The sequence below is a fragment of the Engraulis encrasicolus genome, chromosome 20 (assembly GCF_034702125.1).
Source record: "Engraulis encrasicolus isolate BLACKSEA-1 chromosome 20, IST_EnEncr_1.0, whole genome shotgun sequence".
Classification (NCBI taxonomy): domain Eukaryota; kingdom Metazoa; phylum Chordata; class Actinopteri; order Clupeiformes; family Engraulidae; genus Engraulis; species Engraulis encrasicolus.
Genome location: NC_085876.1, coordinates 29,512,182 through 29,656,360, shown reverse-complemented (window position 1 = coordinate 29,656,360; position 144,179 = coordinate 29,512,182). Strand labels below are relative to the sequence as shown.

General features: G+C 42.5%; 5 protein-coding genes across 11 annotated transcripts in view; 3 read left to right on the top strand and 2 right to left on the bottom strand.

The window, feature by feature from the left end:
- Positions 1–18,203, bottom strand: part of akap9 (A kinase (PRKA) anchor protein 9) — a 181,582-nt gene extending 163,379 nt beyond the window's left edge. For all 6 annotated transcript variants that reach the window (XM_063185757.1, XM_063185755.1, XM_063185761.1 and 3 more), the window contains exon 1: positions 17,940–18,203. In XM_063185757.1, coding sequence (XP_063041827.1) covers positions 17,940–17,987 — 48 coding nt within the window. In that variant the 5' untranslated portion in view covers positions 17,988–18,203. The remainder of the gene's footprint in view (positions 1–17,939) is intronic.
- An 11,378-nt stretch (positions 18,204–29,581) lies between these two features.
- On the top strand, positions 29,582–33,588 carry LOC134436495 (transcription termination factor 1, mitochondrial). The gene is made up of 5 exons (XM_063185750.1): positions 29,582–29,836; positions 30,512–30,727; positions 31,440–31,771; positions 32,264–32,396; positions 33,006–33,588. The coding sequence occupies exons 2-5, from the start codon at positions 30,530–30,532 to the stop codon at positions 33,498–33,500; spliced, it is 1,158 nt and encodes a 385-aa protein (XP_063041820.1). The 5' UTR covers positions 29,582–29,836; positions 30,512–30,529; the 3' UTR covers positions 33,501–33,588.
- A 4,121-nt stretch (positions 33,589–37,709) lies between these two features.
- Positions 37,710–53,472, top strand: dus3l (dihydrouridine synthase 3-like (S. cerevisiae)). The gene is made up of 16 exons (XM_063185749.1): positions 37,710–37,820; positions 38,232–38,359; positions 39,024–39,312; positions 39,728–40,025; positions 40,757–40,923; positions 41,186–41,275; positions 41,413–41,454; positions 41,833–41,985; positions 42,310–42,426; positions 42,936–43,001; positions 43,432–43,542; positions 44,508–44,604; positions 44,735–44,810; positions 49,599–49,787; positions 51,242–51,370; positions 51,939–53,472. The coding sequence occupies exons 2-16, from the start codon at positions 38,256–38,258 to the stop codon at positions 52,009–52,011; spliced, it is 2,001 nt and encodes a 666-aa protein (XP_063041819.1). The 5' UTR covers positions 37,710–37,820; positions 38,232–38,255; the 3' UTR covers positions 52,012–53,472.
- A 3,400-nt stretch (positions 53,473–56,872) lies between these two features.
- LOC134435996 (IgGFc-binding protein-like) lies at positions 56,873–108,703 on the bottom strand. Its single transcript, XM_063185025.1, has 32 exons — positions 108,561–108,703; positions 105,858–106,144; positions 104,531–104,816; positions 103,691–103,978; positions 102,943–103,093; positions 102,412–102,679; positions 101,289–101,468; positions 100,978–101,196; positions 100,038–100,253; positions 99,132–99,261; positions 98,472–98,667; positions 97,823–97,895; positions 97,096–97,440; positions 96,145–96,718; positions 95,065–95,261; positions 94,205–94,413; positions 93,047–93,212; positions 92,312–92,598; positions 72,412–72,500; positions 72,048–72,131; positions 68,988–69,145; positions 68,319–68,435; positions 66,890–67,168; positions 66,131–66,431; positions 63,997–64,091; positions 63,672–63,880; positions 60,609–60,915; positions 59,586–60,150; positions 58,940–59,136; positions 57,994–58,371; positions 57,630–57,889; positions 56,873–57,266 (listed from the first exon to the last, which is right to left on the bottom strand). The coding sequence occupies exons 1-32, from the start codon at positions 108,607–108,609 to the stop codon at positions 57,257–57,259; spliced, it is 7,170 nt and encodes a 2,389-aa protein (XP_063041095.1). The 5' UTR covers positions 108,610–108,703; the 3' UTR covers positions 56,873–57,256.
- A 12,621-nt stretch (positions 108,704–121,324) lies between these two features.
- LOC134436493 (solute carrier family 66 member 2) overlaps positions 121,325–144,179 on the top strand; it is a 46,143-nt gene continuing 23,288 nt past the window's right edge. The window contains exons 1-3 of one of the 2 annotated variants that reach the window (XM_063185747.1): positions 121,325–122,350; positions 125,158–125,291; positions 128,679–128,729. In XM_063185747.1, the coding sequence (XP_063041817.1) occupies positions 122,148–122,350; positions 125,158–125,291; positions 128,679–128,729 (388 nt within the window). In that variant the 5' untranslated portion in view covers positions 121,325–122,147. The remainder of the gene's footprint in view (positions 122,351–125,157; positions 125,292–128,678; positions 128,730–144,179) is intronic. The other variant, XM_063185748.1, reaches the window with a different exon arrangement.

Genomic DNA, 144,179 nt, shown 5'->3' with positions numbered 1-144,179 from the left:
TGGCTGGCTCGTTCTCAGCCACCTTTGTCTCTGTAGTATTGGGCTGCTTATGCAAGACATTTATTCAGATGTCCCTCCACCCCCTGCACCCACACCACTCCTGTCTCTCTATCAATTCCTCTCTCTTTTTATTTCTCCAATTTTTTCTCTCTCTTGCCCACTCTCTGGTGTGAAGACCACAGGCCACTCTGGCACAGGGTGAATTAATTATGTCTCTGTCTCCTAATGTATCCATGGTGACAAGGCCAAAACAGCGGGCTTGCCATCGCTCGCCGACTGTCAAAATGACTTCACTTGCATTTAACACACACACACACACACACACACACACACACACACACACACACACACACACACACACACACACACACACACACACACACACACACACACACACACACACACACACACGTTCAGTAGTAAGTAGTAAGTAGTAAGTAGTAAGTTCGGTTAAGTCATCTAATAGGGCCTGGAGTCCTAATTTATTTAAATAAATATCTAATAGCAGGTTTACCACTTCCTGTAGGTTAACTAAGCCTGATTTATCACTAAACCATGATCTCTTCGTACACCCCCAGGATGGCATGAGTTGTATAATGTGGCCCTGCAGACCAGGATGGCTTGAGTTGTATGTGGTCCTACAGACCAGGATAGCATGTGTTGTATGATGTGGCTCTGCAGACCAGGATGGCATGAGTTGTATGCGGCTCTGCAGACCAGGATAGCATGAGTTGTATGCGGCTCTGCAGACCAGGATGGCATGAGTTGTATAATGTGGGCCTGCAGACCAGGATGGCTTGAGTTGTATAATGTGGCCAGAGAGAGTAGAGACAGAGAGGTTCCGTTGGGCCATTGTTTCAGGGTTCTATAATTGCAAGGGGGAGGGGGGGATTTCTCCCTTTAGACAGACCTAGGGACTGTTCTATTCAATGCTAGGAGTATTATGACACGCCCCTTTAGGCAGACCGGAACCTGGTCATGTTAGGTGCCCATAGAAACCTATTACATTGGCATATCTCTATACTTAAAGAATCTCTGATGTGGCCCTGCAGACCAGGATGGCATGAGTTGTATGTGGCCCTGCAGACCAGGATGGCTTGAGTTGCATGTACTGGGGAGCAGCTGCCACAGCCTCCCACAAGGATGGTGCCAGACACGGACACACGGGTGATTCTCACGAAACGCGCAACAAAGGTGTTTTGACAACCATTTTTTCAAAATGCTTTTTTGATTGAATTTCTTTTTGAATCGGTTACATTAAAGTGTACAGTTACTAAGCACAATAATATCAACTTACCTGACAACTATTTAAAACAATTTTTTTAACGTTTTAAAAGTCCATGTCTGCTGAAATGCTCATTACCGCATTTTTTTTCTTTCATGAAATGTATTATGAAACTTAATTGGTCTTGCAGTTTTGTTCATTGAATATTGATAGTTGTACTAGGTGCTACATAAAACACTCCAAAAAGTTTTTTTCCTTATTATTGTAGTTTAAGAATTTTACCATTTTACCTCATTACCGCAATAGGATCATTTGTTTTCCTCTTTAATTTTAGAATAAATCAGTGAAAACCTACAATTTCGGTCAAAAAATATATTGAAGTGAAAGAAACATGAAAGGTACTGTGTTCATAAAAAATATATATGAATACAGTTTTCCTTTAGTACTTTTTTTTTACAATTAAGTGCTCATTTCGGTAATGAGGGATACATTTCGGTAATGAGAATGAGTTTTCGGTAATGAGAATAAGGAGGAATAAATTGAACTAAAGCCTAATATTAGTAAGTGATGTGATTTGTTAGAGTCTCCAGGGCAGAACTAATCAAGTGACACCTAATAAGATGATAAATATATTCTATATAAAACCATTCATTAAGCTACTGAAGGATATTGGGATTCAAGACTTGACCCAACCAAAGACCATAAAAGACCATAGGTCAGGGGTGGGGAACCTGTCTCGAGGGTCATTTGAGGCCGTTTAATCAGGCCCCCGACATAATTTTAATGTTATGCAGCTTCACATGAAATATGACATATTTTGTAAAGGAATCATTTGCAATACAATTAAGTTATATTCAGGGGACCTAGAGAAGGTTGGCTCTGTTTTAAAGGTGGCTGCCTTCAATATAAGCCTAATGTGCAGTGGGAAATCCTGGTTTGTGTTCTTAATACTGCTCTCTGAGAACTTTTACGGCCCTCAGATAAATTTGAAGAGGCCCCTCGAATGAAAAAGGTTCCCCACCCCTGCAGTAGGTGAAGAGGCGAGGCCCCTCCTGGGCACCAAAGTAACATCATAGTATAGGGGGTGAAGGCCAAGGGGTGCACTCTGAAGTTAAAGTTAGTCCATCATCAAAACACCGGAGGGTAGCCACCTGATGACCCCAATGAAGCGCATACATCCCACTCCTCATCCCCACCCTGAATGACATCACAACTCACCACTGATCTCTCCAGCCAAAAATCTATTATGGACCAGAAATCTAAATCTGTCATGAGAAGGAAAATCATGTCGCAGTGCGAGGTCGTGCACTGGACTTTTTTTTTCTGACTCAGCATGCACCGGCAACTAGGAAGTAGGTAGTAGAAGGAACAAGAGATGACTAGAGTAGCTTGTATGGTATGTGGGTCCGGTACACCTTGGTTTTAGGGTCACAGTTCGGTACATTTTCTGTACAGTATCACCATAATGCTGTCCGGACCAAAGCTGGAATTCACAATGAACGTTATTTGTTATGAAATATCACTGAACACCACTAACTGCTTGTGTTGCACATTGCACATCAATGGCAGTCATGGGTTAGGTCATCATCAGATTCCCGACCCGCCAGGTTGGTGGAGGGAGTAATTAACCAGTGATCTCCCCCATCCTCCTCCATGACTGAGGTACCCTGATCATAGTACTGCTCCCATTCAGGTGCTATTGGGGATGAGGCATAAATGCCATTCTTTTGTGTGCAGTGTTCATTTGTGTGCTGTGGAGTGCTGTATCACAATGACAATGGGAGTTGTAGTTTCCCAAGTGGGCTTTCACTTCACTCGCATTTTTGAAAAAGAAAAAATGTTTGGTTTTCAGGACAATATCAGACATGCCCATAGTATAGGGTGCATGAAACACAGAATTAAAACGTTGCAAAATCCTGCTCTTCTCTTGCAGTATTGTTCCATTGCACTACCTTAACTTCCTTGTCATTTTCTAGCATGTTTGATACTTGTCAACGGGTGGCACAATAGACTTGGAATTTTGAATTGCTGTGAATGGGCATTTTCAGCTAAATCAGTGCAAAGTGCATTTTGAGGCTGTTTTGATCCAGTTGCCTCTCCACTTACCCAGGACATCAAGAACCCACAGCATGACTAAAAGATGGGTACATGGGTGTTTGAGCATGGCTAAAGGATCGGAGTATGGGGCCTGAAACCTTGCTAAAAGTTGCAAACAACATGCATAAGCAGTTTCTAATTTGGGAAAGTGTAAAGGCAACTACAGCATTCCTCCAAATGATTCTTCTTACTAGTTTTGATTGAAATATTCTAAAAACTGCTTCACACTGAATTCGCTAAAAAGGCCTATTCACTGCTATTTCAAATGCCAAGCCTTTTGTGACACCACAAAGATTTTGGAAGGAAGTCAAGTTAGTAAAAAAGGATAAATACTCAAACCCACTACAAATGAGGGTATGACAACCAAACACAGGAAGCAAAAAAACTGTCAATTTCTGGAAAAGCACATAGGGGTGATTCTCACGAAACGCGCAACAAAGCTGTTTTGACAACCATTTTTTCAAAATGCTTTTTTGATTGAATTTCTTTTTTAATCAGTTACATCAAAGTGTACAGTTACTAAGCACAATAAAATCAACTTACCTGACAACTATTTAAAACACATTTTTTTACGTTTTATAAGTCCATGTCTGCTAAAATGCTCATTACCGCAATTTTTTTCTTTCATGAAATGTATTAGGAAACTTAATTGTTCTTGCAGTTTTGTTTACTGAATATTGATAGTTGTACTAGGGGCTACATAAAACACTCAAAAAAGTTTTTTTCTTATTATTGTAGTTTAAGAATTTTACCATTTTACCTCATTACCGCAATAGACATTCACAGACATCTTTAACATCTCTCTGGAGCAAGCAGTCATCCCATCACTTTTCAAAGCTGCTACCATCATACCCGTGCCGAAGAAATCATCACCATCATGCTTCAATGACTACCGTCCTGTAGCACTGACGCCCATAATCATGAAGTGCTTCGAACGGCTAGTCCTGTCACACATCAAAGCCACCCTACCCCCCACCCTGGACCCCTACCAGTTCGCATACCGAGCCAAGCGATCCACGGAGGATGCAATCTGCTCTGCCCTCCATCCAGCCCTCACCCACTTGGACAATAAAGACTCATATGTGAGAATGCTGTTCATTGACTTCAGCTCAGCATTCAATACCATAATACCACAACAACTCATCAGAAAACTGGACAAACTAGGTTTCAGCACCTCCCTCTGCAACTGGCTGCTGGACTTCCTGATGCAGAGACCACAAGCAGTACGGGTAGGGAATAACACCTCAAGCACCCTGACCCTGAGCACGGGGGCTCCGCAAGGTTGTGTTCTCAGCCCCCTGCTGTTCACGCTGCTGACACATGACTGCACAACGACCCACAGCACTAACCATCTAGTGAAGTTTGCGGATGATACAACACTGGTGGGCCTCATCACTAAGGGCGATGAGACCCACTACAGAGAAGAAGTAGACCTGCTGGCCAGATGGTGCAAAGACAACAACCTCCTGCTGAATGTCAACAAGACCAAGGAGATTGTTGTCAACTTTCAGAGGGTCCAAAAACAACTGCCACCACTGACCATCGACGGTGATGCTGTGGAGAGAGTGAGCAGCACCAAGTTCCTTGGAGTGCACATCAGCGACGACCTCTCTTGGACCACCAACACTACATCACTGGCGAAGAAGGCCCATCAGCGTCTCTACTTCTTGCGCAAACTAAAGAAGGCAAGTGCTACACCCTCCATCATGACAACATTCTACAGAGGAACCATAGAGAGCGTCGTGTCCAGCTGCATCACAGTGTGGGGAGGAAGCTGCACGGAGAAAAACAGGAAGACACTCCAGCGTGTTGTGAACACAGCGAAGAAGATCATTGGAGTACCACTCCCCTCCCTGCAGGACATTTACACCGCACGCCTCACCCGAAAAGCACTGATGATCATCAAAGACACAAGCCACCCTGCACACAAACTGTTCAGCCTCCTGCCCTCTGGAAAGAGGTACAGGCGCCTCCGTTCCCGTACCACCAGGCTTGCAAGCAGCACGATGCATCAAACAATCAAGATACTGAACACTCAACCCACTCTCCCTTCACTGTCAGCCTCTAGCCAGCCAGGCCACTGACAACGCTCCCCCCCCTCATCCCCACCACCATATCTGCGACTGAACATTCCACCTGCACTACTACATCTGTGACTGAACTTTCAACCTGCACTAACTCAAAACATACACATGCACACACACACACACACACACACACACACACACACACACACACACACACACACACCACACACACACACACACACACACACACACACACTACAGCACATAGTACACACACACACACACACAAGCACACTGCACTTTCTGCACTAAACCCAAACATACACACACTGACACACAACTCATACTCACACACATACACACACACACACACACACACACACACATACACAGGTACACACACACAGACGCACACCGCACTTTCTACCTGCACTAAACACACACACACACACACACACACACACACACACACACACACACACACGCACACACGCACACAAAACACATACAAACACACACACACACATACTGCTGCTGGTGTATTTAATAAAAACCTTTTTTTAATTATTTATTTCTTCAAATGCTACTATTACTATGTCAGAACGCTATAAAGGACTTTTAGAAAAAAGAACAACAAAATACCTCCTCTTAATGTATGTTCTCTACAAGTCTTCTGTTGTCCAGTCTTGCACTTTAAATGTCTGTATGAGCAATGTCTACGTCCATACTGTCTATGTCCTTACCTAGATTAGTCTATGTCTGCATGGGAGAGCAAGAAACGCAATTTCAAATTCTTTGTATGACCAGTGCATGTAAAGAAATTGACAATAAACTTGACTTGACTTGACTTGACTTGAATAGGATCATTTGTTTTCCTCTTTAATTTTAGAATACATCAGTGAAAACCGACAATTTCGGTCCAGAAATATGCTGAAGTGAAAGAAACATGAAAGGTACTGTGTTCATAAAAAATATATATGAATACAGTTTTCCTTTAGTTCTTTTTTTTAGAATTAAGTGCTCATTTCGGTAATGAGGTATATGTTCCGGTAATGAGAATAAGTTTTCGGTAATGAGAATAAGGAGAAATGAAATGAACTAAAGCCAAATATTGGTAAATTATGTGATTTGTTATTATTATTAGCACAACGACAGAGCCTCCAGGGCAGAACTAATCAAATGACACCTAATAAGATGATAAATATATTCTATATAAAACCATTCATTAAGCTACTGAAGGATATTGGGATTCAAGACTTAACCCAGCCAAAGACCAGAAAAGACCATAGGTCAGGGGTGGGGAACCTGTCTCAAGGACCATTTGTGGCCCTTGAGGCTGTTCAATCAGGCCCCCAATATAAATTTAATGTTATGCAGCTTCATGTGAAATATGACATATGTAAAGGAATCTTAGAAAATACATTTGCAATACAACTAAGTTATATTCAGGGGAACTAGAGAAGGTGGGGTCTGTTTTAAAGGTGGCTGCCTTCAAAGGCCTAAAGTGCAGGGGGAAATCCTGGTTTGTGTTCTTAATACGGCTCTCTGAGAACTTTTACGGTCCTCAGATGAATTTGAAGAGGCCCCTCGAATGAAAAAGGTTCCCCACCCCTGCAGTAGGTGAAGAGGCGAGGCCCCTCCTGGGCACCATAACATCACAGTATAAGGGGTGAAGGCCAAGGGGTGCACTCTGAAGTTATAGTTAGTCCAACATCAAAACACCGGAGGGTAGCCACCGGATGACCCCAATGAAGTGCATACATCCCACTACTCATCCCCACCCTGAATATGACATCACAACTCACCACTGATCTCTCCAGCCAACTATCTATAGTGGACTAGAAATCTAAATCTGTCATGAGAAGGAAAATCATGTTGCAGTGCGAGGTCGTACACTGACCTTTTTTTCTGACTGGGCGCGCGCCGGCAACTAGGAAGTAGGTAGTAGAAGGAACAGGAGATGACTAAAGTAGCTTGTATGGTATGCGGGTTCGGTACACCTTGGTTTTAGGGTCACTGGTCGGTACATTTTCGGTACAGTATCCCCATAATACCGTCCGGACCAAAGCCGAAATTCACTATGAACGTTATGTGTTATGAAATATCACTGAACACCACTAACTGCTTTAGTGAAAGAAAGCCCATTGGGAAACTCCAACTCCCATTGTCATTGTGACACAGCACTCCACAGCACACAAGTGAACACTGCACACTGCACACAACGAAATTGCATTTATGCCTCACCCGTGCAAGGGGGCAGCCCTCAGTGGCGCCCCATGGGGAGCAGTGCGGTGGGACGGTACCATGCTCAGGGTACCTCAGTCATGGAGGAGGATGGGGGAGAGCACTGGTTGAATACTCCCCCCACCAACCTGGCGGGTCGGGAGTCGAACCGGTAACCTCTGGGATGCAAGTCTGACGCCCTAACCGCTCACCCATGACTGCTAGTTGCATATTGCACATCAATGGCAGTCATGGGTTAGGGCATCAGACTCCCGATTCCCGACCCGCCAGGTTGGTGGAGGGAGGAATTAACCAGTGATCTCCCCCATCCTCCTCCATGACTGAGGTACCCTGAGCATGGTACTGCTCCCGTTCGGGCGCTATTGGGGATGAGGCATAAATGCGGATGAGGCATAAATGCCATTCTGTTGTGTGCAGTGTTCATGTGTGCTGTGGAGTGCTGGATCACAATGGCAATGGGAGTTGTAGTATCCCAAGTGGGCTTTCACTTCACTCACATTTTTGAAAAAGAAAAAAAAGTTGGTTTTCAGGACAATATCAGACATGCCCATAATTAGTATAGGGTGCATGAAACACAAAATTAAAACGTTGCAAAATCCTGCTCTTCTCTTGCAGTATTGTTCCTTTGCACTTCCTTAACTTCCTGGTCATTTTCTAGCATGTTTGATGCTTGTCAAAGGGTGGCACAATAGACTTGGAATTAAGAATATACCGATATACTTATATTGGGCCGATATTTGCATATTTGAAGTGTATCGTATCGGCCGATAAGCGTGTGGTTTTGGCCGATACGCAGTATTTATTATTTTATGTCATTCAGGTTTTTTTAAAAGCACCAAGACGCTTTATTTTTTTATTACTTGATTGTTAGAGTGGGTGTTTAAAAGTTACAAGTTCTAGCTCAATTTGATAATGTTAAAGGAATGTTTCTTTTTAACTTGAGACCTGGAATATTGGTAATTTTTTAACCTTTTTTTTAACCCATATCGGCGCCAAATATCGGGTATCAGAAATCGGGTATCGGCCAAGGGTGATGGGAAAAAAAAAATCGGTATCGCATCAGCCATTAAAAAAACCTGTATCAGTCGTCCCCTACTTGGAATATTGAATTGCTGTGAATGGGCATTTTAAGTTAAATCAGTGCGAAGTGCATTTTGAGGCTGTTTTGATCCAGTTGCCTTTCCACTTACCCAGGACATCAAGAACCCACAGCATGACTAAAAGATGGGTACATGGGTGTTTGAGCATGGCTAAAGGATCGGAGTATGGGGGATGAAACCTTGCTAAAGGCTGCAAACAACATGCATGAGGAGTTTCTCATTTGGGAAAGTGTAAAGGCAACTAGAGCATTCCTCCAAATGATTCTTCAAACTAGTTTTGATTGAAATATTCAAAAACTACTTCTCACTGAATTCGCTAAAAAGGCCTATTCACTGCTATTTCAAATACCAAGCCTGCTTCGTGCTGGCTTCGTTGTTAACAATTGCCTTTGCATTGGGTGACATCGCTAGGCAGTTTGATTATTTTTTTGCATCAAAAGACGACATTTCGAGGGTGGAACCAGCCAGAATATTGATTCATGGGTTGGCATATGAGCAAGAATTAAGTAGTGCCTTGCTACTCTCAATGAACTCTCACAACAGGGTTTCTGGCCCATAGTCGATTATTGTTCTTCCAAGGGTGGGACAAAATGTAAATGTCACCACAACATTAGCCAGAAAGGATGAGAACTGAAAAATGGTCTATGAACAAAATCTGTATGACCACTCAATTTAGCCTATGTAATGTATAGGGAGATGATCACTTTTACAGACAACCCCCATTAGATGAAGGAGCTATTGCATATGTTAGGCATTTACTTTTGCTTTGTTTACTTACAATATCGTATATATCGAATACCGAATCAATATAATTGGATATTTCAACCTGAAACTGAGGCAATTTCACTTAACACTTTCATTAAGTGCTTCAACTATAATTAAGTGACATAGTGACAATATTTTTACTGCAAAAATATAATTTGTATTTAAGGTTGCAGTTGCATGTTTAAAAATGTAAATAAATAAAAAGCGAAATACATATATGTCAAGAAAATATATTCTAAATGTAAATCACCATAGAGTCTCATTACCGAAATTGACAATCCTCATTACCGAAAGGTACTTAAAACATTGCGGTAATGAGAATGTGTATTGCGGTAATGAGATGGCTCAGCACAATAAGGCTAACTGTAACTTGAGTAATTATGACATAGCTATTTCATGACCATTGTTGAATTCTGAAAAGGAATACCCTATTACCAAGCAAGTTTAAATTGAAAAAATCTTTTTCATTTTGAAATATTGACTAATTTCGGTAATGAGAACCACTTTTGTCGTATTTGCATATTTTTGAGACACATTGTGACATTTTACAGGCACAAACATTAAGGCTGACTTATCATGTAGCCATCTTGAATCTCCTGTTAGTACAGATGAATTGTAGGTAGTTTCAGCTCATATTGAAATTCTGATGGCTTTTAATTGTAGTTCTGAAATATATTGCGGTAATGAGAAGAAAAACTTGGGGACACGATCTTTTCTTGAAATACTCATTAGTGTTCATTATTTAAATTGCCAACAAGGAACACTTAATGAAACTTCGGACATAGACCAACGCTCTTGTAGTGTCATTTACGTATTTTTAACATTTTTATTATGTTTTACCCTAATTCAAAGACCAGAAATTTTGGTCAGGACACATTTCGGTAATGAGAATTTGCCTATAAAATGCATAAAAAGTGGAAAATAAAAATAATATTTTTTAAAATGAACTAGTGTGCCAGAAAGTACACGTCTTGCTCTGCAGTAATGTATTTTATCAAAAAAATCCCTGTCATATTTCACCATTAAAACCTCATTGCCATTGTTTTTTTTAGCTTCGTGAGAATCACCCATAGACTTGAAGTGAGTCGATTTTGTCTCCCAACTTTTTCCCTTTTTGCCATCTACGCAATCTGACAACTTCACTGCGAGTGCTGGCTTCGTTGTTTGCAATTGCCTTTGCATTGGGTGACATCACTAGGCAATTTGATCATTTTTTGCATCAAAAGACCACATTTCGAGGGTGGAAACAGCCAGAATATTGATTCATGGGTTGGCATGTGAGCAAGAATTAAGTTGTGACTAGCTACTCTCAATGAACTCTCACAACAGGGTTTCTGGCCCATAGTCGATTAAGTTATTGTTCTTCCAAGGGTGGGACAAAATGTAAATGTTACCACAACATTAGCCAGAAAGGATGAGAACAGAAAAATGGTCTATGAACAACACCTATATGACCACTGAATTTAGCCTATGTAATGTATATGGAGATGATCACTTTTACAGACAACCCCCATTAGTTAAAGGAACAATATTGCATATGTTAGGCATTTACTTTTGCTTTGTTTACTTACAATATTGTATATCGAATATCGATTCAATTGCATATTTTAACCTGAAATGGATGCAATTTCACTTAACACTTCCATCAAGTGCTTTAATTATAATTAAGTGACATAGTGACAATATTTATACTGCAAAAATATAATTTCTATTTAAGGTTGCAGTTGCATGTTTAAAAATGTACATAAATAAAAAGCGAAATACATATATGTCATGAAAATATATTCTAAATGTAAATCACCATAGAGTCTCATTACCGAAATTGACAATCCTCATTACCGAAAGGTACTTAAAACATTGCGGTAATGAGAATGTGTATTGCGGTAATGAGATGGCTCAGCACAATAATGCTAACTGTAACTTGAGTAATTATGACATAGCTAATTCATGACCATTGTTGAATTCTGAAAAGGAATACCCTATTACCAAGCAAGTTTAAAATGAAAAAATCTTTTTCATTTCGAAATATTGACTGATTTCGGTAATGAGAACCACTTTTGTCGTATTTGCATATTTTTGAGACAAATTGTGACATTTTACAGGCACAAACAATAAGGCTGACTAATCATGTAGCAATCTTGAATCTCCTGTTAGTACAGATGAATTGGAGGTAGTTTCAGCTCATATTGAAATTCTGATGGCTTTTAATTGTAGTTCTGAAATATATTGCGGTAATGAGAAGAAAAACTTGGGGACACGATCTTTTCTTGAAATATTCATTAGTGTTCATTATTTAAATTGCCAACAAGGAACACTTAATGAAACTTCGGACATAGACTAATGCTCTTGTAGTGTCATTTATGTATTTTAAATTTTTTTATTATGTTTTACCCTAATTTAAAGACCAGAAATTTTGGTCGGGACACATTTCGGTAATGAGAATTTGCCTATAAAATGCATAAAAAGTGGAAAATAAAAATAATATTTGTAAAAATTAACTAGTGTGCCAGAAAGTACACGTCTCGCTCTACAGTCATGTATATTATCAAAAGAATCCCTGTCATATTTAACCATTAAAAAGTCATTGCCATTGTTTTTTTTAGCTTCGTGAGAATCACCCACACACGCACACACACTCCTCAGCAGCTGCTGAGACTGAGAGCATCAACAGTTGGCAAACCCATGATGTACACATACGAGATCACGGCCAAGAGAAAAGGCCCTCCACACATCAACACACACGGAGACATCAACACTAAACACACACACACAGACAGACAATGTAAACACACACAAACACACTGTTGAGACATTAATTCTAAACACACATACACACACACACCTACACACACACACCTACACACACAGTGAGACATACACTTTAAAAGGCAAAAACCGACAGGGGAAATGGGGGGGAAAGCTGGAATGGCAGAGCCTTTGGCAAGTGAAGAAGACATACTTCTTCAAACCCCTCTTTCATGTGTGATGGTGGGGGCTCTCCTCTGATATGATACAGCACAAACAGAGAGAGAGAGAGAGAGAGAGAGAGAGAGAGAGAGAGAGAGAGAGAGAGAGAGAGAGAGAGAGAGAGAGAGAGAGAGAGAGAGAGAGAGAGAGAGAGAGATGAGAGATGAGAGTTTGTTTCAGTAGGAGAGTGAGGCCTGTTGGGGTAAGTTAACAATGGAAGAAAAAAAATTGTGTAGTCATAGCAACCAGTGTTGCAAGAACGAAGGCACAGAAGAACAACTGAAAAGAGTTGGAAAGAGAGAGGGAGGTAGAGAAAGAAACTGTGAAAAGAAAGTGATAGATAGAGGGAGATATGTGAGAAAGAGAGTGAGAGGAGAATAACGGAGAGATCCAGATAAATAGAGTGAGAGTGAGAGAGTTCTTCAGTGGAGCACAAGGCCACCCTATTAGCCACTCTCTGAATGTCATGCCAACAAAAAGGGTCACCAAGGTTTTCGTGTTTGACATTTAAGTAGAAAATGGGGCCAATCATAAAAAAGATAGTTGTGAAATGTTCTCAAAGTTGTTTCATAACAGCGAGAGAAACTAATGTTGTGGAGTAGTTTCACAACTAGGACAGTGTGTGTGAATTAATCTCAGCTTGCATTTCTATTTGGTGGGGACTAATGTAAAAAACAGAATTCGTTGAAAAAAATAAAAACACATCCCAAACTTTTCCTCGAAATCACACTGAGTGATACAGGCTGTGCTTGAAAATGCTTCCCTCTGGCCAGTCATCTTGGTCTGAAGCATTTTCAAGCACAGCCTGTATCACTCAGTGTGATTTCGAGGAAAAGTTTGGGATGTGTTTTTTTGGGGTTTTTTTTGTTTTTTTAAACAACTTTTTACTTTTGTCCCCACCAGCAGTGGCTTTCAAAGTGGGGATCATTTATCGTTATTAATATATCCCAGTGGGGTACTGACACAGACATAGACCATGGTTGTGAAAGGGGATGCGCTGGAAAAACAAGTGTGTCACGACTTGGCTGGAATTTACCAGTGTATGGGGGGCCTTGTCATGGTAAAGTTTGGGAACCCCTCGTCTACAGTACCACCATTTTCCTGAGAACTCTTCATCTGCTCCGTGCTCTACTGTCAGTATACCAGACAGGATACAAGTACAAGGTGGCAATATAGTGATGGCATGCCCCTATCTGTATCAAGTAGGTAGCAGGCTTCACTCAGGTTTCTTGATAACTTGATAACTGTTGTGCACAAAAATAAAGAAAAAAATTGATGCAAGGTGCGCCCCCCCCCCCCCTTTTCTTTGATGCCCCTATCTGTAGGCATACGAGCAGTGGTCTAAGTTAGTCTACGTAGAATGCAGGTACTGTATATGCACTATAGCAGGGGTACTCAATTAAAAGTCCCCGAGGGCCAGTTTATCAAAATTCCTCCCAATAAAGGGCCGGGCCGGGCCCTTTTTTTTTATATATATAATGTAAGCACAATACACACGCACTCATGCCCACAGCAGATATTTAGTTTCCAGTGACAGGATGGGAGAACATTTCTCTCATAAAGGGCCTGATTTTTTCTGGAGCACTGTGGGGTGCCTGCCTTGCTCTCATTGCCACCCACCCTTCACTATTTTTTTAAATGACATAAGATTATCTGTTAGCCTATATTTTGAGGTGGGGATACTGTGCTATTCTAAATAATTAATCAATCAATTTTAAGCGGGTATACTGAAATCCCTGAAATTTTGAGGAGGCTATAGTGCCCCCATACTCAAGAGGTGTGAGCAATTGAAGGTGTGAGCAATTGAAAGTTGGATATTCACGTAACAACAGTTTCGCTTCACTGTAACATGTTTGCCATTCATGTGCGTGCCATCAAAGCCTTATGGATTACTCTGAGCTTGATCTCTATTCTACTGTGGTCAATTGTTTACTCTGAGCCCCATGAACTCAAATCATCTGTGAATCTCTGCTGCCACCTTGGTGGGGAAGTGGATGCTCTCAACTCTTTGCTTTCAGGACTCAAGAGGGCCATCAAGATATGCTGTAAAGTAGCCCTACGTGGCAATATCATTAGATGAAAAAAAACTGATGATAGGCCCTGCCGTGGCCAACCGGTAGGGCACTTGTCTGCCATGTGGCCGACCCAGGTTTGATTCCCATCCCGGGTCCTTTGCCGGCCCTTCCCCATGTCTCTCCCCCCACTCACTTCCTGTCACCACCTTCACTGTCCTGTCATAAATAAAGGTCAAAACGACCAAAGAAAATAATTTTTTTTAAAGGAAAAAAAACGGATAAATGCATATTAATTGAGATGTTACATATGTTGTATAGATTAAATGTTTTCATGTATTTCCAAATCACTATGACAGCTGAACTCTAATGAGACTAAAGAGAATTTTCATGCTGGCATGACAATAAAGTCCAAGTTATTCTATTTTTTTAAAGGTGGTGTGAGGTCATGCAAGGTTGAAATTCCAAGACATCTGTGATGTTATCTATTGACCAAATGCATTCCAATAAATAGACTCATAATCATTAAACTCACTTCACAGAGGACAGAATTGGGCCATTGATCCGAGGGGTGGAGGGTGTTTGGGGTTTTGTAACACTAGTTACAAGGCTGCAGTGCCTTTTTTACATCACATTACATTACACTGACCTGGCAGTGCACTTTCATCCAAAGCGACTTATTTTAGGTACAGGGCATCAGTTACCGTCACTGGAGAAATGCAGGGTTAGGTTAGAGTTAAGTTATATTGGGGTTGAGAGACCACACATATTCTATCTAGTTCTACTGGTACGCAAGTAAAGGTGTTGCTTCAAGACTAAGACAATCCAGACCAACTCTAATAATTATGCCAGTGGGTTTCAATCTTTCTCAAGCTGAGGCAATTTTCAATTTTCAAAAAAACCCACTCCCTCCAAGGGGTGGTGACATTATAAGAAAACTCCTATGCAGAGAGGCATTTTGGATACGTTGGCTACTTTAGAACCTCAAGGTTTAAATGAGGAATTGAGTTCATCTTTTATTGTAATACTGTGGAATATTCTGAGGTGGCTGACGTGTTCGTGTTACGGATAGCAACTACCAGAGTTTGGCGTAGAATGTTAGTAAACCTCCCTAAGTGCTCGGTCTGGACCTTTAGCTTAGCAGTATCTTCAGAGATTCTTTAAGTATATAGAGATATGCCAATGTAATAGGTTTCTATGGGCACCTAACGTGACCAGGTTCCTGTCTGCCTAAAGGGACGTGTCATAATACTCCTAGCATTGAATAGAACAGTCCTTAGGTCTGCCTAAAGGGGGATCCCCCCCCCTGCAATAATAGAACCCGGAAACAATGGGCCAATGGAACCTCTCTCTCTCTACTCTCTCTGATATCGTGCTGAGCCTCCCAAGCCCTAACTTGAGCGTTGACTGGAAGGTGGCGGGTTCAATCCTCAAGTGGCGAACTAGCGCAGGATCACCTCACCTAAATGTGTTTAACACATATGATGTTCCGTCGTACCTGATATTTTGTTACTTTATTATTGCTTGTTATACTTTCACAATTAACTTTTTATCCACTTTTTCCTTATTTCCTTTGTTCCTCATATATCATTTCTCCATGAGGATACTCTACTGTAGGTGTCACATCTTCACTTGAGCTCCACTGTCCCGTTTAGCGACTGAAGTGCATCTTTGCAGTTTTAAACAGGGACAAAATGTATGCAGTGCTTGTGTATGAATACCGGTTTTGCTGACACATACAGTCTATTCTTTTCTCAAACACATGAGTTGAGAGTTCCTGCTACATAGCTTTAAGTTTTGCCGTAAGTACACCTGCTGTTGAATCTCTATCCTAAATCACAATTAAACAATCTATAAGTAAAACACGCCATGGCCAAAATGACTCCAAATCCTGGTGAGATGTGTGCCTTATGCTTTAGAACACTGAACTGTAATTCCATGGGGTTCTGTGTTCCAGACAATCAGGTCACTTGGTCAAGAGATCTGGAGTGAGGACATACAGCACATGTAGGCTAATTTGACATAGGCCTACGCAGGACGCTATCAAGACAATGTGGTGCCCTCGGGCACTAAGTCTTATATCTCACTGGTCCCCTTTATAAACAGTATTTGTGAAGTTTGTGTCTTTTGGTGTCAAAAATGGTTAGTGCCCCTGGACACTATACCGCTGGCCCTTATGGATAATCCAGCCCTGGACGTAAGGGATGCATCAACAAGACTGCAAAGTAGGTCTTAGGCAATTTAAAAAGTCAGCAGTTGACCTTGCTCTTTTTGCCCATCCATCAAAGAAAGTGAAAACAGGCATAATTTCCATAATGGCATTAGACCGGATGACATACTGTGTGTGTGTGTGTGTGTGTTTGTGTGTGTATGCATCCCCCGGCCCAAATCTTCATTCTGCCAAGTCATGCCCATCTTAAGCTGCTTCTCAGGGAGATTAGCCCACACAATTACAACGCCAGCCGACCTGCGGGTCACTTCTTTACACCGTCATGTAGACTAAACACATTCAACACATAGTACAGCGGTGTATGGCATTGGCATGCGTTATGCCCCAACTGCCATTCTGTCTCTCTGGCATAACATATCTCTACTTTATCTCATAACACACTATAGGCCCTTTCTCTCTCTGCTCATGCTCTCGCAACACCCCGTATTAATAGGCAGTGCCTATGTCACAGTGCACAGACTATTTTTGGTTGTAGGAAGTTGGTGTTGGCACATTCTTTTTTAGCTTTCTAAATGTAGATGGAAAATGCTCTAACGAGGCACCAGGCAGATAATATATCACTGTAAAACTGTACAGTGGAACTAGGCCAAAACAGCCAGTCAAAGAAGAGCTGAATTATCTTTGCCTACTGTTACAGCAGAGCATGAATAATGTCTCCATTTTTGCATTGGTAGGAGGATAAAAACATAGGCTATGCATAATGCACACATGCATGAGCATATGAATCTCAATGACACAAATGAAAGCAAATCTCTGTGGTGGTGAACATGCAATGACAGCGTTCCAGGAGGTCGGGGAAGGGCATGACTTGAAAATCCAGTCCCGTAGAACAAGCTGCCTGCACTCTCAGCTTTACATGGGCCAAACAAATAAACATTATAAATTAACCTCACGGTCTGACACTGGGCTAAGTTTCCAAACTGAACTTCACACCGCACTGACTGCTGTCCAATGCCCATCCCTGTAGCAACCCCAAAAGCCTTTGGCATGCCATCCCACCCGCACGTTTGACAAAGAAGATTAGAGCTAGCCGTAGCTAGCCCATCCAGGGAGCTGTCATCCAGGGGCATGTCGTGATTACTACACTGTAGCCGTAGGGAGTGGGACACGGAAGAGAGGACCCTCTCGCGTCAGCTGTTTACGGGACGGCTTTGGTATGGTGCTGTTGTAGGCGGCGACGAGCACAAAAACACTTGGCAACTCATGCACCGTCCTGGACACAGTGACTGAGTTACAACGAGAGACATGTATTCTTGAAAATAGCATTCATACCTTTGCTTTGCCGGCCTCTAGCTTTCTCTGACGCTCCTCGTCTTCCATAACTGTTGTCCCGGTGGCTGGGGGAGAAAGAAACAGGCTTCATGCGAAATGCCGCTGAGTATGAGCCAAGTTTTTAAATCAGGCTGGATGTGAACATTAAATTCAGTCTAATCCTTGGCCCCAATACCGCGTCGGATTCTCACACTCGGCTAAATGCTGACTCGAGTCGACAGCCACATAGTCGCCGCCATGTTATCCACGTAAACACACGAGACTGGTTCACGTGACGTCACGTAGGTGCATTTCCCTCACATTTTTTTTTTCAAAATCAGAAGGGTGCATTTTTTTATGAATGACAAGTTTGAACACATGCCTGTACATTCATTTCATCCCTTGAGATAGCCGCACTGGAAAATTAAATAGTAATGTCAGACGTCCTAAAACCACATTAGAAACGAGGATAGATAGACTCTATATTAAAAATTAATGTTCACCATGCTTGCAACCTGTTGGAAGTGGAACATGTCACATGTGATGATAGCCTAAACTAGATTACTTTGTCATTTCACCCTTTCTGTATTGAATAACCATTGGTATCATAATGCCTAAAGCCAGTGGTGGTGCATTTTTCCCTCAATCTTAATTCACTTCAAAAAAAAATCTGCAGTAAAAAAAATGACAAAGCCTGATTGAGGGAGCCCAAGCGTGGGATGCAAATGCACCACTGAATTCCCTTTTCTGGCACCTATGTCCTATGTATTTTGTGCTGTTCAAACTTCAAATAGGCCTAGATCATGTAGGCTAAGCCAAATTACTTACACTAACAGTAACTTTCTAAAATTATTTCAGAAGGTACTTCAGGATATCCAGAGAAGCAGTTAGGCCTATATTAGACCAAGATATTAGCCATAATGTTCAATATGATATTTTGTAATCTGATTCTCATGGTTAATATGAAATATTCTCATGGAGTTAATGCAGAAAATTGCAGGCCTAAGTTAAATTGACTTGACTTTTAGGCAAGCTATGATGGCAAAATTATGATCAAGTTTTGTCAATATTTGTCTTGATTCGAAACTTTAATTAGGCATAGCCTACAGTTTCACAAAGTTGGAACTAAGTAAAGATATTCAAGCTACAGTGTCAGTGCAGTCAAACATCATTCTAGTGGTCCGGTTGGCGAGCGGTATGGAGTAGTGGTGTTTTTTTGGGCTCCTGCCACACAACTTCTTTCTGACCATCTACTACTTGCTCAAATTTACTCAAATCAGTGACTACAACTCGTCTTAATGTGTTTTAAGCACACTGCTAGCCGATATGTCTTCTAAACCAAGCAAACAGGACAAGAAAAAAGAACAAGTTTCTGCCGCCGTCGACAACGCTACGTTGGCTAGCATGCTACACAGCCTCAAAGCGGACTTGCTAACTAATCCAGACTCGCTTTCAGCAAGATTTGAAAACAAGCTGGGTGCCATTGAAACGAAGCTTGACGGGATTCAGTCTACAGTGAACAATCATGAACAGCGAATTTCTGATGTGGAATATGGGCTGAATGATTTACAGCGTCTGGAAGCACAGGTGATTGCCCTGGCTGATGACAATGCAAAGCTGAAAGCTAAGGTCTTAGACCTGGAGGGGAGAAGCAGGCGGTGCAATCTTCGCCTCATAGGACTGCCTGAATCGATTGAAGGTACGAGACCAACGGTGTTTTTCTCCAATCTTTTGGTTGAGGTACTGGGGAAAGATGTGCTGCCTTCCCCTCCAGAACTTGAGAGAGCTCACCGTGCGCTCAGAGAAAAACCAGCCGAAGGAGAAAAGCCCAGAGCGGTAATCATTTGTTTTCACAAGTTTCAAACGAAAGAGGCAGTGATCCGTTCAGCCCGGCAAAGACGAGACGAGCTGAAGTACAATGATGCGCCGGTATACATTTACGAAGACTACACCCAAGAAGTACAAGAACAACGCGCAGAATACAAAGAAGTGATGCAACAACTCTACATGCTTCAGCTCAAGCCTTCACTGAAGTTTCCTGCGCGACTGTCTATCAAGTCGGAAAATGGCAAAAGACGGCATCTAAAATCGGTGAGAGCAGCTGAGCAGTTTCTGGCCACGTACAACGCTGCTTCGAGGACGGAGGAGGACTGATTCAAGCCGGCCCAGCTGAGGTGGTAAATTTTGTTTATCTACGAGACGGGTGAGCCGAATGCAGTCAAGTAACGTTGGTGTGAGTTTAAAAAAATGTGAGTACAGAGACACTGCGACTGCTACGGGCTATGTTTTGTTTCACTTTCATTATGTCACCGTGCGCCCTTGGACATAAGTTTGGACTGCCTGTTCAATCACTGCCTATGGGAAAGACTAGGAATCGTAGTGACCTCACCTCTGTGTCGTAACAGTATCTTTATTTTTTTGTTTTGTTTACTGAAGCTTTAATGTGTAGGCTAAATATGCATGAAACGGCGTGAAGTTTAACACACACTGTTCTGTGTGTTTTTTTTTTCTTTTCTTCAGAGCTAGGCTACTGTTATTGCCTAGTCTATGTTCACTCATTTTAGAATCATCCGTGTAGAATGGTTAAATTTACTTTTCTATAAACACACTTAAATTATTGTGTGGTGGGAATAGAGAGAGTGGAGTAGAGCCCCGGGAGTTTTTGCTAAGTGAAGATGGCACGTTTGTGCAGGGATTATGGGTATAAGGGGTTACTGGGAGTGGGTTGTACTGGGGACAGGTGGGCACAGGGCTTTTATTTTATTTTTATTTTTGTTTTGGTTTTTCCCCTCCTTTCTTTTTCTCCTCCCTTTCTATCTCTCAGATATTGTGCTCTTGCAGGTGCTTCTTTTTCATGCACATTAATATCATGGTGTATTGTGTATAATTCACACAGAATTCAATGTTTACATGGATAGTAAAACGTCAATGAATAATATCCGTTTCATATCATGGAACGTCAAAGGGGCAAACCAAGCAACAAAAATAAATAAGATTATGTCCCATATTCAGGGGTTGAGACACACTTGCGTACAGAGGAAATTCTACGTATTAAAAGGGGCCAGTTTAATCAACTATATCATTCCAAGTTCAGTGACAGGGCTAGGGGGGCTGCAATTTTGATTCAACGTCACATTCCATTTCAGTTAGAAAAACTTGTAGCTGACTCATCTGGTAGGTTTGTCATAGTATCAGGACAGCTGTGTAACACCCCTGTTATCTTAGCCAGTGTTTATGCACCAAACTGGGATGATGATAAATTCATATCTAAGTTTTTCACATCCATGCCCAATATTGACACTTATCAGGTAATTGTAGGCGGGGACTTCAATTTTGTGCAGCACCCCAATTTGGACAGATCTTCAACCAGACCACACCCCCTTACAAAGTCAGCCAAACTACTTTCATCCACTGCATCACAGCTGGGTTTTTCAGACCCATGGAGATTTAAATTTCCAGACAAGAAATCATTTTTCTTTCTTTTCACCCGTCCATCATTCTTATTCTAGAATAGACTTTTTCCTCTTAGACAACAGGTTACTCTCTAATATATGCTCATGTGACTATCATAGTATTATAATTTCAGATCATGCTCCCACATCTCTAGACATTTCATTTCCAACTTACAGACGTCCTCTGAAGCGATGGAGATTCAACTCAAGTCTACTAGCTAATGACCTCTTTGTTGATCATGCAACAAACCGCCTCTCAAGTGTTTTTTACAATAAATGACACTCCCAGATGTATCAAGGGGCACTTTATGGAAACTTACAAGGCATATTTTAGAGGTTATGTAATTTCTTATACAGCTTACCTTAAGACAACAAATGTGAAAAGACAGACAGAGTTAACACAAATGATCCTTGAAGTCGATAATGAGTATTCTACAAACCCAGATCCTGCACTCTACAAAAGACGGTTGCAACTTCATTCTGAACTAGGTCTGTTAACCACTAGTGAAGCAGAATTGCAACTGCGTAAATCCCAACAGAAATTCTTTGAGTCAGGAGATAAGGCTGGCAAACTCCTTGCCCAACAATCCAGAACAGCTGCTGCCTCTAGGCTAATCCCAGCAATAAAATCACCATCTGGTACCACCCTTACTGACCCAAAAAGTATAAATGAAACATTTGCAAAATTTTATTCTGATCTATATACATCTGACCACCCGCAGTTGAATACTCCAAATAAATTTAAGGACATTGTTTTCCCAACAATAGAAGAAGAGTGGGTAGATAAATTAGCTAGCCCAACATCTCCATCTGAGGTTGCAAGTGCGATCAGGGCTTTACAAAGTGGCAAGTCACCGGGCCCAGATGGTTTCACCGTAGAATTTTTCAAGAAATATTCCCCATTTATCTCTAAAATTTTAAGTGATGTATATAATGAGGCTTTGTCTGCTGGCCGACTACCCCCGACTTTAAATGATGCTACTATTTCTTTACTACTAAAAAAGGATAAGGACCCACTACTCTGTAGTAGCTTCAGACCCATATCACTCTTAAATGTTGATTACAAGATTCTTGCTAAACTTTTATCTCTTCGTCTCAACAGATTCTGCCAGAAATTATCTCTCCAGACCAAACGGGTTTTATGTTGGGTAGACACTCATTTCATAACACTAGAAGGCTTTTCAATATACTCAACACCTCCAGCTCCAGCATACCAGAGGTTGTGGTGTCGCTTGACGCGGAAAAAGCCTTTGACAGGGTAGAATGGGACTTCCTGTTTCAGGTGATGGATAGATTTGGGTTGGGCTCTGGCTTCAGTTCATGGGTCAAATTGCTATATTCATCCCCAGTTGCTTCTGTACAAACAAACAATACATTCTCTCCTCCTTTTCAACTCCAACGTGGTACAAAACAAGGTTGTCCACTATCCCCTTTATTGTTTGCCATAGCTATTGAACCGTTAGCGATCTGGTTGAGATCTGATCAGGGGTTTCAAGGTATCCTTCGCCACAACACTGAACATAAATTATCTTTATATGCCGATGACTTGCTCCTTTATGTGTCCAATCCATCCACTTCACTCCCTGTCATCTTAGACATCTTAAAAAAGTTTGGCCAATTGTCTGGCTACAAACTCAATTTTGGCAAAAGTGAAATATTTGCATTAAACGAGTCAGTTGGGGTTCTCCCAGACAGCATTTGTCCTTTCAGAAGGGCAGACAATAGTTTTAAATACTTAGGTGTAATCATAACCAAGACTCTTACAGACACTTTTAATAAAAATTTTGTCCCTCTGCTTGGTAAGGTTGAGTATGACTTTAGTAGATGGTCAACCCTTCCTCTGTCGTTGGCTGGCAGAGTGAACCTTGTTAAGATGGCCATATTGCCAAAGTTTCTCTATCTCTTTCAGCATATTCCTGCACTCATTTCAAAAAAGTTTTTTGACAAATTGGACAAATCAGTGTCTAAATTTCTCTGGGCAAGTAAACCTGTGCGTATGCGGAAAAAAATCTTACAACTACCCAAAAGAGTAGGGGGTCTTGCTCTGCCCAATTTTTTACATTATTACTGGGCAGCCAATATTCATAAATTGCTATATTGGACCGACCAATCCACGACCAACCAGCCTGCTTGGGTAAAAATGGAACTGTCTTCTTCTCAGTCCTCATTGAGGGCATGGCTTTGCTCCCCCCTCACTTTATCAACGGTGAACGCAAGCCAAAATCCAGTAGTCAAACAATCCCTCAAAATCTGGTTGCAATTCAGAAAGCATTTTGGCTTGAGAGACTGCTCAATTTATGCACCAATACTAAACAACCATAACTTCAAACCATCTACTATGGACTCTGCTTTTAAATTGTGGCATGACAGGGGCATTGTGTCAATTAATGATCTTTATGATGGTGGCACATTTATGTCCTTTGCCGGTTTATCGACCAAATTTAAACTTCCTCCCTCTCACCTCTTTAGATTTTTTCAAATCAGAGACTTTGTTCAGAAAAATTACCCTGAGTTTCCAAATCTTCCTGTACAGACTGTAGCTGATAACCTTTTCTTGATGGACCCCAATCAGAGGGGAAATATTTCACAAATTTTTAGGGCGCTAGACTCCACTACCGCTGTCTTTCCTCAACAAACAAAAAACAAGTGGGAGCAAGATCTAGGTCTGACTCTTGAGGAGGACCAGTGGACTAATATCTTACAACTGGTACACAACTCCTCTATCTGCGCACGACATGGTCTAATCCAATGTAAATTAATACACAGGATTTACTATACAAATCACAGACTGTCAAAATTCTACCCCAACGTTGCAGACACTTGTAATAGATGTAACCAGACTCCTGCTGACCTCATACACATGTTTTGGTCATGCCCGAAGCTGAAAACTTTTTGGTCTGCCATATTTGGTACCCTCCACAAGGCCTATGATGTGGGGGAAGATCCCCATCCTCTCCCAGCCATTTTCGGTGTAATTCAAACTAAATCTTATTCTAGCAAAGTCCAACACTGTATGACTTTCTGTTCTTTACTGGCAAGGCGTTTAATTTTGCTTAACCGGAAACACACTGCACCCCCCTCTTACAGTCGTTGGGTTAAAGAAATTCTGTTTTACTTGAAGTTGGAAAGGCTTAGGTTTTCCCTTAATGGCTCATTGAGTAAATTGAACAGGACCTGCTGTCCATCATAGACACTCTAGACATTGAACCAGAAGAGACACAGATCTGAGGTTTCTATTTTTTTTTAATCATTATTATTATTTTGTTACTATTTGTTTATTTTGTATTATTATTTATTCATTCTTATCCCCTTAAGTTTTTTTTTTATTTATTTATTTAATTTTTATTATTATTATTTTTAAATCTCTGTCATTAATCCTTTTTCTTCCTGTCATTTGTAATTTTAATTGAATTTCATTCATGCGCTGTGCTTAACATGGGGTTGTTGGGGATGTGGGCGTGGGAGGGGCGGGAGGGTGAATGTTTTTTCTGAAAATGTTAAAAAGAAAAGTGAGCAACTTTTTATGTTTGGGGTTCACCCCATCCTTTTTGAGTCTTTGTAATGCTATTGCTCAATAAAGAAATTAAGAAAATAAAGAAACATCATTCTAGTTTCCTGTTTTCATCCAGACTAGTGAGACGATGTTGTTGACTATGGCCGCCACCAAATACAATCTTGTCAAACATGACGTGAGTGATCTATCCTCTACAAGTCTTCTGTTGTCCAGTCTTGCACTTTAAATGTCTGTATGAGCACTGTCTATGTCCATACTGTCTTAAGTCCATGTATAAGTACTGTCTATGTCTATACTGTCTATGTCCTTACCTAGATTAGTCTATGTCTGTATGGGAAAGCAAGAAATGTAATTTCAAATTCTTTGTATGACCAGTGCATGTAAAGAAATTGACAATAAAACCTACTTGACTTGACTTGACTATTAGCAGCATGCATGGATTATGAACTTACATACCACCAGCCAGAGATGACTGTCTCTGGACCGTTAAAATACAGCTTACCGGTATCTAAAGAACCTACGTATGAAATATGCACATCTAAAGAACCTATAAAATATGCACATCTAAAGAACTCTGCCATAAAATACAGCGCATCTAAATAACTCTGGACCTATACAACAAAATAGTCCTGGATCCTGGACGGTCGTGGACCTACTACAACATACTGGACATCTGAAGCACTCTGGACCTACATCTGAAGGGTTTCTGAACCTACAACATACATTATAACTAAAGGCTTGTGAACATACAAAATGCAGTACATTGAACGGGTTCTAAACCTATAGCATACTGTATCTGAAGGGTTCTGGCCTAAATGGCCACTGGTAGGAGATGACCGCCTCTGCCAACAGCATACAGGACATCTGAGCCTTTCTGAACCTACATCATACAGATCTTAAGGGGTTCTAAATCTACAGTACATGTGAATCTACAACATATGACATATGAAGGGTATTGAACCTATAGTAAATCTGAAGGGTTTTGAACCTACCCCCAGCAGCCGGAGACGACGGCCTCTGCCTGCGGCCAACGGGGGCAGAGCAGCTGATGGTCTGCGAGATCTTGAACTCCACATATCTCCTCTTGGACATCCTGCGCTGCAGTGGCCGTCCGAGTCCGAGTGGTGGCCAAGAGACAGTCCCAGTGGTGGCTGCGTCCGTGTCCGACTGTTGCCCGCTTCTGTGTGGAGGTGGCAGTCCAGGTGGGGGCCACGTCTGCATCAACTGTTGTCTGCCGAATGCGCACTCGTGTTGGGCTTGTCTTGCTGGGGTTGTAAGTGTGTGTGTGCGTGTGTGTGTGTGTGTGTGTATGTGTGTGTGTGTGTATGTGCAGCACTGTTTGGATACAAAATGACACCTGTCCGTCCAGTCCCCCAGTTGGCTTAGTGTGTGTGTGTGTGTGTTGTGTGTACTGGGAGACCAACTGAAAGTTTTTCAGCATCCATTATTTATGGGTGAGGAGCAGCGTGTCACCTGGTGTAACTCAAGTGGCCCATTGCAGCCTGGCAGGGCCGGCACCAACATACACAGGGCTCCAGCGCAAAACAATGATAGGGCCCTCCATGGTCACAATAGGGCCCCCACCACCAATACAAGAGGGCCCCTTGCGAGGCCTGCCATGGTCACAGCAGGGTGCCCCCCACCAATAGGGATTGCCCACATAACGTCATTGCGGTGCAGGCCCCTCACTGTGGCAGAGCTCAGGGGCCTATATAGTACAAAGCTGGTTCAAGAGTAAACCAGGTTCAGTTAAGAGGTAAATCATCTAATTAAAGGGGGGGGGGGGGCAATGGGGTATGTTGTCCCGCACCCAGAGCGATGAGCTGCTCAGAATTGAATCCCAATCACATTGTATGTACATTAATGGGGGGCCCTTTATGATGGCTTTGTCCTGGGCCCAGTCAAAGCTGTCAGTGGCCCTGGTACCCTCTTTACATGCAGTAGGTTTCTTGTATACAAACAATCCGGTCTGCACACGGCACGCAGCTGAGGATCCCTCTACTACCTCTGAATGTTTTGGACACTGCTGTCACTCAGAAAATGCACTCACGTGATTGGTTGCTTAGCATCTTGACCCTCCTGACACCCTCAATGTTTGTTACTGTAATGGGAAACCTATCTATAAAAGAGGGCCTTGGGCACAGGGGCAAATACCCCACTCACCCCCCTATAGCTCTGTCCCTGCAGCTGGCTCTGCACACCATTGCATTGCAGGCCGCTTTGTTTACTGGTGATCAATGGAATGGCACTAGTTAAAACTGTCACTGATGAATATCCCAGGACAAATTCAGAAGTTACTTGTGTGTCACATAAAGAGTATGACTAGTGTCACTGTACCAGTATACTGTATAAATACACAATATATAGGCCTACAGTTCACCACAGTAGCCTATGGGATTAGCATACTGTGTGACCAACTGGTCTTAAATAGCATGGTGAGAGAATGTTTTCAAAGTGAGCTGGAATGGTTGCTGTGCCTCGACACTCAATTTTCAATTCTCACAATCAGATATTTTTTTATTTGAGAATATTCTATTTTTATCATTTTTGAACACAAGTTCATACATGATTAGGCAAGTAATCAGCCACATGTATAATTCTCTGTTTTATGGTAATTTTATGATTCATGATGGAAGCCCTTCACCCTCTCGCCTCTCAAAAACCAAACCAGTCTGATATCAAAACAGGCTGAGTGGCCTTACCTGGAAGAGCTAATTATCCTGAAATAAAGCATGCATGAAAGACACACACACAGGAAATTGGCATCGCGGAGAAGGGTGCACTCGGAGATGGAGAGTCGGAGCGTGGTTAGGTGCAAATGACACAGGGGGGATGTCAGTCGTGGATGAAAAAAGTGATTACGGTAGGTCTCCACGACCAGACGAGACTTCAATAAGTGGGGATGAGCGAGGATCACAAAAAAACAGAACACCTCACACACACACACGCTCTCTCTCTCTCACACACACACACACACACACACACACACACACACACACGCACACGCACACGCACACGCACACACACACGCACACGCACACACACAGCAAGCGGCTGAAAGAAAGACAGAGAGGAGCAGAAGGGAGTGCAATTTGAATAATGAACATAGCACATGTGATAGTGTAGTGGCTGTTTGAATAATGCATGAGTAAGGCTCCAGAGCGGAGAGAAGAAGAGAGAAGAGAGGAGAGGAGAGGAGAGGGGAGGAGAGAGAAGAGAGGAGAGGAGAGGAGAGGAGAGGAGAGGAGAGGAGAGGAGGGGAAGGAAGAAAGGAGAGGAGAGAGAAGATAGGAGCGGAGAGGAGAAGAGAGGAGAGGGGCAGTGGTGGTTCTAGACCAAAAGTCAATTGTATTTTATATTATATTGACCATTGACAGTTATGTACAGGGGCCGCAACAGGGTCCAGGAGTAACTACAGGGGCCGTGGTCCACCCTGGCCCGCCATCTAAAATCGCCTATGGAGAGGAGAGGAGAGGAGAAGAGAGGAGAGGAGAGGAGCAAGAACATGAGAGGAGAGGAGAGGAGCAAGAACATGAGAGGAGAGGAGAGGAGCAAGAACATGAGAGGAGAGGAGAGGAGCAAGAACATGAGAGGAGAGGAGAGGAGAGGAGAGCATAAGGACCACTGTGATGCTTCTCTAATAGGTGGAGGACTCAGGCCTCAGCTGGTAGACGTACAGCTGAAATAGATAGGCCTACATAAGGGCAGCTGCAGTTCAGTGAGCTAGGGTATACAGCTTGGGGATTGAACAGCTGCTATACATAATGGAGTATTCAAAAAAATTGGGCGCATTAGAAAAGTCCCTGCAGGCCCTGCCGTGATCAACTGGTAGGGCACTTGCCTGCCATGCGGCTGATGATACTTTCCTGGAGCGGGTTAGTTCTTACAAATATCTTGGTATTTGGCTAGACCAAAAGCTCACATTTGAGGTACACATAAATCATCTTTTAAGAAAACAAAGACCTAAGGTTGGTTTTTATTTTCATTTGAAAAAATGTTTTTCATTTTTAGCAAGAAAAATGCTGATTCAAAGTACTTTTCTCTCAGTGTTGGATTATGGGGATACAATTTATATGCATGCGCCCTTATGTCTCCTCGAGAAGCTGGATGCTGTTTATCATTCTGCATTGCAATTTGTAACAGGTGCCCCCTCAAGAACCCACCATTGTGATCTGTACTCTAAAGTCCAATGGCCATCCTTGTATTTAAGGCGTAAATTGTTACGTTTTATTGCAAAGGCACTGTTGGGCAAACTTCCCTATTATATCTGTAATTTATTGACTTTTTGTACTTTATCTTGTGACACACGTTCCTCTCACAAGTTAGTCACTTACCCATGTTCTTGGTTTACCAGGTGAGCTGCCTGCTGCTGTTGCTGCTGCTGCTGATACTGATGCTGCTGTTGTTGTTGTTGTTGATGATGATGATGATGATGATGATGATGATGATGATGATGATGATGATGATGATGATAGGCATAGGCTACAATACTAGCCTATTCATTTATTTATCTAAATACGCATATTGCCAATGCCAAAGTTACTACAATCGAGGTTACATTTCTGCGTGATATACAATGTAGGCCTACATTGTGTCATGGAACACTCACGACACTCTGCTCACGATACCTCAGTCTCAGAGCCTTTAACATTTTTTTTTTTTTTAATCACATCTAAGATTTCGATACAGCCTACGGCTCTGATACTTCACAGAGCCGCTCAGATACTTCATGTCATGCTGCCATCTATCGTCCATTTGCAATATTGCTTGATGCTTGTCCTACTCCCAAACACTAGAGGTCCTCATCAAAATGAACCATTGGTGCGAATACTTGTGTTTTTCGTACAAGCCCTTGTCCTGAGAAAACCTTTTCAGTGTTTGTCGGAAGAGAAACTAAACAATTACATTAATTTTCTTCTATCAATGGCTTCTACGCTCCAGCGATACAAGTGGTGAGTGAAATGTACATAATCTAAGAAAAGTGTCTTCAATGAAACATTTCAGGGACTTAAATTATGCACTATGGCGATGCTGACAGCACAATATCTCTGTCAGTAGGCTACCTACGCACTACGCAATGGCTTGCGAATTTAACTCTTGTTAACTTGTAGAAAAGTGACTGGGGATGTTTTGTAATACACCCGTCATTCGGAGGATGAATGTGTCCAACAATTGCCCAATTTGCTTGAAATGGGACAGGTAGGGTAATGTCTGCTAGTCATTTCGTCACACTGTCAGTGTGTAGGCTACACGTGCGTAAAACATTTACATTTTAATATAATCGTATCTACTACAGCCAGATAGTCTTGGTTACTGGATTGGATTGATCTGGTAGAAGAGTCAAGATGCACTGCCACCCATTACATCCACCACAAGACACAGACAGACAGAGTGGTTGGGGAGTTGGTCTTTCAGTCTGGGGGTGGTAGGTTCGAATCCCACGTGACAACAATGTAGTACCCTTGAGCAAGGCACCTAATATCCAACATTGTTCCAGGAACTGCAACCAATAGGCCTACCCTGTCAATAACTAAGTTGCTTTGGATAAAAGCATCAGCTAAGTGTAATGTAATGTAATGTATGAGACCAGCGCTTACTTTTATCTTTCTCTGTGTCAACGCCTGCAGGCTCACCATTGAGTGACGATGGCAGTGGCCATGTCACGCGTCAGGGCTGCCCTGATGCTCCACAGAGCCGTCCCTCAGCCTCAGCAGTGTCTCCTGGCGTCTCTTCAGCTGGCCAGGACATTGGTCTGCAAGGCTGTCGAAACGCCCCCTGCAGCAGAGACGCCACCGGAGGCCGAGAAAAATACGGAGAACAAGCTCCTGCTGGACAACCTGAAGGTTATCTATCTAGTCTGTCTGTCTATCTGTGTGTCTAATCCTGTCTGGAGTGTGCATCTGCTTGTTAGTTGTTGTTTAGCTGTCCGTCCTCTTTTTACTTTACTTTTACCTGCATTACATTACATTACATTTTTAAACTGATGATTTTATCTGAAGCGACTTACAAAGAAGACGCACAACAAGCGAATAGTCAATACATGACTGACGTGATGTAGAACCTGCAACCAAATCTACCTTCAGACATAAATAAAGTCACCTTACCTTACCTTACCTAGGTGCTTAAGGAGAGGAGTCAGCTAAGCATAGTGTAGTGTAATTTAATGTAACTCAGGTCCTGGGTTAATGTAATGAATTGTAACTCAGGTGTTGGTGTGGAGTGGACTTGACGATGGCTCAGTGCAATGTAATTTAGTATAATGTAAGTTTATGTATTTTTACTCAGGTGCTTGGTGTGGACTTGACAATGGCTCAGTGTAATATAATGTGATGTGATGTAACTCAGGTGCTGGGTCTGAACGTAACGATGGCTAAGTGTAGTGTAATGTAATGTATTGTAACTCAGGTCCTGGGTGTGGAGTAGACTTGACAATGGCTCATTGTAATGTAATTTAGTATAATGTAATTTCATGAAATCTAACTCAAGAGCTTGGTGTGGACTTGACAATGGCTCAGTGTAATATAATGTTATGTAATGTGACGTCATGTAACTCAGGTGTTGGGTGTGGACGTGCCGATGGCTCGCAAGCGTCAGCCGGGTGTGCTCAGGAGGACGGAGACTAACGAGCACGGGCTGGTGACCTTCCTGAAGGCCAAGGGCGCGGACCGCGAGACCGTGGCCAGCATCATCTCGCGTTTCCCACGCGCAATCACACGCTCCAGACAGCACCTGGAGGAGCGCTGGCAGCTGTGGCGCAGCGTCTTCCAGAGCGACCAGGAAGTGGTCAGCATCCTCCACCGCTCGCCCGAGTCCTTCTTCCGCTCCAGCGACAACGACAACCTGGAGAAGAACATCGTGTTCCTCAGCTCACTGGGACTCGACTCCAGGTGCAGTGGCAACATTTCCTTAATTGGGTTCTGTAGCAGAGACTCCAACCTGGACTTTCTGGGGTAGTAAACTGGGGCTCTGACCCGCTACACCAAAGAGCCAGACTCGTTGGCGTGACAGTCAGAACACACCCACAAGCTTAAGCTTAAGTTACAATACCTTTTACTGTAACCTGTTCAGTGTGGTGGGTCAGAACCTATTCCTGAACCTGCTACTTTTTAGTCTTCATGCTGCCGAAAAACCTGAATGGGAGGTGAAAGAGTCATGACTCATGAGTTTGATTTACACTGTAAATTGTCTGATGCATATTTAGCTATTTTGGCGAGAGTAACTATAGTAAATGCAAATGTAGTGTAATGCCTTACATTTTAAATATAGTAACATTGTAATGTAAGGGGTTACTTTAAAGAAGACAGTAACATGTAATCAGAAATGCATTATAGTTTTGAGTAACTTGTCCAACACGGCCTATAATTTGGCTCTATCTCCAGGGATCTCCATCGCTTGCTCACCACGGCGCCCAGAACCTTCTCCAACAGCGTGGAGCTCAATCGTCAGATGGTCGAGCTGCTGCAGGACATCTGCCACACTCTGGGGGGCACCCAGCCCAGTAAATTCGCCAAGGTCATTGCATTATTTTGGTTTATTTTGCTTTGATGTTATTATTTCGGTGTTATGCTGCTATGCCTTTCAACATGTATTAAATCGATGCGGTGCCATTTCTGGAAAGAAGCTCTTTTTACACCTCCCCTTGAGTTAAATGATAAATTTTTCCTGTACTTCCAGCTGGTCTCTGAGTCTGTCATTGCAAATTTTACCTCCATGCTAGCATATAGTTATTGAATCTTATGGGTTCAGATGGACCCATAAGATTGCATGATAATTGCTAGCTTGTAACTAGAAGTAGCATCACCAGTCTGAGAGAATGGCTGAGAATGGCTTTCTACTGTTTTACTACCTATCTTACTGTTTTAACATGCTAGTATTTTAACATTATGTGCTGCAGAGTGCCCTTGGGTATCATGAAAGTCACTACAAATTAAATTATTAATTTATTATAGTTATTAACTAATTATTTGTTAATTAATATAATCACTATATATTCTATTTATTTATTATACTTAATTTTAATGTAAAGTTATTACCGGTATATGTATTCATTTATTATATACTTAGTTATTAATTGTTATCATTTATTATTCGTTATTAATGTATTATTCATTTCTTATCAAGGCGGTGATCTCGAAGAACCTATACATCCTGATCCGCAGTACCAAGCGTGTGGAAGCCAACGTGAAGTTTTTCCGGGAGGCGCTGGGGCTGCGCGACTCCCTGCTGCTGGCGTTCCTGCAGGGCAGCGGCGCGGACATCCTGGACATGTCACACGACATCCTCAGGAGAAACTTCCGGATGCTGCAGGAGAAGCTGACGTCCGTGGGCGGCAGCAAGAAAGACTCGATCACCATCATTGTAAACTATGCCTCCGTGCTCTACCTGTCGCCCGAGCGCCTCAGTGAGAAAGTGGACTGTCTGCTGAGGGAAGGGATCTCGGTCGGGCAGATTGTCCAGAAGCCAAAGGTTCTGGACTTCAGCCTGGAGAACCTGAAGTGGAGAATGGATGAACTGAGGAAGCTGCACTATGACTTTGGCATCAACGGCATTACAGTGCTGGACACCAGTAAGAAGAGGTTTGAGGCCAAATTGATAAAGCTTAGTGCCCTTGAATGATTATTTTATTTATGTTTGTCTGGATGAATGATTTCATGGTGTAATGAATGAGTGCAGAATAAAATGACTATTTTGGGAAGCAAGTTCAGTTCTGTTTTGTTGTGTTATACTTCTTGTGATTGGTGGCTGGTCAGTCTTTCATGGTGAGTTGCTGCAAATCATTAAAGAACATGTGAACATTTGTTTTTTTATGTGAGGATTCTTCATGTAGCCACTGGCCTCTATGGTCCTGTGTGCTTGTGTGAGTGAGAGAAAGGTGCGACTGAAACATATATCATGAAACATATGTCAGTCCCACGTTATCCATGGGATGGACAGATATAAGTATATAGACCATTATTGACTTGTGACTAAAAGTATCCAATCCTCATTTTGTGTCATTACAAAAGTCTCTCCCTTTCTATCAAGAAGTGCCAGTACAGCAAGGCTGAGCAATTAGCGGTCCAGGGGCCAAATCTGGCCCGTCATCAATTATACTCGGCCCGCCAGATGCAGCAAATAGCAGTGCAGTGCAGTGTACTTTTGGTTCCATGGCTTTTGATAACAAATTTTTGAATTTATAGCTAGCAGTTTTCAGGTAATGAAAAAGGGTATAACAATAAACAACTGGCAACTGCATTAGGTATGTAGGCCTATGGCAGGTTGCTAAGGCAGGTCACCATCATGAGAGAGACGGCAGGAGATGTAGTAGTTGGCTTATCAGTAGGCCTACATTGAAGAAAGTGAATGTTTTAAATTGAAATCAAATTAAATGAAATCAATTGTATTTATCCTAAATAACACTTTTTTAATTTCTAATGTAATAGAAGAAGAAAAAAAACTGAAAAACTTAACCAGTTGAAATCATGGCCACATAGCCCCGCGTCCAAAACTAATTGCCTACCCATTAGCCTAATATTATTGGAATTTCTTGTGCTTGTAATGAAGCCCTCTACAAACTTAACATTTTAAGCAAATATGTGCATTTTAATGACCTCTGTTGTATTTGGAATGCACTGAAAAGGCATTCCCTCTTTTGCAGAAAAAGTAGCTCCTGTAGCGCAGGCATAGATAGTGGGGTCGTCATAGGCTCAGTCATTTCAAATTGGTGTTAAAGTTTGGTTTTCATTTCCAAGTTGAAGTTTTGGGTCTATAGAACAATTTGAGTTCGAGTGTCAAACACACAGATAACAAAATGGCCTGCGGGGGGCGCTCTAAAATATATAAACTGCTATAACTTTTGATTGGTTAAACCAAATTTAACATATGAGCTATGTATGGATTCAGCATGAAGAGGAGAAACCGGTGAGCTAAGTAATGTTACCACATTAAAGACACGCTATGTAAAAGACACACTTTTAGCCAATGGACAGCTAAATCCGGGCTTTTTTTAAGATAAAGGGTGGAAATGCCCTCAAAGTTGCAATGAAAAATAATTTATTGTTACAAGTTATTGTAAACAAAGCCTGGGTTATCACTTAACTTGATTTGTTCAGAATATCCCTGAAGCATAGATAATAATAGGATACCTATACACAAATATGGCTCCATATAGCCTAAGTTATGTGATATTTAGCACCCAACTTGCACCTTTGAGTGTATGAATTTAGGAACATGAGTACCAGCTTTTTGTTCCAATCAAGCCATAATTTTATTCACAACTTAAAAACTTTATATCTGGAAGAAAGTAAATCAATAATAATAATAATAATAATGATAATAATAATAATAAATACTATGGGGAGCATCATTTTTTCCTGCATTCAAAAAGAAAACAGAAGACCATAGGGCTAACATTTATTCCAATACTCCACTCTACAATAACTATGACAGAGAACAGATGCAAAAACAGTCAGTGGTCAGTCTTAGAAATTGCATGTACACTTGCACAGACGTGTGCACTTTAACTCTGCCTTTATGAACTTGCACCGAGATCTGGCAGGTCTATTTGTACAAGTACTAGTACAGCTGCACTTCACCTCTAGTTGGAATACATCTTTGGCAACTGCATCTTTGGTAGTGTAGTCCAAATCTGGGAACTGTTCATTTGTTACCAGATTGGCAGGCCTTTCTGGCAAATGCAGATGATAAGAACGGTTTTCATTCCTGTCAGCTGGTAACAAATGGACAGTTATGACAGAGATGTTCTCATAACAGCAGATGATTGTGTCTACCATGTATGAAATAGTCCTATAGTATTATTTAGTATGCTTGCCAAAGGCCTCTGCTTGCTGCCAGCAAGCATACTAATTGTTCTCCAACAGTTTATTTAGTATGCTTGCGGGAAAGCATACCAATTGTTCATCAACAGTTTATTATATTCTACATTTTTCCATTCACCTCGGCCTATGGGAATCCCCATTCATTAGTACGCCGGCTTTGAATCGTTGCAGCGTTCGAGATAGAGACACGGTTCGAGTCCCAAATTGAATGGCTCGAAAAGGGCTCAGGGTGGTGTATTTTTTGCTGGCCTACCCCCTTTCATTCGTTCACCAGACTTGTTTTTCCTCAGTTATCTCTCTGTTTTCCCCCTCATTGAAATTAATGGTAGAATAGTCAAGATGATGATGTCACAAATTGTGTCAGTTACAGTGAGAGGCGACCTGTCCTAGGGTTTTTAAGGTATCAACTAGGTAAAGGCATTGTCAGAGAGGTCTTGGCTCTGAATACAAACTGTGTGAAGATCATAAGCCAACTCGTAAAAATGTTTCGGAGAGAGCAGTTTTAAAATCCCTATGATGTGACCCCATTCACTTACAAAAACAAATGTGTGAACAGCTCAGCGCATAGGCCTGAATATGTCCATTTTTTGACTCAACCATTTGGCCTTGAAAAGTGATCTCAGCTTTGACATGAAGAGCAGGGTTGTGCCATTTGTGTGTCAATATCATCTGACAACTTGCAAAACTTTTGGAGATATGACAGTGTAAAAATAAGGCTGCACATATTATTCAGCTATTGACCGCCAAATTGTCACCTTTAGAATCTTCATTCATACACACACAGGAGGTCTACATTACTTACTGTATCATTGACACACACGCATACAGCCATGTAGAACTTTAGACCTCTGCTGTCACCTGGGCAACCATGGCCTAGTATGCTGCTGTAGCCACTGTATACAGTAAATGGCAGTGGCCTACTGGGTAGGGTGTTGGTCTGTCAGAGGGTTGCAGGTTCGAATCCCACCCTTACCTCTCCCTACCCATCCATTGCTGAAAGGCACCTGAAGCATCTCCACACACACACACACACACACACACACACACACACACACACACACACACACACACACACACACACACACACACACACACACACACCTCTCTCTCTCACAGACAGACAGACAGACACACACACACCCACACACACTCAGACCTCTATCTCTTTCCCTCGTGTTTCTCTGTGTGTATACAACAGCTCTGTGTGTGTGTGCATAAGCCGCAAGCATACTAATAGCATTGTCTCTCCGGAAAGTCTTTTTGTTATTATTATTATTATTATTATTATTATTATTGATGTCTTTTCTTCCAGATACGTTTTTTTGTGATTTTATGTGTGAATAGAATATGGCTTGATTGAAAAAAGTTGATACTCATGATCCTAAATTCATAAACTCAAAGTTGCAAATTGGGTCCTAAATATCACATAGGCTTTATGCAGCCCTATTTGTGTATAGGTATCCTAGGTATCTTTGTGCTTCAGGGATATTCTGAAAAAATCAAGTTGATTGATATCCCAGGCTTTATTTACAATAACTTGTAACAATAAATTATGTTTCATTGCAACTTGGAGGGCATTTCCACCCTTTATCTTAAAAAAAACCCTGAATTTTGCTGTCCATGGGCTAAAAGTGTGTTTATGACATAGTATGTCTTTAATCCAGTAACCAAATACTTAGCTCACCAGCTCCTCCTCTTAATGCTGAATCCATGCATACCTCATATGTTAAATTTGGTTAAACTAATAAAAAGTTATAGCAGTTTATATATTTTAGAGCGCCCCCCGCAGGCCATTTGGTTATCTGTGTGTTTGACACTCGAACCCAAATTGTTCTGTAGACCCTAAACTTCAACTTGGAAGTGAAAACCAAACTTTAACAACAATTTGAAATGACTGAGAAAAATTGCATAGGCCTACGACCCCACTAGGAGGGTCGAGTGGCGCAGGGATGGAAAGAGAATAGGAACCCAAGTCTGATAGCCGTACAAGTTACACGGACAATTATATTTGATGGACTGTGATGGTTGCATGCAGCATGCCGAGTTGAGTTCGACTTGAAGTTGGGGCTTCACTTAGGATTTGAGAGTTGAAAACAGTTTGTCACTCGACTTTTTAGTGGTAAGGAAGTTGTTGTGTTTCTCAGCCTGTCGATCGTGGCATGTACAATGTGTGATATTAGTTACAGTAGTATTGCGTGCACACTGCATAAGTACACAACTGCTGCATGCAGCTCAACAGCAGTGCTAGGAAGCAAGCCGCTAGCCTCTGGGAAGCTGAACCAGCATCTCTCTGCAACCTTATGCTGATTTGCCATAACCTAATCGTAGTTGGCTATAATAGTACAGTTCGTCATGTAAATAGCTTTCTGTCTAGCGTAACGTCTAATGTTGTCCAGTGAATATTCGTAAATTTCAAGAGGTGATCGAGAAACATCACGCAGAAACATCAGTGCATGAATACACTGTTGAGCTTACACGTTGCATTGTAGGCTATGTAATTTGTGAGGTTTTTTTGTTTCATCTCAATCAGTGCAAGCTTGGTTTAAGAGGAGGTATGGACACGACCACCCCAACTGTAGACACCACTACTGCCCCAAATGACTCTGAACAGAAGACATCAAATGGCTACGAGAAGGGATGCGCAGCCATAAAATCACAGTGAGTTCAATGACTGCTGTCCCCGTCAGTGACGTCCCAAAGAGAAAAATAACTTTCAAAATATCATTGCGGGCCGTTTTCATTCATTAGCTAAAGATGATGCTGCAGTTTATGCAGTCAACATTTCCTGACGTAGGCTACGGGTCATAGGCCAACAGGGTTGTTGTAAGTACGCATGGCCAAAAAATAAGTTGATTGTTTGTATAGCAGAGTGACACCCATGCAAGATCTTGTCACTTGTCACACTCTGGTCCCCATGAATGCCTATGGGGTTCCTTTGTGTTGTGTGTTATTTCCTCCATGAGTTACTGCTATTGTGGGTTGAAAAAGGTAGAGTCTGCACTGCACATTGCCGATAAGCTCCAAAATGAAGATCCAGGGTGATCGAAGCGTTGCTTTTTAAGTTTTTTTTTTTTTTTTTGGAGCTTATCGGCAGTGTGCAGACCTATTTTTTTCAACTGTCTGACTTTTTTGTCTGGCACCTGCATCAAGTGTTTTTGGATGTGCGCACCATAACCAAAACTATTACTGCTATTGTGGCCCATGGGGAGTTGCTCACACTTCCCCCACCTAACCTCTCTGACTCCCCCTGTCTGGACCTGTCGGAAGCTCTCTGTTGTTATTATGCTTGCTTACCTTCATTGTGTGCGTGTGTGTTTTGCAGATACCTCACCAACAAAGATAAATTTCACGAGTTTGTGGATTCAGGTTGGAAGGGCACTAAAGGCACGAATGGAAGTGAACCCGAAGACGCAGCAGCAGAGAAAGAAAGTGCAGAACCAGAAGAGAAGCGGATAAAATTGGAGAACGGCGCAGAAGCAGAGGACAAGAAGAAGAAGGAAGAGGAAGATGAGAAATACGACAAGAAGAAGTTTCGGGGTCAGAATAAGGGCCGGCCTCACATGAAGCCAAATAAGTATGATGATCGCAGGCTGTGTCCCTCAATTATACAGGTAAACATTTCAAACGTAACCTCATCCATGGATTAAATGAATCTGTCTTTAAAATGGCCCTTTTGAAACAAGTGGGAGCACATAATGTAGTGAATGCCAGTGTTGAGAAGTCACGACATGCATATGTGTTAAGTATTCCAAAAACAGACTTAAGAGAAAGTGGTAAATCTGCTAATAGATAGCCTGCAGGTGCCATCTTGGATAAGAAAATCTGGGCTCTTCTATTAGCTGATTTACCACTATGGCCAGGTGAACATAACCTAGTTTGCTTAGCTACTGAATAGGCTTTTGTTGAATTACCTGACTTGATAGTTAATTTGCAACCTCAGTCCCTGGTCAGGCTAGCTATTCTAATATAATGTATGTCACCTAGACTATACAATTATACACTGATAATGTTCACTTGTGTCCACAGGAGCGGGAGGCTAAATGTTTCTATGGCGATAAATGCAAGTTCTTCCACGACGTGGGCGAGTACATGGCTGCCAAGCCGTCTGACCTGGGAGAGAAGTGCTACCTCTACGACACCTTCGGGAAATGCCACTACGGTGTCACCTGCCGCTTCGCCAAGGCCCACACCGGACCGGCACCCGACTACAAGAATCTCATTAACGAGGAGGTCTTCAGCACCTTCAAAGACAAGACACCGGTCAGGAACAACCTGAGCAAAGACCTCCAGTGGCAACTGCGCAAGAAGAAGGTGCCGTTCAAAGGTTTGTTTCTTATTACAATTTCATTTATTTTATACTTATTTTATTATATATATATATATATATATATATATATATATATATATATATATATATATATATATATATTTGTTCTTGGGAATTTTAGCCTTCATTTAGGACAGTCGAAGATGGAGACAGGAAATCAGTGAGAGACAGAGAGAGATGGGGTGGTGTTAGGATATGACTCAAATTGGTGTCTCCATGGGCATGCAAGCTTGGGGGGGCACATGGGGGGCTGAATTATTATTATTTTTTATGCATTTTTGCATTTCTGAACGTTTTCAACATAAGGCTCAGCTGCATATAGACACTGTACGGTAATCGCAGGGTGTGAGTTTTTCATGGACTGTGGCTTACTGTAACTTCTGGACTATAAGACACAACTGAATGTAAGGTGCACCCATCAAACTTGACAAGAATAAATAGTTGTGCATAAGCCGCACCTCTGTATAAACCGCAGGTGTCCACATTGTAACATGGGATATCTACACAACATTAGGTCCAGCTCTAACTCTTCCAAGCTTGGAATCCCACCCTTACCTCTCCCTACACCTCCATCCATGGCTGAAGTGCCATTGAGCAAAGGAGTTAATCCCACATTGGTCCAAGGACTGTAGCCAATACCCTGTAAAATCACTTAAGTCGTTTAGAATAAAAGCATCAGCTAAGCGCAATGTTATGTTTTTATTAATAAAGTGTATTGAATTCAACAGGAGCCGACGCCTACCTGAGGACCATTGGCAAAGGCAAGCCCCAGGGAGGCCACAAGGGAGCGGGTGCGGAGGAGAAGAACTCGACAGAGAAGACCTGCTGCCCAGCTGAAGCCCAGACTCAGACTGTACCGGAAGCCAACAACACCGCCAGTGCCACAAACACACAGGTCAGTTTGACCTCTGATATATTTTCTTAACTAAAACAAACTGATAAGGTTTTTATGCTCCTTTTCATGCCAAAACTATGCTAATGTAGTGTATAATACTTATATGTATAATCCGGACCCTGAGTCTGTTAAATTAAGTTTATATAACATGATATTGTTATAATAATGTTATTATAAAAGGGTTAGCTTTCTGGTTAGAGCCAAAACTTCTTCTTTTCTTTTCTTTATCTTTTTCTTTCTTTCTTTTCCCACCTGCTGACAGGAGGGTGAGAACCCACAGGTTGTTGAGAAGCGTGTTGGTGCAGTGACTGATGTCGACGTTGTAAAGTTGCGCCCCTGCGAGAAGAAACAGGTACCGGTAATTTTATTGCTAGATCCTGGTAGTATGCGTACATACGCGGCCATTATTTTACTTCCTCATGTGTTTCAACGTTTGAGATTTAATTATACTTCCTCGGGTACATTAGTAATCATTTCTTTTGTCAACAGGTGGACTTCAGAGATAAGCTGTATCTGGCTCCCTTAACAACTGTAAGTCTCATCGTATCCACTAATGTTTTTATTGAAATATAACTAAGTTTATATCCACTAATGCTTTTAGTGAAATATAACTGAGTCTCCTTTCTATCCACTGATACTTTTAAAGAAGTATAACTTTGTTTATAACCACTTTACTAATGCTTTTTAGTCAAGTCTTACTCCTCCATTTCATCTTGGCGTTACACTGAATATTGCAATCCATTTGTAGATGTAGCAATGATTTTGTCGTATTTTGCACCAGTCTCTTTGATATCAGGATAAAACACTAGTCATTCATTGTCCAATGATAACAAGTGTACCACTGAATTTTTAGAGAACAGGCCAAAACACAAATGAATTATCAATGTTTGTTTTCCTTTCCTTTGTCAGTGTGGGAATCTGCCTTTCCGTCGCGTCTGCAAGCGTTTTGGCGTGGACATCACGTGTGGCGAGATGGCCATGTGCACCAACCTGCTGCAGGGCCAGACGTCCGAGTGGGCCCTGCTGAAGAGGCACGAGAGCGAGGACCTCTTCGGAGTACAGGTGTGTACCTTTAAGTAGAGGAGCAGCACAGCACATTAAAGCCTGAAGCACCTGCAAAAAAACTTCCGCGAAATGCCTAAGCCATTTTGGGAAAATGTGCACTCAGCCTATAAAACCCTAAATATCTCAACCTCCAAAGCACATAAAACATGAAATTAGGTACATTGAAAAGCAAAGACCCTCATCTTGAATTGGAATGTGTTCATTTGGCTCTTAACATACCCACATTTTTTAAAACTCAAATCTCATGAGCCTCTCCAGCCATGTGTTCTAAACTAAAGTTGACTAAAGTTGAGCTGTGTGTTTGATCTTGTTTCCTCCTAGCTGGAAGGCTGTTTTCCAGACACCATGACCCGGTGCGCAGAGCTGCTCAATGACAACATCGATGTGGACTTTGTAGATATCAACTCTGGCTGCCCCATCGATCTGGTCTTCAAAAAGGTACGACAGTAGTGTGATGGTCCGGCAACCACCAACCACCTTTTGTTTTCCCTTATATCATTTTTGTTTTTAAATTTAGTTAGGCTATTATTATTTTCTTGCCCTGTTCATGTTTTTCAGTCCTCAGTTGAGCTATATATTCTTTGTTTATCCATACTTTGTATGTGCCCAATGTGTTGTGTACCGTATATGCGTGTCAAGGGATGGTAAGGGGTATGAGGGAGGGGGTGGTGTGACGGGTGTATGGGAGCGATAACTTTTTATTTAGCGTTGCTACTTAATATCTCCTTTTTACCATTTAAAATGAACGACAGTTTGGCTTTGTGTTCAAAAAGGTATGAAGGTTTGGTCTCGTCACGTGAAACAAAGCAATATGTTTCTTCCACCTATCTCTTGATGGCAAGGTGCAAAAAGCCAGACCATGCTTTCTTTTACCAGTGTCTGCTTGCGGTAAGGCATTTAACTTGTAATCTTAGAATTCTCTCTCTTGTTTTCCTTCTATGTTCCAGGGTGGAGGCTGTGGTCTGATGACGAGAACAAACAAATTCGAGCAGATTGTGCGGGGAATGACCTCGGTAAGTTGTATTATGTCGCTTTTGAAATACTATGGCTATCAAGTTTCTCGTGTTTTTAGTTTTATTGATAACTTCAGTATCATATGGAATCTTCTGTATATAAAGAGATGCAACACATTAAAGTATTTCTCTGATATAGAAACTATACAGCAGTCAGCATTTTCTATTCTGGTGTTTTAAATTCCTGTCTTTCTGGCCATTCAGTATTCCTACCTAAGCAAGGCAAGGCAAAGCAAGTTTTTTGTATATCACATTTCATAAAAATCACATTGACAAAAGGGAAAAATATAAAAGCAAGGATAGAAGCAAGGAAGAAAGAATATTAAATAAAGAAAGAAAAAAATGAATAAGTATTGCTTAACAATATATTGAATTACTTTCATGTAGAGATCCACCTGACAAGTGACATCGTATTATATTACCTCCACAGGTGCTGGATGTCCCACTCACGGTGAAGATCCGCACGGGTGTCCAAGAGAAGACCAACACCGCGCACAAACTCATCCCAGAGCTGAAGAAGTGGGGCGTGTCTTTAGTCACGGTACAGAGCCCTTTGCCTTCATGCCGAATATGATTGCCAACGACCCCACCTCACTCTTTGCTAAAAAAGCATAGCTACAGTACATCAGAAAAACACTGTTATGACATTGCAGAGAGTGAAACTACGTTCACACTTGTTAATTACTTCTCGCTTTCACACTTACCGGTACTCACCACTCTCTCGTGGAACATACACCAAACGTTCCTGCGGGTTTAACTGCCATTACAAAAGCGAGAAATTAGCTGTCAATAATCCAAACTGTACATTCCAATGGGTTACTCGCTTACTCGCCTCGCTCGAAGTTAAAATATTTTTATCTTGAAATCTGCCCGCATCGCATTGCTTGTATTCTCCTCGCCTCCTCGCTTAGCTGGAACATAGACATTCACTCGCTGAGCAAGTAACTAGTAGCGATGTGCGTGAATGTAGCTGAAGATTTAATTAATATTTTTGTTGGCACAGGCTTATAATAGAGGCTCTGCGTGAAAAGAGTTACCACAGAAATACACCAGCGGCGATCTGAGCGAGTCGAGCGACGGAAGTAATTGACTTTGTATTGAGTCGCGCAACAAAAGCGATTCTGGAGACTAGAGCGATTTGCGCAACGAGCGCGACAGTTTGAAGTTGAAATCTTTTCAACTTTCTATGACGCGGTTCGGCGACAAGCCGCGACAGCCAATGACTTTATAGAGGTCAGTGACCACAGTCAATGGGAATCCTTGAATGCTTTGCCCTCTGCCTGTACAGACATACTCTAGTTTCCTCAATCGCTCGTATCGCTTGCTGCTGCACTCTGTCGCTTGAATCGCATCGCGCCTGGTGTATTTCTGTGGTTATTTGTTGTGTGAAGGGAGACAATACAGGGTCTGTAACTATTCCCTGTAAGTAATAACTGTAAGTGGCTTTATAGAAAAGCGTCAGTCCAGTGTAATGTATGTAATGTATTGTAATATTCTCCTCTGCAGTTACATGGAAGGTCTCGGGAGCAGCGTTACACCAAACTGGCAGATTGGGAATACATCGACACTTGTGCAAAGCTAGCCGCTCCTATCCCACTGTTTGGTGAGCAGAGATCTCCTATAATTGTTTACCACTCTCTTTTTTCTTCACAAAATGTATTAATTTGTCATTTATGTATTTGAAATAATTACCGGTAACACTGACTTTCGTTTTTTCCCTTCCTGACATGCAGGCAACGGAGACATCCTGTCATGGGAAGATGCGATGAAGGCCAGGGAGACAGGGGTGTCTGGCATCATGCTGGCAAGGTGAGCTGTGGTCAGGGCTTTAGATCAGAGGGTTGCAAGTTCGAATCCCACCCTTCCCCTCCCTACCACACTCCATTTCTGAGGTGCCCTTGAGCAAGGCACATAATCCCACTTTGCTCCAGGGACTGTAACCAATTCCCTGTAAATAAATAAGTCGCTTTGGATAAAAGCGTCAGCTAAGTGTAATGTAATGTAATAAAGTCTACCATACAGTACTCAACAGGAGGTAATGTAATCAGGGTGGCAAGGCGAGCTAAACTGGGAGCTTGGCACTCATGACAAGCATTGATTGCTACTGCTCCATTTCCCAGCCCTGCCCCTCCTCTCTCTCCCATTCTCCTATCTCTTCGTCACAGCAAAGCAAAAGAGCAACTTCTTTTAAAGCGATACCAAAGAAAGTAGATCTAACAAGAAGCGTCATTTTGTTTCTTTTCCGGTATCCACTTTATGTCGGGTGAACGCCCCTTTAGGAGACCTTCGGTTAGGAGACCTTCGGAGTCCTGAGGTTGAGAATCAATGAAGTCCCCTTAGCGCTGTAGATGGCGGTAGCACCCGTCGTGTGCAAACACCACGAAAAGAGAAGAAGAAGGAGGGACAACGCCCCCTTAGGAGACCGAATTTTGAGCACTCGCTTTTGCATTGAGTGGGCGTGTTTCGAGTCCTCTTTATTAAATATCCAACCTCTTTGGCGATACCTTACCATTTCTGGAAATATGCTCATTTTATAACTCTCCTTTAGTGCAAAGATTGAGTTTAACAATGAGTTTAAGATTGAGGTTAACAAAATAACAAAATTTGAGGTTTTTGGTTAACCCTGTCTCTTACACACATGACAATTGTCTTTCGAATCAAAACTCAAATCAAATTAAAAATCGAATCATTGAGTGTGAAAAGTGTACAGTAACTCCACACTTCAAAAAATGGCCGGTTTGAGGGCGTCATCCGGTTACTCACAGTACACTTCATCTGACAGCGATTAGAAATAGAACACCCTTTGGACCGATCTTCTCAACCAACTCAGTTACCTTCTGCTGCTTCTGTAACTTTAAATAATTTGATGTTGTCTACTCATCTAGTTGACATTTGGAGGCTTCAGCACCCTGCAGATAGGGATTATTCTTTTTTCTCACAGCGTCATAAATCCTTCTCTAGAATTGACTATTTCCTGCTAGATTCAAACCTGATCTCAAATGTGATCTCCACGAAATATCACAATATCCTCATCTCAGATCACTCCCCAACATCATTGGTGCTTGACCTCAACCATATGAAACGACAGTATAGCTGGTGCTTTCATCCTTCACTTCTCTCTGACCCCTCTTTTTCTCAGTTTATCTCTTCTAAAATATCTGATTTTTTTGTAACAAATGACAACCATGAGGTCACAGACTCAACTTTATGGGAAGCTTTCAAGGCTGTGATTAGAGGGCACATTATTTCTTTTGAAAATTCAATGAGAAGAGAAAAGAAACAGTGCCTGGTAGAAATTAAAAAAGATTTAACACGACTAGACACTATTTATAAATCGTCTCCTGACTCAGTCACTTTACAAAACATAATTAAGCTTAATAAATATGAATATAATGACATATTATCTGCCCAGGTTCAGAACCAACTATTTAAACTGAAACAAAAACAATTCGAACTGGGAGATAAACCCCAGAAACTTCTGGCGCGACAGTTGAGGGGACTGCAGGCTAGCAGAGCCATACACAAGATAAAATCTAAAACAGGAGATCTTTTATTATGATTACTAACCCTATGGATATAAACAAACGCTTCAGGGAATATTATGAACAACTTTACACATCCAAAGCTACAGGTGACACTTCTAAATGGCTAGAGAACTTGAACCTCCCCAAATTAAGTGAGGAGGCCTGTGAAGCACTTAATGCTGATATCACCGCTGAAGAAATCCTAGAGGCAATAAAATCTTTCCCCAATGGAAAAACCTCTGGGCCGGATGGTTTTGGTATGGAATGGTACAAGACATTCCACAAACAGTTAATCCCACTCCTGCTTAGGATGTTTGAACACTCATTTGAAAACCAAACTTTTCCTAATTCCTTATATGAAGCTAACATCTCACTTATTCCAAAAGAGGGGAGAGATGAGACTGAACCCTCATCTTATCGCCCAATAGCATTGCTGGACTCTGATTTAAAAATCTTTACGAAACTGATGGCAAATAGGCTAAATAAACATATCACCTCCATTATTCATAAAGACCAAACAGGTTTTATTCCTGGTAGGATTTCATTCTTTAATGTTCGAAGATTAATGAATATAATGTACCATAATTACAAAAATGACCAGGAGGTGGCGGTATTGTGCTTGGATGCTGAGAAGGCGTTTGACCAAATAGAAATGCCATATATGTTTAGGGTGTTGGAAGAATTTAGGCTTGGTCAACGTTTTATCTCTTGGATTCAAACTGTCTATGCAAAACCGTCCTCTTCCATTCTTACAAATCAAGATAGGTCTACTTCATTTCAGCTACAGCGTGGGACGCGCCAGGGGTGTCCCCTTAGCCCGCTCCTCTTTGCAATATGTATTGAACCCCTTACAGTCCGTATTAGACAACACAAAACTTTTAGCCCCATCCATCTAGGAGGTGTGGACCACCATCTGTCTTTATATGCTGATGATGTGGCTATATTCATGTCAAAGCCTGAGTTGTCCATTCCTATTCTGTTAGATCTCATTAAGTCTTTTGGAGACATTTCTGGGTACACAATCAACTGGCAAAAAAGTGAGTTCATGCCTCTTGGGAAAAACACCAAACCAGAGTTTTTGCATTGTCTCCCATTTAAAGTTACGGACAAGTTGAAGTACCTTGGAGTAACCCTTCCAAAAGACTCAAAATTAATTTTTAAATTGAATTTCCATGAAAAGGTGGAAAAACTAAAAGGGGACATTGGGAAGTGGCGCACACTCCCTATTTCAATGGTGGGCCGTATAAATGCTATAAAGATGGTTTCTTTGTCAAGATTTCTCTATTTGTTTCAAAACCTTCCAATTTTTTTAACCAAGTCTTTCTTTAAGTTATTGGACTCCATAGTCATGCCATTTATATGGGGTTTTAAAGCTCATATGATATCCAAAAAGCATCTTCAAAAACCAAGAGAGAAGGGTGGATTTGGACTGCCATGCTTCCAACATTATTATTGGGCAGCAAACCTTAGAGCTCTTGCTTACTGGGTTGAAGATTGTAAACCTGGTGTTACAGCAGATACTCCAGCCTGGGTTGCTATTGAAAAGGATGATGTTAAAGACTCTTCACTCCCAGCTCTTCTCTTGTCTACACCCAGTCTTCCCAACTCAAAAGTGAATAACCAAATAATTCGGAACTGTTTGAGAATATGGCAACAGATTAAGAAGTGTTGTGAGCTACCTGGTACCTCTGTTTATACCCCTGTGTGTCATAATCATGCATTTCCATCTTCATTGTCTGACGCAACTTTTTGCAGTTGGAAACAAAAAGGTATAGTTGCTTTAAAAGCATTTGGCTTCATTCACTCAACTGCAACATAAGTTCTCTCTCCCAGCAACACATTTTTTAGGTACCTTCAGGTCAGGAACTATGTACGCCAGAACATAGATAATTTTGAAAACCTTCCTGAGGAAAGTAAGGTTCATAATCTCTTGCTTGGCGCAGCCGATTCAAAAGGCCTTATTTCAAACTTTGTTAAGATATTCTCTGAACAAGTGGACTGTGTCACCCAGTCTCTGAAGAATGCATGGGAAGAGGAGTTGAATATCCAGATTGATGATATTGTCTGGGGGGAAGGTCTCAACAGAATACAATACTGCTCCATCAATGCTAGACACCACCTCATTCAGTTTAAGGTCTTACATAGACTCCATTACTCTAAAACTAAACTGCGTAAAATATATCCAACTGTTTCCCCTTTGTGTCAGAGATGTAAGTATGCAGATGGTACTATAGCCCACCTTTTCTGGTCATGTCCAAAACTGTATGACTTCTGGTGCAGTGTATTCCAATGGTTTTCTGACATGTACAACTGTGTTTTCAAACCTGACCCACAGGTGGCACTGTTTGGATACTCAATGTTTCTGTTGCCTCAAAGCATGCGTGTGCAGCACACCATAATGTACGGAATGGTGATAGCAAAAAGACTAATTTTAATGCTTTGGAAATCAGAGGCAGTGCCCCTCTTCAAGACGTGGCTGTCTGAACTCACGTCTCTATTGCATATGGAAAAAATCAGGTACAGTCTGTCTGGCAATCGGAGAGAATTTTATAAGATATGGCAGCCATTCTTAGACCATCTTGAAGACTTTGAAGGGGACCTTGAACTTATGTGATAAGCTAACCACCTCTTTCTTTCTTTTATTTTTGCTGTTAATGTTGTCTTTGCACTAGTCAAGAAAAGTCATTGCCTTAGTTTGTACGCCCTGTCTGTTTTGTGTTTGTTTCTATATTGCTATATTATTTCAATTTTCCTGCAACTCATTTTCTAATCATTGTCTTGTTTTTTTTAAAACTTGTCTGTTCCTATATAACTTTGTTGAAAACTTAAATAAACATACTGTCTAAAAAAAAAAAAAAAAGAAATAGAACACCCTAGTACGCACCCAAACACAGTGCGGAAAGGGCTGTAAGCACGGACATTTGGAACACATGGCTTGTCTAGTGAGCGGCAGCTAAAAGAAGTCCACTTGTCTACAACTAACAAGCCTCTCATGACTTCTCTCTCCATGTTGCCTACAACTAACTACCCTCTCTTGATTTTTCTTTCTATGTTGTGTCCTCCATTACACCAGAGGTGCCCTGATCAAGCCGTGGATCTTCACAGAGATTAAGGAGCGCCGCCATTGGGACATCTCCTCCAGCGAACGGCTCGACGTGTTGAGAGACTTCACGCAGTACGGAATGGAGCATTGGGGCAGCGACACGCAGGGATTGGAGAAGACCAGGAACTTCCTGCTGGAGTGGCTGTCCTTCATGTGCAGGTATTAAAGGGTTAAAGTGCGTGCCTGCGTGCGTGCGTGCGAGAGTGAGAGAGAGAAGTGGGTGGGCGAGGGATGGAGCATTGGGGCAGCGACACCCAGGGACTGTAGAAGATCAGGAACTTCCTGCTGGAGTAGCTGTCCTTCATGTGCAGGTATTAACCCATTGTGTCCTTGAGACACATGCACTGCATTCAGGTTCTTGAGATTTGAGCTGTTAGAGCTGAATGAACCCATTCTAAGGCAAAACAAGGGTCCTAACTTTTAAAGGCCAACTTCCGATAAAACACAGTTTTACTCACTCCTTTTGAAGATCGGACGGTCACCCCAAGTTAAACTCACTTGCAAGGCTCTCATAGCGGTGCGTCACCTCGCCTGGCTGTGTTTCCCGGTGTTTCCCAATTGACATAAATAATGCAGAGAAACGAGCGAATCACGAAAGCCTTTCTGTGTTTCGTCACGTCGAAAGAAGGCGTTGCCCACAAAGGTTTATGTCGACCCATTTTTCTAAAAACATGTCGAGTAATTTTTTTCTGCTTGTTTTCAATACAAGCAACGTCTGGTGGCCCGAAATCTAGCTTAGCTTAGCTATCAGCTGGTTGCTACTCTCAGGTACACACACAGCACAAAGCCTCACCCATACAGCAAGCCCACTATGGTTGCTCCGTGCCTACAGCTCGCCTAGGGGTCGCTGTCGAAAGAGCACAGCCCTGAATGGAGCATGCACGCCTCCGTTGGCGCCCCTATAGTGCAGTACCACCCGGGGAAGTGGCGACTCTGTTTTCCATTACATTCTCTCCAAGGACAGGAGGACTGAGCCAATCAGAGACTCATTTTCACGAGAGCAGGAAGAGTGAGACAATCAGAGACGCATTTCCACGAGAAACACGGAACACCCTCTCGTTTCTCCACAAGCCACCTTGCTGGCTTGCAAAAACAGCTTGAAACAAAGCAACCAGAACGTTTTTTAAAACAGGACCAACGCGTAACACATTCAATAACAATGGGGAACACAGCAATAGTAATAAAATGACGTTGAGAGGCCATCTTTAATTGTAACTCATTTCATGTTTGTGCTTCAGAGGCTGAGATATTTAGGATTTAGTAGGCAGAGGGCACCCTTTCCCAAAAAGGGCTTTGGACAAAATGGGTTAAAGGGCGTGTGCGTGTGCGTGTGCGTGTGTGTGTGCGTGTGCGTGTGCGTGTGCGTGTGCGTGTGCGTGTGCGTGTGCGTGTTCACTGTTCATTTAAGAGACAGTGATGACTTTTTACAGTTGTTTACAAATTCCCCATTACATTGTTTTCCCAGGTATATCCCAGTGGCTCTGCTGGAGAGGGTGTGTTCAGTGATCATTAGAGATCGTGATGACTGAAGGCTCATTCCCCCCAGGTGCATCTTGTGGGTGTGGGGTGTGTTTAGTGGTGATGATGGCTATCTCTCCTGACTGTTTTCCCAGGTACATCCCGGTGGGTCTGCTGGAGAGGGTTCCTCAGAGGATTAACGAGCGGCCGCCATATTACCTGGGCAGAGACTACCTGGAGACACTCATGGCCAGCCAGAACGTGGAGGACTGGGTCAAGATTAGGTGAACAATACACTTTTATACTGTATATCGATTACCTAGAGCAGTGTTTCCCAACCTTTTTTGTCTCATGTACCCCCTTTTCGTTGTGCCATGAGTACCTCCTAACTACCTTTACATCACTTTTTCTATTCCAGTGTGACTATGCTCCATGCAATACTTTAAATTATTTTTTTCCAAGTACCCCCTGCAGTGTGCTCACGCACCCCCGGTACACGTACCCATGGTTGGGAAACACTGCTCTAGAGGACTGGGCGAAGATCAATTGAATACACCTTAATGTAAAAAATGTATAAAATACACGTTTTTATAGTGCTTATGTAGAGGACTGAGTCAAGATCAAGTGAATACACCTTTATAAAGTAGATCAAGTGAAAACACCTTTTATGTTGTGCATACGCATCTATAGAGCTTATATATAAGGCGATTACTTGGAGGACTGTAAAAATCAGGTAAACAGATTGCATTTATACAGCGCTGTACCAGGTGAATAGACTGCATTTATACATGACACATACATATATTGTTGTTATTAATTAGTTCTATTGTTTTGTTTGTTTGTTTTTTTCAGTGAGATGCTGCTTGGCCCTGTGCCGAAAAACTTCAGTTTCCTTCCCAAACACAAAGCCAACGCGTACAAGTGACCCCAAAAACCAGGACACCAGGCAAGGAAAAGGGGTCAGGGGTAGTGACTTTTGTTTAGAAGCAGGTGCTTTACCTTGAATTTGTGTGACTGGCTGTTGATTCATTTTTTTATTACAAGTAATGCAACTTGGCACTCCTCGGAAGTGTCTCTCTTTCCGGCTTGATTGTGTTGCTGTGGGAACCAACACATGGTTGTGTGTGTAATGGTAGTGGTCAGGAAGTCCTGATGAGTTCATTTGGTTTAAGAGCTGGCAAACGTCACAACCCTCGTCTACAGTTATTTTTTTATTTCTTTGTCAAGCTGTTTTAGACTTGCACTCCGTTTAATTTGCTCAGGTAATGATATAATGTATTTTCTTCAGGAAACAGTTCGCCAATATGTTTGCTTTGTTAGTTTGACAATAAACAGGATCACGATCACTTCCATCATCACCACGGCTTTACATTACATAAATTACATTACTGCAAATTGCAGTTGTGGATACCAAGACGTAAACAATGCCTGTATACAGTATGGACTGTAGGTATGACAATGCAGCATTGCCCCTCTTGATTAAGTTAAGTTAGATTAATACTTATTTTCATGATATGCGGCATCAAGTAATGTCAAGGTATTCTGGAGCTTATTTTCACGATATATTGCATTAATTTATGACAATCGATCATTTAATAATATTAAAATCCAATTTGCCACTGGTTCATTTCATACAGTAGAGAGTAGGCAATATTTCTGATGTAATGGAAGCTCTCTCCCAGAGGCTAACATGATTAAATAAAATAAATTGAGTTATGAATGCTACAGAGCAGTTGACAAATAAGCTGTATTTTTTCACATTTACATAAGTAAATATTGCAATGGTACATGAATCGCAATGCATCGAGAATCGCATCATGGCATGTGTATCAAGATGCGCATTGAATCGTGAACCCTTACGGATACCCACCCCTATTGGTTACAGTCCGTGGAGCAGTATGGGGTTAGGTGCCTGGCTCAAGGGTACCACATCCATGGAGTGCAGTAGGGAGTGGAAGGGTGGGATTCGAACCTGCAACCCTCTGATCACTAGACCATGACAGCCCTGCCCTGCCTTGCCCAGGTAGTGAACCACCAGAGTGAGCTCTACAGATTACCACTAAATTTAACGACAACTGAGTGATCATGTAAATGTGTCAGATTTAAAGATGGGGTTTTGTGGCTGGACAACCATCGGAGTGAACGCTACACCTGTAAATGTGTCAGATTTAAAGATGGGGTTTTGTGTCTGGTTCAGGCTGGTATCCCAGTTTTCTCCATTGTGGGCTAAATAAAAATGAGTTGGAAGAATGAAAAAAAAAAAAACCCATCAAATTGCTGAATCCAGCTTCCTGTTCCCATTTACTGTCAAACAGTATTCCATCAACTTAATGTGGTCATTGTAACATATTTTCAATAAAAATAACATTGATTTATGACACATCATCCTCTGGCTGACTGATTGACTGTGTGCTCTGAAGTACCTGGACTTAAGAAGACCTCATCAATATACAAACCCCAACTCCGGTGAAGTTGGGACGTTTGGTAAACGGTGAATGAAATCAAAATGCTATCATTTTCAAAACATTCAATCTATTCATTAGATGGAGAATAGTGAAAAGACAACATATTAAGTGTTAAAACCGAGAAAAAATATTGTTTTGGGGGACATATGTACTCATTTCTAATTTGATAAATGCAACACGTCTCAAAAGAGTTGGGACGGGGACAATAAAAGGCAGCAAATGTCGAGGAAGACTAAAAACAAAACAAAAGACAACACTTAACAATTAAATACCTTAACCGATGAGATGATTTTATATAAAAAACAGTGTTAATTCCCATCTTGGACATAATTTCACCAGCTTAAATGGTGAGTGTGTTCCTTGTCAAGTTTTGCAATGTTTTCCTTTCTGTAGTGCTTACAGTGTGACAGGTCTTGACCAAAAGCCCACCATTTTATCACCTGCTGGTCCTTATGATGGAGCCAAACTGTTAAAACATAGGAGAGAATGCAATTTGATCTTACTATGTGGCAGTAATCAAAGATCTCCCTTCAAAATATAATGCATGAGTGGCTTTTCATGCTGTTTAAAATCCATTTATACCATTCAGCACTGTATTTAACTCTACAGATGAGTGAGAACATCTTAACCAATGCACTACTGCACCCGCATGCCATCATGGAGGCTGACTTTTGAAGCTAGCACTAACACAAGTTGGATGGTCCATTTTCACTGTAGCACAGGATGTGCAATGCTCTATTATTATCAAAAAGAATGGACTTCTACAACTTCTGCCGACTTCTGTAAGCAAAGGACAGTTTCCCATGTCTTCTGGGTCTATTTCAAGTGAGCTCAGGTGATAGGAGAATGTTACACCCCTGTATCATTTGCACGCATTAAGCATTCTTAATATGGTCAATTTTCAATAGCTCTAATTCCTGGAGTGCTAGAGTGAGACCACAGCCAATATATATTTCATGATTTCATGAACCTATACAATGATTTTAATAACAAAAATATGTCTTATATACACTCAATCGTGGTAAATCAAAGGGAATTCAAAAATGTATGTAATAACTATGGTAATTATTCCCTTTACATCTTTAATTCTGAGTGACTCAGCCTCTCTGTGATGATCCTATACCTGGACATCTATATTGTCCGTCAGTACAATTCATTTTGAAATGTTCTTCTTTGTTGTTTTATCTTATTTGGATGTTTACTAAATTTCACTGATCCCCGTCCCAACTTATTTGAGACGTGTTGCATTTATCAAATTAGAAATGAGTACATATGTCCCCCAAAACAATATTTTTTCTCGGTTTTAACACTTAATATGTTGTCTTTTCACCATTCTCCATCTAATGAATAGATTGAATGTTTTGAAAATGATAGCATTTTGATTTTATTCACTGTTTACCAAACGTCCCAACTTCACCGGAGTTGGGGTTTGTAATGTGGAAATCTGGTGATTGAGTTGAAGGTGAAAATTGTGCCCATCCCAGGAAGTGGTGCAGGACAAAGGCTGACTGAAAGTTTGGTGTGGAGAGTCCACACACTTAAAATCATTTTTTTTCTTTGACATTTTATTCTGCCATGGAATAAAACATGAAAGAAAAAAGGATTTTAAGTGTGCGGACTGACTGTGCACTCCAAACTTTCAAATCTGGTCATACGTAGAACATATAAAGCTTCTAGCTGATTGAAAATTATGATTTGCACTTCCCAAACTGTTGAGGAGTGAGGCATTAGCACCAAGAGATGAGAGGTACAGGGCTCCACTCAATAGCTCACATCTTCATTTTGCGGTGCTTGTGTGTACCCCCCGGGAGCCCCCTGGTGGAGAGCTACACAAACTTCCGTACCGTCTGTGACAACCAGGCTAGGGCAGCTCAAAGGATGAGGAAAATCAATATGGTGATTTTTTTAGACGCTATTTCTTTTAAAGACAAATATTTGTGCTGAACAATGCATCTTCCCTCCCTTCAGCGGTGTGAGTGGAGGGCCATAGAGAAACACACAGTGGTGTCTGCATGAGTGTTGGATAGCAAGTCTGCTCTGTGCTCGCAATGGCTCAAATGGAGGGCAATGTATGGCTCTTAGTAACCCAACTTTTGGCAGTGTAGACAAATGACAAAAAATATTGTTTCAAATCGATATTGCGAAATTTGACATTGTTTGACAGCAATATATCACAATATAAATTCGATATACACTGGATTCCACATTATTACACAAATGACATTTTTCGCTGTTTCCCCAAATAATCAATATAAATGACAGTCATTATAATTTTCAAGTCATCAGCCATTAAAGTACAATTCGACATTCTAACTCACCAGACATAAAACCCATTGAAGATGAATGGGATGTTATGTCTGGTGAGTTAGAATGTCAATACCACCAAAGCACCTAAACGTGGCATGGAAATCTACAGGTATATTGAAGAGTGAAGTGTGGGTCACCAGACCAAACAAACGAAAACAACTGACAGCAAAGCATCAAGGATATCTGGGCTTCCATAACTCCATGCAATGCCACTGCCATTGACTTCAATGTTAAACGCAGCATTCCGCTGACTATGGCTAAGAGCTTATAACCAAGTATTGAACATTGAAATTCCATCATGTTTTGATGTAAATGGGATAAAAGAACGAAATTTGGATTACAACACTACAAAACTGTTTTGCGTATTAATTTGGAACTGAACATTTGAAGTTTTTTTATTATTTAAAAGAATACCATTATCGTTAGAAGGTTCATTCAAAAACTTTTTAATTCTACTTAAATGGATGATGACTTGAAAATTTATGATGACTTGTCATTTATATTGATTATTTGGGGAAACAGCGAAAAATGTCACTTGCGTAATAATGTGGAATCCAGTGTATTGCACAGCTCTGGTCCCCGGCGTGTCGTGCCTTACCCGTTAAAGCAGAGGTGGGGAACCAATGTCTCGAGGGCCGTTTGCGGCCCTTGAGGCCGTTTTATCCAGCCCCCGATATAATTTTAATGTTATTCAGCTTCATATGAAATATGACATTTTGTAAAGGAATCTTAGAAAATGCATTTGCAATACAATTAAGTTATATTCAGGGAACCTAGAGAAGGTGATTTTTGTTTAAAAGGTGGCTGCCTTCAATATAGGCCACAAGTGAAGGGAAAATCCTGGTTTGTGTTCATAGTACGGCCCTCGGAGGACTTTTATGGCCCTCGGATGAATTTGAAGTGGCCCTTCGAATAAAAAAGGTTCCCCACCCCTGCCTTAAAGCCTCCAGACAAGACGATAAAACATGATTATTTATTTTAAATAAAAAAAATTAAAAAATCAGTAAGGCATGGTTTATCAATGCTCTGCTTTATTTAGTATAAATGCCATGGCAGGAAGGCAGGTTACAGTCTGTAGCAGTCAACTCTGCTGCACAAATGAGGGATCATCTCTTATGGAGCCAGTGTATACATTACTCCATACTGCTTTAATAGAATTGAATCTCATCTGAGGCCTTAGAAACTAGTCATAAGCCTTAAATAGTGCAGTAGCAATTCTATTGCTGTTTGGGATAGGAAACATACTGGGGTTTTGCATAAGTGTAAATTCATAATGTAGCGTAAAAACGTATGATTTGTAAATCATCGTAATTCATAAGTATAACAGGTAAAGAAAGCATTGGTAGGTTTTTAAGTCTTCAATGTGTGAGATGAGGATCTTGTCCCACGGTTGACTTCTCATTCAGGGCTGGAAAAGAAAAGAATATTTTTTATTTTTAATATATTTTACCCATTGAAAAACACATGAGTCTGCAGTGCAGATGCAATTGTGCAATTTACTAGTTCTGATTCAGGGTACAAGAGAATTTCTCTGTCGAACTGAACACACTATTTGAGAAGTGTACTATGTAGCCTCCAAAAAGGCAAAGAATGTAAATTAGTAATACAGGTGCTGGACAGAAGAGAGAACTGAAAGGAAATTATTAGATCCACATTCCCAAAAGCTTCATGGCACATTTCGGATGCCTTTTCAAGTGTGTGTAATCTACCACTTTGAGAAGTGTATCTAACATAAACTTCCACTTTAAGATGTGTATGTAACGTCACCTACCACTGTGAGAAGTGTATGGGCGTCCAGTTGAAGGGTTCGACCAGCAGCTCAGGTGTCTGCGTCTCGGCCGCTCTGATGGCTCCGCACGCCCCACACACCTCCTTGGCGATGGCCTCGCTGACGGTCACAGAGATCTCCAACGAGCGGCCGTACGTCACTACCACATGGGTCTTCAGCTGGATGGCCAGATGCTCCTCAAACTCCTCGATCACAAGGCCGTTGGGCAATTTGATGGGCAGCAGTGCCTTCCTTCCGTTAACCTATTCAAAGAAGACATTACGTTACATTCCACTTTGCTGACGATGTGCCACTGGATTGTGAGTAATGAATTCATTTTGCCCATTCATCACGGGATGGGACTCACCCATGTCTCAAATTTGCTGTTGATGATGATGGACAGGTTGTCAAAGAAGGCAACGATTCCGGCGGCTGCCATCTTGCCTCTCTTCGGACACAGCTGCAGGTTCATCGCGATGCGGAACCAGCCCTCCTCAACAGTGTCCTCGCACACCTTGACCAGGTCGTAGATGCCGTTCTGGTCCACGCGTCCCGATTTCCCCTCAAAGGTGGTGAAGGCGCCTTCGGCTCCCAGGATGCACTGCTTTGGATAGCAGCCGCGTTTGCCGTTCCTGAGGCCGCACGTCTCGTCTGCGTCGCAAGACATGCGCTCCACTTTGCCCTCTCCCGACTTTGAACAGATGTACTTGGTAGAACAGTCCTCCGACACTATTGTCTCTCCAATCTAAGAAAAATAATAAATAAAACATTAGGAACTCTGTGTAAAATCCTCGTAATATATAAATGGGTAACACTGGGCTCAAACGTGCAACCTCTCGATCACAGCAACCCTCCTGTATGGGAACATGAGAGCAAAAGCTTAAGATCTAGGTCGATAGGTCAGCATCTGTATGCTTTGAGAGGGAGGTTCACTAACGTTCTACTACCACCAAACTTCCATTAGGGAACCAGTTTTGCTAAGATATCCAATAAGATGCTGTGTACGCAGGTGTTATCGGGGCGTGGCGCGGGGGAATAGTGAAGGAGAGAACTGCAGAGAAGAAGACTGTATGCCGTTAGGGCAGCTACCAGAGCGGTTGTTGTGCAGTTTGGTGCGAATAAACTTTCTGAACAAAGCCTCGTGAAGCTGCTTTTTGCTGTCTAAAAAAGGGAAGTTGACCCTGGAGTAAATTACTTACGTACTTCGGCCCTGAAGACACTACACAGCAGTCAGTGGCATTTCTACCCTGATTTCTACGACGTTCAGGATAATATCAGGACAGATTAACACACTGCTTTAATTCATGTCATACCTTGAGGGTTTTGCCGTCAATGTAACAGCTGCATTCGTCCTTTGGCACGCAGCCGGTCCCGTTGAAGTAGAATCCCGTGTTGCAAGAACAGCCCTCTGCGCAGACGTCGGCACACGTGGAGGGAGTGAGGCCGGGGCATGGCGTCTTGCAGTTTGAAGCGCAGATGTCGTAATGCATGTTTGCAGGACAGGCCTTAGCTGTATTGGAACATTTATGGGCAGAAAATAGGATGCAGGTACTTCAATGGAAATATTTCCCTGTGCTAATCATGGCAGTCATGCAATGTCAATGTGAGAACGTGGGGTCCATTTCCATATCTAACCTCTCGTCCTCTCCTTGTGCTTGTGACCTTGCGATGCGAGGCAAGAAACAATAGAAGTTTTGTTGAATATCTCGCAAAAGCATAATTCAAAGGTCATTTTCTCATTTGCAAGTGGGATGAAGTTGTTGTGCCTAGACTGACAGTGGGGAAACATTTTTGTTTTCTTCACAGAGGCAGGGCATCAGCAATGCACCAGGCCACAAGCCCAAGATGAGGACGGGAGGTTAGATAATGGGGTGGACACTGTGGAGAGAAAATCTTGGTTTTGACAACACAAAAAAAAAACCCATACGTTAATTTTGACATGATGACAAAATAACTCACGACACAGTTCAGGTGTTCTCCAGCTCTGGATCTTCACTCCGACGTCTTGGCAGTCGATGACGTAAGCACTGATGCTGTGGCAGAGCATTTGCACACCACCCTTCGCCACGCACACGTCATACACACAGTCCCGGAAATAGGACGCAGGGTCAAGCACGGCATGACACGCGGCAAAGGGCCCCTTAGGATCGGTGATGATGGAACACTCCGACTCGATCTTGGCTTTCTCGTTGTCAGGACATTTGGGGCAGCTGTCGCCAACACAGCCGTCCTCGCACACAACTCCGGGAAGCCCGACCTTCCACGCTGCCCCGAAGGTCGTGATGTCCTTGACCAGTTTGCCGTCGGGAAGCTGGAAGTCGTCGTTTTTGTCGCCGTTGAAGTTTCCACACAGCCCGCAGGTCTTGCCAGCGTAGCTAGTCGGAACTGTGACGGTGACGTGGTAGACTAAATCGTAGTGCACTTCCAGCCCGAAGTTGGTTGAGATGACATCATAGTCTCCAATCTGTTGCACTGTGATTCCATGGTTGAGGTGTAGTGGAAGGTTCATGATGGCTCCATTTACCTGTTGGGGAAGTGGAACCAAAACACTTTTAGAAAACAATTCAATATGCCAACTGTATCATCTCACAGAGATAACATTTCTGGACGTATAGTAGTATAGGAACATTTTTTTTTTAACAAAGCCCCCCTTGACCTTATCAGCAGCCTACCAACACCCCCCTTGACCTCATCATAAACCTGCCAACGCCCCATTTGTATTGAAAAAATAAAATGGACTATTGCCCCCTATTACCAAATGAGGGTGGTGGGGCCATGGGGGTGCTGTGGTGCTAAGAGACAGTGTCATGCAGGCGACCCAGGTTCGAATCCGGCCTGGGTCATTTCCCGACCCTACCCTGTCTCTCTCTCCCTCTTACTTCCTGTCACCACCTTCACTGTATCTAACATAGTTAAGGCAGAAAAGCCCCCCATAAAAAAACAATAAATGATTCATATACAGTACGGTATATATATGCTCACCATAGCCAGTCCGATCTGATTCCTGCGAAGGATTATGGTCATGCCATCGATGGTCACGGCCACCAGTTTAGCCACCGACACGTTGGGATCCTCCGACACGCCAATCCACTTCTCGTTCTCCACCACGACGGAGAAGGGCACGAGGTTGGTTCCCTCAAGATGGCAGCCCTCAGCAGCTACGTAGGTGCAGGTGCCCATGAAGTTGTAGGTCTGGTTGTCAAAGGTGGCGTAGTGCGGATCACCTGAGATGGAGCAGGTGCCGCTGCTGAATTTCTGGCAAGACCTGGCACCGTCCTTCACCTCACACCTAGAGGGATCACAACAGACAGTGTTGCCAGATGTGTCTGACCAAATCTCGCCCAAAAGCTTCTGAAAAACGCCAAAATGCGCTAAATACCGCCCAAATTCAACAAATTACATTGACTTCTATGGGCCCAAAACGCCAGAAAAAAACGCCAAATGGCCAATTTTTCGCAGACGCTCATCCCAAGTAGCCCAATTGGGCAGGCACCCGCCCAATCTAGCAACACTGATAACGGACACAAGAGCAATCAGAGATGGCAACCTGTACCCAGGCTCCGCCATCGCTGTGACGCAACACCTTCGGCTCAGCTACACTCAGGCAAACTGTTAGGTCACGTACATTCGGGTTCCCTCCACAGCGGGAACTCCATCCACTTTGTCGGGAACTAATCAACTTTGAGCATTTCCAACTGTCCTGGTAGACGCGTGTTCAAGGCAGTGACGTTGTTGAAGCAGAGACGTTCTATTGGGACTAAGAAAACTTTGGCTTAGCCTGTTCTGCCCTCGACCAGTAGCAAACCAAGGGAGGTGGGTCAACCATACCGTTTAAGAATGTTAGTTAGTAATGTTATAGTTCTTATGCCCTTGGTCAGACCAAGGCTGCATTCTAATATACACACTCCCGTCCTCCACTTGTGCTTGTGGCCTTGCCCCGCCTCCTGGCCCCGCCTCCATGGGGGAAAACAATAAAGTTTCCCAGCTGTCAGCCTAGCCAAAACAATTTTTGGGGGACTATTCTTCATTCACCATACAGTTTGCAAATGAGAAACTGACTTTACAATTGAGCTTTTGCGAGATATTGAAACATAATGCTGTTGCCAGTGATGTCATCACGACGTATTACTTCCTGGTACGAGGCCACAAGCGCAAGTGGAGGACGCAAGGTTGCATATTGGAACGCACCCATGATAATCAGAGATGGCAACCTGGCCCCTTTGCTTGCCAATGCTAGAGTCGTGTTTGGCACCACCCACAGGCAATTTAAGAAGGTAAAGCTGCACACTGCGAATCAAGCCCCCAAAAAACGTAAGCTCAAAAAAAAAACCACCAAAAAAAAGTGTTGATCACCCTGGAGGGAGATCGAAATGTTACTGTTTTAATTTAATAAACTTTTTTTAAAGCTTACTGTATGCCGCAGTGTGCAGACCTACCTTCTTAAACTGTCGGACAATTTTGTCTGGCACCTGCAACAACTGATTTTGGATGTGCGCACCCTAACCAACACGGCCACCTGCAGGCAACCCAAAACATTGCAGGTGGACTCAGACAGACAGAAGACAGGGAGTGCATTTTAATATGGGACCTTGCCTCCTCTACTTGCCTCCTCCACTCGCTTCTCGTCATGATGACATCACTGACAACAGCATTATATTTCAATATCTTGCAAAAGCTGAATTGTAGAGTCTTTTTCTCGTTTGCAATTGTTATGGTGAATGAAAAACAGTCCCTCAAAAGTTGTTGTGGCTAGGCTGACAGCTGGGAAACTTTATCGTTTTCTCCACGGAGGAGGGGCCAGGAGGCGGGGCGAGGAGACAAGTGCAAGTGGAGGAGGCAAGGTCACATATTGGGATGCACCCAGTGTCATTGCAATACCCCTACCCCCTCTAAACCTCCAGCTTAAAGGGACAGTTTGATCAATTTCAACTTGCAGTTGTATTGCTCACGCTACCCTTGACTTGTCAGTACCTGGTGATGCCACATTTTTCGGCTCAGCCCTTTCCGAGATATGAGCAATTCTAATGGGGGCAGCGTTTGTTTACATTTTTAAAAAATGAAACATAGGCCAACTCCAAATATTTTCCCAAAAGGTGCTGCGGTTTGCTAGTTGTCTGGTCATGTTTTATAACCTTTTGGATGTTTTTGGGAATAAATAAAAATGTTTTTTTGAAATGTAAACAAAGAGCTGCCCCCATTACAATGACCAGGATCTCGGAAACAGCTGAAGAAGAAGGAAAAAAAATCTCAGGCACTGACAAGTCCAGGGTAGTGTGAGCATTACACCTACTGCATGTTGAAATTGACCAAACTGTCCCTTTAAAGGGACATTGTGTGAGATTTTTAGTTGTTTATTTCCAGAATTCATGCTACCCATTCACTAATGTTACCTTTTTCATGAATGTTTACCACCACCATGAAATTCTAAGTATTCATTGTGACTGGAAAAATTGTAATGTCCATACATGAAAAGGGGAATCTTCTCCATGGTCCGCCATTTTGAATTTCCAGAAATAGCCATTTTTAGCTGCAAAAATGACTGTACTTGGGCCATACTAGCAAATATTAGTTTATTACTTAGTAAACTACCATGAAAAGGTCAAATTTGATAATAGGCGACAGTTTCAATGAGCAGCATAGTTGCAGTACTTTTTTTGACCATTTTCTGCACAGTGTACCTTTAAGGACTTTTTCGTGTTATCCTGAGTATTATTTTAATGTATCCTAATATATGACTTAGGTTACTGTTCCGTGTTCTATGTTAAAAATAGTCAAATAAAATCAATCAAACAATTAATCAATGAACCCATTTTAGCCTAAGCCCTTTTTAGGAAAAGGTGCCCTCTCCCTATTAAAACCTAAATATCTCTGCCTCCGAAGCACATAAAAACATGAAATAAGTTGCATTTAAAAGTTAGAACCTTCATTTTGCACTAGAATGTGCTCATTCAGCTCTAACATACCCACATTTTTAATAGAACAGCTCAAATCTCAAGAACTTTAATGTGGCGTATATGTCGCTCCAGGCCACAATGGGTTAATCACCTCTTCTTGAGGCCACAAGATGAGGGCTCTTTGGTAATCTTCCCAGATGTGCAGGTGACTCTCTCTGTGCACTGGTCGTTGCCGTAGATGGACTGTCCAGACTGCAGGTAGCGTCCCTGGAACTCACAGCCACAGTCCTTCTGCAGCACGCACTCGCTGCCACTGCGGTAGTAACCCTCGTCGCAGGTGCAGGTCTGCACGCAGGGGGCCTGGCACACACAGGAAAAAAAATGTTAAGAGTTAATTTCAACTCTTTAAGAGTTATAATAACACTGGTGTAGTTAATGGCATTACTTTAAGAGTTTCAATAACACTGGTATTTTACTTTGCATTTGGATGGAGCTGTGGGGTCTGCACAAGTCGCTTGGCAGGCGCTTCCACACTCTTCAAAATGGCTGTGCTCCGGGCATGTGGGTTTAGCTGCAGAGAGGAGGCAAAAGGAGGAAGTGATTTTAAGAGAGAGACATGGGGGAGCGCTGCCTGGGATCTTTAACAATTGTGTAATGCAGGTGCTCTTCAAGGGAAAGAGGCATCTTAAATATCAAATAAAAGGAAGGTCCAGAGGCAACTCTGCTTTGTTTTATTTATGGCACAGGAGGGGTTGATTTTAAAACATTTGACTGAGGTGCTACAAATATAAAGTACACAACATGGTGACATTCACATTTGTGACTAGCCACAGGGAAACAGGCCACAAGTAGGCTCGGGGGCATATTGAGTTAATCATAGATTCTGAAAGTGCTGATTCTAAGCATTACATGGCAGGCAGGTAATATCTGAGAAGAATTGTGCCCATTTAGAATATGGAGAATTCAGCTCTGAATGTTTCTCTCACTCATAGAAAAGATATGAGCTTAGCCCTTTTAAAGACAATGGTGACTATGTTTTCGCAGCACGTTGAATTTCCTTTTCAGCTGCCATTGGTTCACCACTTGTTAACACAACCATCCCTCCCTGAGTCTGTCGCAGGAAACGTGTTGCAAAAGTTTCGGGTCTTCATGCACTTGAGCCCTTGACTGACCAATGGAGAGCTTATTGATTAATTATACCGTATTATCCATGGTTGTAGGGGCCATTGCCGTTTGGTTAGCAGTTGCTCGATCTCAATTGTTCAGAAGGGCAATGGGCAATCTAACAGGAACTAACAGACCAAGAATGCGGTGTTGCATGAAAAACATTGAAATGTCCGGGGTTAGTGAGCATGGTTAATATGCCGGATATTCACGACAAACATCTTCTAGTAAGTGTAAGATACACCAAGCCCATACTTTTCCTGCATCCATGTGACGTCAGGTGAATGCCCCTTTCGGAGACCTTGAGTGCGTCTTAATATGCGACCTTGCCTCCTCCACTTGCTTCTCGTCATGATGACATCACTGACAACAGCATTATATTTCAATATCTTGCAAAAGCTCAATTGTAGAGTCTTTTTCTCATTTGCAATTGGGATGGTGAATGAAAAACAGTCCCTCAAAAGTTGTTGTGGCTAGGCTGACAGCTGGGAAACTTTATCGTTTTCTCCACGGAGGAGGGGCCAGGAGGCGGGACTAGGAGACAAGCGCAAGTGGAGGAGGCAAGGTCGCATATTAAGACGCACTCCTTCAGTAACTAGGAGACCTTTGGAGACTTGAGGTTGAGAATAAATGAAGAAGAGGGGGAGAATGCCACTTGAGGAAACCAAACGGTGTTGGTTCAGGTCTGGTCAGGGGCACCTCAGCCATAGAGCTTGAAAGTGACGTCACTTCCCCCGATTTCATGGGACCTCAACAGCGTTTTTAGCCGAAAATCGTAGCATGTAATCCAATGGCGGTATTGAAATGATATTTCGATCCCCTTCGAGTTGTGCCACGAGCTCCACATATGTTGTTTCTAATATTTTTGTTTAATTTTTCGTACGAACCCCTAAACTTTTTAGAAAGCTGTGTTTCTTTTCATGCAGACGAGCTCGGAACAAAACATTTATACTTCTGAATGAATAATCTTTATCTAGCCTCTTAAACAGCATATTTGTAGCCCAGCGCATGTAATGACTGAGATCGGAAGATATTCACTCGCTACCATGTTGTTAGATGGTCTGCTTAGGTCCCATGAAATGCGGAACTAAGGGGCGGGACTTTCAAGCTCTATGGAGCGAGACAAGGAGTGGAAGGGTGGGGATTTGAACCTGCAACCCTCTATTTCTAAAGTCCATCGCTGCCCTTAGCCACTACACTCTCAGAAATAATGGTATAGAACTCGCCTCAAGGGGAGTACCATTGCGTCACTTGGATGGAACCTCAAAAAAGAGGTGACAGATGCCCATTGGTCGACATTGCAAGAAACTGAACGCACCTCCTTTTTTGGGGTACCAATCGAGCGACACAGTGGTACTCCCCCTGAAGGTACTGCCACAGCGATGAGTTCTGTACCTTTATTTCTGAGAGTGTAGGCCTATGCTTACTGATTAATTATAAACTTACGACACTTGAGGGCGCCTCTCCAGTCAGACACGTGCACCCCGGCTCTCTGACAGGCGTCCGCGTAGATGGTCAGCATGTCGCAGACGTAGGTCTTCATGTTTCCTCCCCCGCAGTAGTCAAACTTGCACATGTCGTAGAAGATGTGTGGCTCGATGACAGCGTGGCAGTGGCGGAACTGGAAGCTCAAGATGGGCGTCATGATGCCACAGAATGCGTCGACGCGGATACTCTTGAACCAGCCGCACTTCCCGCAGTCCTTACACTCGTCCTTGCAGCTCTCCTCTCCCTTCAGGCCAGGAACCTTCCATCACATCACATCACATTACATTACATCACATCACATTACACTCCCTTCCATTACATTACATTTCATCACATTAAACTACAGTACACCACTACACTACATAACATTGCATTAGCCTACTCTACATTACATTACAAAACGCTACACAACATTACAGTATGCTAAACATTACAGTTTACATTACATTACATTACACTACAGTACACAACATTATATCACACTACATTTCATTAGGGTGTACTACACTGCATTACATTTGACACTTTTATAGAAAGTGACTTACCTTCAAGGACATCATAGTATACAACAGTTGCAGAAAGAAAGTGCACAGGATATATACAGAACAATAAGTAGCCTACAAATGCCAAGTAGGGTTGCCATTTTTCTTTTTTTTTTAACACACACACACACACACAAATATACACACACACACACACACACACACCATACCCTACCTTCCAGGCCTCTCCAAGCGCATCCACGCTGTCGGCAGGCGAGCCGTCGGGCTTCACCAGGTCGTTGTCTTCCTTGCCGTCGAAGTTTCCGCACAGGCCGCCTACTCTTCCCATGAAGCTCTCTGGCAGCGTGACCAGCACGTACTCCTTCCAGTCGTACAGCACTGTGAGGCCAAAGTCGGTGGTGACGATCACAGAGAGGCCACTCTGCTCGATTCTCACGGTCTCTCCTTTTGGAGACTTCAAAGTAGCAGGCAGATTCCAAATCTCATCATTCACCTGTGAATTAGAATAGAATAGAATGTGTTGGATAACAAATAAATACTGGCTTGTGGCGACCAAGTGTTCATAGCGATGTCGCTTTTTGATCCTTCAATGTCAGCTCTTCCTATTATTGTGAAGCAGAATTCACCATCTAATACTAGTAAGTATTGGATTTTAAATCAGTACTAGTAAGTAATAGATACATGAATACTAGTAATAAATGGTTACCTAATTATGAACTGTACTGCCATGTAGAAGTGTATGTGATGCGCGCACATCCAGTAGAACAGGTGCTGGATTAAAACAAACGTGCGTAAAGGAAGAAAGGAAATCCGCACACTGTTACTGCTCACCGATTTATTAGAACACAACGTTTCGACCTCAGGTGGTCTTCGTCAGGTGTATAGGTTACCTATAGGTCACCTATACCAAGGAACTTAGTGCTAAGTTTTTTTTTGGCTCATTGGCTTTATTTATGATAGAACAGTGACAGAGAGATAGGAAACGAGTGGGGAGAGAGAGACAGGGAAGGACCACAAAAATGACCCGGGACAGAATCGATCCCATGGTTGCCGGTGTAGTAACCTAGGGCCCTTCTGTTAGGCCACGGCAGGGTGCCAGGGGTGTTCATCTGGCGTCATTTGGATTGTGAAAAAGTGCTGGCTTGATTTATCTTTCTCTACTAGAAGATGTTTGCAGAGACCATGCTGCACTCCTAACAGTAATAAATAATAAATGATAATAATAATAATAACATGAAAAATAAATTAGAAAAAAAAACAAATATATGAAAAAAGCCAGCAAAATGGGATTTTAGGGCCTAAAAGACTAGTGAAGGCCAGACAAGTTGAAATAGGCCTCGGACCAATCAGATCAGTCCGTATAGAGTCAAAGACTCACTGTCGTGGTTGGGACTATTTACTCTGACCAGGAAGTCCATCTTATTTCTGAGTGAATGTATGTAAATGGGAACCAATCTCCTCCTGATACAGATGTCACATTAATCACAGCAAGAGCTCACACAGGGACAGAGTTCACACAGGGTGTAACTAAAAACACAGAAACACAAAAAGCAAAAGTCCTAACTACGGGTTGTACTTTTTTCACATTTTATATTTTCAATAATACATTTATAAATGCAGATAATTTCTTAACATTAACTCACCCAGATCATGCTGAACTCCTTGCGGATGACCTTGATGACTTGGCCGAAGATGTTGACTGTCACCTCGGAGACGGCGGTCAGATCTGAATCGGGGGTCTTGGCATTCTTGGCGACGACCTGGAACAGAGACGGTTTTACCAATAGGCATATTAGGCATTTGCCTTGGGTCCCACCAAAACATGCCCTCTGGAGGGCCCCCCAACAGTCTGCCCTGCTATACATGGGTTGTACATTTTTCTTTTCTCCTGACTGTGTGAAATTTAAAAAAATAGCTCATGTGGTTGGCTGCCAGTGTTTGGCTCCTCCTCACAACATCATGTTTACAAACACTGTGAACCCATGTATACAGTTGATGAATCTTAATCTTTGTATAAATCTTATCTCTTTATAAATCTTATCCAGCAGTTGACCGGTGTTGATTTAGAGCCCTGGGAAGAACCCAGGACTGGTCTAAATTGTAGTCATCGAATTTGAGCTATTTTGACCCAAACAACAGCCAAAATGTCAAAATCAATATATGACTCAATATATATCTCAAAGAGGCCTGTTGTAGTGACGTGAGAACTGATACTATTGAGGGAAGGACCAGGCCAAAATCATCAACAGTCAATCGGGCAAATGCCCTGTATACCATATGGCCAATCCAGCGAAAGTAAAACCGCAGTCTACCTCGAAGGCAGGGTGTTTGTCATCCACATTCAGGTTCTTGGCAAGTGTGTATGAGCAGCTGCCCATGAAGCTGAAGAAGTGGCCATCGAACGTCCGGTAGTGCGGGTCGCCCATCGCCCAGCAACTTCCCTCCGCCTGTTTGGAGGAAGAAGCGGTGCCTGGAGAAATACGGAGTTACTTTTAGTCAGAGGTGCATCAATCTCGCCACTTGTGATATGGGGTGTAGGTAGCCTTTTTCATTCGAGGGGCCACTTCAAATTCATCCGAGGGCCGTAAAAGTCCTCCGAGGGCCGTATTATGAACACAAACCAGGATTTCCCCCTGCACTTTAGGCCTATACTGAAGGCAGCTACCTTTAAAACAGTCCCCACCTTCTCTAGGACCCCTGAATATAACTTAATTGTACTGCAAATGTAATTTCTAACATTCCTTTTATGTTAGAATAATATGTCATGTTTCATGTGAAGCTGCATAACATTAAAATCATATCGGGGAGCCGGATAAAACGACCTCAAGGGCCGCTAACGGCCCTGGAGACAGAGGTTCCCCACCCCTAGACTCTAGTGTGTAGGCCTACCAGGCAAGCTACCATCCCTACGTCGATGTGATGCCTATTTTACCATGAACACGATGAGGTTGGCTGTCACCTTTGAATGATGAATTATTTATTTCTCTTCACACCAACATTTAGACTTTCAGTTACATGTCATGAAAAAGGTTTATTAGTGTGTAGAGAAAGGGTCCCCATAGCAAGCTAAATACAAGCTTATAAGCTGAGGCCCGCACTTAATGGGAGCATATTCAAGGTACTTTTCCTGCTGATAGCGGCTGTCCTGTTGGTCGTTAGTCATTGGTTTCTCATATGGGTAGCCTATTGTGTCATATGGTGAGCTTATCTGCTATGTGTATGTTTTCCTGTAGATGTAGGCTAGATAAGACCTATACACTACACCCAGTACTATAGTGTAGGCGGAGATTACTGCACCCACTACAAGTGGGCATCGAAGGAGTTGTTTTTTTCTCCTGAATAGGTCTGCGTGCCCATCCGGTCAGGCCTCGGTAGTGTTATCTCCTGATCTATTCTTTCTGTAATTTAGGGAGGTAGGCCAACTGCAGGTAGGGCTGCTTGGAATCCAGTACTACCACCACTGATAAAAATGCCCCCACTGTTCATAATTGTATTTATTTTTATTAACGTTTGATTTTCTTTTTTATTTAATGTTTTCTTTATTCCTGCTTTGATCCTTTCCCCCTTTTTTTTAACTTGCTGTGTTTTATACTTTTATTTTTGTGAAGTACCCAACATTGAACCGCATCTGTGTGCGAAATGTGCTATACAAATAAAATGGCCTTGCCTTGATTGCGTTGTCTTCTTATCTACTCTTTCATTTCCCCCGAAGTTAATGTAACAATTGAATCAACCAGGCCAGCAATGCAAACACAGATACAGGTAGCCACCTGTGTGAGTCATGACTTCACCTGTGCCAAGCTTTCAGGTCATTAGTTCAGATGTGAATCTTATTCAAGTTTTAGTATCGGCACAGTGTACAATGCAATTACTTTTTTACAGTAGTAGGGCAAAACATCATACCTTAGGTCTTACTAGACCGGTTGCATTCAAACAAATTGTACACTATTTTACTTTAGTAGTTAGACCTCTCTGGTCTTCTTTTCCTATCAGAATATGCTTTCTTTTTGGGTTGTCAACTTATATTTTTTGTATTCTATATTTAGCCAAGAAAGTATGCAAATGAAAAAAAGTAGCCTAAACAAATGCAATGCTAAAGAGGGCTTTCTTTGACAGTGCTTTGATGTTTCAAGAAATCTTACTTGGAACTGCATAAAAAGTGTCAAATCATTAATGTATCAAATCATTTTATCGTTACCGTTTTGAGTGGCAAATGTGTCCTAAAAATCCTCATGACGTAATCCTGCATCACTGCAGTTTTCAAATATACTACACCAATAAAGTTATAATTTCTTATTAACAAATGAACAGTATTGCTATCACATAATTACAGGAACACACAAGATGTGTGATGAACCCATCAATATTAATCTATTGTTCAAGGGAGTCCTGGTTAAAAGGCAGCACAAAATTACAAATTATAGTTACAAATTCAACATTTTCAATGAAGGAAAGCCGAAAGCCCAACTGGGAAACTCCAACTCCCATTGTCATTGCGACACAGCACTGAACAACACACAAATGAAAACTGCACACAACGAAATAGCATTTATGCCTCAACCGTGCAAGGGGGAGGCCCCCAATGGTGCCCGAAAGATACGGTACCATGCTCAGAGGATGGGTGGGAGAGCACTGGTTAATTACTCCCGTGTCGAACCAACAACCTTTACCTGTGTGAAGTTGGCACCCCATGTTGCAAATATGAATAAAAGTCTTTTGATTTGTTTGTGCATCATTTGTGCACGATTGTGCTGCAGGCAAAATGTGCACAATTGTGCACGAACCGTCTTTAAAATATTCAACTTTTAAGACTTAAATGATATAAATAAAATAACAAAAGCAAGCAAAATAACATACAAACGGTTTGTGTACAAACATTAATTTACCCATGCACAAACGAAGCACAAATAATTCCAAGCATTTTTGAGACATTTGGAAGTTGACGGGCTGCTGCGTCACCGAGGCTACTTTAAAAAAAAAATGAAAGTTAAATTATATAAAAACTTTTTTGCAGAAACATTCATATTGCCTGCACAATCGTGCACAAATGAAGGACAAACAATTCCAACCATTTTCTGAGTCATTTGGATGTTAATGGGGTGGGAGTAACCTAAGGTCAATTAAGGTCACAAAGATGGTTTGTGCACAATCGCTCATTTCGTCTGCACAATCGTGCACAGACGATGCATAAACAAATCAACATGCTTTTAATCATATTTTCAACATACGGGGTGACAACTTCACACAGGTGTAACCTTTGGGCTACAAGTCTGACGCCCTAACTGCTTGCCCATGACTGCCCAATTACAATAGTTTAAGTGAGTGCTACGCCAAAGCAGTCAAGAGAAACATACAGGTAAGACATACTGTACCTGCAAGAAGCAGAGTAGCTAAGCAACACAGTATCCCTCTCATCTCCATGACGACGGAAGATGGGTGTGTTTCTTCTTTGGTGTCTAAGAGACAAACAAGAAAAAAGCCATGATCATAGACTTTTTAAAAAAATAATTAACATTACATTACATAATTTACAAAACTGTAGTTAGTAATACACAATAACACAGCAAGCTATTGGATGTCATCAAAACATTTTGCTCTCTACATCATTTTTTTTTTTTATCAAGCAATGCTGTATCGTGAAAACATTGTGAAGTCATACACCATAGCGATAGGACTCAGATAGCCTACAACAGTGCTAGTCCTTGGGTAGCCTACAGGTATGACAGAGCTTCTTACCTGGCAATAGGTGCGAGGACCACACAGGTGAGGCGGCCTTAAGTACCACCTGCCACAGTCCGCTCGGCCAACCAGAAGCACAGTAAAAACTTCATCAAACAAGTGGAGGTCACGTAAGGTAGTTGGCACCTGTCTTGCATGCCCTACTACTACACCATGCAGAGGCGGACTTACCATTAGGCAAACCTAGGCAAATGCCAGGGGCCCCGACCAAATCTGCCCTCAGTAGGGACCCAACTGTCACACCAGTCAAACAACCACACAAAATGTAGGTCTGACCTTAATTTGTCACTTATGTAAAGTTATCGAAGATATATACGAGACAAAACACTAAAATAGTACCCTCTCTCCTTCCATGCCAATTGGTGACGTGGTTACTGAATGACTTTTGAGGGCCCCATGTTTATATTTCGCCTAGGGCCCCAAAATGACTAGATCCGCCCCTGACACCATGACAAATCATTAGCTCTCAGGAAAGAGAGAATGGCTGTGGGCAGTGGCCGGAGTCAGGTGGCCGAAGAGAGGTGGTGGCAGAACCATTAATCAGAAGCGGGTATTTCTGCTGTCAGGCGGGTTTGTTTGCCCCTCTGAGTTTGAGTGCCATCACACCCACACACACACAGGGCACAAAGGAAGTTCAGGAGTTGCCATGATGCCAGGAACATGTTGACACACTACCACTGGTCAGTGGGAAATTAAGTAATATGTTGACACAGCATTAGCGGTCAGTGAGAATTGAATCGCATATTGACACATTATCACCCGCCAGAGGGAATTTATTCCAGGTCCCTGATGGATTGTGTATAAGTTAATTGAAACAATTGTCACTTTAAAGAGATATGTTTCAGGAGGGTGTATGACACATTTGCCGCAGGCCATAGTGAAACTGGGCCCAATGTTGTGCTAAGATATGCTGGGTTACATAATGTTATGATGAGTTATATAATAATGTGGTTGTGTATTATTATTATTATTATTATTATTATTATTATTATTATTATTATTATTATTAGCCTATTATTACTATTATTGTGCTATCTGCTAAGTGATATAACAAGATGATTCTGCTGTAATTTGCCCCCCAATTTGGTGTTGTGGCATGCTTTGTGTGGTGTTACCATGTGATCAGATTACATAACATAAAATTGTCCGCTGTTTAAAAAGCTTGATTTTAAACATAGGCCTAAAATGTTTTCGACAAACTTGTGAACAAACTTGCCACCTTAAACCTTTCTAAACATGTTGACTGCATTGTATCATACCTGGAGCACAGAGGGCAACGGATAACAATAGACACTAAACTTCTACCGCCTCCAGAATCAACAATGGGCATCCCACAGGGCTCCATGTTGGGGCCGCTGCTGCAGTTTTACACTATAAATGATTTACCAATCTGCCAGTCAGCTAACTGTCTAGTGTATGCTGATGATACACTAAATTATGCATCAGCCAGAACACCAAGCACTGCAGCAGAGATCTATACTGAGGAGGTGTAAGGTGTATCCTGGCTCAAAGAAAACCATCTCAGCCTTAAAAGAAAAACTAGACCCAGACACTATTGAAGTTAATGAATCTAAATGAATAGAAGTTAAATAATCTAAATATCTACCTATTATTACTTATTTTTTTTGTTTATTATCTCAGGAAGAGAGAGGCCCAAAATTTTGTATGCAATGGATGGGGGCCCTTTCAGATGACTTTGTCGTCTTTTGTCGTCAACTTTTTTTTTGCCGTTTTGCCATACCTTGGCCAGGACTCCGCAGAGGAAGAGTTACTGTAACACAAGCTCAGGTTGCAGGTGGATCACTAAGAGCTCAGTTTTAGGTTCAGCTGCAGGTTCAGATGGTGTTCCTTCATCCACAGGGACAGATTGGAGAAAAAGGCAGATATGTGTACAGAAACAGAAGTCCTCCATCTGGAAATGACATGTTTGGTTGAGCAGATGATTGTTTGGTGTCAAAAAGTACTTTATTGCAGTGATCTTTATTTGAGACTCATCGACAGCTCTTCACATCACACACTGGCTTTCTCATTTATCCTGACCAGGAGGTAAAATAGCTAATTAATTTGGGATTAATCCTGAAATGAAATTCTTAAATTCTTAGGTTTGAACTGACAGACACAGAGAGACCAAAAGTTAGTGTTTTATAGGTGTGTGTGTGTGTGTGTGTGTGTGTGTGTGTGTGTGTGTGTGTGTGTGTGTGTGTGTGTGTGTGTGTGTGTGTGTGTGTGTGTGTGTGTGTGTGTGTGTGTGTGTGTGTGGTGTACTAGTGGTGTTGCAGTCTGTGTTATGTTTATGATTAAAAAAAAAAAATTGTTTTTTTTTTTTTTTTTTTTTTTACAGTTTTACAAATGGACTTCAGGAAGTTATTCAGGTACACCTTTCTGCAATGGCGGTTCTATGGGGGCCCTTGGCGAAATACAGACATGGGGCCCTCTTGAATTATTTATGCTGGCATGACACTACACCGAGTCTTTATATGTTGCAACTTGGTCATTGTCATTTTGGTAACAGCAAATTTATTGCAGGGACCATTACTTCTTCATGCTAAGGGGCACAATTAATGTAGGATGACGTAGTTTTCACGGTGCCCGTGGCATGCCTGTCTCAAAATCTACATCGTCATGAAAAAAATGCTGTTTAAATAAGCTCGCTCAGAAAATGTTTTTCATCACAGAATGCCAGTTGGTACAAATCTGAATAAGGTATGTAAAGCGATTTTTCGTCTAACCCATTTTAGCCTAAGCCCTTTTTGGGAAAAGGTACTATTAAAACACAAATATCTCAGCCTCCGAAGCACATAAAAACATTTAAAAAGTTGCATTTAAAAGCTAGGTCCTTCATTTTGCACTAGACTGTCTTCATTCAGCTCTTACTTACCCACATTTTTAATGAAACGGCTCAAATCTCAAGAACCTGAATGCAGCGTATATGTCGCTCCAGGACACAATGGGTCAAGAAGTGTTCACTCGTAGCGGGTTCCTCTGTCAAAAGTTACATGTGGGGTTCTCTGACAGCGGACCCTGAAAGTGGTCCACAGAGTCATCATTCACTTACTATTGACTCAAACTAGCATCGTCTGACTCAGGACAGTGATTAATTCAACTTTTAATCCTACATAGAGCCCCTTTAAACAATTGTATATTGAGAATTTTGCTACAATACATGTAGGCAATGACCTGTTTAGGCTATCAGAGAATGAATGTATAAATGATTGATGTAAATTACATTAATGATGTACAGCAGTGGTCTCCAATCATTTTCCCCCAAGCACCAAATTGAGGCAGAGGGCGAAACAAATCCTCCACCCATATGCCCACAGATAGCACACATACATGTTTTCATTTGTTCCAACGGGAGCGTGTCTATGTTCCCACAGCCCATTGGTCCCACAGCCCATTGGTCCCACATCACTAAGATTTTTAACATTATTTTTTAAGCCTATTGGTTCTCTTAGTTTATTCGGAAATGTGTGAACATGGAGTTGTAGAGCATAGGGCCTATATTTGAATAATTTCTTAAAACTGGGAACATGGAGCAGCAGGAATAAGCTGGGACCATTTGGGCTGTGGGACCAATGGGCCGTGGGACCAATGGGCTGTGGGAACATAGAGCTGACCCCGTTCCAACCTCATGGCAGGCCAAATGTTTGCCAAGCCGGGGCCACCATTTGGAGACCACTGATGAACAGTATGTTGACAGTATGTAAATCTCTGTATGTATAGCCTCTGTGCAGATGGACCCACCAGCATTGCTAAAAAGACTATATAACTATATCACAACAATATTGCTATGACATTACACAGGTTGAGAATTGGTCAGGTCATTACAATTTTGGGGGCAGTAAGGTTATAACAGAGACTCTGCACAAAGGCGGTTGAACTGAATTGGAAATATGCCCCTTGTTCACATTTTGTGCACAAAGTAAATTTGCTCTCTGACCTCGTAACCCTTCACTTGATTAAACAACTCTGATTACAGCTGGCAGACTTGGTGGAGTCTCTTATCAAACATCCGCCTTCTCCAGGACGCACCCAGATTTACCAAACTATGGAAAAGCACAATCATGGGCGAGCAGACAAAGGCATCAACCAGACTTTTGTAACGGAGGCTAACTAGCACAGAGTTGGCGTGGAACGTTGGTAAACCTCCCTCCGATAGCCTCAAACAGTCTCGTGCCGTTGGGCCGAGAGACTAGTCTCTTGGCCCAGCGGTATCGTACTGTGTCTCCCATTGCCGGACCGTTGTAGTTGACGAGGTCGGACGTTCGATCCCGAGGGGGGTGAACAGGTGTAAGATGACCTCCGTCACAGTGGTGCAGCTGACCCGGGATGGGAGTGAGGTTTAAGGGGGAGAGTGTAACGGAGGTTAACTAGCACAGAGATGACCTCCGTCACACTTGTACTGTAGCTGCAGGGTTGCCGGTTCGGTTCCTGACACTGCCGCTCTTGCTCGTCCTCCTCCATGACTGAGGTATACCGAGGGCATTCCACCACACTGCTCCCTTGGGGCTAGATGGGCTGAGCCCTTGAAAGGATGAGGCATAAATGCAATTTCACATGTGTTCGGTGGTGTGGTGTGATGTGTCACAGTGACAATGGGAATTTCCCAGTGGGTCTCTTTTTTAAGGTGCACTGTGTAGGATGGTGGCCAGAGTAGGTAGGCTATTGCAACTAGCTGCTCATTGAAACTGCTGTCTACTGCCAAATATGTATTAGTATGACCAAAGTACAATAAGTTTTGCAGCTAAAAATATCTATTTCTGGAAATTCAAAATGACAGACTAAGAAGATCCCCCTTTTCATGTACGAATACTAGAATTTGTGAATTTAGTGTGGCAAATTTCAACTGTTTAAATTCAAATTTAAAATGTAAGCTCATTGAAACTGTGCTGTCTACTGCCAAATATTTATTAGTATGACCAAAGTACAGTAAGTTTTGCAGCTAAAAATGTCTATTTCTGGAAAATAAAGTGAAAGCCCATTGGGAAACTCCAACTCCCATTGTCATTGTGACACAGCACTCAGAAGCACACAAGTGAACACTGCACACTGCACACAACGAAATTACATTTATGCCTTACCCGTGCAGGGGGGCAGCCCTCAGTGGCGCCCCATGGGGAGCAGTGCGGTGGGACGGTACCATGCTCAGTCATGGAGGAGGATGGGGGAGAGCACTGGTTGATTACTCCCCCCACCAACCTGGCGGGTCGGGAGTCGAACCGGCAACCTCTGGGATGCAAGTCTGACGCCCTAACCGCTCACTCAAAATGACAGACTGAAGAAGATCCCCCTTTTCATGTACGAATACTAGAATTTGTCAATTTATTGTGGCAAATGTAGGGATGGTAAACATTTATAACATTAACAGGTAACAATAGGTAACATTTGGGAATGTGCAGCATGAATTTAGGAAATAAACCACTAAAATATTACAGTGCACCTTTAAAGGAACAGTTCATCCTATTTCAGGGAAATTGCTTATTATGCCCAGGTAAAATATGATAATACATCAAATTTTCTATGTGTTTGCAATGCTTAGTTTGACAGGATAGCCATATTTAATATAGCAATGGAAGAACTGTATGGTACCAAATACAAAACTTAATTCCGTCCAGTGATCACATGTGGTGTTAATGGCACCATTTACTTCCAGTTGTTGTGCTAAACAATGCTAATAATGTAAATCTAAGTACCGAGACACATTGAGAAGAAACTGATGTTCAAATTCATGTGTAATACGTGGAAGTTCTCTAAATATGTGAAAACAGTGTACACAACTGAATGCTTTTGACTCATAAGGTGGCCAGGACAAATAATGATCATCAAAGCTTTTTTGAAAGTCACATGAAAAACATGTCATGGATTTCATTTGCTTATGTTAAATGGAAATGTTTGAATGTACATGTGTACAACTTTGACTGAATATTGACATTGATAAGGTAATTTTACTTCATGTTGATCAGAAGTGAGTGAATACGTGAGTAATTAGAAATCACACCACACTTGTTACTGTTCGCTATTTCTTGAAAATAATCTTTGTGTAGAGGAAGAAGCCTTTGTTTATAGTGTTATACTGGAATTAAGTCATTTGACATACCTGGCAATTGACAGAGCCACATACTGGAATCAAGTCATTTGATACCTGGCATACAGTGGGAGCAATTATGTTCGTTTGCATCTGAGAATAGTTTCAAGACTGTGCAGACTTACGATTAAAATTTGGATGGATAAGAATTTTTCTTATCCATCTACTGCATTTTATCCATAAGAACTGTGGAAATCATTCCATGTAGTCTGGATTCCTATTTATGATACTGAAATGAATGTGAGGCAATGAACTATATTCTTCCAGGAAACCTAAAAGCACATTTATCACTAAACTATAGAGATGGTGGACAGAATTTCCATGCCTTTTATGATGGATTCCAATTGAATTTCCTCTTGTCCGTACTGGTCAGGATAAATGAGAAAGCCCGTGTGTGATGAGGTGAAGAGCTGTCAATACCAGTATCAAATAAAGGTCACTGCAATAAACTACTTTCTGATTGAAGACATAAACACTCATGATGACTGAAAGACAAAGACAGGAGGAGGAATAGCTTCACTGCATCAGGAAATAGTGAAATAAATTGCCCATCAAAAACTCAAGGCATGATGTGAATGTGAAGGATAAAGAAGGAATTAAGTATGGGCTAGCTAGGTGATGATGGTGTGTCTCAATTTTTGTCCTCGTCAGGACACATCATGATTTTACTTCTGTCAGAAGGGCCTTTGCATTGAAGGACCTTTGCATTGCAAAAAAAATCCAGCAGACAAACATGCTTGTTAAAAAAACAAGGAACGTAGGTCAACACAAGTCTTCCAGCAAAGTAATTGTGTGTATCCCCAGCATGTGCTGTGTGTTGGCCTACCTACTTTGGTGCACAGTGCTACTTCCATTTCTCTTTGTGCAGTTCTCATTTAGAGACAGTTCTGCTTTCAACCTCTAGTAAGTCAGAGGTCAGAGGTATCAAACTCAAATTCGCAGTGGGTCAAAAATCAAAATCTGGGACAAAGTCGTAGGCCGAACTCAATATTTTTTTTAAATAAAATTGTGAATGCATGCATGTAATACTTCATAAACATTCATTCCTATCGTACATTGGTACATATGGTACATTAAATGCGCCTGCACACATTCTGTTATATACTGCAGTATATGAGTTTAAGATGTTACTGGTTTGGGCTCACTTGTATTATGGTGAATGTGGGCCAACTCTAATACACATTTAGAGCTAGAATGGGCACTCGGTAGAGCGCAAACCTTCGCCTACGCCACTTATTTTTTTCTGGCCATCTTCAGAGTGTGGGGCGTAACATTCTCCAAATTTTGGTGTTAGTTTCAGTGAAATCGGACCGGAATATCGCAATATTACATTTTTGGCACAGTCTTGACCTCTTATTCAATTCCGCATGCACACGTTGTTCTAGCATATAGTGCTTAGCAAAGAAAAACGTTTTTGACCTTTTAGTGACCTTGACCTTGACTTTGACCCAATCACTCCCAAAATGTAATCGTTTGTTCCTTGGGTCATGACCAATCATCCCAGTAAATTGCATAAAGATCGGCTCAATTTACGCTTTTGACCTTTTCGTGACCTTGACCTTGACCTTTGACCCAATCACTCCCAAAAAGAAATCGATTGTTCCTTGGGTCATGACCAATCATCCCACTAAATTTCATAAAAATCGGCTCAATTTACATTTTTGACCTTTTCGTGACCTTGACCTTTGACCCAATCACTCCCAAAAACTAATCGACTGTTCCTTAGGTCATGACCAATCATCCCACTAAATTTCATAAAAATCGGCTCAGTTCTGTCTGAGTTATACGAAGTACAAACAAACATTTTGACCTTGACCTTTGACCTTTGACCCAATCACTCCCAAAAACTAATCGATTGTTCCTTGGGTCATGACCAATCATCCCACCAAATTTCATAAAAATCGGCTCAGTTCAGACCGAGTTATACGAAGTACAAACAAACAAACAAACAAACATATTCACAAATAAATAAATAAATACACAGCGGTCAAAACATAACCTTCTGGCGAAGGTAATGATCTCACAGGCCAAGTAAAATGACCCTCGTTTGCGGGCCAAATTTGGCCCCTGGGCCTGAGTTTGACATCCCTGCTGCTCTAGGTACACCACAGGCAGCACTACTTGTTATTCCTTGAATAGTGGCAGTCTCTTGCTGCTGTCTCTAAGTCTTACTACCCTCTGTAGCCAACACAGATGTATAAAGTAGAAGTGCTCAAGAGTCAAGACAGAAGCCCACAGTTGTCGATGTAAGTACAACACTAATAGTGTATTATTATTTGCGAATATGTAATATAAAATTGTTATTGTTGTAATTACATTCATAGCAGTACTTCTACTTCTACTGTAAATTTCTCTGGCAGCCTACAAGTTACCCATTAGTTACACATGCAACTGTCTGCTGGAAAAGGCAACAGGTCGTTATATAGTGTAGTGACCACCAGGGGGCACCTAAACATTTCTAGTAGGTTGTCTGATGCACTGAACTGAATGAATAAACTCTGGGGTATAGTACTCCGCGTCCTGCAATTGACACAACCACAACAGCTCTACCAGGGAAGGAGGGTGTTCATAGTGTGGCTGAAGCTGCGTTGAATGCAGCAAACGCAGTTCACTGCAATGGCAATAGAGGCCGTGCCATTTTTTCAAGACGAGAATTAAAGGACGCAGATGTCGCAATGGGGACCAATCAAAGTTCTTCCTGTATAAGTTACGTCACTCTGCCGCCATCTTGTTGACGCCTTCGGCGTGCTATTTTGCGATTAGTGAGACCAGATCTGAGAGTCAATGGGAAAAATGAATGGGGAAACTGAGTACAGGACGGGACAGAGCGCAGGCGCAGTAGTTCCATAACGGCACGAGAGCAACGGCTTTTCACAACTGAGCATGCGCAACATTTTGCGTGCGCCGATGCAGCCAAATGATTGTATCAGCCCCATATGACTTTGTTCCTGTCGACCAACAATGACGAAGCACGTGATTAAGAACTTGTTGTCACGATGTGGGTGTTCTTAAATACAGCGCATTTAAAGTCGGCCACAAATATGAACGAGACGATGAGCTCGCACCAGTTTGCTCTACTAACACACCACGTGTGAGGAGTGGGGGGACAGGCAGTGAGGAGGAGCTGAAGTGGGGACCTGCGCAAACTTGTGTAGAGGTGTGAGACAAGGCCCATATACACACGTGAATGAGTTGTTGACCAACCAGTTCATGGGCGCATGGCCTCGGAGGAGGTCTGCAGACGAGCGTTGAAGGGGATAAGCAACTGCAGAGGGTGCAAGATCTGACTGCAGTCACATTCATCCCGCAATAGTTTGACACCATGTGACATGTCACCTCGTCAACGCAATATAACCGATATTTTGAAGTTTGACAGGAAGTCTAACCGTCATGCAGCATTTTCATCCAGAGTGTATTGCTGTCTAAATGTGCATGCATGCGTTGACGACTACTCGAATGCACTTAATGGTAACGCAGCTCAGCAGGCAGTTGGCTCTTGTGACCAGAAAGGCGGGAAATGTGCGAGTAGATGCCATATTTGCGTTACGAATCTTCACCGTTATTTCTATGGACGTTTACAAGACTGACTGTTCTCCTCTTCCTTAAAAATTCTCTGGACCAATCAGGAGCCTTGCATATGCCTTGGGAGGCTTATGATGAGGCCAAGGGAGCTTGGTGTTGCCAATTTAGCAACTTTGTTGCTAGATTTAGTGACTTTTGGCCGTCTCTGGGGAAAATAAACCTCATCTGGCGACATTAGTGACTTTTTGGTGAATCTAGCGGCTTTAAAAAAATATTGTTTTCCTACATAATTGTAATTCTGTGCCGCAGTCAGAAGCGATTCCCATAGTCAAGCAGGGTTGTAGATTAGCTCTGATCTCTAAAAAGTAACAAGCACTGCCCTTTTGAATGATTAAGATACAGTAGTCGTACAGGCAAGTTTTCTAGAGATCAGCGTGTCGTGCGTGACGCTGTGACGTCATCTAGCGACTTTTCAGAGAGCCAATAGCGACTTCATGTGATTTTTTTGGGCAACACTGGGGGGATTTGTTCAAAAAAGGTTGAAACCCACTAGTCTGCAGTTATACCATGTTTTGTATATGGTAGCTGGCATCCCTCCTGGGATCCTTAAACTGAAGACCATGCGGGATGAGGTCCTCTTGCACTCACATGTGTGGGTAGAGTGATGGTAGAGTGGGTCCACTGGTGAAATGGAGGAGTTCAGGGTAGAGGATGACACTGTGTGAGGGACAATTTGAGAGTCTTCACGTAAGACAGGTCAGTTGATAGGAAGCGTTACATCTCTGAGAAGTTGGACTATCACTCTCTGGGCTCCTCCTAAACTATGTGGAAACAGCATTTGCATTTAGGGTGGAGTTACTGGTGGAGGCTGATTGCTGCTTTCAACATGACATTTAGAATAAATGCACGTTTTGTTAAAAACGAAAGTTCGAGAGAAGCGTAATGAATTCAGCACAAAAAGATAGGCACGCCTATTTAACCAGCTGCATCTCATTCTCCGCTCTGCCGTCATTTGGTGGAATTTTGCACCGGAATTTGGAACGCCCTTTAATTAACTATATAGCATTTATTCTCCGCTCACCTGTCTCCAATCAGAAATTTACTTTCGTGCTCGCACCCAACACCTCCCCTTTCGCCTCCCTGCCGCTGCTTTCCGATCGATTCGTCAGGTGTCTTGCCCTAGCTTCCTTCCAGTTCACCTCGCTCCATTGCTCTCCAACCATCATCTGCCAAGGGGTGTCAGCTCAGAGTTCGCACAAATCTGTGGATGCAGATACTGCCCAAGCTCTCAGTGGCCCCCCATACTCCTGAGCTCGTTTGCTGCATAGAAATTTCTCGCCCGTGGCAGTACTTCAGCACCAGTGTAGGGAGTAACTAGTTACAAAAGTTATTAATGACTCTAATCCATTACTTTTTGATGCTACTAAGTAATGTATGGCATTACAGGGGGGAAAGCTGTAATATATACTAGTTACAAATGCAAGTAGCCTAATTTAAGTTAGAATTTGTATTACTGTAACTTGGATTTTAATGGTTTTCAGTGTGGTGGGTCAGAAAGAACCTATTTCTGAACCTGCTACTTTTTAGTCTGAATGCTGTCGAAACACCTCCTGGATGGGAGTTGAAATAGCCATGACTCATGAGCTTGATTTGCACTGTAAATTGCATGATATATTAAGATATTTTGGCGAGAGTAACTAGAGTAATGCTAAAGTAGTGTAATGCTTTTAAATATAGTAATCTTGTAGTGTAAGGGATTACTTTGAAAAGACAGTAACATGTAATCAGTAATGCATTACTGATTTTGAGTGCATTACTGTTCAGCAACACGACCAGCGACCTTGCCCAATACGCCACCTAATCTATCTCAGATTCTTGAGTGCAGGTCCCTGCAAACCCTGTAAAGCACTTCAATGCACTGTGTGGACAGCCACTCTCCTGCGAGAGCGGCACGATCATGAGAAGTCTGTTCTCCAGTGAGAACGAAGATATATACATGCTTAATCCAAATTATATACATGCTTAATCCAAATTTCAGAGAGTGAACTAATACTCTTGGCAGCAACAACAGGAGTTAACCAGGAGGGTCAACCAGTTATTAAATCAAGGTGCACATACTTTTATGTCAGAGTTAAAATTATGTTAAAAATGAAAATGTTATTTTGTGCAGTGATTATGAATTGGATGAAGATGAAGATGAAACACATTTTCCCAATTTTATTCAGAATTCAAAGGCTTTTCATACTTTTCTTTACAGCTGTATGTGTCTGGTGCTGCAAACTATTTCAAGATGGCACATGATGAGCATTAAGGCTGAACTCCCTTCAAGTGAACAAGTCACGACTGGACTGGTAATCTGGCATAAAGGACATTTCCCAGTGGGCCTACAGTCCTCAGGGGCCAATACTATTGGTTTGTTGCTGTTGAGTTGCCTACCATTTAGATGGGGCTTCCCATTAATCCATCTTTATACAGGGTTTCTGCACATTTTGGATCACCAAATATAAGACTTTTTAAGACAAATATAAGTCAAGTCAAGTCAAGTCAAGTCAAGTCAAGTTTATTGTCAATTTCTTTACATGCACTGGTCATACAAAGAATTTGAAATTGCGTTTCTTGCTCTCCCATGCAGACATAGACTAATCTAGGTAAGGACATAGACAGTATAGACATAGACAGTACTCATACATGGACATAGACAGTATGGACGTAGACATTGCTCATACAGACATTTACAGTATTTGCCTACTGCTTGAACACTATAGGCTGATGCTTAGACAAAAATAGCATATTGTTAAGTTGTTGGTAACATAACTTAAACACAGTGTGCCGTACTTTAAACAAAAGTTCTGCTTAACACTGTTGCAGCAATTCAGCAACACACATTTTGCTTTATGCTACACACTTGCTCATGGTCACTGCACACTTTTTCCTTCACAAGACACTCCATTAAAAAATGAACACTCATCATATCATTGGGAAAACACATCCGCTAGAAAAACAAAACACACTGGATGTATGACAAGATTTAGGCACCGACAACAAAACACATGCTTTCAAAATTAACCACTATTCTGCCAGTTACAAAGTTGCATTCCTTATATTACATTGCACTTATTTTATTTTGCATTTATTTGTTTTACTTTGATGGCTACTTTGCTAAATTCACACCTTCCTACACTCAAACAAAACAACAAATAGCACAACAGTACTAAAGAGTAGAATATGGAGTGACATTGACTGACTCACGTTCTGTAAAACCTACCCTGATGGCAGGAGTAGCCTTTTATCTTCATCATCACATGTTAGGTATGAACATGATAGTTTGTAGAAATACACATAATAGTAGATGTCAGTTGCATATTGTGTCTGGAAATGTATTGTACTTCGTTACTTTACTGTAAGCAAACCTCATACCTCATACCCAAACAACAAAAGTATATAGACTATGTTTTTCATTACAGCATGTTGACGTCAACCACACATTTATATCATATTAAGATGTTTGAAAATGTGTGAATATACGTAAGAGGCTACACAAAAAATGTTCATACAGTACCTGTAAGCTCACATACACACTGTTGTGTTGAGAGTGATGTACTGTTTAAGATATTTTGCTTCAGTTTAATGTCCTGTACTGTAAGGTGCAGTTGTGTAATGTACAGTATTGAATTTTGGGGTCTTGTGAAGATGTACATTCGGTGAGTCTGAATAGACTGGTACAAAAAGAAAGACTGCTGTGTTTTGTATAAAGTAGACAACTGTTTTCACGTTGATCTAATTTTTTTTCTCATTTGGTGCTAATGTGTGTCTTTTGACATGAAAGTGAGGTTTTGACAAAAGATTGTTGAATTTTTCTGGTAATGTTAAGGTTTTGATAGCAGAGTTTCATGTTGGCATATATGTGCAGGGTTTATCTCCAAGTGTTGAGAGTTTTTGGCTTGTGTGTAGAGTTTTGACTCTATGAGCCAAATTTTGCAAATTGTGTGCAAGCAGTAGGCAAAACCTGTAAAGTGCAAGACTGGACAACAGAAGACTTGTAGAGGACATACATAAAGAGGAGGTATTTTGTTGTGCTTTTTCTAAAAGTCCTTTATAGCGTTCTGACATAGCAATAGTAGCATTTGAAGAAAATAAATAATTAAAAAAGGTTTTATTAAATACACCAGCAGCAGTATGTGTGTGTGTGTGTGTGTGTGTTTGTATGTGTTTTGTGTGCGTGTGTGCGTGTGTGTGTGTGTGTGTGTGTGTGTGTGTGTGTGTGTGTGTGTGTGTGTGTGTGTGTGTGTGTGTGTGTGTGTTTAGTGCAGGTAGAAAGTGCGGTGTGCGTCTGTGTGTGTGTACCTGTGTATGTGTGTGTGTGTATGTGTGTGAGTATGAGTTGTGTGTCAGTGTGTGTATGTTTGGGTTTTGTGCAGAAAGTGCAGTGTGCTTGTGTGTGTGTGTGTGTGTGTGTGTGTGTGTGTGTGTGTGTGTGTGTGTGTGTGTGTGTGTGTGTGTGTGTGTGTGTGTGTGTGTGTGTGTGCATGTTTTGAGTTAGTGCAGGTTGAAAGTTCAGTCACAGATGTAGTAGTGCAGGTGGAATGTTCAGTCGCAGATATGGTGGTGGGGATGAGGGGGGGAGCGTTGTCAGTGGCCTGGCTGGCTAGAGGCTGACAGTGAAGGGAGAGTGGGTTGAGTGTTCAGTATCTATATATAAGACCTCTGATGATAAAATATAAGACCATCGCTCGGGGTGAGGCATTGCAATATTGCTAATGTTATTAGTTTGCATTGCTATAATGAAATGTAGGCCTAGTACATAATTATATATAAACAATTTTATATGACTACTGTGCTTTTATAGTGTAGCCTAGGGTAAACACAGTGTAAGCAGTAGCAAGGTGTAACTGATCTGTAGGCCTACAGACACCATGCATGCATGGGCGCAGATAGCGGGGGGACGGGGGGATGATGCATGCATATGGTCAGTTAACTGACAACTGGCATTTAATTGAGGGTCCCACGCATGTTTTGACGGCCTATGGAAAAATCAGATGAATGTTCATCAAATGCCTTTAAATGTACACATTAAAAATGGCTCAACAATTCATCATTTCTGATGGATAAATAGTTGAATGCACTTTGCTATTAGGAGAGAGGACACCTGGTGTCAAAAGGGTTAAATGTATGACTACTCTGAGTGCCGTTCCTCCTCCTCCAGCTCGCTTTATCAGAGACGGGTAGCAGAAGCAAGCGTTCTACTTTCAGCTTAGCCTGTCTGCAGTTTGTTGTTCTCTAGATGGGCGCAAGAAACAGCGCACAACTTGGAAGCGATTTCCAGCATGTCCATAACAAGAATTTAGCGCGTTTACCGTTGCCCATCTGGTTACCGATTTGGACATTACGCACCTCGCCAGATCATTGGCTTCGTACATATTCTGTTACTCATCCGATTTCGTATTGCCTCGCGCTCACTTCCTCATGCTGCCATCATGTTAAAATCATTTTGCATTTGACAGAGGCATCAAATAGCCTGTCACGTATCTAGAGGCGATTTTGAAAGTCTAGGCTATTGTATGAAGGAACAATTATTTTCGAATACGGTCATAATGGACTTTATGAAATGAACCCTTTACATTTAGCAAACGCTTCTACCCAAACGCGAGGGCATGGCTAACATGCTTACGATAGACAATATTTAAAACTTACAGTCAACGACTGATTAGGCTATGCGTCCTCCCGACACAGTTAACATCAAGCTTCATATTCCGACGTTGCTTTGTTTGGATAGCAGCTAACCGTTTTATTTCTTGTCCTCAAGCCACGTTACACTGAACGTGCATCTATCTACCCATCTCGATTCACGTTCATATTTTTTCGACCACTTTTTCTACTGTTTCTACTAGAACATACGAGTAGGCTAGACGCTGCGCCCACAGGTCTGCGGCTGCCCCCCGCTGTGTGGCCAGCGGGCTGCGCTGCGTTACTAACACAGATCTGTTTCCTCTACTTTTCCGCATCTTGATAAGGGACGTATGCCGGTTAAATAAGGTTTATAGCGTCAAAAAAATAGACCTTTTTTCTTACACTCAAGCTACCCAGATGAAATATAAGACCTCCCACGTAAATATAATACCACACTTCCAAAAATTGGCGAAATATAATGCTTTATAAGACCTTAAAAACAAATATTAAAAGTAAGACTTTATAAGACTTTTTAAGGATCCGCGGAGACCCTGTTATAGTAATATAGACAATGGACTTCACAGGTTAACAGGTATCATAATTCCATAATTTGGTTGGTAACAGTATTCACTTGTGTGTATTTATGTATGCATTTTGTATGAATATGTGCATTTTTAGCAAGATTAATGGACAACCTACAAACTGTATTAATAGGAAATCTAGCAATATTAATGGACAGAAAGTTGACTAATAATTAGAGTAGAGTAGAGTCGAGAGTCAGATAGGGGTTGGGGGGTTGTGAAAATATTCTTAGTTATAGTTAACCACTGAAAAAGTTTGGGAATCATTGGCCTACATTTTGATAGCAATGAAAAGGTTTCACAGTTGACCTGTAAAGGAGTCATCCAGTGTGAAATGGCTTACGTTGTGTCTAAACGTGATGTCGAGCCTTAACTTTTGTAAAACGAGGCATAGAGAACTGTGCAAGTGCAGTTAGTTTAGAAACAGAGCCGTTTGTAGGAGTAGCATCCAACTGCAGTTTGCAGAAGTGGGCAGGTCTGGATTTCTGAGATCCCGCCCCTCCCATTTTGGATCTCGCCCCTCCGATTTTTCCTATTATAGTAGTCTGTACAGTCCCACACCATCCCGACGTCACCCCGGCGAATGCATAGTCTAGGCCTACACTATTCTATGCACACAGCTTGTATCGTGTCTCGTCGTTTGGAGTGCTAAATAAATGTATTTACTAAACACTGGACATAGAATCATTCATCAATCATAATAGGATATTCGATGGCGGTAGGCCCAAGTGTAGCACACCAGCATACATTGATGACTCTTATAGCTGCTTTGGACAATAATAGGCCTAATGCCTGTAGGCTAATTGCGGTGTGAAGTGGTTTGTATTATGTCTCGTCGTTGGTTAAGTAAATATATTTACTAAACACTGGACATAGAATCATTCGTCAATCATAATAGCGCACCATATTTGAGAAATGGACCCAAATTATCTGGCGAATGCAGTAGGCTTATTCTATGCACACAGCTTGTTATCGTGTCTCGTCGTTTGAAGTGTTAATATAGCCTATTTAGACCTACTAAACTAAACACTGGACATAGAATCATCCATCAATAGCGAATGCGTTAATACTACCCTGTGTTCTAGGGAGATTGTATCGTGTCTCGTCGTTTGGAGTGTTAAGTAAATAGGCCTACGAAACACTGGGCATAGAATCATTCATCAATAATAATGAATGCATAGTTTGTATTCTATGCACACAGCTTGTATCATGTCTCGTCGTTTGGAGTGCTAATTAAATATATTTAGCCTACTAAATATATTTAATTTTCATTTTCCACGTTCCAATTGCATGAGTGTTTATTTCCATTTACATAGAATAATTTGTCCTTGACCTTACTTTCTCTTTCATAGTAAAGGAGAAGATTGAAACGGTCTCTGCAACTGCTTTAGGTTCCATTGATTTAATGATAATGTTAAGCGCTGTTAGACGGTTAAAAACAAAAGGTTAATGCTAAATGTGTCAGGGTGTCAGTTTGGAAGCGGGGCAGATGCACGAAGGATAGGCCTACCTACTGCAATGGCCTGCTCAGAGTCCAGTCCCCAATCCTAAAGAGATTGTGGCGACAGCATCCAGGCTTTGGGACTTTGAAGAATGTGCTCATGCTTTTCAATGATGGGTAGGCCTATGTTTAATTTCGAGCGGATCACACATGGAGTAGCCTAATTCGCCACTGCACAGGCGTTTTACTGCTTTAGTTTTCTTGTAGTAGCCTAGCCTACCCATCTTTCGAATTTTAGAAACTGGCACCAAATATCTGGTCTTCAAACTAAGATACTAAGAAGAGACACTTAATATTAATTCAAATTAGACCCATGCGTTAACAAATACTACATGTAGCTTATATTAGCTAATAATAATAATAATAGCTTATATTAATTAATTATTATTAATTATTTATTATTAATTAATAAATTATACTAAACAGGGTCGCTGTTCATCGTGCGGTTCACTCAAAGCTCCCCGCTCGTGTTTCCTACACCCACCAAACCATTATAGGCCTACATTAGTGGAGTAGAGAGAGTGGATCTACGATTTTATTTGTGAAAACTCTGTGTCTCTGCTCTGCACGGTGAAGTCGGTGCAGTGACTTCCAGAGCTATTTTTCTTCCCATGTAGAAGCTTAGCGCTGCCGCTGAATGACAAGGGGGAGGCACTCGATGTGCTCAGGGGGGAGGAGGAAGATGTGCTCAGGGGGGAGGAGGGAGATGTGATCCAGACCTGCCCCCCGCCCTGCACACTGCAGTTGAACATACTTGGTTTGTAGAGGCTGCGCCGCGACACTTCACTCACCACATTTCCAGGTGGTACTGCACTCTAGGGGCGCCAACGGGTGAGTGCAGACTCCATTCGGAATGAATTGACTGCTCTCTCATGACAGCGCCCTCAGGGGTGAACTGCAGGCATGGATCGAGTGAGTGAAGTGTTTGTAAATGTAGACCTTCTGTGGTGCTGGCTGTAGCCGCGCTGTGACACAGCCTCTACAAACGGCCCTGTTTGTAAACTAACTGTGCACTCGTAAATGCGTGGAAAGTGAGATTTATAACGATGGCTAAACAGGTGCCGGTCCATTACAGCAGAAGCTAAATTTCACCTAGCACTGGGAATTCTGACTAGTGCTCGGACTTCGGAATGTATTGTAACACCACCAATGTTTTCCCCCAAAAAAGGGTGTAAAGCACATGGCACACGTCACGCCATTCATGCATATGGAGGCGAGGTATGTGGCAAAAACATCATCACATTTTAACACAACGTAAGCCATTTCACACCGGATGACTCCTTTATGCACACTTACATACAGAAAGAACTGAACACAGCCATTGGTCCAGGTGCAATTTAATGGCATTTCATTCACAGTTCGCGAATCGGACACACACACCTCTGTTTGTTATGGTAATCACATGATTTACGTCCCTTTGACATCCATGATGGGTCTGTATACATATATACACATTACACATATTGTTGTTTCTTTAAAATAAATATGAGCACATGAAACTCTGTGCGCTGTATTTTGAATGCATATACATGTGCAGTAGTTGATTCAGTGTTGATTCAGAGTTTAATCTCAACCAAAATGAAGTACATTTTGAAATGATAATTTCAGTAAGTCATACTGTATACAGGGGCGGAGCTATAGGGGGGGCGAGCAGGGCACTTGCCCCTGGGCCCAGGGCCCTGGCGTATTGATAGTTGGGGCCCTATTGTGAGCTTAGCAGGCTGTATGGGGGGCCGTATCGGTGTTTTGCCCCAGGGCCCTGAATACATTTGTTCCGCCACTGACTGTATACACTATATATGTAGTTAATATGACACCATACTTGATTTAAAATGTCAGTATATTTATTGTGCTGCTCTACAGAAGAGTGTTGATGAGGACACTGTTAGGAATAGGCTACATTTAGGGCAGCAGAACATTACATTACATATCAGGTCAGATTAGGTCATTAGTTCAATGAAATAAATCAAATGAAATGTGCAAAGACTTTGACATCCCCTCTTAGATGGAAGCTGTTGACTGCAATCTTTTCCTCAGAAGCTAAATAAAACAAACAAGACAATAGAAATTGAGTATTTACCAGGGGTTGTTTCTTAAAACAACCAAACAAAAACAGTATTTTAGAAAAGCAATTGCAATAAAGATACAGTACAAATAGTAAAATAAAGTAAATAAATCAAACAACAAATAACAAATAATAATTTACAACAGTAACAGTTTAAAGAAAGTTGAAATTAATTAAAGAAAGAAAAAGGAATCACTGAAAAAAATAACAAATAAAGGAAGTTACACAGTTAAAGAAAGAAATTTTAAATGAATTCAAGTATATTACCACTAATAATAGTTAAAAAGAGAAAAACACGCACATCCGTCTCAAAAAGGTTGGGACAAGCAAAAATACCATGAAAACTGAAAGAAAAGTCTGCAACACCAACCTCCCGTTGCTCTTATTTTAATGTGACGTATTAAAATAAGAGCAATGGGAGCTTGGTGTCGCGGACGTTTCTTTCAGTTACCACTAATAATATCCATGATACTTACCAGCGTTTGAACATGGTACACTTGTATTGGTTCAGGTGGTTGTCTGAGGGGGGCGCTAAGGCTAGTAGTAGAGGTGAGAGAGAGGTGCGCTGCTGTGCTGTCAGCTTCCCACATGCACCACACACGTCCCCTGCCACGCTCTCATCCACGCTCACACTGATCTCATACGAGCTGCTGTACGACACCGTAATGGTGGACTTCCTCTCGATGACCAGCAGGTCACCTGACATCTGAACTGTGACGTCATTGGCCAGCTGGGCAGGAAGTGATATGGTCCTCCCGTTGACCTTGGAAAGCAAGAAGAACAGTTCATGTCAAGAGTGATGATTACATTTACATTTTACAAAATATATTTTAAAAAACTCATTTGTCTTAGTATCAGTTGGCTTTAAATGTTTAAATTTCAAATATTCACCGCATTCCAAATTATTATGCAAATGACGTTTTTCACTGATTTCCCTAAATGATCAATATAAATGACAGTCATAATCATTTTCAATTCATCAGCCATTAGAGTACAGCTCAATTGTTTTTGAATGAACCTTCCAATGATAACGGTATTTTATTTTTTTTAATGAAAAACTTAAAATGCTCTGTTCCAAATTATTAATAAGACTCCAACCGTCAAAGTTGAAAAGTCTGAAATTGACAGTCCAGTGCATCTTGTGTCCGTCAATGCAAGTCAATGGGATCCATTGACGGTTGATGGCAATATGAATGCTGGGCTACACTCACCGTAACCTCAAATTTGCTGTTGACGATGATGCTGACATTCTCGAAGAACAACAAGAGGGACACCGGCATGAGCTGGCTCTTCTCCCCACACACATCCAGGTTCATCAGCACATGGAAATAGTTCTCGGAATTTGCATCGCACAGTTCGATCATGTCGTACTGCCCACTGTAATTCAGTCAATGAAAAAGTTTATATAGCACATTATTACACTTAGTCATGTATTTAGTATATAGCACATTCTTATACTCAATTAAGTATTTAAACCATAGTGGGGGGCAATCGCTATTCCGACATGCCGCTATTCCGACATGCCGCTATTCCGACATGCCACTATTCCGACATGCTGCTATTCCGACACTTTTTAGGGGTTAGGGTTAGGGTTAGGGTTAAGGTTAGGGATGTCGGAATAGCGGCATGTAGGAATAGCGGCATGTAGGAATAGCGGCGGACGGTGGAAAACGTGTTGGTATTCCGACAATAGACATTAACGTCGGAATAGCGACATGTCGGAATAGCGCCACGTAACCTTATATAGTAGCCTACATTATCATTCTCAGTCGCACTTCAATGTGCTTGAGAAAGATGACAGAAATTACAATATTATAGACAATGTAAATAGATGAGATTATAGCTTGTATCAACAAGTTAATCAAAGGCAGATGAAAATTAAGACATTTTTTAACTCAAGCCACTCTTGGGGCAGTTCTCATTTCAAAAGAATGCTGGTTTTGCAATGGCACGACAATGGCTACATGCAGCATAATGGCTAAATGCATGTTGGAATCATGACGGCTTAATCAATGCATTTAGGCATCAAAATGGTTGAATGTATTTTGGCAGCATAATGGCTGAATGTGTTTTGGCACCATACTGACTAAAAAACTGGGGCAGTCGTGGCTCAGTGGTTAGAGCACTGGGTTGGCAACCCAAGGGTTCCCGGTTCAATGCCCGACTGGACCACGGCTGAAGTGCCCTTGAGCAAGGCACCTAACCCCCACACTACTCAGCAGACAGCCCACTGCTACGGACTAGTGTGTGTACTTCAATGTGATTCACTAGTCCAAATGGGTGCAGAGAAAGACTTTCCCTAGGGGACCAAAATTGGCTCCAATTGGCTTTCATCTAGATCTAGATCTAGAAAGACCATCTCCACCTGCCTGGTGTTGGTAATGGACACGTCTCCCAGGAAGGTGGTGAAGACTCCGTCGGTCGCCATGGTGCACTGCTTGGGGTAGCAGCTGCGTATGCCACGCTGGACGCCACAGTAGTCGTTAGCGTGACAGGAAGTAGCCTGGCTGACCGCCACCCCCGTCTTCAGACACGTGTACAGCTTATCGCAGTCCTCCGTCATCATGGTCTCACCGATCTGAGAGAAGGGGAATAAAATTGGTTTGCATTGAGGCACCATCAACAATACTGTACATTTCATTTCCATTTAATCTCCAACAGGCAAACACGCATTTGGTTCAGGTAGGCCTAGGATAGTTTCCCCAAAACCAATAGTTCAACAATAGTTCAACATTTTACATTGCCAACACTGTCCAACGCATCAGCAGAGCGTGTTGGCACTAGGGCCGACCTCAGGCAACTCCACAGGTCGACAAGGATTGTCCTTAGTATTAGAACTCCATCTCAATTGCATGAGTGGATAATGTGGATGAACAAAGTGTTGAATTCGACTGCAGACAACTTACTATGCACCTACTGTGTATGTACTGTGTATGTACCACATATGGGTGTAACAAGGCATCACATACTGCAGTACGCACCATGAAGGTTCTTCCATTGCTGTAGCATCCGCAGTGGTACTGTGCTACACAGCTTGCCTTGTACCATTGTAGCAGTAGCCCAGAAAATTGACTGGAACCATATACAGTATTCTCAGATTGGCCTTTAATTAACGCTGCATTTAATGACTGCTTATATACCTTGAGTGCTCTTCCATTGATGTGACCGTCACCTGTAAAATTGACCGGGACCATGTTATATACAACATTTTTAATTACTTGGTACGCACCTTGAGGGTTATTCCATTGATGTAGCAGCCGCACTGATCCTGTGCTACGCAGCCGGTGCCGTTGTAGTAGTATCCCGAGTCGCAGGCACAGCCCTCTGCGCAGGTGTCGGCGCAGCTCTGGCTGGTGAGGCCGGGGCAGGGTGTCTGGCAGGGCAGCGCACAATCCTCATAGTGGCTATTGGCTGGACACGACAAGGCTGAGGACAGAATAGGGAGACCACGTCAGACACAGTCAACTGGGGGATGTTACATTACATTAAATATTACACTTGGCTAACGCTCTTTTAGCGACTTAGTTATTATTGCCTCAGACAATTTTTTGTCCATTAATATTGGTAGATTTTCCATTAATAGTTTGTATGCTAATACCGTATTGCAAGAAATCTGTTAATGCTAATAATGTATTGCAAGAAAGCTGTGTATTTCCCATTCTTATGCAATAACCCTTTTCTCCGCGACCCCCCTTCAGTACCTCCGTGACCCCCTCAGGGGTCCCAACCCCCAGTTTGGGAACCGCTGCATCCGGGCAAGGCTGGCCCCCACATCCCATGTGAACGAGCTGACAGATGAGTCATTCCACATACAGTTCATGTTATAGTCTGGCTCATCAGGTTAGACGCAAGGCTTACTTGCAAATGCAAGAAAAAGTAAAAAGTACACCAGTAAATGTTTTTTTGCTCAACACTACTTTTATAACTTTTTAACACTAAACTAAAAAAGAGAAATTACAAATGGAACACCGATTTGCAAGCAAAAGATCTCTGAGCTAATTGCAATGCCAAGGTCATTATCTCAGGTCAAAGGGAGGCAAGGCATGCACTGCAGTACTTACTAGCCAGGCCGTGCCCTCCTAGTAACGCAAAAGCTTCAGCGTTGCTACCAGTCAGGTCAAGAGCAATGCAACTACTTTCTGAGTTCCTGCAAAATCGGGAACTCCTCCCACTTTGTTTGGAAGCAAACATTCATTAGCAAACCAAGGGAGGCCGTTTGAGAAATGCCGTTTTGGTTTATTGTTATGCTCTTGGTCAGACCAAGTCTCAAAGAGATTTGAAAGTCGATGATAATCGGGCTAGTACTTACGGCAGAAGCTCTCCGACCTCCATCTGGAGACATTGATTCCAATGTTTTGGCAGTCGAGTACGTAGGCGTTTATGCTGAGGCAAAGTGTCTTGGTGTGGGAGTCGGAGCTCGCCACACAGACGTCAAACACACAGTTTCTGAAGTAGGGCGTTGGGTCCAGGATGGCGTGGCACGCCGCGAAGGGGCCGGTAGGATCGGCAGTGATGGAGCAGTCCTGGACGAGGGTGGACTGTTCGTCATTGTTGCATGTGGGGCAGTTGTTGCCAACACAGCCATCTGCGCAGATCACACCAGGAACGCCGACCTTCCAGCCTGCCCCGAACGTGTTCACGTTCTTGACGAGCTGGCCGTTGGGAAGTTGGAAGTCGTCGTTCTCGTCTCCGTTGAAGTTTCCGCAGAGACCACAGGTCTTGCTGCGGTAGTTACCGGGAACGGTCACGGTGACGTGGTACACCAGGTCGTAAGTCACATTCAAGCCGAACGCCGTTTGGATGACGACGTTCAGTCCATTGATGTAAATCTTGATCTGGCCGTTGTTGAGGCTAACAGGTAAGTTCATCATGGCTTGATCGACCTGTTCAAGACACAGACACATAAAAAGTTAAAATGTGTCTAGTTGATACAAATAGCTGACCCTATACAATACACACCGTACTACACTACATTATACTACACTACACTCCATACTGTAGCACCCTACACTATACTACACGATACTATACTACACTGCACTATACTATACTATTCTATACTACATTATACTATACTATACTATACTATACTATACTATAGTACATTGTACTATACTATAGGCTACTACTATACTATACCATACTATACTGTACTGTACTATACTATACTACATTACACTACACTACACTACACTTACCATATACTATACTACACTAATACTACATTATACCACACTATACTGTACTGTACTGTACTCACCATGACCAGTCCAGTCTGATCTTTGCGCAGTATGATGATTTTCCCATATACCTCCACCGCCACCAGTTTAGGCACTGAGACGTTTGGGTTCTCCGAGACACCGTACCACTGCGTGTTCTCCACTGCGACGATGAAGGGTGTGAGGTTGGTTCCTTCAAGATGGCAGCCCTGAGCCACTGTGTAGGTGCAGGTGCCCATGAAGTTATACAGCTTTTTATCGAAAGTGCTGTAGTGCGGGTCACCTGACACGGAGCAGGTGCCTTGGCCAATGGGCACGCATGATCTCTCGCCGTTCTGTACCTCACACTTCTCATAGGCGCCACATGAGAACTCCTTACAGGACACCTGAAATCACATAACAAAGGCTTTACGTAAAAGTCACAAGAACACCTGAAATCGCACAAGAAAGGGTTTAAAAGACACAAAATACACAAAATAGAGGTTTTTTTTTTACATAATGCAACTACATCAGGAGAGCAAAAAGATGTTGACTTCTGAAAAGACAACAAACAAACTAAAAACTAGACAAAGCACTCAGAGAGCGCACCTCCGCCCTCTGGTGGACAAGAACACACAAGCACTGCAAACTAACAAACCAATGAACACACAACAAACTCGGACAATCCCATAACCTCCTTGGCGGAGGCAACAAACAAACTTTGGGCCATGTCTTCACCTATTTAAACTACACAGTAAGGCTTTGCTTGTGGTCCTGCGCTTGGCTTACCGCATTTCCATTGCACATACACTCCTCTGCACAAAGGCCGTCAGGGTAGAATGGCTTGCCAGGTTTGTAGTACCTATACAAAAGTGAACACACTTAGTAAGACAGACAAAATTGCACACAAAACGTGCATACAACCATTATACAGAAAAAAACACATTTCCATTTCCTGTCTTATCAAATAAAGCACAAAACATTTAAAAATAAAATTATAAATTTTTGTCGTACCTGCTATTGCACTGGCTGACAAGCACACACTGGGCACTCAAGTTAGAATCCAAGTCCGATATGTATCATTTCAATATTTTCTAATAATTTATTTTATAATAAAATAATACATAAAATAGCACTGCCTGACATTGTACTAGCAGCCTGGCTGACAGGCACACAATGGGCACTCAGGTTCGAATCCAACATGTATAATCTATCATCTGAATATTGTAGCCCCTTAATGCACGCCGTACCTTCAGTGGCACACTGTAATAGTCGTTGAAAAGTAACTACCATAGTACTACAATAGTATGACATAAAACAGGGCCTTTAGTAATGCACTACGACTTGGTCATTGCCATTCTGGTAACAGCAAATTTATAACACTGTGTCTTAATGGGTTAAACATTTTAAAATGTAACGAAACATGTTTTTGTAGTACCTGCCCTTGTACTGGCATCCGCATTGGCTGACTGGCACACACTGGGCGCCGCTAAGGAGATACCCGCTGTTGCAGACGCAGCCCTCCTGGCACGGCCCCTTGCACACGGTGCTACCGCCCGACACCACGCTCTGGCAGGACGAGCCGCAGCCCTTATCACAGAGCTCGTAATGGCTGTTGGCCGGACACTGGGCAGCTAAAGGGTTCAAATACATGACGACACATCAATGACTTCATTCACTTTGGTACAAAATACAGTGTACTCGAAATACTGTGTAGGGCCTGTAGGCTATTCAAAATACTGCATTCAATTATTGAGTCCTAGTAAAATGACTTCACCATAGCGGGGGGAAAATAATGTGTTTGCAAGTAACCGTGACACACACACACACACACACACACACACACACACACACACACACACACACACACACACACACACACACACACACACACGGAAGCCTACAGAGGGGAACAAAGGGGTCACTTGTCCCGGGCCCAGTGGGACAGAGGATTCAGATTACTTTGTCCCTGGCCCAGCCAAAGCTGTCAGCGGCCTGCACACACACGCACGCACGCACGTACGCACGCACGCACGCACGCACGCACGCACGCACGCACACACAAACAAAAAGAATGAAGCTATGGCAGAGGTCTTACGGCAGAGGTCTGCTGTCCTCCAGGCGTAGACGGTGCCTCCCCTGGCCTGGCAGGCTGCTGTGTAGGCGGTGAGCGTCTTGCACTGCAGGCTGCCTTGACCCTGATGCAGACACACGTCGAACAGGCAGCCCTGGGAATGCCAAAAAAGTAGAGAACGCATGCACATCAGTGACACGGTCATGGGTAAGCGGTTAGGGCGTCAGACTTGTAGCCCAAAGGTTGCCGGTTCGACTCCCGACCCGCCAGGTTGGTGGGGGGAGTAATTAACCTAAGCTCCCTTGGGGCTGCCCCCTTGCACGGGTGAGACATAAATGCAATTTCATTGTGTGCATTGTGCAGTGTTCACTTGTGTGCTGTGGAGTGCTGTGTCACAATGACAATGGGAGTTGGAGTTTCCCAATGGGCTTTCACAGATGCTGGACAAAACAAGATCAAAACAACTTCAATGAAAGAATAAATGTCAGCAACTCTGTTCTATGCTCCCAAATATTTGATGGCATGACGTTTCGGATGCTCAGAGCACAGAACAGTGTTGCAGACATTTGTTTAGGCCCCTGGGGAATATCACAAGGACATGGTTAACGCCTTTGCTCAGAGCCTCTGTTACAGCCTTACTTTCTCCAAAACTTGTAATGACCAAATGTTAATCTGTTACTTGAGGTTCTTTGTAATGTCATCGCAAGGAGTAGCAAGGAGTGCATAGCCCTGTCCACGGGTCCATCTGCCTATGTCATAAACCTGGCTAAGTTAAGTAGTGGTAAATCTGCCAATAGATAGCCCACAGCTATCATTTATGTAAGAAAATAAGGACTACAGGCTCTTCTATTACATGATTTACCACTACCAAAAAGGTTAACTTCACCCGGTTTACTCCTCACTCAGCCAGGTTCTTGGCCTACTACTCACCTGGTAGAAAGTAGAAGGGTTCACCAGGCCCACACACTCCCTGAAGGGCCCGGCGGGGTCGTTCAGGAGGCCGCAGTAGGCGTTTGTCTCGTACAGCAGCTTTTGGGTGATGTCACAGTTGGGACACGGCCCCGTGCAGCCGTTCCTGCAACCGGGAGCCTCGGCCACCAGCCAGCTTTCCCCGAGCTCCTCTGGACTCGTAGCTACCTCACCGTTCTTCAGGATCCATGACAAGGAATAAAGAAGTCAGAGGGATGTTAAAGTGATATTGTCCCATTTTTGGACATAAGCTTATTTTACACCTCCCCTTGAGTTAAATAATAGGGTTTTACCGTTCTCCTTAACTTTCAACCGTTCTCTGGGTATGGCAGTGCAAATTTTATCTCCAAGCTAGCAGTTAACATTGAGACCTATGAGACCAGTTGGCCGAAGCTCAATTAAACTCTACTCAATTAAAATTAATCGCCAACTCGAATGGCGAGACACCCAGGTGAAATGGGGCATGACAAAGTGGGAGTGAAGAAGGGTGTGCAGACTGGGAACACTTCAATCACATTTGGATTAAAGAATATAAAAATAGATTAATTTAAAATTAATTTAAATTAATTATTTTAAATCATTTTTTATTTTAATTTTTAGATTTAATTATTTTTTGGGAAACATTGAGATGGGGGGGGGCTGCTTATCAATTAATCGTAAGTCGATCGATAAGGTCGATAGGCTAACAATTAATGATTTAATAGATAATTTGTATCCCTAAAAAGACATCATACATAAATGATTGGAATCAAAAACAGAATCAATAATTTGGATGGCAAAGAGAAAGTTTTTGTCAGCCATTCAACTCTCGCCAAGCTACTTCGCACGTCAACGTTCATCTGATTTACTGTCAGAAAAGGCAACGAAACCCGTGTGTGTCTGTGCGTGTGTGTGCAACTACCTTCAGCAGCATGTCGTCTTTGCCATCATCATTGAAGTTGCCACACAGGCCACACATGGCACCAGCGTAGGTGTTTGGCACCGTTACCAAGACGACAGAGTTCCAGTCAAAGGACACCTTGACCTTGAAGTCCGTCTCCACAACTGCGAAGAAGCCGCTCTTGTAGAGCTGCACTCGGCTGTCCAACGTAGCCGGCAACTCATGTATCTCGTCGTTAACCTGAGAAGTTGGTCATAGGGTTTTTACATTTAATGTTTAACATTGTAGAAAAAAATATATGATGTATAATAAAAATTCATTCCAAAACTCACAGTGACTACTCCAGGTGAGGTTTCACTGATGATGATGGTGTAGTTGTAGACCTTCATCTCCACGGCCTTGGTGGTGGAGCCCATCTGCTTGTCCCGCCCGTCGTTCTGCACAATGACGTCAAACGGCTCGAGGCCTGCCTTCTGCTGGCACACCCCCGCCAGCTCGTATACACACGTGCCCTGGGAGTAATAACGGCATAATAGGTATTAGTTAGGTCCGGATCTTAGTAGTACACCCCCCAGCTAGTACACGCACGTGCCCTGGGTGTAGAGAGGGCACAGCAGGATCTGGATTTTAGTGTCTCAGTCCTTTCAAGAGCTGTTCAAAAAGACTAGCTCATTTGGCTCTTTTGGGGTTAAGAAGGTATAGCATAGTGATACTGTCCCATTTTTGGAAATAAGCTAATTTTACATGATAGTTCACTGAGTTAAACTAATATTTTTTACCTTTGTCCAAGTACAGTCATTTATCAACCATTCTCTGGGTATGGCCGTGCAAATTTTACCTCCATGCTAGCAGTTAACATTGAGTCCTATGAAACCAGCTTGCGGCTAACTGGTCTCATAGGACTCAATGTTAACTGTTAGCTTGGAGGTAAAATGTGCACTGCCATAACTAGAAAACGGTTGGAAGTACAGGACAAAGGTAAAACCCTATTATTTAACTCAAGGGGAGGTGTAAAATTAGCTTATTTCCAAAAATGGGACAGTATCACTTTAAGAATCCACCTTTGCTGGTGTGCATTGCTGTACTACTCACACTCAAAGCAGACTAAAAAACCTGAAGAGAACACCTGCAATCCCCAAAAAAGAACACCAGCAACTGTTCTCATTTGTTCAAAAGACTCAATTAATTTGCTAATGTCAATTAGTTCGCTGAATATCAATTACTGTCAATTGGTTTGCTAATGTCAATTAGTTAAATTCGCTGATGCCAGTTAGTTCAATTAGTTTGGTGATGTCACAACAATTCATTCTGAATGGAGTCATGCACTCCTCCGTTGGCGCCCCTAGAGTACAGTACCACCCAGAAAAGTGGTTAGTAGAGTCTCTTGTAATAATACCCTTACAGCCTCTCTGACATAACCTGGAAGTCGTCGTAGGTGTGATGTCACAACATTACCTGGAAGTTGTAGGCGTGGCCGTCGAAGGTCAGGTAGTGAGGATCGCCGGACACCTGACAGGTGCCGTAGCTCACCGGGTAACAGTTCCGCACGCCATCCACGACGCCACACGCACTGCCTGGGCTGCACCCCGACTTCACCACATCCAGTTGGCCCGTCGCCTGGCAACTGAAGAGCTGGGTGCACTGGCTGTCGGCCCAGAAGCTGGTGCCCGCTGGCACGTAGCGGCCCTGGAACTGGCAACCGCACTCCTCCTGGCGGATGCACCTTTAATGACACAAATACACCAAAAGTGACATGAGCAACACTGGCGACGGAAGAAATTGACTTAGTATTGAGTAGCTGGCGACAGAATAGACAATATACAATATCAGTAAATCAGTTAACTCAATCATGAGATGTTTGTTGCCTGAATTAATTTCACTACACGCAGGTAGGAAATCAGGACATTCAGAGAATCATTTTGGGTGAAGTGACTTTGAATTAACATCATGGGATGTTTTGTCGTCTGAAGTAATTTTATTACCCACCGGTTTCCACTGCGGTAGTAACCAGCGTCGCAGGCGCATGTTTCCACACAGGGGAACTTGCACTTGGTGGGCGCATCGGGGTCCTCGCAGGTTGGCGGGCAGGCGTGCCCACAGCTCTCAAAGTGGCTGTGCTCCGGACACGTGGGGTCAGCTGTGCGTGACAGGGAGAAATTGGACAATACACAATGTGCACACACAATGTACACAATTTTACCTGACGAAGGTTTAAGGCCGAAACGTGTATTAAAGAAAACAGCGAAATGGTCAGTGTGAGGGTGAGTTTTTGCCTGATTAGTGACCCATGGGTCAATGTAAAACTAGAAAGAGGACAAACAACAATGAGCAAGGTGCTTCCCACCTTAGTAAAAATACTTCCAGCAGTGAGTAAGCTGGCACCACCGCTAGTTAAAAGACAACTTACGGCATTGAGCAAGAAGACAGCGAGAAAGGTGGTCCTAGCAAAGATTTTCTATTTCCACCATCTCTGGTCCTAGGTTAAGAGGACTTGCTTCTATGTGAGCATAGTGGTTAAATGTGACTTACACAAGTGAGTAAAGTGGTTATAGAAGGTGACTTACTGTACGGCAATGAGCAAGGTGGTTAAAAGGTGACTTACTGCAGTGAGAAAGGTGATTAAAAGGTGACTTACGGCAGTGAGAAAGGTGATTAAAAGGTGACTTACGGCAGTGAGAAAGATGATTAAAGGTGACTTACGACTGTGTGGCATAGTGGTTAAAAAGTGACTTACGGCAGCGAGCAAGGTGCCTCCAGTCCAGGACCTGCACCCCAGCCCTCTGGCAGGCATCGGTGTAGACCGTCAGCATGTCGCAGATGTAGTCCTTCATGTCCCCGCCCCTGCAGTGGTCATACTTGCACATGTCGAAGAAGACACTGGGGTTGATAACGCTATGGCAGTCCTTGAACTGCAGCTGTAGGATGGGTGTCATGACGCCGCAGAACACCTCCGCCTCCAGGCTCTGGAAGAAGCTGCAGCCACCACAGTTGCCTGTGCATTCGTCGCGGCAGTACTGGACGCCTTTTAAGCAAATGGTAAATGTTACATGGGCTGCATTTATATAGCACGTTTCCACTCGTCCGACCACTCAAAGTGCTTCGTATTGTATGCCTCACATTCACCTGAGGTTAATACAGTATATTACATTATTAGGTAACACTTTATAATAATGGATGCAAAAAAGCATTATAAAGACTTAATAAATAATTAACTATTGATGAACAAAACATTAACAAATGTTTGTAAATGACTAGGAAATGTTAACAAATGTTTGTAAATGACTAGGAAATGTTATGTGAATATCTTATATTTATCAAACATTTACAAATTGCTTGTAAATGAATAAAATGCTCTGTTATAAGGTATGTGAAATCTTGTATATATTATTTGTAGATATTTTACAAAGCATTGATAAAACTTAGTTAATGATAAAAACATTTGTTAATGTTTTGTTCATCATTAGTAAATTATTAACTAAGTGTTTACTAAGCAGACATTATTATAAAGTGTTACCCATTATTATATTATATTGCTATAGATATATTAAGATTGTAATAATAAATAGTATTTCACCGTTAAAGTCAGGCACAATCCAGCTGTTTCCGAGCTCCTGGATGCTCTCTGCCTCGAAACCATCCTGCTTGACGAGGTCATTGTCCTTGTTGCCGTCGAAGTCGCCGCAGAGGCCACACAGTCGGGACATGAAGCTGCTGGGCACAGTGACGGTCACATACTGGCCCCAGTTGTACTGCACCGTCAGGCCAAAGTCAGTCCACAGGACCACCGACAGCCCGCTCTGCAGCAGCTGCACCTTAGAGGACTGCAGACTGATGGGCAGGTTCCACACCTCGTAGTTCACCTGCAGGGTACAAACAAACAAACAAACAAACATTATCGTATATACAGTCAAGTCAAGTCAAGTTAGCTTTTGGAAAGTAAACTGGTCCACTTCAAAAAGACTAGGCCAGGGATGACTGGAGCACTCAGATACTTTTTAGTTATTTTATTGTGGTGCAAACATAAAGACTGACGTTTCGGCGCAGTTGTAACGGAGGCTAACTAGCACAGAGTTGGCGTGGAACGTTGGTAAACCTCCCTCCGATAGCCTCATACAGTCTCGTGCCGTTGGGCCGAGAGACTAGTCTCTTGGCCCAGCGGTATCGTACTGTGTCTCCCATTGCCGAACCGTTGTAGTTGACGAGGTCGCACGTTCAATCCCTGAGGGGGGTGAACAGGTGCAAGATGAGCTCCGTCGCAGTGGTGCCGCTGAGCCGGGATGGGAGTGAGGTTTAAGGGGGAGAGTGTAACGGAGGCTAACTAGCACAGAGTTGGCGTGGAACGTTGGTAAACCTCCCTCCGATAGCCTCATACAGTCTCGTGCCGTTGGGCCGAGAGACTAGTCTCTTGGCCCAGCGGTATCGTACTGTGTCTCCCATTGCCGAACCGTTGTAGTTGACGAGGTCGCACGTTCGATCCCCGAGGGGGGTGAACAGGTGCAAGATGAGCTCCGTCACACAGTGCGTGTCTTCTACAGAGTCCAAGTCAGCTTTTATTGTCAGTTTCTTCATATGCACAGGTCATACAAAGAAATCAAAATTACGTTCCTCTCTCTACCATGAAAGGACATAGACATACACGGGACTGACATGAACAAACTGACATCAAAGTGCAAGACAGGACAAGTAACACTGATGAACCAATAACAAAGTGATGAAGTAGCCTACTAAATAATAACTGAGCTTTCAACATTGGTGAGTGACAGTGATGGACCAGTGATGAGTAAGGGGTAATTGTAATGGGCGATTGTAATGCTTCAGGCTGATGAATGAGGAGGTTTCACACCTTATGGTTCATCTGCAAGGTACAACAAAACAAACACATAATAAAAATGATAACTCACCCTGGCCATGCTGAGTTCGTTGCGCACCAGCTGTATGACCTGGCCGTACACCTTCACGGTGACCTCCCCGACCGCCGTGAGCTGTGACTTGGCGCTCCGCTCGTTCTTCACCGACACCTCGAAGGCCGGGTGTGTCTCGTCCACCAGGCAGTTCTTGGCCAGGATGTACGAGCAGTTCCCCATGAAGCTGAAGTAGTTCCCGTCAAAGGAGCGGTAGTGGGGGTCGCCCATGGCCCAGCACACACCTGTCTCCGTGGGGAAGACAGCAGCACCTGCGGAGCTGAACCCTGAGGAGAGGATATCGAGATTAGACTCCCATTTAAACTTTATTCAATACATAGCAGCAGGCTCTGTGGACCTGAACCCTGAAGAGAAGAAATTGAGATTAGGCTCCCATTGAAACTTTATTCAATACATAGCAGCAGGCTCTGTGGACCTGAACCCTGAAGAGAAGAAATTGAGATTAGGCTCCCATTGAAACTTTATTCACATATAGAGGCAGGCCCTGTGAAGCTGGACCCTGAAGAGATAGGATATCAAGATAGGACTCCCATCTAAACTTTATTCATATACATAGAGGCAGGCCCTGTGGACATGAACCATGAAGAGAGGATTTCGAGGTTAGATTCCCGTTTAAACTTTATTTGTTAACACTTTAGAATAACAACCCCTATCAAGCTTTATAAACACTTTATTAACATCTATCAATGAAAAGATCATAAACAGAACATTTACACATGTTTGTGAATGGGAATGATGGCTGGAATGGCAGATGTCAGCGGCGTTTCAGTCTATTGACCTTAAGGGAATTTGTTGACGAAGGTTGCTGCAAATGTGGACAGTGTGTGGGAGCTTTTTTATATATAGTATATCTCTGGCTTGGAAAGGTAAACCTCCCACCATGTTGCTTTGCCCCCACGCTCCCTTCAATCCACCCAAAAACAAAATCCCACACCTTTAACCTACCCACAGTACAGTATGCAATACAAAGCCTGAAAACACAAAACCATGTTATTCTGCCATCTCAATCCCTTCAACCCATCCAAAAACAAAGCACCTTAGCTCCTTTTAGTTAAGAGTGAAGTATAGTTCGTCTAAATGCAAGTAAATAACCGTTAAAAGTTCATTGAGAAATGGTACCAGTGGTATCATTTAGCATAGCAGTGACAGTGAGCCTTTCATGGAGTTCACTTTTTTGCAGCCCTCTTTGCCTAATTAAGATATTGCAGTATCCATGGCGATGACTCATACTCCCTGATTCCATGTATGAAACAGGGGTGTTTCTTTTCCCGCAGCCCAGCTGGTTAGATAGACAAAAAAACATGTACAATATCTGAAATGTGGCACCCAGGAAAGCCAACGGTGGGAAAAACAAGTCACTTGTCCCTAGCCCAGATCGAGAGGGGCCCCATTCTCATACTAATTACCTTGCATGGGTGGGAGGCCCTTGTATATGACTTTGTCATGGGCCCAGCCAAAGCTGTCAGCGGCATTGTGGTTTTTGTTTCACCAGCCCAGCCGGGTTAGATAGACAAAAACGATCAGTGATCTGCAATACTGCGCCCATTAGGCCTACTGACTTATCACACCACACAAAGGTGTTAGGAGGAGCCCAATCTGATTCACAGTCTTTACTCTGCTGTGCTAACAATAAGGTCATTGGATACTCTTTACTGGACAATAAGGCCATTTATTACACATTAGTAAACAAGCACAGCAACACCTGTTCCCAGAAACCGTGGCTGATTACTTTAATCAGGCATTGATATGAGCTTTCAAAAAGGCTTTTTTAAAAGCCATTTACTCTCGATAAGGTAAGAGGTCTTTTAATAAATAGTTTGAGATGTAGCTTATAAAACACATTCCACCGGGCCACTGTAAATTAACAGCTATCGTGACAGTTTGAGGTAGAGCACATTACCACTATGAGACAAATTTGAAGTTTAAGTATGAATTTATCACACTTTGTTTCCCATAGTCCTCAAGTTGACTGTACATATCTAACATCAGCCCAAGCCCTTTCACTATAACTCACAGTAGAGTACACTTACATATTATTAAGAAACACACAATGTTCATTTTGAAATGTGTAGTGAAAGTCACTTTTCAAGTTTTTCAAATTCTATTCTATTGTTCAAATGCCAATTTGTTTTAAAACTGAATTTGAACAATGCTTTAAAACTCACATACCATGTGCAGTAGAGACCTACTTTATTCAGGTTAATTCTACAGATATGGGCGATCCAGGGCTATCATGTCATGGCATACAATTGACCATGAACATTTATACTAACATTCATTCTAATAACTCTGCATATTTCTTTATTATTGTATCTCTACATGTATCAATATGTAGTATTATCTATTTACACTGTATTTCAGGATGTAATTTCAATTTCCTTGTCTGACCTGTGCATATGAGGTAACTGACAATAAAAACTGACTTGACTTCATACCCACTAATGACCCTAGCCTAAGTAATAAAAGGCCTTATTCCCAACAATAAATTAATGAATACACATCTAACAAATGATTGATTTTGCTTAGTATACATGTCTTATTAATCATTTATACAGACAGTTAGTGGTTAACATGTTAACCTTAAAATAAAGTGTTACCAATAAAATGTATGCTGCATCACCTCAACACTGGTCAGTCATTGCGCAGAAGGCCCAGAAAGGTTAAGGCGCGTGTTGGACTCACCACACAGAAGAAGAGCCGCGAGGCAGCCGAGTATCCCTCTCCTCTCCATGTCCAGGAGTGCAAAAGAAGCTACGCAGGGACCCAAGTCAGCTGGCAACACAGGCACAGGCAGGGTACAGTAGCTATGCAATGATCCAGGTCAACTGCTGACAACACAGGTACAGCAGTTGGTCATAAGGCAAGGGGTGTCATTATTCAGTCTTACACAAGTGTCATATCAATCATGACTCATCAGGCCTAAAGCACGTCAACATACTGTAAGAGCAGTGACATAATGTTGCCAGGATTTAATGATCAAGAACTACGAAATACAGAATACTCATAAAATGATATTAGTTGATAAATTTGATGATAATTGCACATTGAAAAACATATGACAATGTGCTACAAATCCTATTGCTATTAGTCTGCAATAGATTGCAATGTACTCACTGCTCACTGCACAGGTGTCCTCGTCAGGTGTACTCACTACACAGGTGTAAGAGAGGTGGTCTTACCTGAACGTGGCACTTGGGGCAAGCTGTCCTCTAAAGATCAGACCTTCAATGTAGATGTGGGATGGAGTCCACAGCCAATCACTTAACACCAAGCTGATTCTTTTTTGTTTGCTTAGGTGCAGTATGCATATGTACAGATTGCGTGACATCTTACTGGATCTCAAAGGCACAGTGCAGTATTGCCAAACCCCAAAGTAGTAGATAGTTAATGTAAACACTGGAATACCTATGTGGGCTAGATGACAGTTGATAACTAACTCTACTTGACATCTGTACTTATTGTTCATATTTCCTGTGCATGTATACAATGTATAACTGTATGCTGCTTATGATTGATTGTGTCCTTGACTTTAACTCGCTTTGGATAAAAGCGTCTGCCTAATGTAATGTAATGAGCATATAGATGAATAGCTCTTTTCCAAAACGCTATATCCACTATTTTTGACTTTTTGCATTTTAATATTGGAATTGACTGTTAAAAAGTCCTATCATCTATGTGTGAAATCTTGCCATTCAAATGTTTTGAGAACATACTTTTTTAACCTCTATAAAATGCATTTTGCAATGCAATTCAATGGAATGACCAATACAAAAATTTCAATTTCCCAACCATAAAATGGATATATCTCATTTTGGAAAAGAGAGCGCTTCAGTATGTATACATATATTTTTGGTTACTCTGATGATGAAGGTCTGACTGCCCGAAATGTCAGTTTTGAAAATAGATAGTTCGATTATTGGGCCATAATTGTAGTGTTGCGCTTACATTCTCCAAAAGTGATTCCTTCAGAAATGTCTGTCTGGTGCCGTTGCAAGTCACCTTTTCTGTGAACCAAATGTGATTTACCAAGAGACCAGAGTTTCATAACAAAAAGTGGTTGAAAGCTGGAATCCAATGTAATACTTTATACAGTACCTGTGTGAAGGAAAATAATAAATATTTGAAAACTGTGTTGTCTTTCAGAATGTTCCAGAAATCTGAGCTGCTAAAATGTTTCAATCTTTGCTTTGAACTTCTGTTATTCTTTTTTCTTTTCTTTTCTTTTCTTTTCTTTTCTTTTCTTTTCTTTTCTTTTCTTTTCTTTTCTTTCTTAAAAAAAATCTGTACAGATTTGTCAAACATGTAACACTGCACTAAAAATTGTGGATGTTACAGAGGTTGCTCATTCATTTCTCTCTCTCTCTCTCTATCTCTCTTCTCTGTCTCTCTCTCACTCAAGTCCTATGTGTGCCATGCACGCACAGCATTTGTATGAGATTTTCCAACTCAATCAGATTACAATATGTAGTGTATGACCAGCACTCCTTCCCTATAGATTACACTGTTGACTCTCATCAATAGGCAGTGAGACGCCTTGAGGAAACAAAAACACGGCACTGTACTGTAAGTGCAAGGGACAATGTCGTTGGCGGAGTCTTACTGGGAAACTACAATCATATCATATCAGAACCACATCAAGCCCTAATAATGTCCGAGCTCACTGGGCTGGTCACGTCTCTGCTGAGAAACAACACGACCGAACCTACTGTACATTCAATTGCTTTCTTTGAATTTTTGATTCAATGTGCAATTGTTCTGACCGCCACCACCCATCACCATCTTCACCTGAGCTGACCTCCAGCTGCAGCTGATGTTGATGCCCAGCAAGAGCAGGCAGGATCTGAATGACATCACTAATGTTGTGGCCAAGTGGGTCATCTTGATTGGCAGGGCAACTGACTGCCACTGGTGGCTGTACAAAGCAAAAAAACAGTAATTGTGCATACCGTAGCTCCAAATTGAGCAAAATGACTTTAAAAAGATCCTGGCCCTACCTTGGCTGATATGGTAGGGCACTCGTCTTCTACGCGGCCGACCCGGGTTCGATTCCCGGCCCGGGTCCTTTGCCGTCCCTTCCCCGTCTCTCTCTCCCAACTCGCTGCCTGTCTCTTCTTCACTGTCCTGTCTGAGATAAACAATAAATAATACTTAAAAAAATAAATAATACCTTTAAAAATATCCTGTTGTCCAACATAAGTAGTTTTAGGTATATTATTGGCATGTGGCTGTTTTGAGACTTTATGTTATCACATTCTTTGCAGATCAATCATTTTATTTAACTTTATATTTTGATTTATTTGTCATTGAAATCATAACAACTCATTTTCAACAATGCAGTTCCTTTTTTGTTTTGCTTTGTAGCCCTGGGGGCCTATAGAGCCCCCGTTGAGAAAGACTAAGGCATTTTCGAAAACCAGTCTTACCAGCTTCACAGTCTTCAGAAACTAGTTTTTCGCCATCTTGAATGAGACATCCAAGAAGAGTAGGAGCGCTTGTTAGAAAACAAAATAAATAATTGAATACCCATTGATGTTCACCAAAATTAACAAAAGAAAGCTAAACAATATTCCCATTAGTTAAAAACTTCCTCATAATAATCGATTCCATCTCTGAACATTTGACCTACTATTATCGTTATCTTATAAATCACATGGGGCACTGACACACAGACATAGGATATGGTTGTGGAAGTGGGTGCGCAGGAAAAAAATTGTGTGGCATGACTCATGTAAGGGGGGGTCTTGGCTGGAATCTACCGGTATATGGGGGGCCTTGTCATGGTAAAGTTTGGGAACCCCTGGAATAGTCTAATGACAAAAAAGGGCACGGGGGGACACAAGACAACAAAGTTTGGGAAGCACTGTATAAGGTGGTACGTGAAGCCTCTTGGAAATGGGTATGGCCGCAGCTTAGGGGCCCCCACCTGCCAGGGGGGCCCTGATTGGCCAAAGGGGAGTGGAGGGTAGGATTTTGACAAGAGCAGTATAGAAAAAAATATTTACAAATATGTTATTCTTAATTCCTTTGCTTGGAATTATTACGCTGGCTGTGTAATTTTGTCGCAAAATTTGCCTTCTGTGGGTGCCGCCAGCAACCTGTAGCCTAGGGGCCCCAGCCCATCTCCAACCCTGCCTGTGGCTCCTGGGGATTGGGCCCTGATTTTAGTCCACCCATCAGAACTGGTCTAAACCGGTTTTACCTGATGGTGTTGTTCATCTTCACCTGACTAGAAATGCCACTCAAAGGATGAGCACAACATGCAAGCAAACATCTGCCTGACGCCATGACGAAGATATTTTAGTATTGATCAGATTTCATACAGTATGCTTTCACAGTATGTACTGTTGGACATGTGAGATGAGATGAGTGGAGGTCCTCACCAGCTGCCACCATAATAAGCAAGTCTACCTCTTCAGCTGCCTCAGCAAGTCGACATCTCCAACTGCTGATGCCGATTGGACACGCTTACTTTTCACGTGCCTAGTATGCTTTTGAAGATGAAGTCAGGCTTACAAGTGACATTTGCTCTGGCCGTCGTCCTGGTGCTGACCGCTATCTTCTTCCAGAGCCACCAGCTGGAGCAGCTGAACCCGGAGATGGAGTTGGCGACCCAGAGCTTTCGTGCCAGAGCAGTGGAGATATCACGACAGCAGTACATGCTCAGCCTCAAACAGCGATATCGGACGCTACTCAACGACACCATGGAGCAGAAACGGAGGACGATACAGAAGCTGAGGGCCGCTATGGGGAGCTGGGAGACACAGGATCAGGAATGTCGCCAACAGAGCGTGAGTTACAGTAGCTGTGTGTGTGCGTGTGCGTGTGCGTGTGCGTGTGCGTGTGCGCGTGCGTGTGCGTGTGCGTGTGTGTGGGTGTGTGCTATATATAAACCTATTCATATAGGGTTTTGATGTTGGCATCCATGTGTGTGTGTGTGTGTGTGTGTGTGTGTGTGTGTGTGTGTGTGTGTGTGTGTGTGTGTGTGTGTGTGTGTGTGTGTGTGTGTGTGTGTGTGTGTGTGGTGTGTGTGTGTGTGTGTGTGTGTGTGTGTGTGTGTGTGTGTGTGTGTGAGAGAGAGAGAGTGTGTGTGTGTGTGTGTGTGTGTGTGTTTTTGTGTGTGTGTGTGTGTGTGTGTGTGTGTGTGTGTGTGTGTGTGTGTGTGTGTGTGTGTGTGTGTGTGTGTGTGTGTGTGTGTGTGTGTGTGTGTGTGAGAGAGAGAGAGTGTGTGTGTGTGTGTGTGTGTGAGAGAGTGTGTGTGTGTGTGTGTGTGTGTGTGTGTGTGTGTGTGTGTGTGTGTGTGTGTGTGTTAGCTTGATATCCTTCTTACCTCACTACGGCCCTTCATATTAGTACACTTAATTGTCACACAAATAGGCTAATAATAATAACAACAACAACAACAACAACAGCAACAACACAGAATAATAATAAAGAAGACATGAAGACTTGGATTACATAGGGCTATCACTGATTCTTGAGAATGTGGCTAAAAGAGGTTTTATTTTTGAAAGTAAAAAGTAGTTCAAATCCAAAATCTAGAGGTATATTATCATAGAAGAAGGTCTTGGCTGTGCAGCAATGTATCGGCATCAATTTCCCCATATTTGACTTTTTTCATAAAATAGGCTAACTTGTTTTTGTCAACACCGTCAGACAATTAAAAGTAAAGACTGTTTGTATGACCCTAAAGGGAAGAATTATTCATTAAAATAATTAAACAGAATTTTAGATACATATTGAGAGCATATTCCTAAAACACTAAAAACATATACAACTCCTGAAAAAACTTCTTTCATAGTTTTTAGTCCCCACCATCAGGGTTTTTTTTTCTGACGGTGGTGACAAAAAAGCCTTCAAATGCACCTCAGTGGAGGCTAAAGTTTAATTTTAGGTCATGAATACTAATGCCTTACAATATTTCATTAACCAGCCCAATTCAGTCACATATGGAACAAAGTATGGAACAAAACCTGACGGTGGTGACATCTGATGGAGGTGACAAAAAACTAATCAGTGGCCCTACCGTGGCGCTAACGGTGGGGCACTCATCGGATACGTGGCTGACCCGGGTTCGATTCCCGTCCTGGGTCCTTTGCCGACCTTTCCCTGTCTCTCTCTCCCCATTCGCTTCCTGTCACATCTTCACTCTCCTGTCTCAAAATAAATACAAAAGGACAAATGTATATGTGTGTGTGTGTGTGTATATAAAATAAAAACTACTCAGCCATTTTTATTATATAATACTGACAGTGGTGACAGTTTATAGTTGAGACAATAGCAGTGTCCAAACCAATTAAAACATTCAAGAGAAAATGGTAAACTTACAGGAGCTTCAGTGATGGTGAAGTATGCAGTAGCTAAAAGATTTATTTTGTTCATGAAAATGTGATTGATTTTCACCTAAATTAGCTCTTGTATAGCTGGGACATGTTTTTGCCAAACTTTCAAGAATCAGTGATATAAGATGTACCTTTTGATGTGTTTTCGCTGTCTTTATTTTTTCTTTCTTTCCCTTTTCCTTCTTTTGTTTTAGAGAGACTCGGAGGCAGCCCTGGAACAGGCCCGACAGGAGACAAGCAAGTTACAGGGTAGGCCAGACTTTTACTCATCAATATACAATACAGAATAATACAATTCAATACATTTCTACCTTTGCTATTTCTGTCTCTCTCCATGTATGTCTCACTCTCCATGCTGCTGTACTAAACATTTCAGTGGATTTTAATTCCTTGAAATCTCAGTGGAGCGAAGAGATCACCAGCCTCCAAAAGGAACTCAAGAAGCCAAGTGCAATATGTGCCTTTATCCTGGAAAACCCTGAGGCAAAGTGAGTAACCTTTTAAGACATGTCAATTTGCTGTTACAAGAATGGCAACAGCCACGTTGTAGTACAATATATTACTATCCACTCTGGGACATGTCGTAGTGGTGTAGTCAGGGCTGGATTAATGCACAGGCTAGACATGGCTGCATCCTAGGGCCCCCCACCTGCCAAAGGGCACCCGATTGGCCAAAGGGGTATATTTTCAGTAATTGCATAAAATAGTAGGGAGGTTAAGTGAGTTTTGACTTCAAGTCATGATGCAAAGGTCCCCTTTGGCATGGAAGTACCTTGGGGTCATACAAATAAATGTATCCTAAGACACAAGTGAGATCACTCTTTTTTTCGGAAATAAACACGTTTTTTCAAAATGGCCGCCAATGCATCGAAAAATTCTCTATAGAGTCTATAACTTTACTTCTGTTACCGCTACGATGACAAACTTGGTGTCAAAGTATACATTTTTGGGGTCAAGGAATCCAATAAAATATGTATCAAGTAAAGAAAAACAACAGTTTATCCATAAAATGATAATTGGAGGTAAAATATGTGATTTTTTAATTAAAAAAATGTGTGACAAAAGCATATTGCGTTAGTACTTCAGTTAAATACATATCAAATAAGTGTTCAATAGTGTATTGTAGAGAGTAGGACAACAACAACTATGTTCACAGTTTGAGGTAGGCATGTTATACCCACAATAGTGATTAAAACTCATAGCTTAGCGTCAAAATGGCCGTCAATGCATCAAAAATTCCCTATAGAGTCTATAACTTTGCTTCTGTTACCGCTATGATGACAAACTTGGTGTCAAAGTATACATTTTTGGGGTCAAGGAATCCAATAAAATATGTCTCAAGTAAAGAAAATACACCAGTTTATCCATAGAATGATAATTGGAGGTAAAATATGTGTTTTTTTTATTTAAACATTTGTGACAAAAGCATATTGCGTTCATACGTTAGTTAAATACATATCAAATAAGTGTTCAATTAGTGTATTGTAGAGAGTAGGACAACAACAACTATGTTCACTGTTTGAGGTATGCATGTCATTCCCACAATAGTGATTAAAACTCATAGTTTACATCTGTTGTATGCAAAAGCTTGATGAAAGAAAAAGAAAGAAAAAAAACATGAAGAGCCTGACTGCCCAGTAAAAACACGGCGCATAACTGATGAGTCCACCAAACAAGACTTCACCAACATCATCATCATCATCATCATCATCACCATCATGTGAACCACCTTCTTAGGTGAGGTGGGCAACAGAAAGGAACTGAGGAGGGCTGCCACCTTTGCCTTGGATAGAAAAGTAAAAGAATGGTGTTCTGGCCCCACTTCAGGCAGTTAAGGGTGTCTTCACAACTGGTGGTATTGACAACATTGACCATAACCCTTCATCAACGACAGCAACATCAGCCCTCCATGGAACATGCATCAGCATTCAACAGCAATTTTCCTCAGACAGCCAACATCCTAGATCCAGCTAAAATGGGGAATGGGGATGTGATATCCTTGCCACTTCACAAGGATCTAGATGTGTCTCTGCCACCCGATGAGGTCTTATATGTTCCTGCCTTGAATACCAACAGTCATGATCCTCATCCAGCCTCCTGTCCTCTCATCAATGTAATTGAAGAAGGTTACCAGTGGTAGGAGAGAGTCAGAAACATTCTTTTGAAAGAGAACCTTATAGCTGGAGAATGCATCTCATGGGCTGCACATTATGTCAGCCTTACGGAGGCTACTTCATGCCCTCCATCTCAGTCATACATGTTGCCACTGTTCACAGTCATATACCAGCCCCACAATTGCTTGGCATGCAATGAAAGTCCTTAGAGTGATGGTTCGGAGAAGATTCACCCTAATGCCATTTGAACCGTGACAGCCATCTAGTAGTCCACCCAAAGTGTTTTCTGCCTTAGGCTTACATCAACAGAGTTACCGGGTTATTCGATGTTTATTCCGGATAGCTTGTCACAAGCGCACATGGATCCCGGACATTATCTCCAAACTTACCCCACAAAAATCACATCACGACACCAAACTTCTACAGTAGTACAATATGGTCTGTGCCCACAAAACGAAGCATTTGGAAATTTGTAAATAGTCCAGAAGTTTATTTTCATCAACGCAAGCCGAATAGCTTTTCTGCTGCTAAAACTGCGCCTGCGTTACTTGCGTCATCTGAGACTAGCCCGTAAAAGTAAACGAAGCTCATAATAATGCACAATGAAAAGCGAAATCAGCATCAGTATTGATAATGAAAATCCTTGTCTAATTGATAGTAGGTAACATTTGAAATATATTTTAACGTTACTTTAATCCCTCTTCTTCCACCAAAGAAAAGACTGATCACATGTCACCAAGCAGTGATGCACTCCATCAGCACCTCCTGATAGTAGCTTTTCAGGTAAAGCAATTTTGCCAGAACATTAGCAAGTGTAAAACTAATTGTAAAGCACCTTGCAATTGCTTCATGCAGAAGCTGCCTTGCATGTCTCTCTGTGGATGCCATGGTTCATGTTCCCATAGTGCTGTAATGTCTAAATAGAAAGTGTTAGTAATGCATTTACACTGAGCTATGAGTTTTAATCACTCTTGTAGGTATGACATGCCTTCAATCTTCAATCTTCAAACTTCAATCTGTGAAAATAGTTGTTGTTGTCCTACTATTCTCTACAATACACTAATTGGACACTTATTTCATATGCACTTAATTATTAGTAATGTATGAACGCAATATGCTTTTGTCACACATTTTTTAAATGTAAAATATTGCATATTTTACCTCCAATTATCATTTTATGGATAAACTGTTGTTTTTCTTTACTTGAGACATATTTTATTGGATTCCTTGACCCCAAAAATGTATACTTTGAAACCAAGTTTGTCATCATAGTGATAACAAGCAAAGTTATAGACTCTATAGGGAATTTCCGATGCATTGGCGGCCATTTTGACGCTAAGCTATGAGTTTTAATCACTATTGTTGGTATGGCATGCCTACCTCAAACTGTGAACATAGTTGTTGTTGTCCTACTCTCTACAATACACTATTTGAACACTTATTTGATAAGTATTTAACTAACGTATGAACGCAATATGCTTTTGGCACACTTTTTTTTTTAATTTAAAAATCGCATATTTTACCTCCAATTATCATTTTATGGGTAAACTGTTGTTTTTCTTTACCTGATACATATTTTATTGAATTCCTTGACCCCAAAAATGTATAGGCTACTTTGAGACCAAGTTTGTCATCATAGTAATAACAATCAAAGTTAAAGACTCTATAGGGAATTTCCGATGCATTGGCGGCCATTTTGACGCAAAGCTATGAGTTTTAATCACTATTGTTGGTATGGCATGCCTACCTCAAACTGTGAACATAGTTGTTGTTGTCCTACTCTCTACAATACACTTATTGAACACTTATTTGATATGTATTTAACTAACGTATGAACGCAATATGCTTTTGTCACACATTTTTTAAATTGAAAAATCGCATATTTTACCTCCAATTATCATTTTATGGATAAACTGTTGTTTTTCTTTACTTGATACATATTTTATTGGATTCCTTGACCCCAAAAATGTATACTTTGACACCAAGTTTGTCATCATAGCGGTAACAGAAGCAAAGTTATAGACTCTATAGAGAATTTTTCGATGCATTGGCGGCCATTTTGAAAAAACGTGTTTATTTCCGAAAAAAAGAGTGATCTCACTTGTGTCTTAGGATAAATTTGTTTGTATGACCCTAAGGTACTTCCATGCCAAAGGGGACCTTTGCATCATGACTTGAAGTCAAAGGCCCTTTTTTTTGTCTTAACCTCTCTACTAATAAGATGTTATTGAAAAAATCCTCTCCACTGTTGGCAGACATATCATCCTAAATTCCTATCTTGGAATTACGACACTCTCTATGTACTGAAATATTGTCACAAACGTTGCCTTTCGAGGGGGCCTACAGCAACGTGTTGCCTGGGGGCCCCCAGCCACCTTAATCCGGCCCTGGGTGTAGTGTTATGATAATAAAGTGTTTTCAATGAATGTTCCCATCGTCCCACTGGCGGAGCGGCGCACATCATGAGTCTACATGTCTTATATTACACTTAGTGTCCTAAAACTGTACACACACATTTATATTTTTAAAGTATGTGTCTATATGCGTGTAAACTTCATAATTGTAAAGTGTGCGTAATGTGTGAAATGAATTTAATCAAGATATTTAATAATATAATAGGCTGTAGAAATCACATCTCGTTTTCTTTCGTCTTTCATAGGAAACTGTGCAGTCCACAGACGGAGGGTGCATAAGAAGCGTGGACCTGTGTGTATGTATTTGTGTGTGTGTGTGTGTGTGTGTGTGTGTGTGTGTGTGTGTGTGTGTGTGTGTGTGTGTGTGTGTGTGTGTGTGTGTGTGTATTTGTGTGTGTGTGTGTGTATGTGTGTGTGTGTGTGTGTGTCTGAGGCCACTGTTGTTGGAGCACACCAACAAGGTGGGGCCCTCGCTCCATGTGGGACCCAAATCCTGGACCCTACATGTTTTGACCCCTTTTGCTGGGGTAGTTTGGCTCAGTTCAGGAGTGTTTGTGTTTAGGTGTGGTGTTAGTGTGTGGGTATATGTCAGTTTGTGTGTGTTCAGAGTTCATCTTGTTGCCCAATCTTCATCCATCCCCTTGAGGGCAAGTTGCCTCCATTGTGGCTCTGGTAACAGCAGTGGTGTAGTCTACTTTTTTGAAGTGGGTATACTGTATATTCAAGCATTTTTTGAAGTGGGTATACTGTATATATTTATGCTATTCTAAACAATGGATCAATCAATTTTAAGTGGGTATACTGAAATCCCTAAAATTTAGAAGTGGGTATACTCCGTATACCTGCGTTCTACGTAGACTACACCACTGGGTAACAGCCTCCTCCTCACACACACCAGCCCACTGAGCCCACTGAGCCCACACACTGGTCACACAGTGTCACCTGGTGGACATCTGGTGCGAACACGGCCTTTAACACTAACATTGTTAGTGTGAATCATATTTGCCTTTCGAGGGGGCCTAGAGCAACCTGTAGCCTCCTAATAAATAATGTTACTTCACACTTCATACTCTTCTTCTCATTATTTGTTTTACACATTTTGACAATCTCAGTTTACATAGTTTTAGCTGCAGTTTTGGGGTTTTAGAATTTTTGGACCTAATGTCTGTTCTTCTGAGTCACTTGGAGAAACAAGGCAGCTATGTCAGAATGCTCTTCATCGACTATAGCTCAGCTTTCAACACCATAATACTCCCACCATCCACCTGCTCCTGGATCAAAGACTTTCTTGTCCATTGCCTCAGCACCAGCTATCCTGCGGGGGTGTGTGTTGAGCCCACTTCTCTTTTCGACTGCAGCCCCATCCACCCAGGGAAGATCATTGTCAAATTCGCCAACGACAAAACAGTGGTGGGGTGTTGATAACAGATGGGAACGTGGAGGGCTACAGGGATGAGGTCATGAAACTTGAGGAATGGTGTGCGTAATATGCGACCTTGCCTCCTCCACTTGCGCTTGTTTCCTCGTCCCGCCTCCTGGCCCCTCCTCCGAAGGACTATTCTTCATTTACCATCCTATTTGAAAATGAGAAAATGACTATACAATTGAGCTTTTGCAAGATATTGAAATATAATGTTGTTGTCATCATGACATATTACTTCCTGGTACGAGGAGAGAAGCAAGTGGAGGAGGCAAGGTCGCATATTGCAACGCACTCATGGGGTGCATGCAACAACCGGGCCCTGCCCCTTAACATCTCCAAGACAAAGGAACTCATCCTGGACTTCCGTCGAAACAGAGCTGCTCCTTCCCTCCTGTACATCAATGGCGAACGTTCGGAACATGTGGACTCGTTCAAATTACACATCTCCTAGTCAATAAACACCTCAGCTCTGGTAAAAAAAAAAGGCCCAGCCCAAGACGACTCGCACACTGGCTTCTACCTGTTAACGCTGTTGCCCTCTGGTAGGCGCTACAGGTCAATACGGCTGCCAGCCAGAACCAATAGACTGAAGGACAGCTTCCTCCCTCAAAAAGCTGTCATAATTCTGAACGCATAGGCTTCTTGCACTAAAGACTGTGTTCATTTATCAAGGACTGTGTGCACTGTGTATGGAGGCTTAAAATCCCATTCAAATGTGATAATTGACAATAAAAGGCTTTCTATTTTTATGTACAGTACCTTATATGCAGCCATCTATTATTAATAAGTTTACTCTGCGCAGTGTGTATCCGTAGGCCTATTAGACACCTTAATTTCCTCCAGGATCAATACAATTATACAGCACCAGTTTTGAACCCAACTAGCCTACCGGTACCTGAATAGGCCGGTAACGGTGAGGAGTAGGCTTAGCCTAGTGCACTAAATAGGCCTAACTAACTAACTAACCAACAAACTAACTAGCTAAATGAATGAATGAATGAATGAATGAATGAATGAATGAATGAGACACAAAACATGAATCAATAAATCAATAAATAAAACAAACCCTACTGCTTTTAGGACCCTGAAGCTTTCCAGGTTTGTGACGTAGGTGCTGTCAACGAGGAAGTGCTGCCCCAGCTGTTGCAATGGGAAGTCTCACTCAGCGTCGTCAGTCACTTCATCCGAATCCTTTATCTGTATTGCCTTGATGTGCTGTGGTTTTATATTCCTTTCAAGAAGACAATGGTTTTGTAACGAGTCTGCAGCTTTTGATCATTGTAATGTGCAAAACGCCGCTGGGATGTTTCACGGCTAAACGGACAAGTGACAACACAAACGTCTGCAAACAAATGATAACTTGCTTTGAATGTCGAATGATGCTGTCAGTCAGCTCGAGCTTTTGAACTATACAAGTAATCATATGCTAGCGTTGTTGTGTATCGATATATCCATTAGCTGCAATGCTACCTCTTTGTTTATTTACAAAGTCAAGTCCAGTAATACTTTGATGTGTTTGACAGGAAGGCGATAGAATGGTTGGCCAAGCTAGCTAAGCGGTATAAAGGCTAAAGGCATTTCAATTCCGTTGCAGATGCAAACATCTCGTTATCCTGTGTAAATGGACTGCGTATGCTATGCACAATCATAAATCATTGATTGCAATATTTACACAATGGTTTGCTGGAAGTGAAGAGCAACTTGTAACTGCCGTGTTGTGATTTCTCTTTGGCAACGTGGCTGTCATTTCCGTGTAGATGGTTTCAAGCAAAGACTAGTCTTTTGTGACCAGTTTCAAAGTTAATTTGACTATCTGCAAGCGTAGTGAAGCCATTTGGTTGTACTGTCATCGTTTGGGTGTACAGTCTCAGTTTAAGACTTGGTGTCAGTACAAGAAATTTTAATTTCCTCCACAGAAGAGGAAATTATTTCTGAAGTGAAGAAGGTTCGTATCGAGTCACCGAGACCTTGTGTCTAAAATGGAAGATGAAGTCTTTCAGCAGATTATGTACATTGTCAACCAGCTCGTGGTATGGACCGCCGCCACTGCCATCATCTTCGGCGGTGTCGTGCCCTATGTCCCGCAGTACAGGGAGATCCGGAGGACTCAGAACGCGGAGGGGTTCTCCACTTACGTCTGCCTGGTACTGCTCGTGGCCAATATCTTAAGAATACTCTTCAGGTAGGCCTACACCCTTTTGTAATGAGAAATAAGTCGTGTTTATCATGTAAGGTCATTTAGATTGAAGTTTTGTGTTTGTCACTCACTGGCACCCAAATGACTGTATTGGTGCCACCACTTTACATTCTGCATATGAAAAAAAGCAAACCTGCTTCTTAACAAAACCTTGATCCAATGATTAAAACAGTCAACGCAAAGTGTTTTAGCCTGAGAATATTTGTTCATGGAAGCACAACGCATTGTAAATGTGTTCAGTGGTGCAACTAACGTGTCTGTAGGTGGTGGTGAATTAAAAATCCCACATAAACATGTTTTTAAATGTAGGCTACTACACAACATCTCTGTGTTATTGTTGGCAGGTGCGGGAGGTACATTGAGTCTCCCCTGTTGTAATGGTAAATGCCATAAGGTGTTTATTTTGTTTGTTTCGGCAGATGCCCCTATTGTAGGGTGACATCTCCGTGATAGGAAAAAGAAGGACATACAGCTCCAGGCCTTTTTATTAGAATACCATGAAAAAGTTGATTTATTTCCATAATTCCATCAATAATGTTAAACTGTCATGGATTGTAGATTCATGGCCCAGTTTTTTAACTATTCCAATCATTATTTTTTTTTCTTTTTATATACGTTGGCCTTCCAGCTCAAAAAACCCATGAATTGGGGAATTCGCATTATTAGAATATTGTTATAAAATCACATTTTTCTTCATCAAAATTCGGGTCACATTAAATCAGTTGAAATTTGGTACTTTCTTCATAACATGCAATGGTCAATACTTGGTTAGGACATTCTCTGTCTTCATAATGGCCATGATGCGTTTAACATTGAAGTCAATGGCAAAAACAGTGCATGGGAGTTATGGAAGCCCAGATATCCTTGATGCTTTGCTGTCAGCTGTTCTTGTTTGTTGACCTGGTACCCCACACTTCACTCTTCAATATACCCTGTAGATTTCCATGCCACGTTTTGGCGCTAACTCACCAGTTTAATTCTAACTCAACAGAAATAAAACCCCATTCATTTTCAATGGGGTTTCATTTCTGGTGATTTAAGACGGAGAATGTCCTAACCAAGTATTGACCATTGCATGTTATTTAGAAAGTACCAAATTTCAACTGATTTAATGTGACCCGAATTTTGATGAAGAAAAATGTGATTTTATAACAATATTCTAATAATGCGAATTCCCCAATTCATGGGTTTTTTGAGCTGGAAGGCCAACGTATATAAAAAGAAAAAAAATAATGATTGGAATAGTTAAAAAACTGGGCCATGAATCTACAATCCATGACAGTTTAACATTATTGATGGAATTATGGAAATAAATCAACTTTTTCATGGTATTCTAATAAAAAGGCCTGGAGCTGTATATTAGTATTTGGGGCTTGGGGCTGGGCTACCCCCCCCAAGAAAATTTGCGATTCTTAGATGCAATTTCATGCATTTTAATGCATCAATACACTGAAAAGACGGACGTCTGGCCACCCTACCCTGTTGTCAGTTTTTTTTCCAGGTTCGGCAGGTACTTCAAGACACCCCTACTGTTGTGTGGTTAATGTCATCAGGTTGTTTGTTGTGTTCGGGAGGTACGTTGAGACGCCCCTGTTGTTAGTGTCATAAGGTGTTTGTTGTTTACAGGTTCAGGAGGAGGTACTTCAAGACGGCCCCTGTTGTTAATGTCATAAGGTTGTTTGTTGTTTACAGGTTCGGGAGGTACTTTGAGACGCCTCTGTTGTTAGTGTCATAAGGTGTTTGTTGTTTAGAGGTTCGGGAGTTGTTAATGTCATAAGGTGTTTGTTGTTTACAGGTTAGGGAGGTACTTCGAGACGCCCCTGTTGTTAATGTCATAAGGTTGTTTAACAGGTTCGGGAGGAGATACTTCAAGATGGCCCCTGTTGTTAATGTCATAAGTTTGTTTGTTGTTTACAGGTTCGGGAGGTATGTACTTTGAGACGCCCCTGTTGTTGTGATGGTTTATGTCAAGTTTGTTGTTGTTTACAGGTTCGGGAGGTACTTTGAGACGCCTCTGTTGTTGATGTCATAAGGTTGTTTGTTGTTTACAGGTGTGGGAGGTACTGGTTAATGTCATAAGGTTGTTTGTTGTTTACAGGTTCGGGAGGTACGTACTTTGAGATGCCCCTGTTGTTGTGATGGTTTATGTAATGGTGTTTGTTGTTTACAGGTTCGGGAGGTACTTCAAGACGGCCCCTGTTGTTAATGTCATAAGTTGTTTGTTGTTTACAGGTTTAGGGACTTTGAGACGCCCCTGTTGATAACCTTTAAGGTGCTGTTTATACATACATGGGTATTTTGATAAACGAACATTTTTCTTCTCTACGCTTAGCGAAATATTTTCGTTCACATCAAAGGCAAATGTGCCGTTGAGAGCTGTCATAAATACGTTAAGCCTGTGCGCCATAAGTAGAGTGCCATTCAAGTCTCCGTTTATCTCTGTTTATATACAAACGCTAACCGGAGATTTTTAAAAATCTCCACTTTTGCCGGAGTTTTTTTGGAGCTTCGTTTATAGAAGGAAAACCTTCGTTTGTTTGTAAACGAAAGGCACAACCGAAGGGGAAGGTCTGCGTATATCAAAATACCCGGGTATGTATGAACACCGCCTTAGAGTGTGGGTTTTTGAACATTCTATAAAAAGAATGCATTCTATAACAATGCAAGATTCTAAAATTCCAAATTTTATTGAATGGCGCCCAGATTTCTATAGAACTTTCACTGCCCGAACATTTCCGTCACACCGGTGTGAGGTTACACTCTCAGATCTTAAGGTTGTTTGTTGTTTACAGGTTCGGGAGGTACTTCGAGACGCCCCTGTTGTGGCAAAGTATAATCATGATCGCCACCATGCTGGTCATGTTGAACCTCTGCACAGACGTACGAGTGGCGGCAGAGCTCAACACCAAACGCCGCTCTTTCACAGGTTAGTTAGCTCTGACATGTCACGTGCACACACGCCCTTTCACACGTCAGTTACCCACAGCATTGCATACGCACACACGCACACACCCTTTGTATCAATTACCCATGACATCACACACACACAGCGCACAAACACACAGCCCGACCTTTATATCTTTGTGGGGCTCTTCCTATTTTTGTGGGGCATTCCATTCATATTTACCCTAACAATAGCTTAAGAATGCTAAACTGTGCCCAAAGCAAAACAATCCCTAAACCTAACCTGTAAGTGAGGGAATGTTTTACACTTGAGTGGGTGGGTGTGCTCCAATAGCAGTGGCCTCACGAAGTAGGATTGGTGCAGTACACACACACACACACACACACACACACACACACACACACACACACACACACACACATATACACACACACACACACACACTCTTTCACAGGTCAGTTACCCCCGACAGAGATAGTAGGATTCTTCTTTTCTCTCGCCCGATATCTCTCGCCCGATGTCTGTCTGTCTGTCTGTCTGTCTGTCTGTCTGTCTGTCTCTGTCTCTGTCTCTGTCTCTGTCTCTGTCTCTGTCTCTGTCTCTGTCTCTCTATCTCTATCTCTATCTCTATCTCTATCTCTCTCTCTCTCTCACACACACACACACACACTCACACTCACACAGTGGCCTTTATTACTTTACTGCCCCACCATAGAAAGATTAGAGAATGCTGCTTGTGTGAACTCATCGAAGAAGTGTGAGTAAACACAACCTGGTGTGTGTGTGTGTGTGTGTGTGTGTGTGTGGTGTGTGTGTGTGTGTGTGTGTGTGTGTGTGTGTGTGTGTGTGTGTGTGTGTGTGTGTGTGTGTGTGTGTGTGTGTGTGTGTGTGTGTGTGTGTGTGTGTGTGTGTGGTGTGTTACTTTGTGCTGACACCATTTGACATCAGGAGATCCGAAACACACAAACAGGACCTCCTCCACCCCCCCCCCTCTCTCCCCCTGGGTGTGGAGAGGAGGAGGAAGAGAAAGGGAGAATATGAAAGTTGTAAAGTGTATTCCTCCAAAACGTTCCCATAGTCTCTCTAACCTGACAATGTAGGCCAGCTAACTGCTTGATACATAGGCAGCCATAGCTGCAAACCAAACCACCACCCTAGCAAACCACCCAAAGCAAACTACCTTAGTGCATGTTGGCTATTTACTAGAAGAGTCTGCATTCCCCAGATTGGCCCCTGTGCATTCACTGGTGTTCTGGACATTAAGAAAAATGTATTACTTACAATTTGTTTTTACAGTTTATATGAATTAACTAGTCATACCACCTTAACAACACCCTTAGGACCACATACCTGCAGAGACTGGGAGTGGTGCACCTAAACTACTCAGTCTCTTTGAACGTCTGATCCCTGCTTCAATGGCATGTCAATGTTTGCCAGGTTAAGAATAGCTAAGTCCACAAATTGATGGCATACATTATTCACCTACAGGTTAGGGTAGTAGAAGGATAACACTGTTGTGCAACATTATACCAGTAAAAGACAGTTAGTATCCAGTACAAATATGGTCAGTCGTTCAAGGTTTTTTTTCTTCTTTAAAACACGACTGGGCTTTGATCCCTGTAATCTTCTTCTGGAGAGAGGGGTCAGTGGCCGTATGGGCATGTCATGTAATTTAACTTTTTACAGGGGAGTGGATGGTAAAATGCTGAGGGTTTATGGATGAAATTCATGGCACGCAATCGTAAAATGACCTTGGAAGGAACCTTTTAAAAAAAAAAATCTTTCTCTCCCTCCCTCATATGACTTGAGAATGAGCTATTGTCAGAGCTCCCTAAACCACAGCATTTACACAGACATTTCACTACACTATGTTTAATTAATGTTTTTATCCAAATAGGCCAACAGTTACAGTCCCAGGAAAAAGTTTGTACACCCTTTGAAATGTCTTACCTTTCTGTCAAAAGTGGTCATAAAACATGGTCTGATCTTCCCGGAAATCACGAGAAGGAACAACCAGAGTCTGCTTTAACTAATTCAACCCAAACATTTACAAGTTTTCATATTTTCATTGGCCATAAGATGTAAACATTCACAGGACAGCAAGGCATAAGTAAGTACACCCTTGCATTAAGTAGGTTTTAACCTTAAGTTAGTCGCAATAACCTCAACCAGATGTTTCCTGTAGTTGCAGATCAGATTAACAAAACAATCTGGATGTATCTGGTCTCCCTCTTCTTTAGAAAACTGCCTCTCGTCAGCAAGGTTTGTGGGATGTCTGGAGTGCATAGCTTTCTTGACTTGATGCCATATAATCTCAATTGTTTTCTGTCAGGGCTTTGACTGGGCTATTCCAGAATGTGTATTTCATTATTATGAAGCCATTCTAAAGTCGATTTGCTTCTAAAGTATGGGTTGTTGTCACATTTCAGCACCCATCCTCTTGTGTGCTTCAACTGTGTGACAGACTACCTCACTTTTTTCTGTAAAATATCTCGATAAACTTCTGAGTTCATTGCTCCACTAATAATAGCAAACTGAAAAGGGCCTGAGGCAGCAAGGTAGCCGCATATAATGATGCTCCCGCCATAATACTGTATCGTGGTTCAGGAAAGCAGCATCGTGATATGCTCATTGAAAATGTTACCCTTCAGTCCAGAAAACAACCACATGATATGATGTGATTATGCTTCAAATCATCATCATTTTTATATTGAAAGGTTTTAAAATTATCAGTAGCTTCTAACATATTTTTCCTATAAATTATCATTGTTTTTATTTATATTTTTGTTCTATAATGTTGCTTAACGTGACGAAGCTAAAAACATGTGTAAAAAATGTCATTGATGCGATCGATTAGGTAATAACAGATGTCCTGGAATGTGCTGTAAGAATTGTAATCGAATCAGAAACCCAGATGGCAGTCTTCGTAAGTAATAGAAAGAGTAGAAGTCTGCCGCTCCGCTTTTTAGGTTTATTCGGGACATAAAACATTATGACCCAGCAGGGTCTTCACATGACAAATGTTGTATGTCCTGTATAAACCTTAAAAATGAAGCTGTAGTGTGCGGACTTCTACTCTTTAAATTGTCAGATAGGCCTTTGTCCTGCATCTAGCCTCAGCGAGGTGGGATTTGCATACTTCAGACTTTGGTAAAGGTCTTTGGAAATAACACTATGAAAATGCACAGTGCACACACACCTTCTTTCTCTGTCTCAGTCTCCCAACATGTGTACATGAAAAACGTGGGTTTTTTTTTGCTTTGTGGCAAATAATGTACATGGGGTCAAAGACCAACCTCTCTCTCTTCCTCTCCTCCCTCTCTATCCCCTGTTCCTGGTTTATTCTTATTTTTTATTCCTGGTTTATTTTCCTTTCGTCCTTCCCGTTTTTTGTTCTGTTGTCTGTAGCGTCAGACATTAAGGACGAGGAGATCTTGCTCCCCAAGAAGCTGTTTTTGGGTACGTACTGTCGCTGTTCTTTAACCTTCACAATCAGCGTCAAGGTCATTCCCACCCCGACCCCATCATCCACCCCCCTCCACTCCCCAACACCACCCCTTCTTACCATTGACCTAGTCGGCTCCTCTGGCCAAATGCTCCACCCGTGGTCGTGCGGTGCCAATCACTGCCAGTCATTAGGCATATTAATTAGCCACTACATACAGCGAGTGGAGCAACCGTGGGGGAAAACGATCAATTTCATGTGCGGGCCCAGAGATGCCGACTAGGTCTATTGAGGACCCTCATATTCACTTGCGCTTCCTCACCCTGCGCATGCATGGTATTGTGACGGCCGTATTCATGCAGTGCACGCTCATTCACTCCAGTCGCTCTTTCGCTCACACTCTAACTACCTTCAGCCGTCCTCCATGATTCACTTGTAATCAGTAGCCAATAGATAGATAGATGGACTCGTAATCAATAACCAACCAATCAGATGGAATCAGAATCTATCAGTGTGGATTTCGGGATGTCCGATTGGTTCATCTGATCTACCTGAGTGTTCTAAAACTCTTCACCGTTATGCATGTGGTGGCATGTGCATGATGATGGTGCATGCATGCTAGCTCTAGCAGATATCTAGCAATCGTAGTTTGAAGTTGATGTTGTTTAAAATGCTTGCTGGCAATTGTAACACTCACTGATTATATTAAGATTGTGTGTGTGTGTGTGTGTGTGTGTGTGTGTGTGTGTGTGTGTGTGTGTGTGTGTGTGTGTGTGTGTATGAGTGCGTGCGTGCGTGCGTGTGTGTGTGCGCGCGTGCGGGCGTGCATGTGTGTACGCATAAGTGTAAATCCATGAGCATGAAACACTAAGTCCAACTCAACAGCTTTAAATATTTATTTCTAATAATGAATTGCCTTACATTTGAATGGTTCACATATCAAAGCTTTATTATTATTATTAAGCATTTACACTGCTCACACATGGCTAATTAATACATAACACAGCAGATGCATGGTGCTTCAAGCTTAAGTCTTTGTGATGATGAAAACAAGTTAACCCACACAGTAAGGCTCTACTGATGTGACTTGTCTTGCATGCTGCAATCTTCAATAAAGTACCCCTCTAGCATTTTGGTTATTGGCCCAGCGAAATATAGCAAGAAGAAAGCCGCTGCCTAGAATATTTTAAATCTACGTATTTAAAATTCTAATAAACTATGTCACCTGCCGACTTCTAATACCCCGGTTGTCACAACTCTGAATTCCATGGCTCTGGTAGGCGGTCTCCACCATATTTCACTTGTGATATGCTCAGGTGTCCCTTATATTGGAGCTGCAGTGCTGCACAACAACACTAGATGGCAGTGGAGTTCTGAGGACGGGAGACACACAGGTGGCATTGTCAGGATTTGGCTACTTCACACGACACCACCTTTATGTTACTTTTATGCTGTGTATCTTTAGCAATCGTCAATGCTATGTGTCTTTGCGATCATTGACGCTGTGTGTCTTTGTTGTTTTTAGTGCTGTTGTTGCGTGTGTTTTTGTCCTTCTGTTTTGTGCAAACTTGTACTCCCAGCCGGCTTCCCAGCATGCACATACTCAAGTTCACTCACATTCAAGCACTCACGCACACACAAGCACAAGCACAATGGTTCACCCACGTCTGCACACACACACGCACACGCACACGCACACGCACACACACGCACACACGCACACACGCACACACACACACACACACACACACACACACACACACACACACACACACACACACACACACACACACACACACACACACACACACACACACACACACACACACTCAGTAGAGGTAGAGACATGTGGGTGGGGGATGGCAGTGTGTGTGTGTGTGTGTAATGGATTTATTCAAGTTGATGGTCCATTTTTCTCATTTGTCTTAGCTTTGCGAGTTTTTCAATTCACTTTTATCTTGTCTGCCATCTGTTTTAGTGTTTCACTGGATTTATTGGTGTGTGTGTGCGCGCGCTTACTTGTTTGTGTGATGTGATGTGTTGTGTTGCTCCCTCTGTGTGAAGTATGACTTGCATTCTCCCCAATCTGATAAAGTCTTAATCAGGTGATGCAGAAAGCTGCTGCCGCTAGTGCTGCACAGCTGGAGGCGAGGAAGGATGCGTCTCTGATAAGATAGGCTACTTCATTAGCTTGCTTGGCAGGAGCATAGCTCTCAAACAGTCATGTCAGCAGTCCCGGGTTCAGGTTCTGGAATAGCCATGTCGCATTTTCCCTTAAGCATAGGTGACTTTGCTGATGAGCTGATGTACCTGTTGTTGGTTATGAGGAGCCAACCTAGTCATGTGATTCATACACTCTAAAAACATTGTAAGCCAGTTAAACATAAAAAGGCAAGTTGATCTGTTGACTTAAGTTTGTAAGCTAACTCAACTCGGGGCTTAGCTGAGCACGAGGCTTTCTCACGTTGAGTTAATGTACAAACTTAATGCAGGAGGGCAACTTACTTTTTTGTGTTTAACTGGCTGGTGTTGTTATGAGGCGATGTTGTTATGATATGGGCAGTCTTGCATCCCAGAGGTTGCCGGTTCGACTCCCGACCTGCCAGGTTGGTGGGGGGAGTAATCAATCAGTGCTCTCCCCCATCCTCCTCCATGACTGAGGTACCCTGAGCATGGTACCGTCCCACCGCACTGCTCCCAATGGGGCGCCACTGAGGGCTGCCCCCTTGCACGGGTGAGGCATAAATGCAATTTCGTAGTGTGCAGTGTTCACTTGTGTGCTGTGGAGTGCTGTGTCACAATGACAATGGGAGTTGGAGTTTCCCAATGGGCTTTCACTTTCACTTTCAGGCGCCGCTCCAATCATGTGATCCATAGTTGCCAGGTGACTTGGCTGATGAGCTGATGTGCCTGTTGTTTGTGTTGAGGGGCTGTTAGTCATGTGATCCACAGCTGCTGTTATGAGGGGCATGGTTGCATTTTTGTGGTTTATGGGACATTAAAACAACTGAGCTGTGTCTAAGTCGCCACGGTAAGGGGCAGGTTCACTGAGCCGTGATGTCTAGTGTGCCAAGTCTTTCTTTCTTTCTTTCTTTCTTTCTTTCTTTCTTTCTTTCTTTCTTTCTTTCTTTCTTTCTTTCTTTCTTTCTTTCTTTCTTTCTTTCTTTCTTTCTTTCTTTCTTTCTTTCTTTCTTTCTTTCTTTCTTTCTTTCTTTCTTTCTTTCTGTTTGTTTCTCTGCCTGTCTATCTGCCTGTCAGTCAACTTCAACTCAAAACCAACTTTGATATGCAAATATAAAAAGTCTGGGGCAGGTCCGCCTAGGCAAAGCTACTCTATACCAGGCCAGAGCCCTCTATATGGAGAGAGCTCCGCTACTCCCATTGACTCTTATCTTCCATTTTTTCTACACAAATGGCAGCCCAGGGTTGCTCACACTGCTCTGTCAGTGCCAGGAAGTGGCTTCCACAGCAGGGTGCATAGCCTGCATCCCAAAATAGGTCTTCTTTCTTAGATTTACGTAATGTCAGTGAATTTTAATGAATTAATTATAAATAAGCCAATCGCTAGTGGATATATTTGTTGGTAATTACCCAGAAATGAGGTTTGTTTCAGCTTATGTAGTGGTTTATTGTTAGTCTACGAAGAGAAAGCCGCTTCCAGGCGGAACTGTTTTTTTTGTTTGTTTTTTTTTGGTTTTTTTAGCCTTTTTTTTGGTCTTTATTATTACAGGACAGTGTGAGAGCAGACAGGAAACGATCGGAAGAGAGAGATAGGGCAGGACCGGGAAATGACCCCGGCCGGATTCGAACCGGAGTCCCCTTGGGCAATATTAGCCCAAATGTGGGGTGCTTAGCGCGCTGCGCCACAGTGCCCCCCTCAGGTGGAACTGTTTCAATCTACATTTGAAACAAGCGGCAAGTCTACTTCCAGTATCCAGGTTTTCACGGTCCTCCTGTAGAGGGCTCTGGACCAGGCCATTAGACAAAAAACAGTGTCTTCTGCCACTTGGGTGCATGCTGATCTGGCTTGACTCATCCTTGAAGACTAATAAGAGGAGAGATTACAATATCAAAGTAAAGATATCAAATATCAAAGGGGAGCGCAGAGTAGTGATGATTTTATTTTTGTGTTGCCTTGAAAAGTGCATTATTTAGTTAGCCGTTCAAGGGAATTAAACCACAATGCTTTGTATCTGTTATGCTTCAGTAGAACACTAGTTGAAGTTTGCGTGTGAGGGGATTTTCTCGTGTGTTTTGTGCATCAAGGTATTACCCTAGCCAGTGATCAGGCTTGGCAGCCTGTACATGCATGCATTCAAAGAAACTTTAACTTCAAAATAGTCAAACTTTGTAAGCTTAATGATAAATCTTACACATAACACAAACACAAAGTGCCATTGCACTTTTAATTTGCTAGCCTTTTATGTGCTCTTAATGAAAGGCTGTAATACGACTGAAAGAAAGAAATCAATTCCAACCAAATGTCATAGCAGAGGAGTTTTGATTGCCCCATGGAGGACATTTGCAGTGTATAATTGAATTGCTGAAGCAATAGTAGCCAAGTACTTTTTCAATACAGGAACAATTCAGTACAACATGTATTTACAGTGCCCTCCATAATTATTGGCACCCCTGGTTGAGATGTGTTAAAAGCCTTAAAATAATTTCAGTGTTTATTGCAGAAGAATACTGTCACACTGAAAATTGTAGGAAAATGTAGCCTTCAACTCAAATGAATTGTAAGAAAATAAAAAAATCCCTGACTGAAAAATAATTATTTTTCATTAAATCACCTGTTCCACAATTATTGGCACCCTTAACAATTCCCAGGAAATAAATATAATTGAAGCATTTCTGTCATTTCTACAGTAGTTTACAAAGTTTACCAGAGTATGTAGGAACATTTAATTAGTAATTCATCACTTCCTATTTCCCTGGGGTATAAATATGACGTGACACCGAGGCCATTTCTCTTATCCACTCTTAAACATGGGAAAGACAAAGGAACACAGCATACAAGTGAGGCAGATGTGCGTCGACCTTCACAGGTCAGGCAGAGGCTACAAGAAGATTGCCACTCAACTGCAGCTGCCCATATCCACTGTGAGAGGAATAATTAAGAAGTTCAAAACAACTGGAACAGTGGTAAACAAGCCTGGACGAGGACCCAAGTTTATTTTGCCACCACGCACAGTGAGGAGGATGGTAAGAGAAATCAAAAGATCTCCAAAGCTCACTGTTACAGAATTACAACAAATGGTAGCATCCTGGGGTCACAAAGTCTCCAAATCAACCATCAGGCGCTGTCTACACGCCAACAAGCTGTTTGGGAGGCATGCACGGAGAAAACCTTTCCTCACTCACAATCATAAACGCAAGCGTCTGGAGTTCGCCAAGCGGTATTGGGGCTTCAACTGGGACCGTGTGCTTTGGTCAGATGAGACCAAGATTGAGCTTTTTGGCAACAAACACTCTAAGTGGGTCTGGCGTACCACGAAAGATGCGCATGCTGAAAAGCACCTCATACCCACTGTGAAGTATGGGGGTGGGTCAGTGATGCTGTGGGGCTGTTTCGCTTCCAAAGGCCCTGGGAACCTTGTTAGGGTGCATGGCATCATGAATGCTTTGAAATACCAGGACATTTTAAATCCAAATCTGTTGCCCTCTGCCCGAAAGCTGAAGCTGGGTCGTCACTGGGTCTTTCAGTAAGACAATGACCCTAAACATATGGCCAAATCTACACAGAAATGGTTCACCAGACACAAAATCAAGCTCCTCCCATGGCCATCTCAGTCCCCTGACCTCAACCCCATTGAGAACCTGTGGGGTGAGCTGAAGAGGAGAGTACAGAGGAGAGGACCCATTTCTCTGGATGATTTAGAGAGATTCTGCAAAGAGGAATGGCTGAAGATCCCTCTTTCTGTCTTTTCCCATCTTGTGAAACATTATAGGAGAAGATTAGGTGCTGTTTTGTTGGCAAAAGGGGGTTGTACAAAATATTAACACCAGGGGTGCTAATAATTGTGACACACATTATTTGATGTCAAATAATTATTTCTTTATGTGGGATTTTTTCCCCACTGAATAAATGCACTTGTATTGAAGGTTGGATTTTTCTCTTTTTTTCCATTAAGGTCCCATATTATTTAGAAAAAAAATAAAATAATTGGAAGCTAAAAAACACATCTCAACCAGGGGTGCCAATAATTATGGAGGGCACTGTATATAGCGTAATATCACAACAATTGTTGACTCAAAGTGCTTTCCGAACACACACATACAGATACACATTCCCACATTCACAAACCAGCTCTGGAGGCTGCCGTAGGGTGCCAATTGTCCGGGGTTCATGTGAGAAAATGCGCACACACACATACTCGCACAACCATAATAATGGTCCTAAAAAGATTATTCTGGAAGCCACTGTAACATAGTCTAATTTCATCGCATCAAGACCTAGCCTACCGTACTAGCGCAGGAAGACTGTGTGTGTAGTGCTACTTATTTTTCAGCCTTAATATAATGTTTGCAAAAATGGTTGATAAGTGATTAATAAATGATGACAGTCATAGCCGGGAGACTTGCTCAAGGGCACCTCAGCCACGGCGTTGCCTAGTGTTTCACAGGGGGAATGTACTATCTTCCTTAACAAGTTTATAATGGGGCATTTAAAGTCATCAGAGAAAGGGAGAGAGGCTCTTTGGAATCTACTCTGCCACCCCCTTTGCTACCCCATTATAAACTTGTTAAGGAAGATAGTACATTCCCCCTGTGAAACACTAGGCAACCGTGGCCTAATTGTTAAGGAGATGAGTTTAAAATCAGAGGGTTGCAGGTCCGAATCCCTACCTCACTCCGTTGCTGAGGTGCGCTTGAGCAAGGCACCAAATCTCTCTCACACACACACACCCAGCAGGCATCTAACCCCACACTGCTGCAGGGACTGTAACCAATACCCTGTACTTAAAGTCGCTTTGGATAAAAGCATCAGCTAAGTGTTATGTAATGTAACTAGGGAATGAATGCACAGTAGCAACTACAACATTTTTAATGTGAAGACAGGATCTGTTATGTACAAAATTCCCCAATGCTAGCATAATCCCCCTTTCTTTCTCTTCTCTCTTTCTCTCTCTCTCTTTCTCTTTCTCTTTCTCTCTCTCTCTCTCTCTCTCTCTCTCTCTCTCTCTCTCTCTCTCTCTCTCTCTCTCTCTCTCTCTCTCTCTCTCCATGCTCCTTCTGGAGTAGAATGGGATTAAGTGCAGATGTGGTGGCCTAGTTTTAAATGAGGCATTGGTGGGATTTGTGATGGAGACGTTTAGCGGAGTGGAATAGGCGAGATGGAGAGAGACTGAGAGGAGAGGAGAGGCTCCTGCCTAAGGAGAAGAGAAGAGAAGAGAAGAGAGGATAGGGGGGGTTGAGGAAAGGAGAGTTACTGAGGAGAGGAGGAAGCGAGATGGATAGAGACACACACAAGGATGGGAGAAAAGAGGGTAGGAGAGGAGAGGAGAGGAGAGGAGAGGAGAGGAGAGGAGAGGAGAGGCTCCTGCCCAAGGAGAAGCTTGGAGAGGTGGAGGAGAGGAGAGGAGAGGAGAGGGGAGGAGAGGGATATGTGTGTATCTGAGAGGAGAGCGCAAGGGCGCCCTCTACCTGTCAATGAGAGACTCACTACAGCAGAGGAGGCCTGCGGGCACAGCTGTGTGTGTGTGGTGTGTGGTGTGTCCTAGAGCAGTGTTTCACAACCTTTTTTGTCCTGTGTACCCCCTAATCCATTTGGTCATGCCAGCCATGCATACCCTCATCACTCATCCTCTACCGCTACATCTTTTCCTCTATCCGAACGTGACTATACTCAATATATTTGCCCACTCAACACTCCGCTGGCAGGAATTGAGAGAGAGAGACAGGGGCAATCACACCAAAGCCACAAACATCTTAGTGTCACCCCCTACTCACAACCACTCACGTCAGCATGCATACACACATGTGCACACACCAACATGCAGAAGATTGTAGATACACTTTAAAAAAATCTTGTGACTCCTTCAGATTAAGGTTAGATCACATTGTGATGCCTGTTGCCAGGTGATATCAGAATCAAACAGTGTAGCTCAGACGGCAAGACAGTCAGTCGTGGCCAAAGCTCTCTCATAGCCTCACCATGACTGCAGCATATCTCACAGACAGACAGACAGACAGGCCATGGAAGCCAATGCTCTGTGAACAGACAGACAGACCGTGGTGGTCAATTCTCTGTGTCAACAGACAGACAGACAGGCAGACTCTCTCGTGCACTCCCCAGCAATGTATCTAACAGACAGACAGACAGACAGACAGACAGGCAAACAGACACAGTCAATCAGAGCCAAAGCTCTTGTAGACTCCCCAAGCAGTGTATTTCACAGTCAGACAGACAGACAGACCGTGATGGCTGATGTGCTCTGTGTGTGACTCCCCTGCCAGTTCACTTATCCACCAGTGGAGCTGTACAGGGCAGGAGGGGGCGCACGCGAGCGAGCGTGTGATTCTGGGTTCACCACCCATTGCCACTGCGTGTGTCGACAGTGGGCACCCCCCCCCACTCACCCCCCCAGGGTCTGGCTCTTATCAGTAATGACCAGACACAGTAGCCCAGTTAGTGACCGCACGCACGCATGCACACACACACAGCAGCCCAGTTGCTGACATCACTTCTCTCTTGACTACGCCTCTGGGTTCCGCCATGGTGCCACCCTAATCCCAGCCCACAGTGTGTGTGCGTGCATGCGTGTATAACACATGCATGTATAGCACATGCGTGTATAGCACATGCGTGTGTACGTGTGTGTGTGTGTGTTTGTGTGTATATGTAGTGTATGGTGCCACCCTAATCTCAGCCCACAGTTTGTGTGGGTGTGGGTGTGGGTGTGTGTGTGTGTGTGTGTGTGTGTGTGTGTGGGTGTGGGTGTGGGTGTGGGTGTGGGTGTGCATGTATGTGCATTAGGTGTTAAGAATGTGTCTTTTGACATATACTGTACATAGCCCATAGTCAATCATGTCAGTTGTATCTATTCAAACAGTCATCGCCTTTACACCCCTCCCCGCTCTCGGATTGGAGCTAGAGCATGACATTTTTCGGGATTTCCTGTGGGAATCAAAATTTTAAAGATGAACAGGAATGGGCAGCAGCGGGAATAAAGAAGAATTGGAGCGGGCAGGAGCAGAAATAAAAATTAACGAAAATGAATGATTTTGAGTGGGAGTGGGTGGGATTGGGAGACATTCTTTTTTTTTTCAAGGTTTTTTTTGGGGTCTTTTTCGACTTCATTTGATAGGACAGTGTGAGAGGTGGACAGAAGTGGATTGGTAGAGAGATGGGGAGGGATCAGCAAAGGACCCGGGCCGGGAATCAAACCCGGGTCAGCCGCATGGCAGGCGACTGCCTTACCAGTTGGACATTAGAATCCATGCTGTCTTTCAAATCGGAACGATTGTGCAAAGCAGCATGGGATTTTCCAGGCTAGTAGTGCAGTGTGCAGCATAGAAAACACCGTAGTGCAGATTGCAATGCAGAAAATGCTGTAGTGCAGTGCAACATACACAGTAGGAAATGCTGCACTGCAGTGTGCTATGCTGTGTTGTGTGCTCTGCCAATACCAGCCCTGTCTATTGTGCCAAATGAGGCTGAATGAAGGCCTAGGAAATGCATTCATTTTCGTCTGTATTTTGATATAGCCCCTGCCTTTTAGTTTTCTCATTTCATTATAGCCCCAGCCTTTTGTCAGTTGCCTTTATTTGATCGGAGAGCACAAATGTGCATGTTTTTTTATGACTACTATGATTTGCTTTCCTGAAATGCGCTTTGTTTTTAAAGAGCTGTTCGAGCCTGGAGCTGAAAGTGTGTGAAGACTCTTATGTAAAGTGAACAACCCAGAACCATCCTCTCCTGGAGTTCCCTTTTGATGTTGCTGCTGTGTTTGTGTGTGTGGGTGTGAAAGGTGTTGCGCACACACACACACACACACACACACACACACACACACACACACACACACACACACACACACACACACACACACACACACACACACACACACACACACACACACACACACACACACACACACACACACACACACTTGCGCTGTTCCTCTCTCTGTCTTTCTCCCTCTCTCTTTCTCCCTCCCTCGCAGTCTTATGTTAAACTCCAATAACGTGAGGAACAAAAGCTGTAAATGAGCAGTCAGAAATGCCGGGTGAAATGCTGTCATCTCTACTTTCAGTTTCACATTGTCATGAATGTCACTAAGGGTCATTATTACGGTAGCTCTGCACTCAGTGTAGTTTAATAGAGAGTCAGAGCTAAAGTGGGATTCAGCTTGCCATTTACAATAGCTACCATGTCATACAATGTTACACTGCCATTACAATAGCTACCATATAGCATATGCAACTACTGCACATGGCATAATCCAAAGCGTTAAGATAACAAGCCGTCTTGAACTGTCTATCGCGTGTGTAAACGACGACTTTGCATTTTAACTCGTGCTCTGCAATGCCCTATGACGGGTTAGGATTAGGGGTGGTTTTGGTGAGGGCACAATTGCGCCATTGTCCCTGCTAGTTTCAATGTTTTTGGCAAAAGTAAAGCGGCACAAACATTGCTTTACTGACAGGTTAGGTATGGTTTTGATCATGATTTTGCGTTTAGCAACAGAAATTTGCTGCAGGCAACAGAAATTCCATGCGGCAGCGGGAAAACTAGCTTGGCTTGCGTGAGCCTGGTCACGTGACAAAACGGCCTTTCTGCAGCGTTGTAGAGCACGACTTAACATGCAAAGTCTGTGCACCACAATGCGGAATCAGGGCTGATAGTATTCAGGCTCCATGCCTGATTTCAGGCTTGACAGAGTTTGCAAAAATAAAAACATAATATAATATAAACATAATAATTAGCCATTAGGTTATTCTTATCTCAGAAAGTGTTACTGGTTCAGGGTTTTCTTCTACTATCAGGCTTGAATAATGGTCATACACAGGCTATTAATTGGTTGAATAATGTGTCAAAATAGGCCTAAGTTACGTCACTATACAGTATCTTGTCGTCGTCGTTAGAGCAGGGAAAAAGGTTCAGGCTCAGGATTTTTTTTTCACTATCACCCCTGCGGAATGCTTGCCTGGTTAACACCAGACCTAATCACAAGTGAGATTAGGTCTGGGGAGTTGCCTATTGTAATTCCATATGGGGCCGGAATACTTGGTTATTATGACACACTGCCCTGCTCTCTGATTGGGCAGAGAAATGAGTCATCCTCGCCATACTGTCTTTCAGATCGAAACGATTGTGTAGAACTAAAGGCAGTATGGGAGTTCCCAGGCTAGCGGAATGCACCAGCGTGAAATAATTACGCCTTGGCATGATGCCAGCCTGTTATATGAAGTTACGCTGCCATTGCAATAACTACGATATGGCATATATTTCAAAATTTTTTAGGGGCTTTTATGCCTTTATTTGACAGGACAGTTGAAGATGGTGACAGGAAGCGAATGGGACAGAGACAGGGGAGGATCGGGAAATGACCCCGGCCGGACTCGAACCGGGGTCCCTTGGGGTGGGCATGCAAGCCCAAATATGGCATATATGACGTTATTCTGCCATTACAACGGGTACCGATATGCCATAGCCTATAACATTTTTTCTCCAGCATCTCTTACTGTTGCTGTTACTGCCACCTGTTCACCAGTGAAGCAGTAAGATTTGTTGTGTAAGCCCTTTTCACAGCAGAAGTGGAAATTGCATTCTGGGTAATGGGATATAAACACTGTGTCTGCTTTTTTACAGTCACTGAAGGAAAATAAATATGGTTTCCGCGTTAAGGTAATTATGAGAGAGAGAGAGAGAGAGGGAGGGAGAGAGAGAGGAAGGGGGCAGGGGGCAGGCGGCAGGCAGAGAGACCGCAAGAGAGGTGTGGTGGTGCAGGCAGAGAGAGGGGCGGGGGGGATCGTGAAAATGTATTCTGGTTGAGCCTTGTCAGTTCCTTTTCGTCTTAGCGTGATTGAATTGGCCCCCGTGGATTCCACATCTCCATACCCACACTAATGTGATTTTGGTGAATTGGGGAAATGTGGCACATCCACTGTGCACATCACATCCTCCTGTTTGTCCGAGAATCTATATCTCCGTTTTTTTCTTTCTCTCAATCCCCTGTCTTTTCTCTCTATGTCTGTCTCTGTCTGTCTCTCACTCTCTCTCTCACACTTTCTCTCTCTCTCTGTTACTCTGTCTTTCTTGCTGTGGTACAGTTTGTGTGCGTGCGTGCGTGCGTGCGTGCGTGCGTGCGTGCGTGCGTGTGTGTGTGTGCGTGCGTGCGTGCGTGCGTGCGTGCGTGCGTGCGTGTGTGTGTGTGTGTACAATATGCCGATGGTGGTTTTGCTTTTTGTGATTTCTGTCCGCTGTTGCGGCAGATTAGTGTTTGGATTTCTCTCATGAGCTCAATGAGGCTGCAAGAGAAAAGGCAACACGCGTTTGGAGCAGTGAAATGATCCCACACACACAGACACAGACACACACACACACACAGACACACACACACACTGGAAATGATCCCTCAAACTGCATTTCAAACTTATTTCATGCCAGAGCAATTCTGAGAGCTTGTTCTCCCTCAAAAGCACACACACGCACACGCACACACACACACGCACACAGACAGTCACTCTCTTTCTCACACACACACACACACACTTTTCTCTCTCTTATGCTGAATCGGCAGTTCGCCCCCAACCTCCTCTGTAAACAGTCTGGCCTCATTGTCAAGCAGTCGGCAGAATGGAACCCCAATGAAAAGGCACTGGCTCATTAAAACCTATCTTTAGGCCGGTCCTCTGGGCTTTGTCTGGTGTGTGTATGTTGATGGACTTTTAAAGGTAGATGTCCTACCCTACACTAAATGATTGGCCAGAGAGCCAGCGCTAACTGTAGGGACAGATAGCAGTCGTTGAAGGTGCGGAAAGCGGCGGGAGTGACTTTGTCTTTTTACGGAAGACCAAGCGTCAAACAGAAGCATCAAAAGCTGCAAAATGCGTTTCTAGCGCCGAGGGCATCAAAAGCGTTACAACAGAAGTTTAGCTTTAGCCAAAAAAATAAGTAAAGAGCTCGGCGGCAGCAGGTTGAATCGTTTGCCGCGTTTATCGCCCCTGATCTGTGCTTTTCATGCCGGACTCTTCTTTCAACTTACGCTCTTTAGCGCTCCTCTTTAACTCTTTAGCTCTCCTTTTTAACTCTTTAGCTCTCATTTTTAACTCTTTAGCTCTCCTCTTTAGCTCTTTAGCTCTCCTCTTTAGCTCTTTAGCTCTCCTCTTTCAAAGCCTGATGTCTGTCCTTACGGTAAGACTCCTGCTGATGCTCACCTCTGACTGTGTCCAGTTACCTCTTCTCCCCTTTGTGGTCCGATTTGTGATTGTAGACCGGGTTATTGTAGACCAAGAAAGGCTACCAAATGAAAAGTTGATCAACCACTGACTGAAATGGGTTTTTTGGGTTTTTTTTAAGGTTGAAAACGATGCACCAATTATAGTTTATGTAGGTTTGATTTGGGTCCTGGCGCTTTGATGTTCTCTGTGTGCCTTGCCTTATGATACCATGGCCAGCTACAGTGAGCGTCAGGCTTAGGGGAGGAGGAAGCCCCCACCCCCTCGCACAGGCTTTATTGCAGAGCCAGCTCTATACCTGCAACTGCTCTGTCGAGATGGGCTAATTCTCTCCTCACACAGCACTAGACCTGCACCTGTTCTATCCAGATGGGTTACTTCTCTCCTCACACAGCTCTAGACCATCAGCTGTTCAGTCAATACAGGCTACTTCTGTCTTCACAAAGGGCTAGTTGGACCAGTGTTGATGGGCTACTACTGTACGTCCAGATGAGCTACCAAGAGGTTGGTAATATGTAGTCCACCACTCGTCTTAAACAGTAGGGGACGGTACTACGATGCGTTCCTTCTAATGGCCTGGTAGCTCAACTTGATGAGTAGCTCATATCGACGTGACAACAGCACCACGGGCCCTCTCTTGGCTTACGGGCAACCCTAGATCAGCCCCCTCTCTATACAACCCTTAATATCCCTCTCCTCTCCCTCTTCTATTCTCTTTCTCCTCTCCTTTTCCTCTTCTCTTCTCTCTTCTTCCTCTCCTCTCCCTCTTCTATTCTCTTTCTCCTCTCCTTTTCCTCTTCTCTTCTCTCTTCTTCCTCTCCTCTCCCTCTTCTATTCTCTTTCTCCTCTCCTTTTCCTCTTCTCTTCTCTCTTCTTCCTCTTCCTCTCCTCTTCTTCTTCCTCTCCTCTCCTCTCCTCTTCTTCCTCTTCCTCTTCCTCCCCTCTCCTCTCCTCTTCCTCTCCTCTCCTCTCCTCTGTTCAGCACTGCTGGTAATTGGTTGAGTGGATTATTGTTCTATTCAACCCCCTCTGCTCGTCCTTCCTCTGTGTGCGCGTGTGTATGCGTGTCCGTGCGCGTGTGTGTACTGTGTATGTGTGCGTGTGTCCGTGCGTGTGTTTGCGTGCGTGTGCGTGCGTGTGCGTGTGCGTGTGCGTTTTGCTGGGAGCTTCCTCAGCCATCGGCAGCCTTTGTGAGGTGCAGGTGAACAGGGCACCCAGATATAATTAAGACACATCTGAACCATCCTCTCCAAGCCCCATCCTCTCTAACCCCCTCCGCCCCTTGTTCTCTTCTACCCCCCCACCCCCATCCAAGCCAAATATCTCTCATCTGAATTTACCCTTAGGTTGAATAACTCAACAAAAACAGAAATGCTAAGTTGACCTTATTGAAATGCACCAGAATCTCTTTTGTTATTTTTTCGTTCTCCTAGACAGAGTAATTGGCAGAGTGGATTACTGTTTGAGGTGGCGACCCTCCACACTTTCACTCCGTATTGCCTGTTTCATCTTCTTGCCCTGTAACCTGTGGTACACACTTCGCTACTGCCTCTGATCTTCCTAATCCTTCAGACAGGGGGCCGTCTTGCTTCTTACTTTCTTGCTGACCTGCCCTGAGCCACACAGGTTTCCTTTCAACAGGAAAGACCCAATTATCGGGGCTATCTTGGTTATTGCGAACCTAAAGCTAGACGAGCGTTCGTCTGGCGTAGTTAGTTACCTTGTAAATCTGTTTCTCAGAGGGAGAGCTTAACCCGCTGGTTACATCCCATTGGTCCGACGGCCCATTAGTCCGACATCCCATTAGTCCGACCACACATGTGGTTAAAACTATGCCCTAACCTAAATAATTCATAACCCTAACCGTCAGCAAAGGCATGTTTTTGTCCGAAAAGTCGTGCCCATGTGTAGCCTAACCTACTCTAGTACTGTAGCTGTGTGATGCTCCCGCATGGTTTATTGTCTGTCGGACTAATGGGCTGTCCATTCACACCCACCCGATTTCCGCCGACCCGCCCCCCACACTGATGACGTTGAGCTAGATGTTCTAGAGCTAC

What these genes read in the sequence shown, in the direction of transcription:
- LOC134436495 (XM_063185750.1), top strand. Translation starts at nt 30,530, where the DNA reads ATGGCAGTGGCCATGTCACGCGTCAGGGCTGCCCTGATGCTCCACAGA. An exon ending in TCACTGGGACTCGACTCCAG is followed by an intron (nt 31,772 to 32,263) that starts GTGCAGTGGCAA and finishes CTCTATCTCCAG; the next exon opens with GGATCTCCATCGCTTGCTCA. An exon ending in AGCCCAGTAAATTCGCCAAG is followed by an intron (nt 32,397 to 33,005) that starts GTCATTGCATTA and finishes TTTCTTATCAAG; the next exon opens with GCGGTGATCTCGAAGAACCT.
- dus3l (XM_063185749.1), top strand. Translation starts at nt 38,256, where the DNA reads ATGGACACGACCACCCCAACTGTAGACACCACTACTGCCCCAAATGAC. An exon ending in TGTGTCCCTCAATTATACAG is followed by an intron (nt 39,313 to 39,727) that starts GTAAACATTTCA and finishes TTGTGTCCACAG; the next exon opens with GAGCGGGAGGCTAAATGTTT. An exon ending in GAGGACTGGGTCAAGATTAG is followed by an intron (nt 51,371 to 51,938) that starts GTGAACAATACA and finishes TGTTTTTTTCAG; the next exon opens with TGAGATGCTGCTTGGCCCTG.
- LOC134435996 (XM_063185025.1), bottom strand. Translation starts at nt 108,609, where the DNA reads ATGGAGAGGAGAGGGATACTCGGCTGCCTCGCGGCTCTTCTTCTGTGT. An exon ending in AGCTACTCTGCTTCTTGCAG is followed by an intron (nt 69,146 to 72,047) that starts GTACAGTATGTC and finishes GTATTTCTCCAG; the next exon opens with GCACCGCTTCTTCCTCCAAA. An exon ending in CGCTTGGAGAGGCCTGGAAG is followed by an intron (nt 66,432 to 66,889) that starts GTAGGGTATGGT and finishes ATGTGATGGAAG; the next exon opens with GTTCCTGGCCTGAAGGGAGA.